This window comes from Talpa europaea, assembly GCF_964194135.1.
Source record: "Talpa europaea genome assembly, chromosome: X".
Classification (NCBI taxonomy): domain Eukaryota; kingdom Metazoa; phylum Chordata; class Mammalia; order Eulipotyphla; family Talpidae; genus Talpa; species Talpa europaea.
Genome location: NC_140081.1, coordinates 9,788,741 through 9,898,689, shown reverse-complemented (window position 1 = coordinate 9,898,689; position 109,949 = coordinate 9,788,741). Strand labels below are relative to the sequence as shown.

Here is a 109,949-nt window from a genome sequence, read left to right as displayed (position 1 = left end):
TACAACACAGGTTCCCTTAAAACCCTTTGAGTGGCCCTCCAGCACCCCCACCCCCTTCCCCTCTCTTCGTCCCTTTCTGGAGGTAACCAGTATTCTGAATTTGGCATTTATCATTCCTGTATACGTCAAACCAGTCTGCGTTATTTTAGAGGAATGATACTTGTCCAGATCCCTGAAGTTTATGAGATGAGGTTTACTAACCGAAATAAAATTGTGTTTATTTTTCTCTTATTCCTCTTTGGAAAAGCCAGAAACCCTTTGAATATGTTCTCGGTGATGGTTAAACAAGTAAGACTACAAATTGTCATGAACTGTGTGTTGAATGACTTTTGCTTTTAGACTGATTCTTATTTCTTCTGGAAATGTTGGAAACATCCTCAAGTCAGGAAAAAGGGTGTCCTTGACCCCACTCATGAAGAGCGTTTGGGCTCAGGTGCTTGTACACTTAGAGGAAGTTAATACTTTTAATTTTAAAATTGCCAGTCCTTTCGTAATGTATTGGGTACTCTTAACTGACTCAATCAAAGAATTGCCCAACTTGAGTATATTACTCAGTAAAGAAAGCAGGTATGATCCTTGCCCTAATGTGATTTTCATTCTCATTTGAAGATCTGGCATAATTAATGGCTTGAAGCCAAGGAAACGTCTCTCTTCCTCGGAAATTAGTTTTTCTGTGCCCTAAAAATGCCTCAGAGACTGAGCTCTAGGGAATCAGCGTGGGTCAGGAGATTGTAGCGGCCAACTAATAGTAGCACTGAGCATTGTGAGACTGCCCCAAGAACTTGATTCAAGAAGTTAGGTCTCTGCCTTTGTAGTGGCCAGGTGAACATTCATTATTCTGTTTGGCCTGTGAACTTTTGCTGCTTCCAGGCTCTTCTAGCCTTCCATCTGCCTTTTGCGAATTGCTGCCTAAATTATGGTTCTGGAGTGGGAACAAAAGGCAGTGGGAGAGATACCCTAATGTTTGGATTATAGGAACAAAAAAGATTAGGTTTGAATCTGGTCATCCCCACTCATGGGTAATCTTCAGTGAGTTTCTTCCCTGAGCCTCAGAGAACTCGTTAGTAAACTGGAAATGAGTGATTGCTGTCACTTCATATGGCGATTGTAACAGGTAAATGGGTGGCATATTGTACAGTGATTAAGAACATAGTCACTAAGGTGCAACTGCCCCATTCAAATCTCAGATCTCACTACGTCCAAGACATAGCCTCAGATGACAGGCCATTAGCTTTTGTGAAATGAAGATGAAATGGTACCTGTCTAGGAAGCACAGGCTTGCTGAGGGTGAGTTACTGAGACTACTTATACCGGAGCACAAGGTTGAAATTTTGAGCGGTAGATCGGTGTCATGTTTATAGGTTGAGGGATTTGTATTCTTTAAGGTAGTTCCCTGACCATTGACAGAAACAAGGTTGTTGATAAAGGACCAGGTTTGAAGAAGAAAGTAAGTTTGAATAAAAGTGAGCTTGAGGTGGCGGTAAGCCATTCACTGGAAATGTACCAGGCCTTTGGAAACAGGAGACCAGGGCTAAGTTGAAATAGTAGGACTGAGATGTAAATAAGATTATTGGCATAGAAGTGATAGGTGAGAGAAAAATTAATTTCTATAGAAAATGGGTGAGCAGAAGGTGTGAATTAGGACTTCTTTTTTTTAAAAAAAAAGATTTATTTATTTATGCATGCAAGAGCTGGGGTACAGGCCAGAGGTGTGGGGGGGTGAGAGGATCCACCAGAGACAGAGCAGGGAACAGAACAGGCAGACTGACTGAAATACACTGCTGAGGGAAGCAGCGGGCAAGACAGGAAAGGTCTGCTGCGCCATGTGGGCTGCTCCTTGGCCAGCCAGGGATCAAATTCTTGTGCTGCAGAGGCTACTGATTCCTTCATAGTAGTGCGGTGCTTAACCTCTTGTGCCACCAGGGAGGCCGTGAATTAGGACTTAATGAAGCTCTGATGGGATAGGCATAAGAAGAGGTAGATGGAAGGACAAGAATATGCAAGTGGCCGTTTAAAGGTCAGAAAAAGGAGAATAAAGAAATGACCTGCAGTGTCATTTAAAGTAAACAGGGTGCAGAAAATTACGGATTTTTCAGGACACCAGAGAAGAGAATAATTCTAGACTCCTAAATAAATAGAATTCCAGCTGTCTTTGGAGATTATGTTCCAGCTCCCTTGTTTTAAGAGTCTGAACCAGATCATGAGAGGTGATTGTAAAAGCTCTATGTATGCTTTACTCCCCCAGCCCTTACTTCCATCTCACGAGCTCCTCTTACTCATCCCTTCCTCTTCCTAGCTCGACAATGCCTTCTTCATTCTGCGCGTAATAAGGATGGTGACCTTCTTACCAGTTTTCTCACTGGAGGATCATGTCATACCTAGGTTTTATTTAAAATTCTTGAATAGTAACTATAGTCACAATTTAAATTGCAAAAAGTATAAAAAGTAAAAGTCCTTTCCTAAATATGTCCCACTGCCAACTAAGTCTCTACCTCAGAGGCAGTCGTCCTTTACTTTTTTGTTTATGTCTTTCCAGAGATTGTGTGTGTGTGTGTGTGTGTGTGTGTGTGTGTAAATATGGATGGATTTCCTATTTTTTGTTTTTAAAGTTAGGATGAATTTTAAATATATACAAGAGTTGACTTAAAATGAACCTCTGTGGGGCCTCCATGGTGGCTTAGGGGTTACATCTCAGCGCCGTCACTGCTAAGGCCTGAGTTCGATCCCTGGCCAGGGAGCTACCCACATGGCACAGCAAACCTCTCCTGAGTCACCCACTGCTCCCCTTAGCAGTGTATTTCAGTAAAAATCCACCTGTTCTGCTCCCCGCTCTGGTGAATCCTCTCAGCCCCTGCACCTCTGGCCTACACCACAGTTCTTCTATGCAAAAAATAAATAAAAAATCATTTTAAAAAATGAACCTCTGTGTGCTGAATTCCTGGCCACCGTCAGTTCCCCAAATCAGAATTCAGATGTGGTCTGTGTGTTGTTATTACTTAAGAATGACTTTCAAGTCTATCTTAATCTGCAGGTTCCCTGTCCGACTGTGGGGTTTTTTCCTTCATAAAGTATCAAAGAAAACGTTGTCTTGTAGAATTGCCTCCAGTCTGGAGTTTGTTGATTGCATCCCTGTTCACCTTGTTCTTTATTGCTTTTTTGGGCAGACATTTTTCATCTTAGTAAAATAAGGCCTATATAGACGTGTTAATAACTTAAATCCATAGTTTACATTGAGTCACTGTGATGCATAGTGTTGAGAATTGTACAGTGACATTTATCCACCACTACAATTACAACATCATTCAGAGTAAGTTTCACTGCCCTATAAAAATTGCCAATTCTCCATTTATTCACCCATCCTTCGCTCCCCGATTCCATGTGGCAACTGTTGATCTTTTTGCTGTCTCTACTTAATATGTGTTTGTACACTTACACACATGCACATATATGTAGCCTTTACAGATTTGTCTTTCACTTAGCAATGTGCATTTCAGATTCCTGCGTGTCTCGGGATAGCTTGCCGAATGACATTCCTTGTGTGGCTATACCTGAGGGACGTCTTGGTTGCTTCCAAGTTGGGACAAATTAACACCTTGCATTTTCACTTAGATATTTTGTTCAATGGTTTCTACAGCTGTAGGATAAATTCAAACTCTCATGCTCGCCCTCTACTACCCCAGAATCAGTCAGTCAGTTCAGTGCCAGCTTTAACTTTATTCCTTCCAACCTCACAGTCATCTTCTTGCACTCATTCCTTTCGTGGGAAAATCAGATACTAGAAGGAGATGGCATTTTTGTAAACTATTAAGATCCATTTTATCTTTGCCTTGATCTTTGTGGACCACTGCAAGCAGGTTCTGTAGGCCATGTACTTAACCAGGTGGCCAATAGCTTTATAACCCATACAGTTTAGTCATTGCATGCAGATGTCTTCAGAAAGGGATTGGTATACTTTCATATAATATCAATATCTGCTTTTAGATCATTTATTTGTATTTTATGTCAAATCCCAAAAAGAGTTTTCAAGAAGGGTAGTAGGGGAGTGACTGTATGTTTAGAAATTGTAAGTTGAAAATGATTGAGTGACCAAATTAGGTGAATTTTTACATTTAAGTGACTTTTTTTAGTTTTATAATCCATAGCTTATTTTCATACTGTTACGCAGATAATTAGTGTCTTTTTCTTTCATTAAATCTATTAGGTAAAGGAGGTAAAAATAGACGCAGAGGTAAGAATGAGAATGAGTCTGAAAAAAGAGAGTTGGTGTTCAAAGAAGATGGACAAGGTAAGTGATTTTGTAAGTTAAGTTACTTTTACTCGTCGTTTTTTAAATATGAAGTTTCAGTTTTACAACATAAATTCATAATCATGAGCAACCACCTTCTCCCCCACACTTCTAAAACCTTTCTTAGTAATCTTTGCTTGGTATACTCAGTTTGCATTAAGGTGCTTCAATATTGGTGGCATTTCTGTAAGCATAAGGTTTCACTGTTTTGCATGAACACTCATGTTACATCTAAGAGTGAACTGTACAGTTCTGAGAGATTAAGCATCGAAAACTATGCTTGAGGGCCTCCCTGGTGGCGCAGGGGTTAAAGTCAGAGCTGTCAAGTTATCGCCAGCCACTGCACTATGAGTTCGATCCCCAGCCAGGGAGCTGACCCACATGGCGCAGCAGACCTCTCCTGACTCAACCCACTGCACTCCCCTCCGCAGTGTATTTCAGTAGATCCACCTGTACTGCTCCCCGCTCTGTCTCTGGTGACTCCTCTCATCCCCCTCACCTCTGGCCTTCACCCTAGTTCTTGTATGCATAAATAAATAAATCTTTAAAAAAAACAATTTTATGGTTGACAATTCTGTGGTTTAGTGGATTTTTTTCCCTCCCAAAACCACTTCTAATACTTTATGGGGGAAGTCCCACCATCATAAAAACACTAGGAAAGGCCTGACCCCTTTAGCCCCAGGCCTGGCCCTGGGAAAAGAGGCTGCCCGAGGAGAAAGAAGCACAAGACAGAACTGCTGCGAGCTCAGGGCAAAGGGCCTGTGACTGCAGGCACACAGGCCAAGGACAAGAGAGTTGGACATGAAGCCACTTGGATTCCCTCTCTCTTTTCTTCTGCCACTGCTGCATGATTTCAGAGGCCCTCGGCTTACTGGCAGCAGCAAAAAACCTGTCACCTCACCACTTTCCCTTAACAAAGTCCCTCTGCTTTTTCATATTCTTCTGGTGGGCAAGCTCCTGCCGGTTGCCACAGGTCATGGTGAAAGCCGCTGCTCTATGTAGGTATTTTTTTCTTTGATCTCTGCTAATTAAGTGTAAATATTACAGAAAAATTTTTTAGTGAGAAAAAAGCATAAATATTCCTGGCTTAATTAGCTGTGAGAATTCTATACGGTACAGATGCCTTTCATATTTTCCCCAGGAAGACCCTCAGCACTAGACCTTGAGGAAGGGAATGCCCACTTTCTGACTCACTGAAATTTGTTACAGTCAAAATAGGCCCAAGGACTGAAGATAAAGTTGGTAGTGTATGTAATGCCTTTTGTGTGAAGTACCACAAAAGTGTCTACTTGATATTTTGACCTCAGTGATTCACTAAAAAGGTCACTAAACACTGAGTTTTTGTTTGTTTAACTGTGATGTTTATCGATATTTCTATAAAAACATTGACATTAGGTCCTTTGATCGGGAGTATTAATCTACCACCATAATTTCTTTTCATGGGAAAAACCATGTATGGCTGGCATAATTTTGTCTGTTCCAGGAATGCAGCTGAGAAAATGAGACAGAGTATGAATATGCATGTGCATACTCCATGCTTTGAATATAGTGAAATAATCTAACCCCAATGGGTGGTTTTTGCACATTATGGTTCCAGTCAGGAGTCCAAGTGGTTCTTTTTAACTCAAGCAATTCATCTCTTGGTTTGGACTATTCTCTTTTAGAACCTCAGTCCTGCAACCTGGACTGGTGCTGCAAGGTACAGGGCCCCTGAGATGACTGTTTCAGCTTGAACCTCTGGCAGGAGAAAGGAGAGACAATAATCAGTTTAATGGCAATCACTTCCTTCAGATTTGATGCTGCTTAATCCCTTCCCTCTGCCTCCAGTCCTTTTTTGACTGTTAACATCCAAATAACATCTGGATTACTTTTGGATCCCCAAAATTCATCCAGCAACAGTCAGCAAAGCCACATAGATCTTTTTTTTAATAGTAAATAAACATTTCTCCATAGTATGTTCAGTAGATCATGGATATTTGAGGGATGAATCCAAGGCCTTTATAGGCTCATTTTTCCAGTGCCATTAGTATATAATATCATAAATACAACAAAACAACAAATGACTTAACCTTTTTAGATCAAATAAGAGTCTGTTTTCCTTATTTATATAATTTTAAACCTTCAGAAAATTTGCAACCTTCATCTCTGTGTGTATGTGTGCCCCGTGTCATTGGAAAGTTAGTTGAGCTGTCCTTCCCCTTCCTACTTCATCATGTGGCTCCTAAAAAGCATCCCCTTTTATATAATAGCTGCATAGAATTACCACACTGGGGAATATGTGACTTTTACATAGAGGTAATTTATGTTAATATCTCCAGTGTATAATCCATGTTCGAATTACCCTAGTTGTGCCACTAATTCCAGCACTTTTTAACAAAGAATTTTTTTGTCTTTATAGAATTTTAATGGATTTCTTCATGCTTTACATATAAGCCACTGAAAATGAAAAATGTTTTCTGATTGAAAGACCTTTTGTTTCTTCTTAGCTTTAGACAGTCTTGCCTTCATTAGCAGTTGGCATTATTTTGACCACCACTGCTTCCCCCCCACCCCCCACTTTGAGAGACTGCCCCTGCCTGGATTGACCAACCCTGTTGAGGCACTGTTAACTGCAGTCTGAGTAGCACTTCTTCACTTGATCTTAGCCAAAAGGCCAAGAAGCGATGAGTAGCACTTCTTCATGTCAACCCACAGTTCAACCTTTCAAAGTAGTAGTGTATTTATATGTACAATTTGAGGAATCAAAAGGTTTAGAAGTGATGCTCCCTCTTATTTATTTTAAAGATTTTTTTTTTATTTATGCATACAAGAACTGGTGTGTAGGCCAGAGGTACGAGGGATGAAAGGATTCACCAGAGATAGTGGGGAGCAGAACAGGCAGATCCACTGAAATACACTGCTGAGAGGAGAAGTGGGCGAGACAGGAGAGGTCTGCTGCGCCATGTGAGTTAGCTCCCTGGCCAGGGATCAAACTCAGGCCTTAGCCATGATAGTGCTAAGACTTAACCCCTAGACACTAGGAAGGCCTAATCGACTCATAGTTTTTCAAGTGACAGTGAAAGCCAGGTGGTTTCCTGGGTGCTTATTTTTTTTTTTTTAAATTGTGATTAAATTTTGACAAAGACATTTTAAACATTTAAGCTACTTTTATTTGCCAAATGTACCAAAAACTGTTTTGAGGTAAGCCTCCAAAGATTCTCAGGGGAAGGAGACCCAAAATTGGGAAAGAATCCAAATGTGGAAGATTGAGGTGTAGTGTACATCTTGATGCAAGCCACGTTGATGTCCAAAAGTAGAGCGTATAGTCATGAAGACAGTGGTCATTCTACTCACTCAGAATAAAAAGATAATTAAGTGTTTCTGATAGCCAAGACCTTGTCCTTGAAGTGGTTTTTACAGAGTCTTGATTCTGGCTCTGCTGTTAACTAGCTTTGTATTTATCCCTCCCTCATAGGAGTTTCACTGCATATTTTCTCAACCAATATATCTGGGCACTTGTGGATTTTAAGTAAGTTGCTTTTATCAAAACTTGGACAATATCCTCTATCCTTTTCTTTCTCTCCCAGAGTATGCTCAAGTCATCAAAATGTTGGGAAATGGACGATTAGAAGCTATGTGCTTTGATGGTGTGAAGAGGTTATGTCATATCAGGGGGAAATTGAGAAAAAAGGTAGGTGTGAAGATTTGTTTTACTTTAATATAACAGTGGTTAAGGGGGGAAGTGAATTTACACTGATAATAGTTTCTAAAAGCAGTAGAACAGTGATTTGCCTATAGTAAGTTAAAAAGGTCCTTGAGGGCCTCCCCCGTGGCGCAGCGGTTGAGCGCTGGGTTGCAAAGCTGCCCGCAGCCTCTGCAGCGCTGGTTCGATCCCCGGCTGCTCCCCGGCCACCGGAGGAGGGTCCCACATGGCGCGCAGACCTCTCCTGCCGCCCGCTTTCTCTCACCCTCCCGCGCTTCTGACTGTACCCAGTGCTTGTATAAATAAATAAATAAACAAACAAATCTTAAAAAAAAAAAAAAGGTCCTTGATTGTAATTTTTATACAGATTCTATTTAAAGATACATTCGTCTTACCTATGTTGTATTCTTGCCAAAAATACTTAGCCTGAATCCATTCATGAGGAAACAATCATAAAATCAAAATTGAGAAACAGGGGCCTCCCTGGTGGCACAGGCGGTTGAGCACTGGACTGCGAAGCTGACTGCAGCCTCTGCAGCGCCGGTTCAATCCCCGGCCGACAGCGAGGGTCCCACATGGCACACAGACCTCTCCTGCCACGCCTGCTGCTCCCCTCAGCAGTGTGTTTCATCAGTCTGCCTGTTCTGTTCCCCGCTCTGGCTCTGGCGAATCCTCTCACCCTCCTGAGCTTCTGACTGTGCCCAGTGCTTGTATAAATAAATAAATAAATCTTCAAAAAAAAATATTGAGAAACAGTCTGCAAAACAAATGACCTGATTCTTAGTAAAATGTTAAAGGAGGTTGCAGAGGCCTAGTGGTTAAATGCCTTGGGTTGCCCTTGTTTGGATTCTGGTTTGAGGGTGGGGGAAGTAGCTATAAAAGGGTTACTAAAAAGATTTGAATATGAATTATTTAAATAAGTGTTGTATTAATATTAAATTTCCTGAATTGTGTCATGAATGGGCTGCCTGGGGAAGTAATGGCTTAATTTCTATACAGTAGGTGTTCAGGCAGATTTATTGGTCAAGTTGGTTATAACTTGTAATTCTGATTTATGAGTGGGTGTGTATGTGTGGTTTTGTTTTTAATTTGGTTTGTTAATCCTTCTGTTAGCAAGCTTAAAGGGGTTTTACTCTCTGAGTGTATGTGGGTAGAAGGGAGGGAGGGAGGGAGGGAGCTAAAATCACAGAAGTAATTTTCTGTTTTCATATGGATGGGTAGATAACTAAGTACTTTAATTGTTTCACAATTAAAAATCACTTAAATTCTAAACCATTCCACTGGCATTATGAAACTGTCGAATAGTTAAATAAGATTCTTTTTTAGCTGCCCGTATTACAGAAAATTAGAAATATGCTCAGCTATTTACTATAGGTTTTCCCTCTAGTTCTAAATATGGTACTTCTCCCACAGTTGCATAAATACTATGTGTATTTTAGGGAGAAACTGGCCCAATGTTGCTTTTGATTATAACACACAATGATTTTTCTTTTATAGGTTTGGATAAATACTTCAGACATTATATTGGTTGGTCTCCGAGACTACCAGGTAAAAAAAAAATAAATTTTTATTGTTGACCTGCTTGAATTTGGTGAGCCATTAATATTTGAAACATAATCAGTGACTGTATTTGAGCCATTCCAGTCTAGTATGCTGCTCATCTTTGTGTCACAGATATTTCTTAAGGCCAGTTATGTCTTAGACATTGTGCTAGGTATCCCAAGGATTATGATTCCCAAATGCCAGTCTGTGGAGTCCACATTTTCACTAGAAGAAATTTAGTCTTTGTGAATTTTGCATGAAGCTAAATGGTCCTTTTCTATATTTAAGATTCTCCCCTTTTTGGAATGACTATTATATGGCTGTTTTGTGTTCTTAGTTGGCAAAATAAAAATGTAATCATATGTTGAACACCCCCCCCTCCAGTTTTGTTTTTTATATATCTTGAAGTCAAAATCTGGGAGCCATTACTCAAGAGGGATTACAGGTAGCTGAATGAATCAGGCTTCCAATCCCACAAAATGCTTTACAGCCTGGTGGTGGAAAGAATAAATAATTTTAATATAAAATTACGCACGTAATTGCAATACAGAATATGAAGTATACAATGCAAAGTATGTGCTGTAAATTTAGATAAACACATTGAGAAGTAAATGGTAATCGCCCTTCGTGGAGATTCTGCATTATAGGTCTATGAAATCCATTTGGTTTCCACCTACTGGAATGCATTACTTTGTGTTTGATCACTTTGTGAATGATACTATTTTAATTTATAACCTTGATCCTATTTTGATTTTTTAAAACATATGTGTGTGTGCGTGTGTATGTTCCAGAATCAAGAATCAAAATCTAATTTAAACCAATGACTCTTGACCATGGTTAACTTCTCCCACCCTTTCTAGGACATTTGGCAGTGTCTGGAAAAATCTCTGGTTGTCACAACTGGGGCGAGGGGCATATAAGTGGATAGAGACCAGGGGTGACGCTTAACATCCTGCAAATGCACAGAACACTTCCAAAACAAGGCACATTATCTGCTCTGAAACATTAATTGTGCTGAGGTTGAAAAGCTTGTATTAAAGTTATATTGTACTATTTTAATGTCCATTTTCTTCTTTTGATCATAAAATTAACCCCAGAAGTAGGAAGAGTAATCTGTCCTGGTTGACAGATAAGGAAACCAGGGTTCCACAATATGTGACATTTTGATTCATACTCTCCTATGACCCTTTTTCTGTCCCCCTGTCACTAAAAGGGTGGTCCAGGGACCAATGGCATCACTAACTTTTGGGGGAACTTGTGAGAAAACCAGGTTTCTGGGCCTCAACCCAGGATTCCTAAATCAGAATATGCATTTTAACATGATCCCGCAACAGTTTAAGAAGTGCTGCTGCTTTCTGGTCCAAAGAACTTTCTGAAGTTGAGATAATCATCTTCAACCTTTATTTCTTCCTTAACTGAGGCAGATTCTTTTCAAATGGGGAAGTGTGAACAATTTTTTGCCAGTAGTTTTCATTGGAACATTTGTATTAAAAACACCTTTGAAATACAAATTCATGTACCTCACTCAGCTTCTAGTCTGTCTTCACAAGGTATACAATCCCACAGGGAATTCTGATCAGTTCATAACCCCAAGAATCACTTACATTTGGAAAGGTGTATTAATTTCCTTAAGTCATTATACTAGTCTCGGTTTTATAATTGAGTGTTTAATATCCTGTAAATTATGGTCCAGGTAGTTTTTGTATCTCAAAGGACTTGTAACCAAAGGGTAATAGTAAATCATCTAAAAGATTGGGTCTGCACAGTTCTTACAGTTGAGATCTATAAATATTCTGCCTGAGCTTGTTAGTCATTTATGCATATAAATTTCTTCATACTGGGTTAAACCTAAGGATGTTTTTCAGAGGGTAGGAGACAACTTTCAAATGTGAAAAATAGATGCAATTATAACAGAATAGCAGAGTTTAGTTTTTTGTTCACTTTGAAAGTAACTGGTGAAATAACAATCTGGCAATAAGTTCTAAAAGTATTTGTCTCTTTTTTAAGGATAATAAAGCTGATGTAATTTTAAAATACAATGCAGATGAAGCTAGAAGTCTGAAGGCATACGGCGAGCTTCCAGAGCATGGTAATATCTTAAGTTATAACTTTTCTGTGATGTCATTACCCACTCTTATTTATTTAAGATTTATTTATTTGTGTATACAGAAACTGTAGTGTATGCCAGAGGTGCGGGGGTTGGGGGGGAGTTTATGGGAGTATTCACCAGAGAGAGAGTGGGGAGCAGAACAGGCAGATCTACTGAAATACACTGCTGAGGGGAGCAGCGGGCGAGACTGGAGAGGTCTGCCGTGCCATGTGGGTAGCTCCCTGGCCGGCTGAGGATCTAACTCGCGCTGCAATGGCTGGTGATAGCTTGATAGTACTGTCTTTAACCTTGTGCCACCAGGGAGGGCCCCCCCCCACTCGTATTTAGATAAAGAAATTAATGTAGAATTTTGTGTATTTACTGTAAGCTTACGTGATATGTAAGTACAGTAAGCTCCCCCTTGTCCACAGTTTGGCTTCGTACTATTTTTAGAAATAAACAAGATCCAAAAATATTACATGCAATTAGATAATTTTGAGAGAGACCACATTCACATAAGGTTTATTGTAGTACCTCTTAAATCATTTATTAGTTGTTAATCTCTTACTGTGCCTAAATTAAAAATTGAACTATAATGTATAGGGAAAAACAAAGTATGTAGAGCTTCCTACTGTCCATGGTTTCAGACATCCACTGGGGGTCTTGGAAGCTATCTCCTGTGGATAAGGGGGAACTGTTGGTATGTCTGCCTGTATTAAATAGATACCGTAAGAAAGAACTGGAAATTCTGTTCCTGGTAAATAAACATTTGGTGAGGAATTAGACTTATAAGCCCAGACTTAAATATAATACCAAAGGAATAATTGTGTTATTTAAAATTACTTTCTCAAGTGACCATGTTCATCTAATTTTAACTATGAGGCAAGGATAGTAATTTAGGTACTATTGTTGACTTCTATAAAAAAAAAAGTCAGTCTTTCAGTTCCTCTTATTCTATTATCATAGCCCATAAGATTTTTTTTCAACCGTTCTTTGTCTTCCCTCTTCCACAAATACAAAAGTTATGCAATCTGAGTGCACAAAACTAAAAAAAAAAAAAAAGGTTCCTCGAAGTGGAAATTTATTTTTACATGCTATTTTATAAGCCTACTCTTTTACTTGGTGGTTTGGGGTTTTTTTTTTTTTGGTGTGGGGGGGGGGGTTCTGTTGCATAAGGTTTTGAAAATACTCAATTTGCTTTAAAATCCTGCTGGCATTATTTTCTTGTCATTTCCAATCTAGGAAATGCTGATATTCTGGGTTTAATAAACCTTCCTGGTTTATTTTCATTACTTGAGATAAGCATGATTTGAGCAATTTTTTTTTTCCTTTTTAATATTTAGTTATTTATGCATACAAGAACTGGGGTACAAGCCAGAGGTGCGGGGTGGGGGGTGGTGAGAGGATTCACCAGAGACAGAGTCGAGGACAGAGCAGACAGACTGACTGAAATACACTGCTGAGGGGATAGGCAAGCTAGACAGGAGAGGTCTGCTGCGCCATGTGGATAGCTCCCTGGCCGGACAGGGATCAAACTTGTGCAGAGGCTGTGGATAGCTTCACAGTGCTGTGCTTAACCCCTTGTGCTGCTAGGGAGGCCCAGTTTGACTAATTCTTCTGATAGATGAGAGTCTATCTTATGATTGATTGGCTTAATTTTTTTTTTTTTGATGAATAGCTGAAAGCTGTAATAGCTTCAGAATTAGTGTAATTAGAGCCTATCTTACTAAAAATACCATTATGAACAAAAGAGAATTTTAACACAAATACTTTACATCTTGGCTTAGCAGTGACTTTATAGGAAATTTAGCTGTATTGGGTACTGTTCTGTGTGGTGGGGTAGTTAGGAAGATCTTTTCTGATAATGAAAATTAAACTATAAGTTTGGTCTCTAAGCGTCTCCTTTTATTTATTTTTTAAGGAGTCATGCCATAAGTTTATTTACAAACATTTAGTATGCTGAGTTCAAGAGTTTCACTTTTCAAAGAAGTTGCACTTCTTAAAATGATCCTCTTCATATATGTTTCATGGATGAACTAAAATGTCCTTATTTCTTAAGCAGTTGGTGTCTTACTAAAAAGAAAGGTGCAGCAAATCCAGAACCGGAGTACACAGTCATCATAAGTAGTAACCGCCACTTGTTTTCCACAGAAAAATGGCAAATTCTTCCCTGGGCCCTCCTCATAGTGGCTCCTACGGACCACAGAGGTCGTGAATCTCTGGCTGCTCTGTCCCAGCATAGCGCAGTCAGGAGCGCTGCGAAAGACGCAGAGACTGAAGGAGGGCAAAATGGCCGAGTCTCCTTTTATAGTTCTGCATTTTCTATCAGGCCACTACTTTCAATGAGCAGTTACTCATTTTAATATCGCCTTGGTTATATGAATATATTTGTTTTTGTTCCTTAGCGAAAATCAATGAAACTGATACATTTGGTCCTGGAGATGATGATGAAATCCAGTTTGATGACATTGGAGATGATGATGAAGACATCGATGATGTAAGTAGATACACCTTGCATTTTTCAACTTTTGTTTGTGAATTATCCACATAGAAACTGACTCTTTACTCTTAACAGGGTTTTAATATTTGAGTCAAAATACTCATTTAGAAGACAACTGGTAAATCTGCTTATACTTTGAGAATTCTTTTATTTTTTCAACATTTCTTCCTAAAAGATCACTGTTTTCTTTGGCAGTATGAATGCTAGGCATTCAGGTCATACATTGTTTAATTAAGAGTGTCTAAATAGACAGCTGTTAATAAATTTAGCCGACAATTGTGAGAAATAGATCTTATTAAAGAAATATTCCTTAATTGAAATACTAGTATGTTGATAAGACTTGTTTGAACCAACTTGATTGAAAGCATTGAAATTATAGTACACACTGAAAACTGTTAAAATCAAGGCTTTTTACCAGTTACAATATTTTGTTGGATATTCACTATTGGCAAACTCTTGGTTGGAGTTGCAGTGTTTATTTCAAGGAAAATGTCTTTTTTTTCCCCTAACAAAAACCAGTAATGCTCACAAGAATAAATGCCTCACTGCCCTTCTGCTGTTCTAATATTTAAATGAAATTCAAATTTAATTTTTGGCAGTGTAAATTTACTTAATCGGTGGTGGTCTAAGTTACTAAATTTGCTTTGGGCTCTTTTTTTTTTTTTTTTTAAGATTTATTTATACAAGCACTAGGTACAGTCAGAAGTGTGGGAGGGTGAGAGAATTCACCAGAGCGGGGAGCAGAACAGGCAGACTGACGAAGTACACTGCTGAGGGGAGCAGTGGGCAGGAGCAGTCTTCAAGCCATATGGGACCCTCGCTGGCGGCCAGGGATTGAACCGGCGTTACTGAGGCTGCAGGCAGCTTCACAGCCCAGCGCTCAACTGCTGTGCCACCAGGGAGGCCCTGGGCTCTTCTTTTCAAGAGCCTTTAAATAAAAATTGTAGTTCAGAAACCACCTATATATACAGATGTAAAAATAATAGTGCTAATGTTTGATTTGATTTAAAGGTGAAATTTTAGAGTGCCTAGAGCAGTTGTTCCTAGCCAACATTATGCAACAGAATTACCCAGAGATTTTCAGAAATACATAGGCTAGTCATGGAGAAGTCTTAAGTTAGGCATCACAAATGATATCATCACTGCTGAGATTGTACACTTAAGATATTTCTACACTTGATTGATGACATAGCTATTTTTTTATTCACACATCAATTCATCTTTATTGTAATGCATTTCCAAATTTAGAATGCATTATGAATAAAAGAAAAATTGGACACATATCCTGATAGGTATATGCATTTATGAATTTTAAACTGATAGTACTACTCTATTAATACTCTGTACACTTTATTTTTTATTTTAAAGATTTATTTGTTAATGCATATAAGAGCTGGGGTACTGGTCAGAGATGCAGGGGTGGGGGGCGGGTAAGAGGATTCACCAGAGACAGAGTAGGGGACAGAACTGGCAGACTGAAATACACTGCTGAGGGAGTAGAGGGCAAGACAGGAGAGGTCTGCCTCGCCATGTGGGTAGCTCCCTGGTCGACCAGGGATCGAACTCGTGCTGCAGAGGCTATCGATTGCTTCATAGTGCGGTGCTTAACCCTTGCGCCACCAGGGAGGCCTAATACTCCGTACACTTAAAAGCATACCCAAAAGTAGGAAATGTAAAAGGATAGAAAATAAATACATCATTCTAGTATTTTTTTTTTTTTTAGGATTTATATTTATGTATGCAGGAACTGGCGTGTAGGCCAGAGGTGCAGGGGGTGAGAGGATTTTATCAGAGGCAGAGTGGGGAGCACAACAGACAGATCTACTGAAATACACTGCTGAGGGGAGCAGCGAGCGAGACAGGAGAGGTCTGCTGAGCCATGTGGGTTAGCTCCCTGGCTGGGGATTGAACTCATGCAGCAGTCTCAGCTTGATAGCAATGAGACTTTAATCCCTATGCCATCAGGGAGGCCCCATTCTATTAATTTTTAATGTACTACCCTTTGGAGACCCTGAACCAGAGGGTTTTTGTGACTAAACTTTCATGATAATTGAACTGTAGAATTACAATTATTTTCTGTTCAAGAACCTGACTTGGAGCTCTTGTTTTGTACATGAGTGGGTGATCCAAACATTTTGAGGGCTGAACTGGGGTAGAAGACTTCTCTCTCTAGGAAATTAAGACTCTTACCAGAGAACATGAGTATGAAGCCATATCCCCAGAGATAGGAGATAGGTTGAGGATTTAGACAGGGTTATAGGATTTTCTAAGAAGGAAAAAAAAAATACCCTGAATCTGTGCCATGCTGGCAAGAGATGGCAAAGACAGTAGTTACTAAAGGAGTTAGCTGGAACATTTTGCAAAGGTTGCTGTATGAGCTGAGAAACCTTCTTCTTTCTGAGATGCTTCTCCAGATACTATATCTATCTCTGGCATTGAACTCCTCTAAACAGGTTGACTTGGAAGAGAATCTGGTCAGTTGTCCTTTCTTAAAGAGGTCATGCCTCTATCCTTAAAATAAAAAATTGCTCATCACAAGAACAAAAAGGTCGAAGGCATTAAACTTTATCAGGGATATTCTGCATGACATAGAACATTCAGAAGAACATTTTAAAGATTTGTGGGCACTAGAACAGAATTGAGAAAAACCTGGTATACAGAATTTCCTCTTCAGACTGGATAGCTTGATGGGATGAGAGGTTTCCCCCCACCCCCCATAAGTGGTAGACTGATGGAATATAAGAATTCTTCTTTTGTTTGATCTGATGTTCTTCTTTCTTCCAGATCTAAATTGAACTCAACAACTTACATTCCAATTTTTCTGAGGATTGTTCAACAATTTGGATTTTGCCTGTGACCCGTTAAAGAAGATTAAAATTTCATTAGTATGAGTGCAATTTGTTAAAACAGACTGATTTATTTCTAAGGTATTTGTGTTTCTTTAAAAATTGGTAATGCTGAAAATTCTTTTAAATGTTAAACTCATTTTGTTCCTTTGATGTAATGGAGCTTATGGGTAGAAAACCACATCTATTTTAAAAAAAAAAAAAAAGAGGAAAAAAATGCATTACTGCCTTTCCTGTTTGACCACTTCTAGTAAGTAAATGGATATTTTGAATAAACCATTTGTCCTACACTCATGGATTATGATTGAGACTTAGTTTGCAATAATCTGTTGACTATACAGTAACGCCTGTATCCCATTTATCTAGATTTTCCCTTGAGATTATGATACAATTTAAGGGAAGCAGAAATCTGCAATTGAAGTAAAAAATGATTAGGTCTGAGTTTCATATTTAAGAAGCATGTGGCTATTTTTTTATACTAATTTTGATAACATGTACATTTTTTTCATGATCTTATTTTACCACTGTAAACATGAAACAGAAAGCATTTCCAAAATGCAGTTTTTAGAGCCTGAGTTTTAAGAGCAATCTTGAATTTGTAAGGTTTGTAGTTGCAGAAATTGCACACTAGGTGGCACTCATTTAACATTGGAAATAATATAGTTGGCATCTTTTTTTCTTTTTTCTTTTTTTGGGGGGGGGACTTTTACAGTGCATAGGAAATTCCCCTAACAAGAAAAGATTGTTTTGATCATATGCATGTGTGTATTTTTACAGAACAAAAAGGTTATGTTAAGTCATTTTCAGAAGTCATACACATGTAAGCTAAATTTTGAGTGCTTTGTAAACATTTAAATTATGTATAAATGAAAATTGAAATTCATAACAACCTGTACAAATTAAGCTTTTTTCAAGCCGTCCCTGAATTGGGGAAGAGGAGGGAATAATTTAATGAAAAGATGCTCTCTAATTTGAGATGGATGAGCTACAGCTAAGAAATACAATAAAGACATTGTCATGCTGCAGAGTATATTGCACTCTTACTTTGTGTGCCAGGATGTACTTTATTGTGTGTACAAATATTTTATTCATATTTTCCTGGGAATTTAGAGATTTACCCTTTTTTGTTATCAACTAGCAAAATGATATTAAGGGCTGGGCTAGTTAGACCTCACTGGCCACTTGAACTTGCATGCAACTTTAAGAGATCCATTATGTAGCATGTGAAGCTTTTACTCCACTGTTCTCCAGAGAACTTTCTAGTGACTAAAAGTAATACAAAGGGCAGTGCACCTTGTTTCAAAAAACAAGCAAATTGTTTCTAATCTCATGCTTAATTAGTATAATCCTTCCTCGTTGTGCAAACTCTGGAAACAAAATTTGAGGTACCATAGAACATTATTAAATCAAAGAATAGGAATTAAGAGTACATAATCAGGGTTTTCATGTTACTTATTCTATGGCGTTCCTTAACGCTGATTTAGGTGGAAAGTATTTGAGACCATGTTGTTTTGCCAACAATGTTTTAACTCTGTATCTGTGATAAGAGTTCATGGTGGGGACAGTGAAACTCAAGCATGAGTTTTTTTTACTTACCTCCTCTAACAAATATAGTTTAGCTACAAGATTCTTTGAAAATTGCAACTATGGCCCCAAATGGGTTTGCTAGTGATATTTTTCCTATTGCCTATGTAGTAACAGCCCAATCTAGTGCTGTTGTATTCTGGAAAATCTCAAATCATAATGATTCAAATGGTTGGGGTACAGTTGTAGCTCATATGCAACACTACTTGGAGGAGTTATTTTACTAACTTGTTTTAATATAGAGAGTGAATAGTTTTAATTGATTTGATTATATTTCAAATGAGGAACTTGAGAAAAGTTTTTTTTTTGGGGGGGACTTTTTGGTTGTACTCCTTGATTTCTATAGTACAGTGCTATAAGGTGTGTTCTGAAAGAAAATAAAATGTTTGAAATCTAAGAATAATGGTTCTTACTACTAATAGGGTATAAGTTATTGCTAATGGATTTGATAAGGTTGTACTTTTCATGCAGTGTTTATTCTACTTCTGTTGAGAGTATAAATATGTTGTGTTACTAAGTGGCTAACAATCCAAACCAAGCTTTTATGTAAAAAGACTTGCTTAAGATTTAATTGTCTGACTGTTGAATCTCGAACATCCAGCCTCTAAAGCGACTGCCCCTAAAGGAACCTGTAAACTCTGCATGATGAAAATTCTTGTATTAAGGCGTGGCCATCGGTTTACTCACTACATCTATGGAATTGTGACAAGTATAGTTGCTTATAAAACTTGTGACTTGTAGTTTAACTTAATCTCATCTATCTTATGTAAATATTAAATTATAGGATATTGAATAATATCTTTGATAGGTATAAACTGCTGTCAGTATTGACTTAAGAGCAATTGAGTAATTAAATAGTCTTTAAAAAAGCATGTTTCAATTAAAATACCTAGCTGGATTTTTGCATTATTTGTATCATGTACAGATTAAACAACAGCCAGTATTAACTGTGACTTGACAGTTAAAGTATCAGAATGAAAGTGAGGTTCTTTATGTTACCTGACTGTCATAAAGACTTTAAAAAAAAATCATTGTATTGCTATGGGATGTTAGCTCTTTATCCTGCATAGTAAGGAACTGTTTCATTTATACTATTTGGGGTCCCATGAACTTTTTTACACACCACTCTGTTTTCTCTAGACTCTCAGGTACGGAACGAACTGAGGAATTTGGATTGTGTATTGGACTGTGCCCTCTCTTACCCCAGCTAGCTGCCAGGTACTTGAGAGGCACCTGATGGGGTCAGGTGGTCTGTGCCCCACCCCCAACTCTGCCATTTACTTGCAGGTCATGGGCACGTTCTCCAACTTGTCTGAGCTCCAGGCTCTTCACCTATAAGTTGGGGGTGATAAGAACAGTACCTGTCGAATTTTTGAGGGAGTTCATAATGTTCGTGTTCATACGTATAATGCACTCAGAGCAGTGTCTGCTGCTTTTCATTGATCTCCAGGACTGTCATATGTTCATGTGTGTGATATTCTTTGCCATTTCTTTTACTTGCCGTCATTGGTTTCTATAATAAAAGAAAGATGTGGAATACATATTTCTATATTCATGTCGACACAATATTTTAAATAATTGCTAGGACCCTCATTTAATTCAGCTTAAGACTAACAGATGGAAGTCTTTCAACTGCTTGAAGATGTTTTGCAAAATACCAACTGCTCTGTTTCATTAGAGAAAGTTTATAGTTATTAATATTGATAGCTCCGTTCATATTTCATTCTTAAGTCTTAATGAATCCTTTTACAGCCTTTTACTATAAATTCATGACAGTAGTAAGTACTGACTGATATGGAGGTTTCCTTTCCCATCATTTTGAATTATGTAAAGAAATCAGATGCAAACTATTACAGTTAGAAAATAAAATATGAAATAACTTTCAGTGTATACAGTTGATTCTTTTCAAACTGTTTATAGTATTTTTAACTACATAAATTTTTATTCATAGTGATACTATTCTGAAAATTTGACTTTTTTTTAAAAGCTTGTGATATGTGAGAATGTATACTTTGTTTTGTTTTTTGTTTTGGTGGTTTGATCTGAATGAATGCATTTGACCAGATCCCAGATACAAGACTCTTCTGAGTGAGTGAATTTGTTAAAACCTGTGTTTGAAAGGCATTATTTTCTAATGGTAAATTGGTTGTCCAGACTGACTTTAGATTGCCAATAGCACATTCACTGCTGTGCAGAGATAGAGGTGCAGTAGATTTTTACCCTTCTGGTCAACTTGCTCAGAGACCAGTCTTTTTTTTCCTGTTCCAATCTAGGTGGTTTTCTTCAGTTCACAATCTGATATCGGCAGATCCAAAAATGGGAACAAAATCTGAGTAAAGTCCCATTGCCGATTTGATCACCGGGCTGTCCAGTATAGAATTAGCTGAATTTTGCAAATTTCATAAGGTTGCACATACTTACAATTTTAAATGCCTCTTAGAAATCTTAGCATAATAAGAATTTCCTTAACTTGATAAAGGTTATCTACCAAAAGCAAACACAGAAACTCATTATTTTAAAAAGGCTAGTTACTTAATCTTCCCTAGAAGCGGTAAACATTAACTTCATTAAATTACACCTTTCATTACACAGCTTTTTAATATTTCATGTGACAAAGCAAGAAGTGCCACATTCAGTCCTGCTGCACACTGCAGAGTACAGAAATTCATTCGAGGAAAAGCACTCAGTTGATTGAGTTGCAGACTGCAATAAGCATTGCTTTCAGGGAACACCATTTTTAGTTGAAAGAACAACTGGCAAACTTGTTATTCAAATTTGGATTTTTAGTCAACATTTTCTCAAAAGGAATGAAATGAGCCTCTCCCTTCAAAGAAAGCAACTGATGGTATTTGTTGCCAGTGACAAAATTTGAACTTTCAAGTGAAAATGAGAAATATGGAAAAAAGTAATCTCTGCCACTATTACCTTGACAGTTTCACAGGAAAGTGAAGAGTTCGGTGATGGTATTAATGAATGTGACTATTTGATATTGTAGGATGAAACGTGTTGACACTTAGAAGATCTTCATAGCCTCAGTGATCCAATGTTTTTCAATGGATGGTGGATTTTCATGTAACAGGATGAAAAAAAGCTCATTGATTCGGTGTTAAATTCCACATTGCAACTAACCTTTGACAAATTACCATTTGTCAAGATTAGAGTGTAGTAGCAAAGAACATGCACAGTTATCCGGAAAAGCTATGAATGCATTCCTCCCTTTGCCAACTACATACCTCTGAGGCCAGATTTCCTTCATATGTTCAGCCCAAAACAGCATATTGCAACACAATGAATACAAAAGCAGATAGGAGACTCTTCTGTTAAACCAGACAGTATAAAGAAATTTGCAAAAAATATGAAACAAAGCCACTCATTTCAGTAAGTTGTTTTTGTTCCTTTTCATTAAAAATGTTAAGCATTTTGTTTATTGTTGAATTAATATTAAATGTTTTTAATCTCTAATGTCAATATTGATAGTTATAAACCAAAAATGAGCCATGTCATTCTAAGGAAAACTGTTGTTGCCAATAAATAATTTGTGTTTTCAAGTAAAAGTTAAAAGAGTTTTGGAAAACTTAACATCCACCACCTAATATTAACAGCAGATGCAAAAGTTCTTTGGGAGTCTCGATTTTAGGTGTACAGTTAGGGGTTGGTAAGCTTTCTGTAAAACCCCGGATAGTAAATACAGGCTTTGTAGACCAGGTGAGCTCTGTTAAAGTTTCTCAGACCTGCCCATTGTAGTACAACATGTAAAGGACATGCAATCAAGTGTGGCTACAGTCTAGGAAAACTAGTAACAGAAATAGGTGGCAGGCTGCATTTGACCTATGGGCCATACTTTGTGCATACCTATGCAGTAAACTGGCAGTCAGGTAGCAATAAATTTGTTAACCTAATGGGGAAAACCTAGTAAGCTGATGCCTTTCTTTTTTGTTGTTTTTAATGGCTTGAGTAGTTAAGACATTGTGCTCATAGGTAGTATGACATGTTATAGAAATGCTGATTTCCCCCCAATTAACCCCTGATTTCAATATAATACTAATAATCCAGTATGATACGGTGAATAGAAAAGTTACTGTTAATGTAAGTTCATATTGTAATTATGATTTTCTAAATGAGGAACAGATACTAAGTCACACTAAACCATAATAAATAATAGATGCAGCAACAAAAAGACTAGAGGGCTTAGAATCAAGCCTGTGTGCATGGAAAGCTGATAAAAGTCAGTCACTGGGGAAAGGATTGGGTGGTGCTGGGAAAACATTTTAGAGAGAAAAGTAAATTTGGACCTATGACGCCATATAGAGAACATAAAATGCTTTAGAGTAAAGGCAAGTCTATAGTGGAGGAAACTGGAGACTTTGAAGCTAGTGAAGTCTATATTAATGAACTCTGAAAGCACAAACCATCAGGTGAAAAAAAAATGGGTGAATTTCATAGCCTTGAGGAACTAGGAGGAAGTTTTGATGAGGACTACATTATTTGCATGACCTTGCTTGCTTTTTTGTTGCAAGAGAAAAGTACCTCTTCTGTGGGGAAATGGCAGCCAATTACATAAAATTACTGCATCCATGTTGTATTTACTGAAGTTGATTATGGTTGTGTCAGAATAACATTAGGAAATACACTTTGACTTTTAAGGTAAAGGGCCATGAATACATCTGTAATGTATGTGTGTGTATACATATATTTTTATATGCTACTTAAAAACAGGATAAAGAAATACTGAGCTCTAGATCAGAGCACAAATGGTAAGTAAATGGGGTAAACATTTTAAATGTTAGAGCAGTTGTGAACCTGAGTAAAGGATATATGAGTGTTGTCAACTTACTCAAATTTTGTATGTTTCAGATGTATTTCCATATCAGAAGCCTTCTAAAATAGATTTCCGCTTCAAAATTAAGTTGTGCTAATCCTTGAAAAGGTTAGTTGGCTAGGGGGAGGTACTTGGAATGTTTAAACCCATAAGGAATTACCTAGAATACTAGATTTTTATCTTTCCAGAGATGCCTGGAAATCAAGGAAAAAGACAAGCAGGCCAGTAGATGCACAAAGAATGAACAGGTAACTTACAGAAGAGTAAATCAGAATGGATAGCGAATGTATTTTTGATTCGTATATAGCTGCAATGGACAGATGGTGCAAACAATTACAAGCAAGGAAAAATATCTTAGGCAAAATATTTTAGATAAATGGAAACCATGCATCCGTCACAACACTGAGCTACACAAATACATTTAACGAAAGTGACTTGAGAGGAATGGAAGTGCATACCCTTTGGGGAAAAAAAAAAAAAACCAAACTAGGAGCGGTTCTACACTTCCATGTCAGCACGCCATGAAGGCAGGAGTTGGGTGAATTAGAAATGATATCCAAAATCTGTGAAAGAGTGAAAACAGCTTCCTTTCCCTTAGTCACTTGGCTCAATTTTCTTGGGTTAGAAACAGCCTTTTTTTACAGCCCAAGGGCCAGCGCCCACTTGGCCACTTTCATGCCCATTTGTGTCTCAACCCTCCTGGCTTTCTCAGCCGCTAAGCCCTACTCGCGGCTCACCTTTGGGAGTGTCACATGTTCCTAACATTTTTGTGCCACAAAGGGGCTCTTTCCAAGCATTTTGCGAAGAATGTGGATGCTGCCTCCTGAGGACTTCAGCTTGATTTTTTAAATTTGTTTTGCTAATTGCGTAATTTACATACCATAAAGTTCACCCACTTAAAATATACAAGTCCGCGGTTATTGAGTATGCTTTCAGTCAGTCACCACCATAATCTAAACCCTAGAATATTCTCATCACCCGCCAAAGAAACTAGCCTTGCTCTTCAGTCATGCATTTCTCTCCGGGAGTAATAAACCTCGGGGCGCTGGCTGGTCGTCCGACGGAGAAAAGTGCGCCCCAGGCATCCCCTGGGCTGGGTCCCCGCTGGGCGGGCTGTGCCGGACTGTGGCCAACGCCGGACGGGCTGTGGTCAACGCCGGACGCCCTGAGCTGGCTGTGCAAAGAAGTCTTAAGTCTGCTTTTGAAAAGCTGGGAAGTGCTCGTGGCAGGGGTAAAAGGATGCCCAGGAGAAAGGCACGCCCCCCCATCCTTCCCGCTCCCCAACTTCTGAGGCTACCTGTTGAGCAGTTTCTCGCTTGCCGTCGCAGAGAGAGTCCTGGCAGGGATTTCCCAAGGGCGCGTCATGTGCGCCGAGAGTGCGGGCATGGTGGGAAGGCCCCCGTCAGCCGGCCGCGTGTGCCTGCCCTTCCTTGAAGGTCGACCGCGCCGGCTTACAGGAGACGCGCCCGCGGGGGCCGAACGCCGGTCTGGGGTGAGGGAAACCCGGCGCTTGGTGAAGGGGAATCTAAGTGTGCGGGGGCGGGGGGCAAGGGCCGGGGGAGATAGGGGTGTGGCTGTTCCGGTGCTGCACTGGGGGGCCCTGGCCCAAGGGGCGCCTGTCTGAAACCCCAGGCCGGAATCGTTTCCTGAGCTCCGGCGCCCAGATGCGTGTGGACGCCTAGCGCGTGCATGCGAGTGGCAGGACAAGTGCAGGCTGTGAGAACTTGTGCATGCCGGGTGAGGACTTGTACGAAGTGCTGGCTGTGTCCACGCTGCGCGAGGCTGTGTGTGCACGCTCTGTGCGAGGAACTGCACCCTGCGTTTCTAAAGGTTTGAGTGTGTTGACAGGGCGGGGGGGTGTGTCCGCGCGCCTGTGAAAACGTGGTACGTGCGCGCGCTGTGACAACTAGTGCGCACATAACATGTGCGGGCCGGTGGGTTCCCGCAAGTGCACGCGGTGCGCGTGCGCGGCGTGAGAACCTGTGCGCACATCGCACGTGCACGCCGTGTGCGCAGGCCGTGTGAGGACGCGTGCGCGTGCGGACGCGCGCGGGTCCGGTGCGGCGCGGCGGGCCGGGCAGTGCGCCTGTGCGGCCGCCTGAGCCTGATGGAGCGCGGCGGCGGCGGCGGAGCGGGAGCCGGGACGGAGGGGCCGGCGCGGGGCCCCCAGCTCCCTGGGAAGATGGCCGAGCCCGGCGCGGTGCGAACCTCGCCCCCCAACCACCGGCCTTCAGGTAGGGTCCCGGGGCCAGCGGGCTCGTGGGGCTTCGGCCCCTCCGGGGGGCGGGGCGGATCCGCCGCGGGCAGCGTGGGGCAGCGGCTGTGGCGCGCGCGCGGCGGGGGCGCGACGCCGAGCGGGGATGAACGCCCTTCCGCCGACCGCGGGTCGCCCGGGCTGCTGAGCGAGGGGCCGCGCCCCTCGTGATGCCGGTGCCGGGGTCCCCTCTGGAATCACCTGAGTGAGTGGGTGCGCTCGGGAGCGGCGAGGTGGATGGCAAGTGTGTCTGCCGCGGGGAGCCGGGGCGCACGCTTGATGCACCCCGCGCCAGGAGAGGGCGGCCCCGGGGATCCGGCCGTAGCCCGCGCGCCGCCGGCCCCGCTCTGCGTTTTGGGAAACGCGCGCGAGCGACCGCTGCAGACCGTGACCGAGGTGGTCCAGCCTGGCGCTCGGCGGCGTCCCCGGGGGGCAGGACCCGCGCGGCACCCCCTGGCCGGGGCTGGCGGACGCGAGCCCGGAGCCGGGTTCCCCCGCCGCCCGCGTGCGCGCCGAGGCCTCTGCTGTCTGCGGGGGGTCTGACCGCCTGCGGCCCGCTCTCGTGGCGACGCGGCGACGGAGCCTCCTGGCCCGCGAGACCGCCCCTGCCGGGAGCCAGGGGGGGCTGCCCCCGAGCCGTCTGCCTGCCATGAGCCAAGCTGGGGGAGATTTGGAGGCCGTTTGGCAGAATTTTCGATGAGCGGGTCTCGTGTCTTCTAACGTTTCGTGAAGTGGTTGCAGTCGGCGGTGTAAGCAACGTGGACACTGATTTCGTCCAGTTTTTCCTGGCAACGTTTTATTTAAGTTCATGTGAGCTGTTTCAAAAGCATTTTTACTGCAGTGTAACATGCATCCACCTCCTTACGCCCCCCTCCCCCCCCAAAAAAAGACCACGCACAGATCTCAAGTGTACGAGTCAGTGAATTACCACATAGTGAGGACCTGAGTGTTTTCCATACGGTGACCCAAGGGAAGGGAAGAAATCAAGGGAAATGGTCGTTCGTCACTGAAAACATCCTTTTCATGCCCGGAGCGGGCGAAGCAGGTATTTTCTGCTTGGACCATCATGTCCATCTTTCACAGGAGCTTAAATCTTAGCCAGATTTTGTCTTTCTTCACCATGTACTTTAAGGCAGAATTTAAGAGATCCCACAGCACAGGGATGACAGGACTGTGACTAGGGAGCACTTCCGTTCCAGGGGAGAACCCACACCTCACCCTCAGAACCGGCTGGCGGGGATGCGGCCAGGAGAATACAACTTTGGGAAGGCGATGTGTTGCCTTGTGCATTTTTATTGTGTTGGCAGTTTAAATAATAGGTTCTTTAGATGTTTTCAAGGCAGAGCTGGCCTTTGAATTTAGGAGTGGGATTTTAATTTATTTGAAGGAACTCAATAAGGGGACATTCTTACTAAGTTCTTGTTGGAAACTTATTTTAGAAACATTTAATGCACATTGCTCATAGCAAGATTAGCGTAAAGCTCTTTTCCTTGCTTTGAAATTGGAAGTGTGGGTAGATTGTGTTGTGTGAAGGTTTAGAATATTAGCTAAACTTCTGTGTGCTGTAAGATTGGTGTGGAAAAATTGGTGTGCTCAATTTAACTGCCAGGTAGTACCATGGTTTGTTCTTTTGAATGTTAGTGAGCCTCGGTGCTTCGTCAAACAGTGTTGTCCTCAGACAAGCGTAGCGGCTTGATTATAAACCATCTTGGATACCGGTTCTTCTTAGTCCCAAAGGGCTTTGTGTTTGGGCCCCATAGCTAATGAGATTCACCCCCTCTTTGGTGAGGGTCAGCCATTGTTTCTAAGCTTGTGCTAAGTGCTGGAGGGCCCTCAGAGACAGAAAGTCCTGGAATGTTGGGGTTGCCCCACAGTTTCCTGGTGGCGCGGTTGGGGGAGAGGAGTTGGCAGTGGAGCTCCTGGGAGGAGTTGCCAAAGACCTGCGGGAATAGCTCTCTTGTTTCCTCTAGCCGCAGGTTCTGAAATTGAAATGCGTGCCTGCTCCCATTCCCGGCCTGTGAGGCCTTTCTTTGAATTACTCCCCAATGGAAATTACCAAAGCTGCTGTGCTTTTTGCGCCTGCACAGTGTAAGGACTGCAGAGCAGGCGCCTGGGGCTTGACTACCTCAGCCAGCAGGCAGAATCTGCAGATAATCATCCGTCCCACTGCCTCAAGGTGGCGGTCCAGTGTCCCTACCCTGGCGATGACACCCCCCTGCCATGCCCCTTTTCCTCTCGGGGGCTCACTTTCTCTAGGCAGAATTAAGGAGCTTCTTCCCTCTCTTCTCTGCCACCAGCGCAGCGCTCCCCCTGGTGCCAGCCTTGCAGTCCCCTTGCGGTCCTCTTGGCAGACGGAGGCTGGGCCGCTGGGAATGAGCTAGCGGCCCTTGTGCTGTGGCGGCTGCTGCAGCCAGAGTGAGGAGATGGTGATCCAGACTGCCCCAGTGTGAATGCCCCCCTCCCTCGTCCCCTTCCTGCTGTCTCACCTGGGGGAAACTACTTGACATCTCTAATCTTCAGTTTTCTCTTTTTTTTTCTTTTTTTTTTAAGATTTATTTATTCATTTACACAAGAACAGGGATACAGGCCAGATGTGCGGGAGGGTGAGAGGATTCACCAGAGACAGAGCTGGGAACAGAACAGGCAGATCAACTGAAACACTCCGCTGAGGGGAGCAGCGGGCGAGACAGGAGAGGCCTGCCATGCCAGCTGGGAATTGAACCCGTGCTGCAGAGGCTGCAGACAGCTTCACAGCGCTGCACTCAACCCACTGTGCCACTGGGGAGGCCCTGTGGGGACTACACTGAGAAAATAAAGCAAATATTGTAAAAAAAAAAAAAAATGAACAATGGTGTAAACTACATATAAATAATTTTTTTAAGATTTATTTTACTGATGCATACAAGAGCTGGGATGCAGGCCAGAGGTACGGGGTGGAGGTGAGAGGGTTCACCAGAGCGGGAAGCAGAACAGGCAGACTGACTGACATATACTGCTGAGGGGAGCAGCGGGCAAGACAGGAGAGGTCTGTGGCGCCATGTGGGTCACCTCCCTGGGCAGGGATCGAACTCCTGCAGCAGTGGCTACCAATATCTCCATAGTGCTGAGACTTAACCCCTTCCGCCACCAGGGAAGCCCCCCAAAATAAATTATTTTTAAAAATCAGCAAAGGCCAAATGGGAAGGAAAAAAATAAAATGGGCTTAAGAACAGGGTAGGGAGCTAAAAGCGCAGCTTGGAGGATGAAGGACTCTCTCTGTTCATGGTGCCCACACACGGTGTGTGCTCCATGCTTCACTGGCATGAGAACAAGGCCTGGGGCCAGATTACAGGAGCCTCCCTCAGTGCCCCCGGTGCATAGGCCAACTGGGTGACCATCCTACCTGGCCAGAGACTTTCCATGCACGTGGTCTGTGACCCATGTTCTTACTGTGCTGGGAACAGCTTCACTGGTTTGAGTATTCAGTAAATCCTCACGAATAGGATTAAACAAACATGTTGGTGGAGGAGTTTGAGCATGTTTCCGAGGCCTGTTGAACTTTCCAGGGCCTTCTGTGGGTAGCTATCGTTTACTGGGTTAAACTCGGGTTTGCCCATTGTTTCCTAGTATGTAGGAAATTGCTTTGAGGTAAGATGAGGTTCCCTGCTTGTCCTTCTGCTTGCATGTCCTCCATCCCCTGCCCTCCTTCAGGAGAAAGTAGGGGTGCAAAGTGAGTGTTCAAGAGAGCCTCCCCCCACAGGGGCCACAGAAGAGTGGGGAGAGTAGCAAAGGCTGAAAGTAGGCCCCCAAGAATTCAGAATTTTTTATCCTTTCTCCAAATTGCATTTAAAACCATTCTTGAACACTTTAATCCTAAAACTGCTTTGACCTAAGAAGAGCAGGTTGAGTCCGTGCATGTGTACGTATTATCGAGCCCCCTTGGCAGTGGAAAGAACTCTCTGGTCAGGAGGTAAATGCACAAAGTTGTATTTGGTCTGGGGCATCTGGCTTTGTTTAGTGGTGGCAGTGAAGGACTTGGACTTGGCGGGACTTTCAAGGAAACTGCTGGAAGTCTTCCTGACCCCAGTGGTTTCTCTTCTGATGTCCCAACCCTAGTGACACAACTGGCCAGAGCCCATCATTTAATTTCCTACCCTTCTTCCTCCGCAGGATTTAAGAATGTTCTCTCATTCCAATGAGATCTTCTGCGTTAGTTCTTTAGAAGAACATCCCACCTTCAGTAGCCATTAGACTGATTAGTTGGCTTACAAAACAGAAGGATATGCAGGGTTGATGCAGAAATGGGTATTTCTGGGAGATGCTAGTAAATTATCTGGAGGCCTTGGAGTGTTTGGCTTTTTTTTTTCTAAGATTTAGTTTATTTATTTATACAAGCACTGGGTACAGTCAGAAGCGCGGGAGGGTGAGAGAATTCACCAGAGCCAGAGCGGGGAACAGAACAGGCAGAATGACTGAAATACACTGCTGAGGGGAGCAGCGGGCACAGGAGGAGAGGTCTGCTTGCCTTGTGGGACCCTCGCCGGTGGCCGGGGATCAAACTGGCGCTGCAGAGGCTGCGGGCAGCTTCCCAGCCCAGCGCTCAACCGCTGCGCCACCAGGGAGGCCCGGCCTTGGAGTGTTTAACCAGCATTACCCCTGAATGTGCTCAGCATAGAAGTGCTTGAGTCGGGTGGCATGGGGTCATGCTGACCGTATTGCCTGGTTTGGGGGTCCTTTTTGTGTGCTGAGTGGGCTCTTTGAAAACTTTCATGGCGCTGCCCTCCAGCCCCCTTGCAGTACCGGAGGAGGAGATGCTTGAGCGTGGTTGCCCATGGGGCCCCGCAGCAGGAAGGGGTTGCTTAGTGCCTAACACATATCTGGCTAGGGTGCATCTGCCCCCCAATATCAGAGCTGTGCGTGGACTAGGACTCGGGAGCCCCTTCATCTGTCTCTGAGGGTTGTCGGAATGTAGGCCTTGGTCTACTTTGCTCTCAGGAGGCGTTTCTTCTAGCCAGGAAGTTTCTTTTTAAGGGCCTTGTGATTATCAGAGTTCTGGTTGTAATTTAAGCCAGAGGAGAACAGTGAGAGCGAACCGCACACTCACAGCACATTGGAGGGGACAGCTGTCGGCGTCAAGACAAGTGCCTGTGGTGCCGCAGAACGACAGGGTCTGTCCCCGGGGTACATGGCTCCTGGCTGGCACTGGGGTTCCTTCACCATCAGGAATACCTGCCTTCTTAATGCCAAATAGGCCGGTGCGCTGTAGCCCCCAGCCAGCCTGTGGAGCTCTTCTTGCTCTCTCATGGTCTCAGCATCTCCCTTTTGACCCTCTCCTTACCCATTTTTGCAGGAACAGCTCTAACGAGACAGCATTCACATAGCCTACATCTCACCCATTTAAATGCACAAGTCAGTGGTTTTCCACGGGTTCACAGTTGTACAGCCATCACCACAATCAATTTTAGAACATTTCTATCACCCCACGGATAAACCCCGTACCCATTAGCTGCCATTCCTCGGGCCCCCCTCAGTGCCCCTAGGCCTGGCAGCAGCCATCCACTCTGCGCTGTAGAGAGCTCTGGGCTCCGCCCATGGCCGTCTTCAGCCTTGGGTGCCCATATATTGTGGTTGCCTTGAAATTCACTGGTGGGTCTGCCTGCATCAGAGGCTTAGGAACTGGCACTCTGCTTTCTCCGCCCCTCAGGGCCAGGACTTGCTTTCCCTGCAGAGGTTTGCCTTTTCACTTGCTGTGGGTTCCATTGTGGGGGGCCATGGAACCCTCAGAACCTGGGAGTAACCTCGCAGGTTGTACACTACACACATGTTCATTTTAGAGCCCCGAATAAACAGTGCTGTTGTTGAGCACTTGGTTGCCAAGCGCCACCATAAGCAGTTGCATACATTATTTTATTTTATTTTAAAGATTTATTTTTTATTTAATTTATTTTATATAATTCTTTTTTTTTAAAGATTTATTTATTTATTTATACAAGCACTGGGTACAGTCAGAAACACGGGAGGGTGAGAGAATTCACCAGAGCCAGAGCGGGGAGCAGAACAGGCAGAAGGACCGAAGGACACTGCTGAGGGGAGCAGCGGGCGGCAGGAGAGGTCTGCGCGCCATGTGGGACCCTCCTCCAGTGGCCAGGGAGCAGCCGGGGATCAAACCGGCGCTACAGAGGCTGCGGGCAGCTTCGCAACCCAGTGCTCAACCGCTGCGCCACCGGGGAGGCCCTATTTTATATAATTCTTACATCAATTTTCATTTTTGGAAAGCTGTGTGGAGATTCCTCAACCTACTAACGACAGAGCTTCCATATGATCCAGCAATTCCACTCCTAGGTATTTACCCAGAAGACACAGAAACATTAATTCAAAAGGGCACCTGCACCCCTATGTTTCTAGCAGCACTATTCACAATAGCTAAGCTATGGAAACAACCCAAATGCCCCAAAATAGATGATTGGATAAAGATTTATTTTTATTTTTACATACAAGAACCGAGATACAGGCTAGATATGTGGGAGGGTGAGCGGATTCACCAGAGACAGAGCCGGTAACAGAACAGGCAGATTGACTGAAGTACACTGCTGAGGGGAGCAGCGGGCGAGACAGGAGAGGTCTGCTCGCCATGTGGGTATCTCCACGGCCCCCGGGGATCGAACCGGCACTGCAAAGGCTGCAGACAGCTTCACAGCGCTGCTCTCAACCTCCTGCGCCACCAGGGAGGCCCCGTTCATTCATTATTTTACTTTATTCATCACAACTACCTTTTATGTTGTTTTTACCCTCATTTTAGAGTTGCTTTGCTTATCTTTCCCTGTTACAAACCACTCCAAAACGCAGTGCTTTGCAAGATTCTAGGGGTTGAATGGGCTCAGTTGAATGGTTCTGCTCCAGGTGAGTTGCTGATGCTGCTGCAGTCATCCAGGAGCTCAGTTTGGCTCAGAATGTCCAGATGTCTAGTCCCAGGGGCTCATGGACATCCTTCCAACTTGGCAGCTGCTTCAAGAGTAAGAAGTTGCCAGTTCTCTTGTGGCCTTGGACTTGGAAGTCCTGGATTGCCGCTTTTGTTGCATTCTGTGGTTAAAGCAAGTCACCAGGCCAGCTCAGGGAAAATAGACTCCACTCTGACTTTCCAGGGCAGGGAAAACAGACTCCACCTCTTGGTGTGAGGAGTGGCATGTGCCTACTTGGAGAGGAGGAATCTCCCCTTTTGGAGATTATCTGCAGGACAGATAAGTACACTGAAATTATCAGAGGTTAAGTAATTTACAAGGTCACACAGTAAGTGGCAAGCCAGGACTCACACCCAACTGTGCTTGATTCCAGAGGTAAGTGTTTTTAACCCCCGCATCACTGTCTCTTCCCAAAGAGACTATAACAAGCTCCTTTTACACGTGGGTCCCCTCATCTTCTGTGCCCCTCTCAAGAGCTAACTCAGAACTCTCTATCCATATTTTCAAGGATTTTGTGTGCCTTTTCCTTAGTTCACAGTTGGTTTTTTCCACCAAAGCTGATGAGGACTCATTTCTTAGGATTAGAGTACAATTTTCGTTAACTAAAATGTTTAGAGGAAGAGGACTTCCATTTAACAATGTCCTGGGTTGCCAGGAGTCAGCCCCCCAGCCCTCTCTGAACTGGCCTTTATTATTGGGGTTTGGAGGATCTCCTCAGCATGCCTGCCTGCGGTAGTTCACTGCAGTGGGTGTGGCCAAGGGTTGCGGCTCTTGCTGCACCTCTCTGCTCAACCTTCTGGAAGGCCCATGGAAGATTTTCTGCTCTAGGCCAATGAGTAACTAACTGGTGAAGGACGAATGTTGGTTTTTCCCCTCTAATTTCCAGTCTGCTGTTGACCAGTATCTTGTTAAAATACAATTAAAAAGAAAAATAAAATATGAAAGCCATAGAAAATCCAGTCCTGATTTTTAATAATTATTTTCAAGGATGTCAGATTACTTTGTCAGATGGCTCCTAACCTTTCTATTTTTTTTTTAATATTTAAAGAGCAGGTTTATTTGAAAAGGGATAGGATAGTAAGGGATAGGATAGTAAAAGACACTTGCATAGACACCAGCGGGCAGGAAGAGCTGCCCCAAAGGGACAGGTTTGCTGAGAGGCCTGCATGGTTGCAGGCGGGCGGCCTTGAGGAGAGCTGCCTCTGCTGAGGGAGGTCAGTGAGTTGAAGTCCTGGCCTGGTACAGGTCACGGGCAGGCAGGAAGCTGCCGCCCTGCAGAGGGAGAAAGTTGATGAAAAGAAGCACCTGCATAGTCACAGGTGGACAGACGGCATGCTGCCTCCTAACCTTTCTAAATGCGTGCTCTCACTTTACGTTCATGTGGCTGATAACATCTCCAGAACAGGATACTGGCACCATCCATGGGCCACACTCTGAGTAGCTCTGTTCTGGGCCTACATTTCCCAGAGGGTGTAGTAGAGTCTTTAATTGTATTGTAAGATATAACAAGTGCATCAAGCTAATTTCATGAATATTTTCATTATGAATATAAAGTAAATTTAAAGAAAAATACTAAGTAATAGTATAGGTTGGTGCTGGCAAATACAAATAGGATGTAGGCCACGTATGTAATCTCTAAATATTCTAATAGCCACATTCAAATTAAAAAGAAACAAGTGAGGGGCCTCCCTGGTGGCACAGGAGGTTAAGTCTCAGCACTATGAAGCTATCCCCGACCAGGGAGCTGACCCACATGGTGCATTAGACCTTTCCTGTTTCTCCCGCTGCTCCCCTCAGCAGTGTGTTTCGGTCAGTCTGCTTGTTCTGCTCCCCACTCTGGCTCTGGTAAATCCTCTCACCCCCTGCATCTCTGGCTACAGCCCAGTTCTTGTATGCATAAGTAAGTAAATCTTTAAAAATAAATAAATGAACATAAAAAGAGACAAGTGAAATTAATATAATACAATTTAACCCAATATAGTCAAGGCATTAGTAGTTCAACATATAATTAATATAAAGAATTATCAATGAAATGGCTCACATTCCTTTTTATTTTTGTTTAATTTTATTTTTATTAAGGTAACATTGTTTACAACATTGTATATGATTTACACGTTTAGGGTCACACCCTCCGTCAAAGCACCAGAAGTCCTCCACCATAGTCCATTGTGTTTTTAATTAATTTTGTTTTGTTTTGTTTCACGTACTTGCTAATATTTAGATAACACAGGATTTCTCTCCTCCTCCCGCTGTGGCTCTCCCCCCACCCAGACACCCACAGTCCTTCGTGGTCCATCGTGTTCTCCCCTCTTCTCACCCCTCCCGTTTTCTCTCCCCTCCTCTCCTGGATGCCTCCGGTCTGTGGTCAGCTTTCAAGGGTTGGTTTTAAAGTTTGTCTTTGTGTGACCCTTTGTTTGGTGTCTCTCTAGCCCACATGTAAGTGAGTTCATCCAGTATTTCTCTTTCTCCTGTTGGCTTTCTTCACTTACTATAAGCCCTTCTAGCTCCATCCATGTTGCTACCAATGGCATGAGTTTGTCTTTTTTGATGGCCGAGTAGTGTCATACATCCGTCGTGTTATGCATCCTGTTGATCCACTCATCTGTCTGGGGGCATTTGGGTTGTTTGCATAGCTTCGCCGTTGTAAACGGTGCTGCTGTAAACATGGGAGTACAGGTTTCCTTTCAAATTAGTGTTTTCATCTTGGGGATAGATACCTAGGAATGGGGTACTTAGGGGTAGCATGGCAAGTCCATTTTTAGTCTTTGGGGGAATCCCCACGCTTCTTTCCGTAAGGGTGGACCGGTCCACACGCCCACCCATGGTGTAAAAGGGCTCCTTTTTCTCCTCACCCTTATCAGCACTTACTGTCTCTGGCCTTTTTGATGTGGGCTGTTATCCACAGGTGTGAGGGGGTAGCTCCTGGTGGCTTTGATTGCCTTTTCCTGATAATAAGTGATGATGAACATTTTTCTCTGTGCCTGTTGGGCATCTGTTTGTCTTCTTTGGAGACGTGCCTGTTTCGCTCCTCTGCCCATTTTTTTGATCGGGCTGTTTTCTTTCTGTTGAGTTGTATGAGCTCTTTGTAGATTTTCTTTATCAGTCCCTTGTCAGATGTGTGGAGTGCAAATATTTTCTCCCATTCAGTGAGGTGTCTCTTTATTTTGGGTCTCTTTAGCTCTACAGAAACTTCGCAGCTGGATGCAGTCTCCTTTGTTTTCCTTGCTGCTGGTAGTGGATGCACAAAGGTATTTCTGAAGTTTATGTCATGAAGTGTTTTGCCTATGTGCTTATATTATGGTTTCAGGTCTTACATTCGAGTCCTTTACCCATTTTAAGTCGATCTTCGTGTATGGAGAGAAATAGTGGTCTGGTTTCATTCGTTTGCATGTGGCTTTCCAATTTTCCCAACACCATGTATTGAAGAGACTTTCCTTGTTCCAGTATATATTCCTTGCTCTTTTGTCATAGGTTTGTTGTCTGTATATGTATAATTTTATTTCTGGGCTCTCGATTCTATTCCATTGGTCTTTGTGTCTGTTTTTATTCCAGTACCATGCTGTCTTAATTATTATACCTTATCATATAGTTTGAAGTCTTGAAGTAGAATGCCACCATTTTTCCGATATTCTTTTTTTTAATTAAATTTGTAACTCATTTACACGTCTGTAATTTGGGCGTTAGATTTTTATTTCTCCATGTGTGCACGTGCTTCATTCACCCTCGGCCAAACCTCCTGTGGAGATAGCACATTCTATTCTTTGTGCCCAGTCTTCAAAGTCCAGTGTGTATTTTACTGTTCCAGCTCCTCTCCATTTTGACTAGCACAATTCAAGTGCTCAGTAGCCAACTGTGGCTAGCAGCTACCACGTTGGACAGTGGCTAGAGCATTTCCATCATGGCAGAAAGGTCTAGTGGTCTAGAATGAGCCCCTTGGTCATATAGGGTACCATGGTATTGAGTGAGGTCACTATGCTGTTGAGTGTGGTGTGAGGAAGGGGTATGTGAGGGTACCTAGTCTATCTTGGATCCCTTGCTTGGGTGTACTTAATGGAAAGATGCTTTCACCAAACAGTTGTTGAGTCGGTGAGAGAAAGCTTTATATAAAAGTAATGGACTAGTGGGAGAGAGCAGTATTAGCCACCTCAGGCTCCTCTGGTGTGGTGCCGGGGTCCAGTGGGGCATCCCGTCTGCTGGATACAGTCTGTTAATCTTTGTTGCTGTGGGCTCTGAGGTCAGTTCTGGCCTTTCTACCCCAGACTGGTGCTGTGTCTTCCTAGTGCCAGCTCACAAAAGCCACCCTCTTGGCTGACAGGACAGACACCCTAACTCTGGGGACCACGTCATTGAGCATTTGCTGTGACATCACAGGCTGGTTCCTCCTCCCAAGTCTTCAGTCTGATTATAGATTGAGCTGGTACTAGCTGTACAGGCCTCACTGGGCAGACACTCGCTTTTAGGCCTGCAAGTTGTCCCCCTGCCTGAGCATTCGGCTTGCCTGCACCTTTGACCCCAAGTCTTTGCAGATTCACTGCGGGTTTAGGAAGTTGGGAGTGTGAAAAACCCCACTTGCATGAATAGATGCATTGGATTAATTTTTAGCTCAGTTTTTCTATCCCTGCTCTTGTTTTTGTCTTTCTCACCCACGTCGCGTATTTATTTCTGCTGTATTGTATATGAGCAGAAGGAACGAGAGAAGAGCACCATTGAATACCTCAAGTTAATAAGCACGGAGCAGGAAGCCCGCAGCCGGAGGCTTGGGCCAGGGCCCAAAGCCCTCTGTGAAGCAGCGCTCTGTGTCACTGTCTTTTTCTCGAGAGTGCTTAGGGGTGGTGTCCCTCTCAGGGCCTTTTCTCTTCTTTACCTCAATAATTTTGCATGTTCAGGTCTCTTGACCCGAACAGGGGTGATAATTGGGGGTGAAATATTGTGACCGCCGTCAGTGGAGATATAGGTTATGAACAGAATTCAACAGCAGTCCTTTTATTAGCGAGGCCACCAATATTATTTAAACAGCTTTAGTTATATCTTCAGTCTAAAAGCCCTCTTTTAAAAATTTCTAATTCTGATTGTGATGTTCTTACTGCAGAGCATGTGCCCGCTCTCCTTTTTTCTCCTCATCCATCTAAATTTCCACTTCACTTGATTTTTTTTTTCTTCAGCCACAGATTATTTCTAGAGAATAACTGCTTCTTATTAATGGTCCATTAATTCCCACCTAGCCTTCTCTTTTGGGATGAGGTTAATTTAACCCTTTCAGAGAACAGTCAATGGGTTGTTTTCCACTGCCCTGTTCTGCTTTCATTTCTCTTGTCTTTCATTTTCTCTCAGTTTTGACCAAGAGACCTGAAAAACTTGATGCCTTTCTATTGAGGACTGTTGAATGTCCTTTGTTTTACATAATTTCATCTTCATTTGTTGAAAATTAAAAGGATTCTTGCCACTTTGGCATGTAAGAATGATTTCAGAGTAAGTACCTCTTATAATCAGGCCCGTTCCAACAGGAGATGCCACACAGGAGAGACAGCATGTCCAGTAGAACTTTCTGTGAGGATGGAAATGCTCTACACCTGGACTGTTCCATGTTATGACCAGGCCACATGTGACTATTAAGCCCTGAGCAAGTGAATTTTTGCTGTGTCTGATTTTAAATAATTTAAGTATAAATTGCCACACGGAGTTGTGGCTGGACTGTGCATTTAACTAGATGTTGACTGACTTTGTGAGATTGGGAATGAGACCTCAGCCAAGTCACTTCAAACTCACCTATTCTTGGTTTCTCCTTGCCATACTCTGGTATTTGGCACTTGCCATTTAACCACTCAGATGTGTGTAGGCCACCAAGAACCCAGCTGGCGGCTATCCTCTTTGGTTCATAACAGGTCTGTAAGGCCCTGATGGAACAGGAAGAACTTATTTTTTTTTTTTCACCATACCACTGTTACAATGTCATTCATTTTTATTTTTATTTTTATTATTAATAAATTTTATTTTTATATTCCCCATACAGTTGCAACCCCCCCTTTCTGATCCCAATCCCTCCCCTCCCGCCCCCCACCCCCCCAAAAGTGTCTCTGGTTCATAGTTTTTTGTTGATTCTGATTTTCACTTTCTTATAGTTATTCATTTTCCTGGTCCCTTATTTAGGTTTTCTAGATTCCTGCTATGAGTGAGACCATCCGGTATTTTTCTTTTTCTTTTTGGCTTATTTCACTGAGCATGATCCCTTCCAGCGCCATCCATGTTGCTGCAAATTGCATGTGTTTATCTTTTTTGAATGCTGAGTAATATTCCATGGTGTATATGGACCACATCTTCTTGATCCAGTCATCTATTTTTGGGCATTTGGGCTGTTTCCAAAGCTTAGCTATTGTAAATAGTGCTGCTATAAACATAGGGGTGCAGGTGCTCTTTGGAATTGATGTTTCTGTGTCCTTTGGGTAAATACCTAGGAGTGGAATTGCTGGATCATATGGAAGCTCTATGTTTAGTAGGTCCAGAAATCTCCACACAGCTCTCCATAGTGGTTGGACCCGTTTGCACTCCCACCAGCAGTGCAGGAGAGTTCCTTTTTCTCCACACCCTCGCCAACATTTGTTGTTGCTAGTTTTTTTAATATGTGCCATTCTCACTGGTGTAAGATGGTATCTCATGGTAGTTTTGATTTGCATTTCCCTGATGACAAGTGATGTTGAACATTTTTTCATATGCCTGTTGGCCATTTGCATAGGAAGAACTTATTTTTGTCTCTTGGTGGCTCTGGGGTGCCCATGGTTAGCCATTCCTTTTCTGTCCCCACCTCCATTTTGGTTACACACTTGGTTGGAGATATCAGACCAGTAAGACATCACCAGACCATTAGATGAAACTGTTAGCTGTTCAGGATTTGGGTGGTCTGTGGGGAGATGTTTTGCAGTGAGAAGTTGGTGGGATCTTAGACCACAGGCCTAAGCGCGAGAAACCTGGGGCTGGTGGTGAGGTTGGCAAGGACATCTGGGGGCATTGGGCACCACGGCTGAATTAATCATGTTCCCTCTTCTCTGGGACTTGCTTGCTAAACTAGATAAGCCTCAGCTCTCCTGTTGCAGCTTGCTCCTCAGAAACTGTGGCCTCTGGCGTTGGCCAGTGAGAACTCACTTGATTGTAAGTGAGATGGAATGCTAGGAAATCTGACTGGTGCTTTCTAACTCTGAGATGCTGTGATCCCCCACTGGCAAGCCCAGGAGGCCGAGGGTAGAGTAGTCTGGTCTTCACCCTTCTTGTCAGCAAGATTGCTAGTGTGTAGGCTTGGAGCCTACAGTCTTACCAGCCCCTCCCCCATTACAGCCAGAACTGGGAGCTCTGCCACCTCCTCCTCTCCTGACCATCCTCATCACCATTGCCTGGGTCATACCTTGTCACACCACCTGACTTATCACAAGAGACTTAGGAGTCTCTGTCCCTCTGTTTAGGTCACCCTCTTGGCACATATCCATCATGTCACACTCTTGGGGGTTTTTTGTTTGCTTTTTAAATTGAGGTAACATTACAACACTGTGTAGGTTTCAGGTATATAATTTCTCACCTCAGCGAGTGTACATATCACACGCTTCCACCACCAGATTTCCACTTACCATCCACTACCAACCAGTTGGTAAACCAACCAACCGGTTGGTTCCTTCTACCCACTCCGCCTCCCTCCTTCCCCTCTGGTAACCACCATTCTCTTGTCAGGGTCTAAGGGTTTGATTTTGTTACATTTTGCTTGTTCATTTGCTCTCCCCCTTTATATTCCACAAATTAGTGAAATGATCTCTCACCTTCTGACTTATTTCACTTAGCATAATCCCCTCAAGGTCTATCTGTGCTGTTACAGATGGCAAGATTTTGTCTTTTTTATGGCTGAGTAGTATTCCATTATGTATATATACCACGTCTTCTCATTCTATTCATCCGTCGTTGGGCATTTGGGTTCTTTCCATATCTTGGATGTTGTGAATGGTGTTCAGTGAACACAGGGATGCATATCTTTTTGAATTGCCACTTTCTTCTTTAACCTCCTCAGATGTCTGTCTAGCGTGAGTATAATCTAAACTGCTTGTGGGGTCTCCTAGATGGGTAGGGATGAGGTTACTACTTACACCTTTAGCCCCCTCTCTGTGGCAGTGACCACCCCAGCTGGTAGTACCCAGTACACTCTGCACCTGTTTGCACCTCACTGTTTATGTGCGTGCTATTCCTGTGCCCAGAATTCCCTTCCTTTCTGTGTCTGCCACATTCATCCTCCAGTATTTGGCTTTACACAGCACCTCCTCTCTGAAGCCTCCCACAATCACATACTCTCGGTAGCTTTTTCTTTTCTTTCTTGTATTAGTGTTGATAACTAATGCAAAATAGTTAATGCCCTTGGGGAGCCATTATCCTGCCAACCACATGACTGGACCCTTTGGTATTCCTGCCAGGAGAACATGAGAGTTTCAGTTCCTCCACATCATTGGCAGCACTTCGTATTGTCAACCTTTTATATTTTAACCATGTCACGTGCCCCCTGGTATATGCCCTGGGGACAGATGCACAGACACCACTCCCAGGTGCTGTGTCCTTCTTTCTCCAATATAGCTTTATTGCAACTCGTTGGTACTATATTATAAATATTTCTTTGCATGTCTGTCTGACCAAACTGTACACACCTTATGAGTCAGGTTGTATAAGTGGCTGGTTGAATAAGTGCTCCTTGGATGGTAAAAAAAAAATGACTGAGGGTGGTTTTCCACAGAGAAGGGAGGAAAGCTGAAGATGTAAATGAACACCCATGCTTACAGCCCCATCCTGCTGGAGGTAGGGTTTCTCCCAAGTGAAAATAGGCCCAGAACAAGAAACGTGGTTTCTAGCTTCTGCACACTGCTGTCTTTCCCAAGATAGTTAATCTAGAAGTGAGTAATGCCCTAGCAGAAGGTTGGGCCTCAAGTCCTGGAGGGCATTGCTTGGAAATGACTTCATGTGTATGTAAATGAAGGGTGGGAAATGTAGTTCGGGCAGGCTGGCTTCTGGGGAGTCTGATCTTGGCCCTTGTGCAGACACCCAAGTTTTCCTTTTCCCTGGACTCTGCTCATGTAGCAAAGTACTGCAGCTTCTCTTGTGGAAGGAGAGAATGGAAGGTAAGCATGGCTGTCTGTCTTGATCTTGGGGAATGTCACATGTGTAGACTTGAACCCCCTTGGAAACTTGAGGCTGACATTCCTGAGGAAGGTGATGCCAGAGCAGAAATCCATTTCGGAGGCCCCCGGTCACAGGGTGGTGGATGCAGATGTCGGGGAATCAGGGAGACAAACCTGGAAGGTGGAGTTAGTATTAGACAAAAGACAGGATTGTGCCTTCTTTGGGTCTGTGCCGGCAGGAGTAACTTCTTTCTGCTTTCTAGTCTATTCCCCAGTTTTCTATGCTGGGCACCCACCTAGTTTCATGGGTTCAGTCTTATCTTTACAGGCCTTTGGAGCATTGGCAGCATTCCTGCAGCTTGGCATTACTTTGATGCTCTAGAGAGTGGCATGTGCGGGAAACCTTGCCACGTGGCAGGAGATGCCTCTTGCCCTCACAGGAAGACTTCCCTGCCAGGCTTTTGAGAAAAGCATTACTACAGGGTACGCGTTGCTGTTACGGGCCTATGCTGGGCTTGCCAGTGGGCCCGTGCTGGCTGTGTCACAGCTTTACATTTGAATAAGTAGATGTGTGATTCACTGGCTGGTCGAGAACAAGCCAGCATGGCCAGGGTGGATGCATGCCTGTGCCTGGAGTGGCGTGGCCAGGGCATATACCAGGGTGGGATGGCTGAACAGGACCGCAGCAGCGTGTTTGTGGAGTCCTGGTGAGCTTTCTCTTTCCACTTTGTGAGGTTAGCATATTCCCGCGGAGCACGCAAGAGAGTAGAATAAGTGCCCCTCTGCCCCTCTCTGACATCTGCTGCTAGATGCTTCGCCCCACAAATTGACCCAGAGCTCAAGAAAAAAATCATCCAACTTACCGGAACTGGGGAAACTGCATGTGACCATTGGCAAAACATGGACTTGATGGTTGTGCTGTGCGTTTCTATGGTGAGGATTTGAGACTCTGCTCTCGCCAGTGCGTTGATCAGTTGCTTCACGTGGCTATTTAAGTTAATATAAATGAGGTAAGAGTAAAACTTCAGCTCCTCCGATCACTAGCCACATTTCAAGTGCTCAGTAGCCCCGTGTGACTGCTGTGTTGGACAGAAGAGATAGAGAACATTCCCATAGGTGCAGAAAGTTCCAAGGGACAGCACTGGTATAGGGAGTTATCTTATAGCTCTACGCTACTTTATACCGAGAGGAAGGCATCATTGTTTGTTCATTCTTGCTTTGATGATTTCGATCCTTCTTTTCCAATCACCACTTTAGTCATGTGAGCATTAAAGTTAACTGAAACTGGACTAATGCAAATTAAAATGTTTTGCTCTCAAATTTGTAATATAAAGAGGGTATTCACTTACGAAATCTTTTTTGTACTGCTTTATTACCCCGAAGCAGATGGCAAGTGTGGAATCTTAGGACAAAGGACCCTGATTTTTTTTTAAAGATTTTTTATTGTGACAAAATATACATAGCAAACTTTACCATTTTGATCGTTTAACCAGAATTCGTTTCAGAGGCATTAGTGCCCCATTATCTATCTCCAGAACTTTCCATCATCCTAAACAGAATGTGTTTAAATACTAAATACTCTCTGTAATGCTCTCCTCCTCATCCCTGATAACCAATATTCTGCTTGGTGTCTCTATGCATTTTCCTGTTCTACTCATGCAAACAGGTTCATGGTAGTTACTTTTTTGTGGCTGGTTTACTTCACTTAGCATGGTGTCCTCAAGGTTCAGCCATGTTGTAACACGTATCGGAATTCCATTCCTTTTGAGGACTGAGTGATACTACAGTGTAGGGATACACCTTATTGTGCTTATCCGCTCATCTGTTAATGCGCACTTGGGCTGCTTCCACCTTTTGGCTCTTGTGAACAGCACTGCTATGAAGACAGGTGTGCAAGTAGCTGCTTGAGTCCCTGCTTCTAGTTCTTTGGGGTTTATACTGCCTAGAAGTGGGATTGCTGGGTCATATGGTAATTCTGTGTTTGGCCCTGATTTTTTTTTAAAGATTATTATTGAAATACAATTCACAGAACATAAATTTCACCTTGGTGAAGTGTATAATTCAGTGGTTTTGAGTATATTCACAAGCTTGTGCAATCATCCCCGCTGGTCTATGATTTTTACATTTCATAGCCTCTTAGGAACCAGAGGGGGAGAATCTTTTTTTTTTATTATTTTTTTTAAAGATTTGTCTATTCATGCATACAAGAGCTGGGGTACAGGCCAGAGATGTGGGGGTGGGGGCCAAGAGGACCCACCAGAGACAGAGTGGGGAACAGAACAGACAGACCAACTGAAATACTCTGCTGAGGGGAGCAGTGGGCGAAAACAGGAGAGGTCTGCTGCGCCATGTGGGTTGCTCCCTGGCCAGCCGGGGATCAAGGGGCTCGAACTCACGCTGCAGAGGCTACGGATTGCCCCATAGTGAGGGGAGGCCCAGAGAGGAAGAATTTTCAAGGCAGCTTGGCTATAAGGAAAGGAGCTCTCGGATTAGTGTGAGGTTCTTTAAAAATCAAGGCTATTTGTATCAAATCCTTGAAATGCTGCACAGTCTTAAGCAGGAATATTCTTCTGTTGCGAGGCTTTCAGACTGAAAATCAGAACTAAGTTCCCCTGCCACCTGACATATTTTCATCTATTTGTGAGGCTTTACTCTATGAATGGGGTGTTAAATAACCTCACAAATGGGTCAGACTCCTCAGGAATGTTCTGGAAGCCTGGTTCTAAAGGTTCAGACAGGTTGTTGCATGGCTTCTTCCTGCTTTGTTGTGCCTTCCTGACTCGGAACTAGTTCTGTGGCTTCTCTGGTTCTGATCCCAAATTCTGTATCTGCTTGTATTTCCAAACATAAAGCAGATCATTTATAATAAATGCCTTTTCAGATTATTCTGTTTTGAAGAAAATAATAAAATTCTTCTACTTTCATTACTACCTGTCCTTCATACGTACATTTATACCAGGATGCGCAGACTTTCCCTTGTTCTTGTCATGTACTTGTGGTTTTAATATTTTATGCTTTGGAAATGGTTTTCTGATATTTGGCAAGCTTTACCTTTTTTTTTTTTTGATACCGTACAATTCACCCATTCCCAGTGTACATTTCAGTGGTTTTTTGCATATTCACAGGTTCATGCCATGTACAACCGATACCATATGAATTCCAGAACGGTTTCATCACCCCAAAAGAAACCCCATTTCCACTAGCAATCAGCCCCAAGCCCTAGGCAGCCCAGCCACTAATATACTCTGTCACCACTGAATTTGGCCAGCTTTCTTACATCCTGGTTTAACAGCATTTTCCGTCACCCCTCCCTGTTGCAACCTTGTCATTTGACCCTTGTTTCTTTGCTTTTATAAAAACTCTTCTGCTGTTAGCAGGTTAGCTGCAAATCCTCTTAAATACCTCTCAGAGTGGGTGAATTGGTGAATTGGGCACGGCTTCAGGAATTCATCCAAAAGAACAGGGATGGACAGAGAGCAATCACCATGCCCTGGAGTGCCCTGTAAGTCACCTGCCTTCATCTGCCGCTCTGAGACCAGGTCTTTTCATGGACAGGGCTGCAGGCAGAGCTAGGCCACTGAGAATATCTAGCCTGCAGGTCCGAAGTTGCCCTGGGCAGGTCTTGATGAACAATCAGTGTGAGCAAGTGCGGCAGTTTCTAGATGTGTAAATCCACTCACTGCTTCTTGGGCGGAAATGATGTTTATTAATCACTAATGGTAAGGCACTTTCAAAATCCGCAAATATCAGTAGGTAGGTAGCTTGCCAACTGCTGTTGCTGGCAGTGAGGAAGTCTTGGTGTGCTTGTGCTTGAGGAAGTCTTGGTGTGCTTGGTACAGCTTTTTGCTTTCAGGGCCAGAGGCCCTGGGTTTGAATCTTGCTTTTGCTCCTTTTATTACCTAGGGAACCTTGAGCAAGTTGCTTCTTTCTTGAATCCTTCTCAGCTCTGTGGGAAAGAGTAATAAATGCCACTGCATGAGGTACTCATGAGATGCAAAGAAAGTGATGTGTGCAGCGCACTCAATACAGCCCCCTATGTACTAAGCCTTAGTACAAGCTACGTCTGAGAGTTCACTCAACGGTAGCTGGTATTCAGGGGCCATAGACGCTCTTGTGTGCCTGCTGTGTACAGGGCACCAGGTTAGGTGCTCGGAGCACTGAACCACAGCCCATGACTGGGAGTCTTGTCTATGTTCCAATCGTCCCAGGAGCTGGTGGGCCAACACCAGGAAAGCAGAGTGTACCAGCCGCCTTTAGCGCATCTCTTTGGAACTACAAATGCTCTCTGACAATTTTCACAAGATGCTGTGTTGATCGGAAATGTCACGAGGAAGAGTTGTCATTTAATATTGACCACTGGTGGCTTTAATCAAAGCAACGCGTCTTGCTCAAAACAAAATAACCTTAACAAGAAAGGGTGGTCAGGGTCCTACTAGTGAGCCGACTAATTGTTTTCGGTGTTACAAAGCTATCAGCGCCTTGGTTCCCAGGTTTGCTCTGGAGCGCCCGCCCATGGCCTCTCCGTATTGCTGAGGGTGGAGCGAGTACCAGCAGGCCCTTTCTGTGGAATTTTCTGAGCCACATGAGAGACAAGCGCAGCATACGATTCAAACAAGCTCTGTCCTGCCTGCCTTGTGTTTTGCAGTGTACTTTGGTTGAGAGAAATAGAATAAACTCCTGTTGGGGAAGAAGTTTGGGGTTTTGTTTATGCCTTAAAACACAATGGTGAGGGCCTCCCCGGTGGCGCAGCGGTTGAGCGCTGGGTTGCGAAGCTGCCCGCGCCCGAGGAGCCGGTTCGATCCCCCGCTGCTCCCCGGCCACCGGAGGAGGGTCCCACATGGCGCGCAGACCTCTCCTGCCGCCCGCTGCTCCCCTCAGCAGTGTACTTCGGTCCTTCTGCCTGCTCTGCTCCCCGCTCTGGCTCTGGTGAATTCTCTCACCCTTCCGTGCTTCTGACTGTACCCAGTGCATGTATAAAACAAACAAACAAACAAATAAATAAATAAATAAGTAAAAAAGCATGCCTCTATAAAAAAAAAAAAACAAAAAAACACAATGGTGATGGTGGGAGCCCTGCCCGTGTCTGCTTTAGTCCGGGAGACCTACTTGAACGGGCTCGAGATGATCTGGGTGGCTGGAGTTAGGGGCAGGCGCAGCCTTCAGACCCTCAGGAGAGGGCCAGGGCAGGGACTGAGCAGGAGGGCACCTCAGCCCCTTAACGCAGTGTCGTCTTGGAGAAACTCTTCGAAGCCCTCAGTTTCCCATCAGTAAAATGGGATGAATAACACCTCCGCTTGAGGCTGTAGTAAGATGAGAGGCACCTGAAGCGCACGGCCCGCAGCCTCACGTGGGTCAGAGCTGGCGAGCAGCCATTCCAGGCCTGGAAAGCACTGGCAGGTTTGCTTTCTAGCACCTTCAAATGAATGCAATGACCAGGCCAGGCCATGTCTTTCGGTCAGAGTAACATCCCTCGGTTATTCTGTCCCGGGACAGCAAATGTGAGTGACACGTATCCGGACCCTCTCGTCCTGTCTGCCAGTGCCAGAGTCAGCGCATCACGAGTTGGTCAAGGTCGGCAGGAGAGACGCAGCCTGGGTGTGGCCTCTGCGGCACATCCTGTGGGTGTGACCCGACCCCCCCTCCTGCATGGCAGTGTCCTTTCAGTGTCCTGTCGGAACACAAACCCGGCTGAATCACACCCCCATAAACCTCTCCACCCTGTTCTCACAGTAGCTGGCCTGCTCTCCTTGCCGTCCACGGCAGTCCTCGCTTCCTCCAGCTCCTGCCTCAGCAGCATCTCCTCCAGTGTGAAAATCCCCAGAAGGTGTTTCTATAAATGGCCCTGACAGAGTCTAAAGACAGGTGCTTAAAAGAAGCTCTCGGTTCTCGGTGCCTGACATGTGCCAGCCTGTGCTGTGTGATAGCGTCCGCCCAGTCCTTGCTTCCCAGAGCTCAGTCTGGAAGAAGCCAAACATGGACAAACCCATTCTTTTATTTTAGTTCTCCCCTCTGCCCTGTGACAAAGGCAGAATTAACCTCATTTTCACAAGGAGGGAGGCGGAGGGAGCTGACTAAGTTTGTCACACGGTTAGCATGTGGCTCCTGATTCGTTTTTAGCAGCAGGCTGGTGCAGGCTTTGTCTGGGGACACCCCCTTCCTGGCTGGCAGTGAGGGGTCCGCCTGGGAGGATGAACAGTGGGGCAGGCTGCTCGCTGCCTTCCCAACAGCCGTTCTTCCCTTCTGCAGAGCTCGGGTCCTGCAGTAGACAGCGGTGGGACTGGGTTTGAAGTCACTTCAAGCCTCAATCATCCTCGGTGGTTCCATTCCCCTTTGTTGTGTATTTGCTCTCCCGGCCTCCCTCGCAGTCCTGTGACCCAATACCAGCCACAGAAATTTAAGAGGAAGATGATTGGGACTCATTCTGGGATCAAAGAGATGTGAACATGAAGAAAGAACCCCTTCTTCCCAGTTTTAACTCCTACCCTCTTCATCCTGCTTCACCTGCTCACCTGTGAGAACGTGACGCGGGCGCTGTGGCAGCCATCTTGTGGCCAGGTGGGGAGACACACTGAGGATGGCTGAGTAGAAAAGCAAAAGGATCTTGAGCTATATTGTAACCACTGAAGGAACGCCAAGTCTCTTCCTAAATACCTCTTGATAAATGAGATTACGAGTCTCTTTGTGGTTTAAGCAGTTTAAGCGGGCTTCTTAAAGTGGACTTCCCCATGATACCATATCATCTTTGTCACCTGGGAACTTGTTAGAAATGCAAACTCATGGGTCTCACTGCCTATTTTTACAAGTTCTCAAGGTGATTCTGATGCAAAGTCAAGTTTGAGAACCACCAGTTTAAGCCAACCTTCCTAAAACCGACCCCACCGGGGTGGATAAGGAAAGAGCTGCCATTCACCCATCAGTTATCTGCATCTGGGTGAGAGCCAGACTCATCTGTTCTGGCTGCCAGGTTATGTCAGCGATTATGACACACAGATCTCTTGGTTTGATGATGCTCTTGCCAGAGCTGACTGGGTTCTGCAGTGTCTGGGTCTGCAGGCACCTGTCTGAGCCCAGCCAAGCCCCCTACACCCTGCCACTCTCTGGGGAGCCATAGAGGTATTTGCCCTCAGAATTGAATGTGACAGCCAATATTTAGAGGCTGATGGATAGGGCACCAATATTTAGAAGCTGATGAATAGGGCACCAAGCTTAGAGGTCTTGCAGATAAGTGGATGGAATTATATCTGCATTCTTCAAAACAAATACTTCCTGAGAGCTGCTCGGGGCTGAGTGCTGGGAAAACAGTGGTAGATGAGCTCAAAGGACGCAGTAGAACTGGAGTAGCACCACTGCAGTGACGGGGGGCGGGGGGGGTGTTAGGACCTGTGGGAACACAGGGAATGCTCCCTCCTGGGATACAGGGTAGAGCCAGGAATGCTTCCTGGAGGAAGTGGTGGCTCATCCGCTAATCTTCTAAGCATGTGTGCAAGGGTTGGCGTGGAGGAGGTAACTGGGGGAGGAGGGCTTCCAGGCCGGGGCACAGCTTGTCCAGAGGCCTGGAGGTGAGGCAGACCTGGCTCCTTCAAACAAGAGACAGCAGACTGGTATGGCCGGGGGCTAGAGTCCCCTGGGCAATGGTCTGTTCAGGCTCTCAGACCCAGGGATGCATCTAAGAAGCTAGTTGATGTAGACAGAACAATATTTAAATGACTTATTAATGTGAACTGGGCTCTTATTGCCTTCAATGGAGATCATTTATTTACTGCTTTTTATTATGGCCCACTAACTGCAGCTTGGATGGAGCACTGCACTCAGCCCCCTCCCTGCCCTGTTCCCTCCGCGCTGCCCTTGCGGATAAAACGCTGCTATGTCCTCACTCCTGTGAGCTGGGGCAACGCTGACTATTTATCCCAACCCTCACCGAGCCACGTCATCTCACTAGGCCTCCCTTTGCCACCCTGCGAAGTGGGGTAACGCAGTATGGCCTCATTTGTCCAGTTCTCACAACCATCTGAGCTGCTTGTTGGAAAGTCAGTTCTCACCCCCTCCTCGGAGATGCCGGTTCACTCGATCTGAGGAGGAGTTTGGGAAACTGTATGTTTTAAATTAAATGTATTGAGCACGCACACGTAATTTATGTGCATACACACATCTGTCTGTATAGTATTTACATATAAGAAAATGCACCCATTTAAAGTGCGCCAAGAGCCAGGCTTCTGAGAGATGCGTGCACCCTGGCTAGCATCACCACAGGGAACGTACAGACCCGTGGCCTGACGCTGTCCCTGTGCCTTCAGATACTCCCCACCCCCAGGCCAGCACTGATCCTCTTGCTGGCCATGAGTTTTGCCACTTTTAACGTTCTGTATAAATGGAATCCTGCCGAAGGTCCTTTTTGCTCTGTCTTCGTCATCCGTGCTGTGTGTATGAGCGCTTCGTTCCTTCTGTTGCTCGGTGTGTGCCTTGCACTGAGCAGACACTGCAGTGTTCCTGCTGATGGAGACTTGGCTAAGAACAGAGATGCTGTGGCCATCCATGTGCAGGCCCCTTTGTGGACAAGTGTGTGCATTTCTCTTGGGTAAATCCCTGCGCGAGGTGGCTGGGTCGTCTGAAAAATGGATGCTTTCACCGCGAGAGGGGCTGCTAGACTTTTCCTCGGCACTTAGTTGTATGGGGTCACGTTCTCACCTGCAGGGAGGAAGAGTTCTGGTCACATCACACCCTCAGCAGTGCTTTTGTGGGCCAGTTTTTGTGGGATTAAAAACTTTTTTTTTTCGGGGCCTCCCTGGTGGCGCAAGGAGTTAAGACGCAGCCTGTGAAGCTATCCGCATCCACTGCAGCACGAGTTCGATCCCTGGCCAGGGAGCTACCCACATGGCACAGCAGACCTCTCCTGACTCACCTGCTGCTCCCCTCAGCAGTGTGAACTTTGGTCAAACTGCCTGTTCTGCTCCCCACTCAGTCTCTGGTGAATCCTCTTACCCCCCCACCCCCACGCCTCTGCCCCGTACCCCAGCTCTTGTATGCATGAATAAATAAATCTTTAAAACAAAACAAAACTGGACCTCCCTGGTGGCGCAGTGGTTGAGCGCTGGGTTGCAAAGCTGCCCGCAGCCTCTGCAGCACCGGTTCGATCCCCGGCTGCTCCCCGGCCATCGGAGGAGGGTCCCACATGGCGCGCAGACCTCTCTTGCCGCCCGCTGCTCCCCTCAGCAGTGTCCTTCGGTCCTTCTGCCTGCTCTGCTCCCCGCTCTGGCTCTGGTGAATTCTCTCACCCTCCCGCGCTTCTGACTGTACCCAGTGCTTGTATAAACAAAACAAACAAACAAATAAAATAAATAAAACATGCCTCTATAAAATAAAAAAAAAGTGTTTTAAATTTTAGCTATATTCTGGGTACAAGTTCTTTGTCAGACATCTGCATTGTATTTTCTTGACTGGTTTGCATTTTCTTTTTCTCAGTGGTATGTTTTAAAGAGCAGAAGACTTGAATTTTGATGAAGTGTGATTTATCTTTTTTTTTTTTCTTGTATAGTTAAGAGTTTTTTGTGTTCTAAGAAATCCTTGCTTACCCCAAGGTCATGAAGTTTCTGCTATGTTTTCTTCTGGAAGTTTCAGGTTTTACATAGAGTTGTATTTTGAAGTTTTTTTTTGGTTTTTTGTTTTTTATTTTTTTGCATATGGAGGTTCAGTCGTTCCCGCATCAGCAGACTTACCTCATCACCTTGCCCCCAAGTCGTGGGTGGCTCTATCCACTCTTTCCACAAATGGTGCCAACTGCTGTTCAGTACCTGCTTGTGTGGCATTCACCTCTCCAGGCTGAGATGTGTCCTTTCCTTGCTGATTCTGATCCATTCCAGTTTAAAAGCTCTTGTTGGGATTGTTCACTCACCATGAGGCTGAACTTGAGGGGACAGAGTTTCTGCGGCTGAACCTGGACCCACCCGGGTGGGCTGGAGAGACAGGATTGGGTGCAGGCTGGGCCTCAGGCGTGTGAGGGTGAAGTGGAAGGACAAGTGGGGGAGTGCTCTGAGAAAGTGGCACCTCAAGAACCCCTATCTTCGAGTTGCCTTTAGCTTTGCCATGTTCCCTGCTGACACCTCTCTGCACAGGGAAGGTCTGAGAGAGAGTTGGTGCAAATGTCTTGTTACAAGCTTGAGTGACTACCTGGAGGCAAACTTCAGAAAGAATGTCCCCATACCTGCTCCTTATCTCTGTTCCTGACATTTGGTAACCCTCTAGGTCTGGTGTGTGTTGGACCAGGACCATCGTGCCCTGTCCTGAGCAGAGAATAGGCCACTTCTGATAGTCACATTGATAGAGTGCGCCTCGAGTTCCTGCTGCCTATTGATGAGTGAAACCTCAGTTGCCGTGGGAACATTGACGTCCTTCCTGTTACTATAAAAAGGGATGCGGTGACTGCAGTTGTGAGGCAGCCTACATTTGACTGAGTCTTTATGGTGAACAGGTGCTCAAAGAGAAATGCTCTTTTTTAAAAAATAACTTTGATAAGCACATATAACTTTTAGTGCTGATCAAGTCAAGTAAGCCCTGTTTTCAAATGCTTATTGTATTTTACAGAAATCAGTGCTGCTTCCGTCCATCTTTTCTCCCTCTTTCCCTGGTGCCCGTGGGAGTGGACAGAAGATTTGTAAGACACAGTCTGAGTTGTTTCTATAGCAGGATTGTGATGAGGAGGGAATGCCTTTCCCTGTAGGACCTGATGAAGGACACGGTGGAGTGTATCTGCCCTCCCCAGTGGGCCTGTTGAGAGGAGGCCTGGAGGTGAAGCCTTCTCTCTCTCTCTCCAGATGCCCAGGGCAATACAGCGTGTTGACCCCTGCTGCGGAGTCTCGCCGTGGTTTCACTGCACTGCCACCCCAGAATGTGCGCGGGCAGCTTGTTCCATAGTGGTTGTTAGGAAGCCCTCACTAGTGCTACTAGCCATGGCCCTAACTGGGGGAGCAGATCATGCCTGTCTGTGGTGTCAGATGCCTGTGGGCACTTGATTGAGTCTCTGTTTTTGAAGAATTTCTAAAAATCCGAAAAATCTGGTCGCTCTTACTACAAATTGCTACCCAAATAGGGTAGCTATTTTTTAACAAAGCTACCCAAATAGGGAGCATGTTATTCTTTGTGATTTTCCAGCTTTTTATCTTACCCCTGCATATGGATGTGGTCCTGTAAAGGGGTTTCTGGTTGTCACACACAGTGCGCTGACCAGAGCATCCTTTCTCTGCCTTGTCAGTACTGACCTTTGGAATTGGTCATTCTTTGTTGGGGGGCTGTCCTGTGCATTCTAAGGTGGCTAGCAGTCTCCATGACCTCCCTCCTAGCTGTCAATAGCACACCCTCCCCACTCCCAGCGGTGACAACCCAGGATATCTCCAGACATTGCCAGGTGTTTGGGGAACGGGGGCGCACAGTCATCCCTGGTTGAGAACACTGAGTGTGCAAGGATTGCGTAGCAGGCTGTTTTTAAAGGCAGCGGTCGTTTTAACGCTCGTTGGGATCAACTGTGATAGAAATGCATAGTATGGTGACCTTTAAGTGTGACAGTTGGCTAATATGAAATGGTGTGAATTACTGTGGTTTGCTGTGCTGGGCTGGCATGCTTAAATACTATATATGTTCTTTGATGGGGAATTTTGCTGATGAAAGGCAGCATGCAGGATTTGAAAATACATGTTTTTCTCTTCTTGCAGTAAAAAACAATGAAGGAGACACTAAGCAAGGTGCCCGTGGGCAGACAAAACCACAGCGAGTGGCAGGAGCTTTTTCTGTGCAACAGCCAAGAGAAGGCTGTGGCCACATGTCCATATACCTCGGGCCCTCACCTCTGCAGGCCTTGTTTAACTTTGCAGAAATCTGTCTTTGAAATCAAACTCAAGGCCCACATTTTACCTTTGCTCCAGACAATGTGATAATCTGTTCGCTTGTTTTCAAAATAACCTTTTTTTTCAGATTTATTTTAGTTTGTTATGCATGTAAGAACTGGAGTGCAAGCCAGAGGGGTGTGTGTGGGGGGGTGGGGCTGTTGAGAGGATTCACCAGAGACAGAGTGGGGAGCAGAACAGGCAGATTGACTGAAATACACTGCTGAGGGGAGCAGTGGGTGAGCCAGGAGAGATCTGCTGCACCATGTGGGTCACCTCCCTGGCCGGGGATCAAACTCATGCTGTAGTGGCTGCCGATAGCTTCCTAGTGCTGAGACTTATCCCCTTGCACCACCAGAGAGGCCCCTCAAAATAAACTTTTGAGCAGCAATAAGGAGAACTTCAAGATTTACCTGCCTTTTGTTTTTCCGAATAGGTATTTTGGAGTGGGGGTGGTGTTGGTGGGTGAATTTAGTCAACAGGCTGGCATATCTGCAAGACTCTTTGCAGGACACACCAGACTGCCCTGAATGATGACCAAGGTGGCTTTGCTCTGCTCTTGTGGTCTAAAAAGAATCTGTTTGAGCCAGGAAGCTGTTTCTGCCTCAAGGACTCAACGTGCCCTTGAGGACCAGCCTCCTGGCAGAATTATGTTGCAGTTTGCTAAGGCTGCGGGATTGGGCTCGTGGGCTGGGACTAGAGGGAGCAACCCTATTGGGCACACTTTTCAGGGAGGAAAGGAAGAGGAGGTTACAACTTTCAAAATTGTTAATATGTCTCCAAATTGCGGGACAAAGAGTGATTTCTCCTAGCCTTTTTAGCTTACTATTTTGTTCTGAAACAAATGGATCTTCTTGGAGCCAAGGCCAGGGTGGGAGGCCTGCGCTCATCACAGATGCCTGGTGCCCTTTCAGTAGCCCTGTCAGCCGTCCCTCTGCTCCCCGAGATAGCTGGGGTGGCTCTGAGGCGGAGCTGGGGCCACTGCCAGTTGAGAGGGCATAAAGAGGCCTGCAGTGGGAGGGTTCGTATTGGGTGCTTGAGTTGCTCATCAGCGGTCTAAGTTCACGTTTGGGGCTCAGTGAGAGGGCTGCAATGGTGGAGAGGGCCGTCTGGGAACATGGCTCCTGCCAAATCAGTGTCAGTAAAGGGAGGGAGGGAGCATGTCGGCGTGTGGAAACGCTTAGGAAACAGGGTCACAATCTGGGACTTGGGACAAGGAGCTCTCTAGGCTGCTTTGCTCATGCTGAGGGGCTGGGCTTTCCCCACGGAAAGGCTTGGTATCTTGCAGTACCTGGGCTGGGAGCAGCATAAAGATTGACCTGAAGGGTCTCCAGGATCCTTAACACATCTTTTACTTTCATGGTCATTAAACATACACGCCACTGGGAACAGAACTTCAAATGACAGCATTAGTAACGGGAAACTACAGCTGATTTCTCTTTATCAGCTGTTAGCTGCTCCAACCATCCTCAGTTCCAAAGAGGTGCTTGTAAGTTGCTTGTACTTTGTTGCTGAAAACAGCAGATAGGAAGAATCATTTATCCCACCCCCCACCCCCGCCTGGCCCTTTTACCAGCTGTCTAAGGCCTCTCTGAGTTTTGTATTAGGATGGTGAGTTGGGCACTTGCATTTTCATACAACAGCCCCTCACTGTAAACACCCACTTCCCTTCCCTGGCCTGCAGCTGTGACCCTGCCTCTGCCCTGCTGCTGAGGGTCAGTCCTCCTGCTGGGTTAGGGCTGGCTATCACGGCTCAGGCAGTGTTCTGAGCGCATGCTCACAGCCACACACACTACCCTCACCCCCCCCCCCCATTCTTCTGCCCCATCAGTGCCCCCCCCCCCCCCGATTTCTGTGGGACTGGAGCCCGGGCTGCTGGCGAGAGCACTCTCTCACAGGTGCTGTACCCAGCCAGCTGCCTGCTTGGTGCTTGTTTGGGGATGGCAGGATGTTAGGGGCGGGGCTGTTCTTTCTGAGGATCAGAGCCTAACCCCTTGAGCGGAGCCCTGAAACAAGCAAGCCTCCAGGTGCCCGTGCCAAAGCCTGCTCTGTCAGTCTTTCTGTTTCTTTTTCTTTTTTAAGGATTTATTTATGCAAACAAGAGCTGGGGCACAGGCCAGAGATGCGGGGGCTGAGAGGACTCACCAGACACAGAGTGGGGAACAGAACAGGCAGACTGACTGAAACACACTGCTGAGGGGAGCAGCGGGCAAGCAGGAGAGGTCTGCTACACCATGTGGGTTGCTCCCTGGCCGGCCGGGGATCGAACTCTTGCTGCAGAGGTTGCGGATAGATCCATAGATTGCCTCTTAACCCCTTGTACCACCAGGGAGGCCCCAGTCTTTCTATTTCTAAAGGCACCTCAGGCCAAGTTCAGACACCTGGCCTTGCATGCCCTGGGCCTGGGATGAACGTCTGCATTCGCTCCGCTGTCCGCGTGCACTCCCTCTTCTCTTGCCAGTCCCTAATTCTCTGTTGTTTTTTTTTTTTATTTAGTTCTTTTTTATTTTATTTCTTGTGATCACCGGTGTGGGGTGTTTAGGGTCCAAAGTCCTGTGACTGCAACACTTCTGTGATGACTGAGGGCACATAGAGGGAGGTGATTGTGCTGTGGGGTGTCAGTCTCCTCAAAAAGGTCAGATAGTTTTTCTCAGTGTGCCCAGAGTATGCCTCCTGTCACCTTGGTATGGGAATCGGCGGTCAGTCGAGGCCTTATGAGCCTTGAAGGTCAACTGCCATCACTGCTAGAATGCAGATTGTTATAAGCTCAGGGGAATGAGATCCCTGGAGGCTGAGGAGAAGCTTCTGTCTTTGCCGAGTCCCTAACCCTTCCCTAATTGAAGAGACACTCACTCCTTAAAATTCTACCCTTTTCCTAATTGGAGATGCAGTGGCTGCCCTTTCACAGCCTAGAAGAATGTAGTTTGGGCGGGGTCGTCTAGTTATAGCTTTATCTGTGAATATGTCCCTCCCTTTCTGAGAATCTCTACTCTCAGAGTGAGGATGGGCTAGCCCCCTCCTTATCGGTTATGTCAAGTTTCCCCCCTCTCCTTGATACCTCAGGTTCCCAAGTGCAGGGTAAGTATCCCTGGTCGTCTATTCGTTAGCATTTACAACCGTATAAATTCTCGATCCATGTATTGTTGAATTGATTTTTCCCTTGCTAAACCCATTTAATGCTGTTCTGATTACTCATCCAGCCCAAGGTGAACCCAGAAGGGTGGGGGACTTTCCTCTGGGCCCTGTGACTGGTACCCACAAGAAGGTGGTTGGGAGGTCAGATCTCAGCAGGGAGCCACGCAGTTACTTTGCTCAACCATGTGCTTAGCTGTTGAAGGGTGACAGAATATGTCACCCAAAAATATGCCTCTTTGGCATACAGGTCTGGAGCAGCTCTGACTGTGGTCGGAGTTAGCCACTGGGGGACATTGACATGTATCAAGGAAATTACCAGTCGAAAGGGGCCTATACAAGGAAAAGCATAATTTTTTCATCTGAGAAGCTTATTTGCGTGGCTGGACAACCTTTGTTTACCAGATATTTCCTCCCCTCACCTTCCATGAATCGCCTCCTTCCACCCCCAACACCTTTAATTTTTGTCACTGCAGTGGTGGCTGGGGCCTCCTTGGAGAGTTCTCCTTGGTGTTCCTGGGTCTCTTGCCTCTGTACGGGAGGTATACATGTCATTAAACTTCTGTTCATTTGTCTCTGGTTGATCTGTCTTTTATTATAGGGGGTCCTGGTGAAGAAAACGTGGGTGTAGAAAGTTATGTCGGTTTCACTGAACTAGCGGTGGAGCCGTGTGAACAGAGTGCGCGGTGTGTTTTGGGATCTGGTTGAAATGCATTTCATTTCTTTGCAGAAACACAGGTATCCGAGTAACTCTGCCTCCCGATGTGGAGCCACGATGAGGGTCTGTGCGTGAGAGTACTCAGGGGCTAATTCATTGTCTTCTCTAGTGACCTTTGACTTTGTCATCTCAACGTTTCTAAGTGAATTACCAGCTCTGCAGAGCAAGTCTTAGAATGGAAACTGTGACATCTTAGAAAGTTGTGGGGGGTTTCCTGGGGGAATTTTGTAGGGTTCTTGGGAAGACAAATGCAGACCTTGTGATTCCGTGGCCTGGGGCCCAGGGTGCATCTGCCACAACCTGCTTCTCTTGGTCTGTGTTCTCCTGTACCCCAGGGGAAGAGCGCCGGCTCTGTGCCGCCGCCTAGTGCTTCCATGGGCCCCCACAGCCTGGGAAGTAGGCAGTGATGTCTCCGCTCTACAGAAGAGGAGCCCAAAGCTCTGAGAAATGAAGGGATTTACTCAGGGTCCGTTTACTGTGGCAGGAAGGAAAGGATATTTCCCCTTACTCCTCAGGGTTCTTCTCCAGCGGGTTGAGGAATCAAATTAGCATCAGACAGATTAGTGGGAGAAAAAGAAGAAATTTAATTATGCCAGCACAGGAAATCTACATAACATGGGATTCCAAGGTCAGTCGGGGGGCCTGTATCTGGAGCTAAGGGGAAACCAGCACAAACCGTTCAGCCGGCGCTCAGCCAGCATGCATGCCGTTGCCCTGGACTACCCCTTGTCCTCTGGTGATGTTTCCCAGCTGCTGCAAGCAGCTGCAGGCAGCATCTGGTCAAGTCAGCGCCTTTGCAGCTCTGGCCCAGTAACTGGTCAACGCCGAGATACTACAGGGTGGGTAGTCAGCTGGTAGGTTCCTCTGCTGGGGCACAGTGCCAGCAGGAGCCACATGAGCCATCTCATGTCCTCAGCAGCATCTATCCCCATAGACCTGTGGGGAAGACGGGCCGAGCCACCGGTGCTTAAGGACCAAGAATGAGAGCAGGAAGGTTCTTGATCTGAATTCAAGAGGGCAAAGGGCTGTGAGCCATGGAGCCATGATGGAATTTAGAGGAATGCTTCATTTCCAGCAGGGAAAGCCCTTTCTTTCTTTACAGTGAATTCCCTGTACCACTCCAGCGTGATAATGGGAACAAGGGTGCTTGAAGGGCTTGTATTTGTAGACGCTTGTGGCGCAACATTAGAGTGCTCCACACTTGGGGTCTGCCAGTGGGACATAGCATCTATTCAGGCCACAGATATTTGAGTACCAGGTGCAAGGTGCTGGGGATCTGGAGCACTTCAAGAGCTTGAAGGGCAAGGCGAATGGACAGGCCCAGACAGTAGCATGTGGGGCAGTGACTGTGGCAAAGGTAGACTGTTGGGATGGGGGTGCATGCAGGTGGTCTGCCATTCTTTTTTTTTTTTCCTTAAGATTTATTTATTTATTTATACAAGCACTGGGTACAGTCAGAAGCGCAGGTGGGTGAGAGAATTTGCCAGAGCGGGGCACAGAACAGGCAGACTGACGAAATACACTGCTGAGGGGAGCAGCGGCCACGGCAGGAGAGGTCTGCGCACCATGTGGGACCCTCGCAGGTGGCTGGGGATCGAACCGGCGCTGCAGAGGCTGTGGGCAGCTTTGCAGCCCAGTGCTCAACCGCTGCACCACCGGGGAGGCCCTGGTCTGTCATTCTTTCTGAAGACATGTTTTAGGGCCACTCTGCAAGCCCCATATTCTGTGGGTTCCCAGAATCCAGAGGAGCCACAGGCGGGGCTTGCTAGGGCTGTTTTAGAATCTGCATAGTCTAGAACAGCAATTCTCATGGCGGGGGCCCTGGACCCAACAGTATCAGCACCCCAGGAGCTTATTAGAAAGGCTGACTTCCCTGGCCTGCCCCAGCCCACTCCATCCAAGGCTTCAGGGAGAGCAGTCCAGCTGTTGGGGGCAGGGGTCACAGGCCCTCCAGGAGGTTCTGCAGCTGCTCAAGAACAGGAGGTGGGGGGCAGTGGGCCAGGACAGTTCTCGGTCCTGCTGCTGCTTATTGAAGTCACATGGGAGCTTTTAAAGCACCACTGCCGCCTGGCTACAGCTGAGCTGAGGAGGCCAGACTCTGGAAGTCGCAGGCCTCTGTAATGGTCAAAGCTCCCTGGGATTCCCCTGTGCCGGGATTCCCCCGTGCAGGCGCAGTTGAGGACTGGTGGTCCCCCAGGCTTCGATTATCAGAGTGCCAGTGATTGGCATCTGCCATTCCACAGAGGGGGAGGGAGGCTGCATTGGACTTCCCATGTGGACAAGCTCTTCAGTTTGGTTCCCTTTCTTTCTTCTGGACAGTGCAGTTGTGCACATGTGTATGTGGCTAAGAAGGTTCCTTTAAAATTCATTTAAGGCAATTACATTTTTAAGTCGAACACAGCTGGCTAGCCCTAAGAAAATTTGTATCTTGATAATGGTTATTACTAGGACCATGAATAATTGACTAATAACAGCTCATTAATATTCTAGTGGGGAGAGTGCCTGAGGCTAATAAAATTCATTTTTAAATTAGTTTTTAAAAACTGGCTCTGCAGCCCAAGGATAATGGGAAGTCCCGCCGAGCAAGAGCAAATCAGTGTGCTAGGAAACCTTGTCGGTTCTGTTCACATCAGCTGGTCGGTGAGCAGCACTTGCGCTTCGCATTCCATCCTCCTTCTGCAGGGAAGCGCTGCCTGTGTCTGCGAGACCCTTGGCCTGGATGCTGTGGGCCTGGGAAGGGTTACTGCGGCGAGCCCGCGGCAGGGATGGCGCTGACATGGGTGCCCCTGGTCCTTCTGGGTGGGACTCCTCTGGGAAGGCGGTCCCCTGCTCCCTCTTTCTCTCTGGGTTCCTCCCAGGATTTTGCACTTGGATCAGACCTATTTTAAGTTAAACTTTCTACCTTGAGGTCCTTGTAGATTCACTACAATTATAAGCAGGACTACCCTTTGCCCAGCAGTCCCCAGCAGTAATGACTTGTACTCTCACACTGATAAGGCCAAGCTAAAGAACATTCCGTCACATAAGGATCCTTCATGAAGGCCTTTTACAGCCACCCACTTCCCTTCCGCTCCTCTTCCCTCCCCGCTGCGAGCACGGAATCTGTCCTCCATCTGTTCTCATGGGGTTCAAAGATGAAATTGGGTCTCTGGTTTAATAAGCGACAGTATGTATCCACATAACACAAGGGACAAAGACAATTGTCCTTGGAGGGAAATTAAACACTTTGGGATTTTGGACCAGGCAGAAGGAAGGCTTCTATTTGGACGCAGATCCAGCAGAAACACTTGAGTGTATTGGTCTTTAGAGGAAGCGTCCTGGTATCCTTAGTGTGCGAGCGTTCAGCTCCCTTGCCCGGAGTCTGTGGTGAACCGTAGTCTACCTGGACTCCTGGGTGCTGTGTGGCTGGGGGGGCTAATAGTTGGTTTAACCTGTGGCCCTTAACAAGTAGGGGCGGACAAGTTGGTGCTCCACCCTCCTTCCCTCAGAATGCCTGGGGGGACCTCTCAGCTGCGCCCCCCCCATCATCAGAAGATACACAGTGGAAGTGGTGGGAGATGTGGGTTAATTACTTGATGTGGGTTAATTACTCTTCGAATAGATGTTCTGGAGGTGTTTGCGCTACAGTTCCTTTAACCAACAGAGCAGACACCACGTGGAGAAAAGGAAGAGGCCCTACCTCAGCCTTACTCACCCAGCAAAACTCAACCCTAGTTGAGCTCTGAGCTCCTCCTTAGCCACATGCGCCCTGGAGCAGCTAAAGGGAGTGAGCTGCAGGCTTGTTGCTGCCAGTGCAGCAACCTGCCACACGTGACTAGCGAGGCCCCAAGATGGGCCCCTTTGACTGAGGAGCTGAATTTGTAGTGCATTTCATTTGGTTGTCTTAAATTGAAATAGCCACATGTGGCTGGTGGTTGGCGTATGGCAGCACAGAGGCCCCAGGCTACCAGTGTTGGGGTGCTGGAGTCCCTTCACCCCCCCCCTCCGTGGAGCCAAAGCAGAATTGTTTGGCACAGTGCCCCTCCAGTCCCCTGGCGGCCCCTTCTCCCCACCCCGCAGCAGTCTCTCTAAAACACTGTTGAGCAAACCTTTCCAAACCATCAGTTTGAAGAGGAAGCAAATAATTAGCCTGCCTGGACAGTGGCCACGTTTGTGCTGGCTGGGCCAGTGCTTGCTCACAGTCGTGCTGACTCAGTGCTTCCAAATGAGTGAGACGCCATGTCACAGACTGCAGCCTGGTTCCTGGGGCTGGCATGGAATTTGTCCCCGACCTGCAGCGCTGGCCCCCCCCCCCTTTCTTTCACGGGCACTCAGATTGTGTTGCCTTTTCCCCCTCAGCTGGAGAGGCATCTAGGGAAGCAGTCATTAAGAGTGTGGGTCCTAGAATCAGGTTCCTGGGTTGCTTTGACCTTGGACAAGTTAATTAGCCTCTCTGTACCTCCCTTTCTGCACCTGCAAGATGAGGAGCATCACAGTACCTCTGTCATCATATGGCAATGGGACTGAGTAAATCCAAGCAGTGCCCTTGGTTCACAGCAACTGCTCTGTTGATTGTCATCTCCTCATGACTCATGAATATGAGCTTGAGAATGAAAATTTGGGGCGGGGGAAATGTTTTGATGGCGTGGTTCTTACAGGTGCCCACAAGGGGGCAGCCTAAAATCACACAAGGCCCTGGAACAGTCTTGTTGGTAAAGCCTCAAGATAATATGGCCGGTTTCAAATGTGTTTAGCTCTTCCCCCCAGCCCCCTTGTTTTTTTCTGTCTTCTGCTTAAAGAACACTTTCAGTGGTTCTTAGGCCCAGAGCTGGGGCTGGCCCGTTAGCATCCAGAGGGAGGTATGGGCAGGGCAGGGTGAGTGCAGGGGACTATGGGTGCACAAGTTAATGTGGATGCTGACGCAAGCATCTGCCAGGAGTCCTCAGTGTCTCTGTAGCTTTTCACACAGAATGAACTCTTGAGGTAGAGACGAAGGCCTGGAAGTGTTTAGAGAAAAGAGGAACCTGATTATATGGCTGCCTTGGGGTCTCTGTGGGAGACAGTGACATGAGCTAAGCCACTAGGGATGTGTAAGCCACTCTTCGCCCCTGTAGCCTCTCCCTCCCACACAGGGAGGCCAAGCTGGAGCACCTCTCTCCTGGCAAGCAGAAAGAGATTAGGGTTCTGCCAACCATGTGGGGGCACAGGCCATGGCGGGTTGGGAGGTTTGGACTATAAAGAGGGTGGGGCTTAAACAGGTGCTGGGTGGGGGTAGAGAATGGGAGAGAGACCAGTGCTGAGGTCACTTGGGAAGAGAGTGGGGGTCAGATTGTGGAGGCCGGCAACGAGGAATGAAGTCAGTCAGGCCTTTACATCCTCGATGGCGTTCATGTCTTTGGTGGCCTCATCATGAAGAATTGGCAGAAACAGACATGGGCAGTGGCACAGGTATCCGCCATTGCTCTTCCAGCGTTTTTCTCTTGAGCTTTACCTATCCCTGCTGCAAAATCAGCTGCTCTAGGGGCACTGTGACCGTCCTGTGTCTGTCACATCCATCTCTGGCCGTGTTCCCGTAACCTGCACTGCCATCCCAGACGCCACATCCCTCTCCTGGACACGGACAGTGCGGGAAAGGCCCTGCAAGCTGCCTGGGACAGCCGTTCACACTGGGAAGTCAGCGTGTGACGCTGCCAGGCACACAGGCCCGGGGAACATGAGTCTAACTGTATTAACACCAGGGCCAATTTCGCCAGAACGTTGTGCTTTAAGTTACATATAAATAATACTCGTGAGTGACCAGTTGTAACAGTGCCAGTACATTGTTTCTAATCCTACAGGGACCAGGAACATCATTTAATCTCTGAATTAGAAAGCCCTTTGGGCTCTTGCAGAAGATGGGTAGTGATGCCAAGCTCCTGGGATGTTTGGGGGGAAACTGCTATTTGTTCCATTTAGTTTCTTTCATATATTCAAGTGACAGACAAGCAGCGGCACATTATACTCCTTCTTTGTGCTTCTAAAACGCTGAGATTGCCGTGAGAGCCGATGTAGCAGACCCGAGATGGAACCTGAGTGTTATATTATTTCACTGTTCACCCAGGGCGTGCCTCAGTGGTTGGTCTCCAGCAGCTGGTTCCTTCCAGAGGGGCGCGTGTCCACGCGCTGCCGTCACTGATGGCCCGAGCCGTGTCTGCTTTAGCCCTTCCCTTCCCTTGGGAGACGGGCTGAGGGAGACCTCATGGGCTTTTGCTCCCTGCCAGGCCTCTGTCACTTAGCACTTTCTGACCCCTCCAGGGCCAGGTGAGGTGACAGAGGACTGGGGAAAGGACTGGGGCCCCTAGAGGACAGCTTGGGGGTTAAGTGTGGGAACGTGGGCTGTACCCCTCGGGGTGGCCACTTGTGGGGGGAGGGGGCGTGGCCCAGCAGCCTTAGTGACTGGCTCTAGGCAGAGTGAGGAAGTTCATCATATTTTCTCTTTTGTAGGCATGGACGGGTTTTTAAGATCTGACGAGAGACAAAGACTAGCTAAAGAAAGACGAGAAGAAAGAGAAAAATGTCTCGGTAAGTTGCGCACTTTGGCCATTTGGGTCCCAGGAAATGAAGATGTGGTGGAGTCTTTTCTGAGAGATTAGAAGTTTGTGCCTGAATGGGGAGAGAACAGAGACAGTTTGTGACAAAGGGGGAGATTCTGCACTGGCACGTTTACTCATTATTTTAAATAAGCCTCAGAAGAGTACTTTACTCACTCAGCAAACACCAACCCTCGGCTGTGTTCTGGGCGCTGTGCTAGGGCTCTGGATGGGTGGTAACAAAAGAGAAAGAGCCACTGCCGCCACCCCTTCGCGTGAGCATCCTGGGCTCACAATTGGGCTCTTTGGGCCATGCAGAAGGGCTGTCTTTCTTTGGGAGGACTGAGAAAATCAGCAGTTAAGACACGTGCTGAGGATGGAGAGCCCCTAGAGAAAGGCTGGCTCACCTCTTGCAGGCTGTAGACAGATCAGTATGGTCTGTTTCCCACAGGGAGCCAGGAGGAGGGTAGACAGTGGTTTCCCAGCTCAATTGAGACAAAGGACGAGCTTGCAAGTTCGTTTCCTGACTGCCTCCTGCTGGCTGCTTCAAGCATTGCATCCTCCTGAGAACCCCTCCCTAACTGAGCCGGGTGCCATTTGGGTGTTCAGATCCCTTAAATGTCTTGCGGGAAGGCCGGCCTTCCGCACTGTCTCCCTGCCTGCCCAGCTCCGTGTCTGGTGCAGGGTGCAGCGCGGGCCGGGGCACCGAGGTTTTCTCAACCCCATGTATGCCTGAGCCATGGTGACAAATCCTGCTTCTGATAGCAGGGCTAGTCGTGGCTTCTATGTGGAGGCGCGTGACCCCACCTTGAGGCTGCCACTGTGATTGTCCCTACCTCAGGGAGGACGAAGCTGAGGCAGAGGGAGCCCATGTTAAACGTGCCCAGGGTCACCCACGAGCGGCAGGCAGCCGGAGCCCTTCCTCGGAGTCACCACAGCCTCGGCGCCCACGGGCTTTCTTCTGGCCTCACTCTGGCTTCTCCAGGTCCGCGCTCGAATGATGACACCGCTTCTCCTTTCCTTTTCCCAGCTGCCCGGGAGCAACAGATCCTGGAGAAACAGAAAAGAGCCAAGCTCCAGTACGAGAAGCAAATTGAGGAGCGATGGCGGAAACTGGAAGAGCAGCGGCAGCGGGAGGACCAGAAGAGGGCTGCTGTGGAGGAGAAGAGGAAACAGAAGCTCCGGGAGGAGGAGGTAAGGTCCTCGGACCCCCACCCCCTGCCCCTCAGCCTTGCCCCTGGTCGGTCACTAGGCCTTCTTCACGCACGACAAGGCCCAGTGGAAGCTGCCTGGAAATAGGAGCAGTGAGGCGTATATGTTCAGCTCAGGTAGTAATTTGCTGTGTGACCTTGGACAGATCGGTTGGCCTCTCTGGGCCTTGATTTGCTTGTCTCAGAAGTGAAGGTGCTGCATTTGGCCATCTCCTCTGACCAGGATTCAAGGGGATTGTGGGTAGGGGCTGGGTGACAGAGACCTGAGGGGTTCGGTTCTACTGGGGGTGCATACCTCGAGGCATGGCAGACTCCAGGCTGGGGAGGGGCTGTGACGGTAGAGAATAACATGGACCTGACCTTCCCTTCTGGAAAATCAAATTTGTCCACCCTCAAATACAGAGATGCTGTTATATTTGAATTTTAATGTAATTCTTTGCATTAATCATTCTTTCTCTCCAGTTACTTTTAAAAGAGAAATGGAATGTAATTACCTCTACAGAGTCCTTTATTACCAAACTTTGAAAATATATTTAGAAAGCATATTTGGGGTATAGATTTCCTTAACAAGTATATTTTTAAGGATGTAATCATAGCCTTGTATCAGGTGACGATCATTTTTTATTCATAAGTGTAATGACTCATCATTCAGTACCAACAATATAGAGGTTTGTTCATCACCGATGCTATAGGATTCAGAAATGTTTGTGTAAGTTCAACATTTTTTAAAAATCTGGCTTCTTGAAATATGACTTTACACCTTCCTACTATTTTTAATTTAAAAAACATGAACATAAAAAAAAAAAAAAACCATGAACGTGTAGACAGGTACACGCACAGTATCAGACTTCTCTTTGCCCGCTTGTTTGGGTGGCGATTTCTTTGTTCATCTTGGGGAGCGGACGTCTCAGCAGAGGTCCTAGCCTTGGCTCACGTTGCTGGCTGGTGGCCACACACCCCCCTCTAACTCTGTCTCCTCAGCCAAAGCAGAGGTGGTTACAGGAATTAAACGAGGTCACTTTTATGAAAGTTCCCAGCCAAGCACCTAGCACAGAATAATTAATTGCTCAGAAATATTGGCGGCCCTCGGGTGACTTCAACTGACCTTGGCTGCAGCAAGGTCAGGGGAGAGCTACCCAGAAAAGATGATACGTGGAACCCGTGGGCTGAGAGGAAAGCACGATACGAGCAGCTAGTCGGTCACTGGGGCAGACAGGGCCTATCCCAGCCTGTGTGTATTTGTTGTGACCCTCTGCACTTGCCCACTTTCTTCTCATGCTCCATTCCTTCACGCACAGCTTGTTCCCTTCCTCCCTGGTCTCCATTTTGATTCCCGACATCCTCCATTTTAATTGCTGGGCCCTGAGAAAGCATGTGGCTGCAGTTTCTAAGAAAGGACACTGTGAGGTCCCAAACCTGACACTCCCTACGGTAACATAGGTGTGCCTTTGAGGCACTCCCCATTTCATTTCCTGTTACCAGGCAGTAGTGATTTTAAATCAGGCGGGCGAGCGAGCGCCATGCCGGGTGGCTGGTCCTGAAGCAGTTGAATCTTTAGTGGTTTTGCTTTTGGATCATGTTCTGTTTGTTCCCTGGATGCCTTTTCCCCCTAGCATGGTGATGGTGGGGAGGGCGGCTGCTGCCAGCCCCTGGCCAGCACCAACACTGGCCTAGCTTGCTTCCCTCTTGTCCCGAGCACAGCCGGGCAGGGCTGAGAGCTGGGCCTCCCCCTGCCACCTCCTCAGCCCTGGGAGACTGGGTACAGCTCAGATACTTTGCCTACGCAGCCTGGCCTAGAAACTGCATCCGCACAGTGCTCTGCTGGTGCAGGGGCCTGATTGGGGTCCTCCTGGATGATCTCTGGAGAGGATGGAATGGTCTGCACTGTAGGAGCCCCTTTGTTTTTGCCCTGGGGGTTGCTGGAGAGCCCCGGGAGGGTTGCCTCCTGCCTGGCACGGGTCTGTGCAGGTGCTCTGTCCTCTTCCTGGTGCCCAAATGAAGTTCTTGTCACCCCCTGTCTCCGTCGACTAGGGAGAAGCATCTACAGGAAGGTATTTCATACCATGCACCCCATTTTCCTGCTCTAGCTTATTGGAAAGTTTTTGTGTTGCCCACCTAGTCTTTCCTCTCTCGGTATGGTTTTTGGAGCTCATAAAAGACCTGCTGATTCCCCAGATCCCCCTTAACAACCCACCCCCGGCTCCACATCCCTAAGCTTGACAGGATGTCACTCTTGGTAACTCCTCACATCTGTCCTGGGGAGTCCCAGACTCGCCTAGGACGCTCCTGGTCTCCAACACAGAAGTGGCCACAGACCACCTAACTCTCAGAGGAGGGCTGGAGACTGATCAGGCCTGTCCTGGGGAGTTTTAGTGTCCACTTGAGACCCTGACCTTGTGCTTATTCTCCCACTGGAGGCCGCCTTCTCCTCAAGATGTGTTCTTCCAAGAATCAAACCGCTGGAACAAGCACTTGTCACCTGCCTGGGTCGGGTCTGACAGCATGACCTGCTTTCCCAGCTTCACGTTCTCATGCTAAACAGAGAAGTAGGAAGAGCTTGTACAAAGAGCTGCTTCATCTCTATTATTTTGACACTTCACAACCTCTCATGCTCTCATTGCTTGATACCTAATATACCCATCCTGCTGGGTGTAAAACAGACATTGCTCAACTCACCCAAACAGAAACTTCGCTAAGCTGGGGGCTCGCCACTCTCAAAGGGCACTGACTGACAAAGGACCGTGCTGACTGCCTGACCTTCTGGCAGATGTGGACATATGTATGCAAGAAAGAAGACCTCTGCAGAGCCCTGTTGAGGGTGGTTGGGTGGCTTGTCCCCATACTGTCATCCCCAGCACACATGTGGTAAGAATAGCGGAAGAGCCACAGCCAGCTCTCCATGCTGCCAGAAAGGGCAGTGCCCAGGCTGTGCTTTGCTGGAGCCCAGTTCATCCAGGCAGGCCTAGAGCCAGAACTCAAGGGGCCAACGAAAGGGTGAGGTCTACTCCTTCCTTCCTCCCACTAAGACCCAACTCTGGAGGATGTGCTTAGGAGAGAGTCGGCCTTGCCCTTTCCCCATCCTCTACAGAACCACGGATGATGCTGGGGAGAGCCAGCGCTTGGCGGAAGTTCAGTGTGCTGTGTGCAGTTCTCGAATTTATTGATTCTGTTCGGATGTGATTGGGCTTGCTTTTCTCTCGCTCCCTGTCAGGCACAGCCTTTCCTCTAACCAGTGGTTCTTTTTTTTTTTTTTTTTAAGATTTTATTTTATTTATACAAGAACTGGGATACAGGCCAGATGTGGGGGAGGGTGAGAGGATTCACCAGAGACAGAGCGGGGAGCAGAACAGGCAGACTGATGAAATACACTGCTGAGGGGAGCAGCGGGCGTGACAAGAGAGGTCTGCTTGCCATGTGAGTTGCTCCAAGGCCGGCCGGGATGGAAACCGTGCTGCAGAGGGTACGGACAGCTTCACAGCGCTGCGCTCAACTGCCTACGCCACCAGGGAGGCCCTAACCAGTGGTTCTTACAGTGCTTGGAGCTCATAAAAGGCCTGCCGGTTGGTTCCCAAGACCAGCAGCGCCGGCATCTCTGGAAACTTGTCAGAATTGTCAGTTCTCAGCAGGCTCTGCCGGACCTGTAGAATCAGAAACTCTAGGGGTCTTAACCAGCCCTCGAGGGGATTCTCATGCAGGCCCTCTCAAGTTTGAGAATCATTGCCATAAACTGCCCTGTTAATAAAATCCTGCTCTTCAGTTTTAGAGTCTGTTAGCTTTGGTTGAGGACTCCCTAGCTAATTGATGTGGTGAGGTAGGTAATACCCCTTCTACAGATGCGGGAGTGAAAGCCCAAGGATGTTAAATATTGAGCTCCAGGTCACAGGGCCAAAAGGTGGCCATGGTGGGATCTGAATCCTCACGCCCTGCTTCCAAAGCTAGGATCCTTTCCATTCCATCGCATGAAGGAACAGAAAGATGCCCCCATGCTGGCTGATACTTACCCATAGTCTAGCAAGACTGAAGTGGACACGTTTTGTTTCGGCATTTTTTTTTTTGATATTTATTTTTGTACGATGAAGTTCCATTGCTTTACATCCTTGTTAATAGGTTGACAGTGTACGATCTCTCCCTCAGCTGTGGTTACCGTAGCTCTCCCACCGCTCTGGCATGTTTGAATCATCCCATTTTGACCACTTTGGGTTCCATAAGTTCCCTTACCATAGAGCTTGGTTCCCGCCTGTTTTTCATACCTCCAAAAGTGGGTGGCACTGAGTGTCTTTCTCTGAGGGGTATAGCTTCATTTTCATCAGCCTACCTGTGGTTCAAAGGAATGAATCTGGAATGATGGGATTTAGAGCAGCTCAGTGCATTAGGGATGGATGGCAGCGGTATTTTTTCTGGAGGTAACTGAACAGCCCGGGAGCGGGTCTGGGCTTGGGTGAGCATTTCCTTGAAGTTATGTCCTTAGCGGCTCGGTGGTAACATTGGCCCAGCGAGTCTTGGTGGTTTATTCTCATTGGCCTCTTAGTAGATGAAAGACTGTCTTGTGACGCATGGAGGAAATCACTCATAACCCACAGTACTCAGTTCCCTTTAAGGTAGAAAAAGGTTTCAACACTTAAATTAGGTCATTGCTTAAATACTTTGTGTTAAAGCCATATAATGAGTGCTCGCTTCGGCAGCACATATACTAAAAAGCCATATAATGAAATACTAGTCAGCCCCAGTCTCAGGCGACTGTATTGCAAGTGTCACATAGTCGAGAAGTTCTAGTCCCTCCAAGCTCCAACGTTTATCAGGCTGACCACCAGGGTTGGCTATCACATTCAGTGGGCTGGGGTTGTGAGGACTGGATTCTGCTGGGAAACGCACACTCATGATTGTAGAATCTCAGCCAAAAACTAGAGTGCAGTTAATAGCAAATCCAAACTGGAGACTTACAGGAGGAGAAAAATCCCCTTTCTGCTCACAAGGTCCCCTGAGAGGGTTATCTCTTAGCAAAGTGCTATTCCAGGGAAAATTATGCAGAGGAGGCTGAGATGTGGAAAATGCCCATCTCATCCCTCTGCTGTAGACAAAGGGGACAGATCCAGATACTCCCTCAGTGACCTTCCAGTGTTTCTAGTAAGTGAAATAAAGTAGCCTTTCCTCTCGCTCTAAATCACAGTTGGTGCTGCCCCAAGTGAACTTGCTTCCTTGCTTATCTAAGCCATGCGTAAATAATATCTTTTTGTTTGGGAGCCTGTCCAGGTTTAGCCCTTTTCCTTGTTCCAGGCCTTCTCCAGTAGAGGCAGGGGAGAGGATTTGGTATTTGTAGTGTAATTGGGGTGGCAGGAAGTGCAGAATTAATAGAACTCCACACCAGTGCCAAGGAGATATCTGCCAGCACTCAGGTCCAACTTTATGAAAATGACAGTTGGGTAACACAGGAGAATGCTTCTCTGCAGTGCTCTGTGAAGAGGGAAACCTAGCTGTTGTTTTTCTCTACTGGCTAAACATTGTTCAGTTCCCCTTTATTAAGTCCTAAGGTAAAAATGGGACTTTGCAAAATGAATCTCGAAGTCATGTGTCACCCCAAAAAGTTATACTTCAGGCTATCCAAATTCAAATGACATTTTAATTTAAATGTTCTCAAATTGGACTGCTTTCCACTTGCAACTAGAGAGGAGGCGGTTGGGTCTAGAGCACAGTTCAGCTCTCCTGTTGGATGGGGCAATGCTGGCCTTGAGACTGGCCTCAAGGAGTTAATGCTTGGCTGGCATTCTTAAACAAACCGAGCTGGGAGCCAGCACTGGCTGCATTGTTTACTCTCCGCCCAGCACAGGAGGAGCTGGCGTGGGGGAGAGTGCACGTGTCCCTGGGTTTGGGATGCTGAGCATAGAAGGCCCTCATTGGTGACTCACCCCGGCGCTGAGGCGTGGCAGCTCAACAGGGCTGAGAGCTTAATCTTGTTCTCTCTGGTGTGAACTGGACAGGAGCGGCTGGAGGCGATGATGCGCAGGTCTTTGGAGCGCACACAGCAGCTGGAGCTGAAGAAGAAGTGCTCGTGGGGAGCATCTTCGCTGGCGGGGGGGCCCGGAGGTCGAGATGGTGAGTTGAGCTGTTCCGCAAGTCTCGCATCGCAGGGCCCTGTGGGAGATGGTGGTCACGGCTGCACCTGCCTGCCCTCCCACCCACAGGATCTGGGGGATGCTTTGCACAGGTCCGCAAGTACCCTTTTCAGATGTGCTGTTAAAAACTGCCACGCTTCCCGGGGATACATTTCTCCTCAGGAGGATCTGTGCCTTCTTGCTGGCAAACAGCAGTTGATACAGTGACTGGGCTTTGAGGGAAAGCAAGAGAATAGCAAAGAAAATGAATGCCGAGCCGGGTTTAGGGGATCCAGCGGCATGCCCGGCCGTCTGGCCGCAGGGACGGAAGGTGGCAGCAGGCTGTGTTGGCTGCGGCGCCACTGCAGCATGACGGGAGAGGCTGAGCAGCAGCTGCCCTCTGAGGGGGGCTGGGTTTCCCCTCCTCATTATTAATTTTTGTTGCTCTTTTCATTTTGTTTTAGGTGACTTATTTATGTCATTATCCAGCTCATACTCATCTTTAAAATTTCAAGTGCTTAATGTATAGATTGTTGCTAGACTCTGGGTAACCTTCCCCTCTTCCTGCTGTCTTCCTGCATGTCCGTGATCTTGATTTTACTCTGCAGGATTGTGTAGTCTCTCCTTCTTAGAGCTAATGGGTTTGCCTCTATAGAGTGCAGTTTCCTGACCTTGCTATATTATGCTTGTAACCTTCTATCAGTGAGTATACTTATCTCAATTCCTTTTTCTAATTTCCTTTTTCTAATTTCCTGTGAGAAACTAAAATCAGAAATTGAGATTTTTTTTCTTTTACCCCTCTTTGCTCTGATTTTTGGTGTTTTTTTTCTTTTTGCTGTGTAGGTGAATCAGAAAATACCCCACCCCCTCCTCTAGGTTTAGCAGCCAGCACCCTCCCTCTGGACCCAGGGACCGCTGCCGCCGCTGCCGAGCCCACCAATGGTATAGCCCAGCTTCACCATGCCATGGCGTTTGTGATGGCTGTTCTGATCACCCTCCTCCATCACCGTGTCTGTCTCCAGCACTTTTACAATTGATTTCTGAGTCTTACCCCTTAGAACTTTTTTCCTATTTTTCTAGAGATGTAAATGACATATGACCATCTTTCTTTGTTCCGCTGTCATCATGGAGCTGTGCATGCCTTACAGCCTAGCACCCTGGACACATTTCATTCTTAGCTCACCAATGTCTGCCTTGAAAATCTTGTCACTATTTGATCTTTGTGCATTTAGATTCTTCCACATTCATTCATTAATCGGTTTTGGGCATTAAGCAATAGGGTGTTCTAGTCACTTTTGCTTACCAAAATCTGTAATCACGCTGAGTTCTGTGTGTTGACGTGATGGATTCTTGGAGAGGTGTTGAAGAGGGAATGATTGGGTATTTATCCAAACAGGGATATAAGTTGACTCTGTAATAGACTCTCAGTTTTGGATACAGGCCTGGGAAATTCAGAGTCTAGATCAAAACCAGAACTAGCAAAACTTTGCTCCCAGTTAATGACTTTAGAAATTCAACCCATCTTTGGCTGACAAAGAAAAAACAAGGTGTAGGAGGGATGCAATATTTACCAGCAATACAGGAGACCTGACTCTAGCAATAAGAATAGATATCCTTGGTTTCCAGCATTCCATTGACAAAAAAATAATTTTTTTTTGTATTGCTGTGCAGCAGAGACTTTGCTGCATGGGCCAATTTCACTATAATCCAGGAACTGGTCTTCCCCAAAACAAAGAGGGGCAGGTAGAGTTGATAATTACCCTGTGGGAATTGCACGGATAACCCAGGCCAAGAGTAGGCAAGTGTACTACTTGAGTCAGGCATACAATTTTAGGGGGTGCCCAGAACTTCAGTAACCAAGGTAAAATAATATTTTTACAAATTAGAATGAATACAGAGCCATCCATGATAGAATTTCTAAAGGCCACTGCTCTGTGTGCCGTATCAGCGCCTGAGGCAAAAGGGGAAATGTGTATTCCCATATAAATGATTTTATGTAATTTCATCTAATCTTTGATTTTGTTCCAGAACATCAAAGTAGTTTTAAAATACTGAAAAATTGAGAAATATTAAATCCCATTTCATGCTTAAATTATTTATAGTAAAACAAGTTGTAATTTTCGTTTTGCTTGACTTGATTAAAAAATAATTAGACTCATCCACGTGATCAGAAGAAATAGTCTCATTTGAAAACAAGATGAACAGAGGGGTAGATGTTGAAAATATTTCTGAGTTTCCTTCTTTGAAAGCCAGCACATACATTTTTCCTTTTTCCTCAGGCTCCAGAGTGGCTTGCCGTCATGGTTTCCTTAAGAGACCGGTCTAAAACAAGGTCCAGAAATTAAGAACACCAAACCTAGGGCTACATGTTAAAATTCTAACCATAGGATGGTCAGAGCATTTGAGAAAGGGCCCTTGAGATCTCACCTCTTGTTAAGAGAAAGACATCAACTGGTGAAGGTTCTTCTGCTTTAAATACAGCTCCCTAAATTCAAATTACATCTCTCTCCAACCTGAGCTATAGATAACCTTCAGGAAAAGTCTGAGTCAGACGGTCGAGCCTTTTCCACTGTCACTCTTGTCTCTGAGTCCAGGTTGGCTTTGTTTTCTTGTGGTCTGGCTGTGCTAGAAATCCCTAGACGCAGGGAGAGAGGTGATTTGCTGGTGGGGTTAGCCTGCTGTAGTCAGACAGTTGAGCGAGGTTGAAGCCTGGAACTGGACAAGAAGAACAAAGTCAAGAAATGGAAGAGAAGATCCTGCTCCTAGCTGATGGCCGCGGTGGCCTGGCATGTCCAGCTCAGCTCAGCAGCTGGCAGGATGGTGGCAGCGCTGTGCTCTGCCCCCTGCTTTAGGAGGCGTGTGGATGAGGACAGGAAGAGCACTTTGGGATGTGTGTTTCTTGGCCTGCGGTAGCGTGGATACCAATGTCTTTAATGCGTTTCTCTGCAGCATGTGACAAACTTTCAACATCAACCATGAATTTGCCAAAGCAGATGGAGCCTCCCATGAGTAAGCGCCTGTCTTCCTCCACCGTGGCAATATCCTATTCCCCAGACCGAGGCAAGTGAACGCGTAGACCTGGTCTTTGTAGTGCGAGTGTCTCAATGTTATTGTCCCGTCTTTCTGTGTGCAAGCCCTGCTTGAGCCACTGCCACCTGAGCCTAGCCTTGCGGTCCCCAGGGGGGAGCCCCAGGGCCTCCGGTAGAACTCAGGACAGTGACTCTCTCTTTGCGCCAGGTTGTTGTTGCACAGGGCCAGGATTAACGATGTCCCCCCACTCTGAAGGAGACGGTTCCATTTTCCACAGTGTGTGCAGGGCGGTCCTGCCCCAGAGTGAATTGACTGGTGGGCAGATTCCAGGGTTGAAAAAGCAGCTGCCCCGTTGTCGGTGTGATATAGTTGATTAGCCAGACACAGCAGCGTGGATGAGGCCAAGGCAGTGGGAGATGTGGGTGTGTGAAAAAAGCAGCCCGCTACTACCTGGCTTGTAGGCCTGCCTGTCTCTGTCTTGAAAACAGAAGTTTAGAACTAACATGGAGTCTTTAAAGGGGGGGAAGGAAGGGCAGCCTTTCCTGGCACACTGCTTTGAGGTGAAAATGTACAGCCTGTGTGCCAGGTCCAGAAACTAAATAGATTTAAAACTGCCTGTGTTCTAATGGAGGCTCCCAGGAGTCGCTGAAAGTCTGGATTTATACCGTTCCCAGTATGTAGGTTCAGGAAGGACTAAAAAGCTCTCTCTGCATGAAATGCGTATTTTTTTTCAATAATCTTTTTTTTTTTTTAGATTTATTTATTTTTGTATACAAGAACTGGGGCACAGACCAGAGGTGCGGGAGGGTGAGAGAATCCACCAGAGACAGAGCAGGAAACAGAACAGGCAGAAGGTCCGAAATACACTGCTGAGGGGAGCAGTGGGCGAGACAGGAGAGGTCTGTTGCGCCATGTGGGAATTTCCCCTGCCAGGCGGGAATCAAATCGGCGCAACAGAGGCTGCAGACAGCCTCACAGCGCTGCGTTCAACCCGCTGTGCCGCTGGGGAGGCCCAAAATGCGTATTTTAAAGCATCTTTGAAGAAATGTCAGGTGCCAGTGGAGTTCAGTCACGTACCCTGTAATGTTTCTGTCGATGGTGGACCAATATAGACGCCAGTCCTATATGTAGCCTTGGTGTGTAGCCCGCTGGGCCGTGTAGGTGTAGGTTTGTGTCATTACACTCTAGACGTGTTCACACAACAACACAGTCACCTAACCATGCAAGTTAGTCCCATTGTTAAGCACCACATGACTGTATTTAATGTAGCAGCTCATTGCCAAGAGGCAAACAGGACATTTTTGCCTCTGTAGCAGCCAACGTGCCTTCGTTGTTCTTCACTGACACTGACCTTGCACCTCCGGCGCACAGGTCTGTCATGTGTGTCAGAGATGCCCATAGGTGTCAGTGCTGCTGATCTCTGATATGGGTCTTGGGTATGTGCTGCAAACCTTGAGTTCAGTAAGAGCTGTATGCTTTTAACTCTATAGCTCTTCCATTAGCGAGCATATTCTGTATGCTTTCATTAATTCACAAGGTTAGAAATTGATGTTAAATTCATATTTGCATTTATTAATATCTCTGTGTTATATATTGTTGGCAACTGAATTATCTGCTTGTGTGAATTGTAAATTAAAAAAATTTTAATTCCCAAACCATTTTTATACTGGCTAATGGGTACCCAAAGAATACAGAGTAATGGAAAAGTTAATTCATTACCATATGGCATGTTCCAGAACCATCAAAATGACATAATGATCATTAAATTTTAGATTATGAATGCAACTGCTTCCATTAAAGCTGATAATCAGTTGGCTGTTTTTTTTATTTTTGTGTTTCTTAGTTTTACTTAGGAGTTCCTGCCCTTGTTTATGTGGAAATAGCATGAAAGGATGCATATTAACAAGATCAGTGTATTGTGAAATATTTCTTAGCAAAGGACTGACCTAAAACAAGTGTTTTGTAGAAGTAATCTTTTTTAATTTTATTTTTGTATTCCCCATACAATTGCAACCCCCTTATTTTGACCCCAATCCCTGCCCCCCCCCCCCATAGTGTGTCTGTAGAAGTAATCTTTTTTCAGTGTTAGATCTACTTGTTGAGTAGTGGTTTTCTGAATCCATATTCCATCTTAGGAGATGGACTGAATCTGTGGGAGTGATACAAATAGTGCTATAATACTGTAGCAGCATATTGAATAAATCCGGGCACCCCTGTAGAATTAATGCACTCTCCCAAACTCTGAATGACACAGCATTTGTTTCATTTCACTATGATGAACTACAAAGCATCCCTTGCTAGAATATTTTTATTTCCCACCTTTGTTCTGCCACTCGGAAGTTAATTTGCATCATACACTGCTGTTGGAAACATTTATTTTGTTTTAATTTTGCTTTTTTAAATTTTCATTTGATTCCATCCCTCAGCTCATCGCACACACCTTAGTCCCACGGAGCCCTTTCTTGTTTCGCGACTATTGATGCCCACACAGGCTACTCTAGCCAGAGACAGAAGTTCACTCTTGCTCTCTGAGCAGGCCAGTGACTCAGGTAAACGCAGCCAACTTGGTGACACTGAGGAAATTGCCTAAAGCGGTGTTGGTTGGCCTATGAGTTTTTCCTGAATTTCTGTGTTTTGCTTCCCATTTGCTGGCTTTGTGAAATGTCTTCAATGGTTAATACTGTTTTCTACCCAGCAGTGTTTTGCTATTGCTGTTTCTTTTCTTTTGTCCCAGAGGTGAGTAAATTATTTTATGACTAAGAGCGTGTGGATGAGAAAAAGTATCCATTTCATGAGCTGTGACACTTTTTAAATAGATGGTTTGGCAGAGTAGCCTGTAAATCAGTCTCTGGAGACCCATAACCAGCTCTACTGCTTACTAGCTCTTACTGCTTTGACTGAGTTAATTAACCTCTCTAAGCCTCAGTTTCCTCATCTATAAAATGGAGTTATTTAAAATTATCGCAAGGATTAGATGAGAGAGGGATAATTGGCACAGTAAGATTCAACAAATATCTAGAGCCTTGCTAATCAAAGGGTGGTCTGTTGGCATCACCTGGAAGCTTGTTAGGAAGGCACTTTCAGACCCCACTAGACTGCACACTGAAGTCTGAGGAACACTAGCCCACAGCATCAAAGCCCTTCCTTGACCAAAGCGGGTCACATCTGTATGGCACAATTAATGAGGGTTGAGCAGCCAGTGACTCGGGTAAAAGAGGCTTAGTTGGTGACACTGAGGAAAATGCATCCACGTTAGGGCAGTCTGCGCTCAGCTCCCAAGATAATGTATTCAGTGAGATGACACATATATATATGTGTGTGTCATATATATGTATATATAAAACCCTCTGTCAGTTCTAGCTGTTTCCCATTCGATATACTCTTTATGCAAAGAAAGAGACAAATGGCCAATAAACACTGATCGGGTGTTCAACATTCTTAGTCACTAGAGAAATGCAAACAGAACCACAGTGCCATGCCCCTTCACACTGACTAGGATGGCTAAAATCAAAAGGAAATTGCTCAGTGTCGGCGAGGATTTGGAGAAATTATATCCTTCATACATTGCTGGTGGGAATGTGAAATGAGGCACTCTGGAAAATGGCCTCGAAAGTTCCTCAGAAAGTTAAACATTAAGTTACCTCATCACCCAGCACTTGCACTCAAGGAAATTGAAAACATCCATTCAGACAAAAACCAGTACAGGTGTGCCGAGCAGCATTACTCACCTTAACCACGAGGTGGAAGCACCCCAGTGTCCGTCAACAGATAAATGGATAAAAGATGCAGTATATCCCTAAAGGGGGGTGTGTTCAGCTCTAGAAGTGGATGAATTACTGAAACCTGCTGCAGCGTGATTAAGCTTGAAAACATCCTCTGAAAGAAGCCAGACACAAAGTGTTACAAATAGTACGATTCCAGTTATGTGGCGTGTCTGGAATAGGCAAGATTATAGAGACAGTAAATTAGTGGCTGCTGACAACCAGGGAGGGGAGAAGGAAAGAGAATGCTTAATGGGTACTGGGTTTCTTTGGGGGGTATTGAAAATGTTCTAGAATTACACTGTAGTTGTGGTTGCATACCTTTGTGAAAATGCTAACAGCCACTAAACTTTACGCCCTGAAAGGGTGAATTTGTGGTTGTGTGTATTATATCTTAAATAAACCAAACATTCCTGGGAAAACAGAAGACTCTCCATTTTGAGAATAAGCAATATGACAGGAGGTCCCCAAGAACATCTCCAGGATCAGTCATTCTCTTGGAGGACTCAACGATCTGGTTTTTTGTTTAATTTTTATTTATATATTTTTTTACATTGTTGTTTATTTTTGTACATTGTTTGATTTTTTTCCTCTCAGGTGTAATCCCCATAAAATTCCCGCCACCAAGACACCTGCAAACCTTCACCCTAGTCTCTCATGCTCTTCCCGCTCTTGTTTGGATCCCTCCCCCTCCCCTGCTGAATGTCTCCAATTTATTGTTTGCCTCCTAGTTTTGTGGGGGTTTTTTCCTGATCCCATGTACGGTTCCCCTATAGTCCTCCTATAAATGAAACCATCTGATATTTTTCTTTTTCCTTCTGACTTATGTCACTGACCATAATCCCTTCTAGCTCCAGCCATGTTGCTGCAAATGGCATGAGTTTCTTTTTTGATTGTTGAATAGTATTCCATTGTGTTTGTATAGACCACATCTTCTTGACCCAGTCATCTATTTGGGGGCATTTAGGTTGTTTCCATATCTTACCTATTGTAAATAGTGCTGCAGTGAACATAGGAGTGCAGGTTTCCCCTCAAAGCTCTTATTTATTATAGCAAAAGGCTACCAAGCAGAAATCTCCTCATGATTCCTGCTTCTCACACCAGTTGAATGAGGGATCTCAAGAGTCCCCAGAGGTTAGATTCACTAGGAAGACTCAGAGGACTGAGCATCTGGTGATACTCATGGTTGCAATGTGTCATAGCAGAAGGCTGCCTGGCACAATCAGCAAGGGGAATTGGCACACAGGCCAAGACCATGGAGTGCCTGATGCAGGTGTCCAAGCTCCTCTGTCACGTCGGACTGCTCAATCTCCCCAGCCATGAACTGTGACAACACCTGTGAAAGCTCATTAGAGACCCAGTGCCCAGGGTCTTTACTAGGGGGTTGACATCCGCTGCTGGGCACATACCCACATTCCAGACTCTCAGAAGGAAGCAGGCATTCAGTATAGACCACATAGCTTGCGGGTTCGACACTCATCAGTTCATGAAGGGAACCCCCCTGAGAACTGAGTCCCAGATGCCAGCCACGGGCCACCCTTATAAGCAGGCCTTTCCACATACCGCAGTCAGGTCTGCTCTGTTAACTCTTTTTTTGTGCAAGGAAATTGATGTTTAGCAAGGTTAAGTAACCTGCCCAAGGTGATGCAGACATGAGGTGGCAGTGCTTGGGCTGGCTCACTCCATAGCCTAGACTTTGCACCCCTAAAATGAACTGGATTCTGGAGCATTGAATATGGGAGTCTTTCAGGACAGGGGCCATTCTGCATACTCTAGGAAAAATATGGCAGTATTTGGAGAATGTGGATTGCATTCCACATGTTAACAGAAATGTGTTCTTCCCAACTCCCTGCTCCCTTTACTTTTGCCATCTGTGTTCCCTGTCTTTCTGGTTTTTACGCTGTAACTCTCTAGTATTCCATGCCTGTCCTCGTGTAGCTCCTGCTGGCTCTCTTAAATCTTCCTACAAGTCTTCTCCCATTCGGAACCCGGAGAAAAAGAAGGCTCCATCTTCATCTGGTGGAGGAGATGCTGGGAAAGGAGCCCCCGCAGGAGCAGAGTCCTCTCCGGTAGGTTTAAATCCACTCATTCACCCCTGGGGACTGGTTTACCTGACACTGGAATTACTTCTGTGCGCGACCGGGGTCTGTTTCCATCAGTCTCCATGGACAGCTCAAGGGGTGGATTTGGTTTAACATTTAACCTAACCTGGGCCTCCCTGGTGGCGCAGTGGTTGAGCGCTGGGTTGCGAAGCTGCCCGCAGCCTCTGCAGTGCCGGTTCGATCCCCGGCTGCTCCCCGGCCACCGGACGAGGGTCCCACATGGCGCGCAGACCTCTCCTGCCGCCCGCTGCTCCCCTCAGCAGTGTACTTCGGTCCTTCTGCCTGCTCTGTTCCCCGCTCTGGCTCTGGTGAATTCTCTCACCCTCCTGCGCTTCTGACTGTACCCAATGCTTGTATAAATAAATAAATAAATCTTAAAAAAAAAAAAAAACATTTAACCTAACCTTCAGAAGTCACTTAACTTTTTACACCCTCCCAAATCTTAGTGCCTTGGAGCAAATCCCTATCGTCATTGTAGCCTGCTTTCCAGAGGACAGAAGGCAAAAGGAATGTTCTGAGGGGCCTCTCTCTGCTTCTTTAAGGATGTCTAATTCTGGGCTAGTCTTGCCTCCAGGCAACTAGATCTAAGCTTCCAGGTCAGCCTTCATCCACAGCAGTAGCCTTTAAACATTCTTTTTTTTTTTTTTTTTTAAAGATTTATTTATTTATTTATACAAGCACTGGATACAGTCAGAAGCGCAGGAGGGTGAGAGAATTCACCAGAGCCAGAGCGAGGAGCAGAGCAGGCAGAAGGACCGAAGTATACTGCTGACGGGAGCAGCGGGCGGCAGGAGAGGTCTGTGCGCCATGTGGGACCCTCCTCCGGTGGTCGGGGAGCAGCCGGGGATTGAACCGGCGCCGCAGAGGCCGCGGGCAGCTTCGCAACCCAGCGCTCAACCGCTGCGCCACCGGGGAGGCCCCGCCTTTAAACATTCTTGAGGGCATCAGTGAAACAGATGTTGAGGAGGTAGCCACATTGAATACAATTATTTAGAAATTATACATACCACACCACTTTTGCTTGTTTTCATTGCTCCATAACATATTACCCTAAAGTATAGAACTGATAAAAAAACATTACCTGGTACACTGGGTCAGGAATTGAGGATGGCTTAGCTGGCTGGTTCTGGTTCAGGGTCTCTCATGTGGGTGGGTCAAGATGGCAGCCAGAGCTGCAGACCTCTGAAAGCTTGGCTGGGGCTCTTCCAGGACAGCTCACTCACATGGCTGTCGACAAGAGGCCTTACTTCCTTACTATGTGGACCTCTCCATAGAGCCGCTTAAGTGACCACATGACATGGCAGCTCGTCTCCCCCCAATGAGAGATCCAGGAAAAGGAGCAAGGGGCGCACTGCAGCGCCTCTTCTAGCCCATCTCCCACATGTGCCATCACTTCTGCCACATGCAGTTTGGTAAAAGTAAGTCTAAGACCAACAACAAACATGGGAGCAGAAGTGAGTTCCACCCGTCAAAAGGAGGAGCTGCAGATGATGTGTGGATTTGTTTTAAAACCACCATGTAACTGTATTATGTCATGTGCTATGTACTATGGGGCATTTTTTTATGACACCATATTAATATTTTCATTCCAGTGTGACCCTCATAGAAGCAGTGATTGTTTCAGGCCCTTAGGTTTTACTGTACAATGCATTACTGTGGAATGGGGCTGGACTTCGAGTTAACACTCAACATCTTCTGGATGTGGGGCACAAAGGTAGATTTGCGGCAGAAAAGTGCCATAGGGGGCCTCCCCGGTGGCGCAGCGGTTGAGCGCTGGTTTGCGAACCTGCCTGCAGCCTCTGCGGCACCGGTTCGATCCCCGGCTGCTCCCCGGCCACCAGAGGAGGGTCCCACATGGCGCGCAGACCTCTCCTGCCGCCCGCTGCTCCCCTCAGCAGTGTACTTCGGTCCTTCTGCCTGCTCTGCTCCCCGCTCTGGCTCTGGTGAATTCTCTCACCCTCCCGCGCTTCTGACTGTACCCAGTGCATGTATAAACAAAACAAGCAAATAAAAATAAATACATAAATAAATAAACATGCCTCTATAAAATTAAAAAAAAAAACTTAGAAAAGTGCCATAGGAAGAGAAGGAAACTACCCTTGTGGAGCACTGAGGTGTGGGCCACCTGCCGAGAGAGGTGAAGGGGAAGACAGGCTCTCCTGCTGTTGCAGTCCCCAAGGACACCACTGGGGCCTATGGCTGGCTGCTCGGCTGTTAATCAGACGTGGAAAAGAACCACATTTGCACTCACCTGAAATTTTTTTGTGGTGATGGTATGTTTTTGTACTCTCCAATTTCCATGTGTCCAGGACCATAATGATTTGGTTGTTAGTTCTTTGCAAGAAAACCTTTGCATTTTGAGATTAAAGTTGTTTTTTTTTTCTGAAACTGGGTGACCTAAATATGATGACCTCATAGTGTGTCCTTGCAGAGATTCCAATGGTGTGAAGCACTACATCTTCATATGCCTCCTTTTGAAAGAAAACTGCATCACTTCCATAGGGGGTATTTCTAGAAACTGTAGAAGTTCTGCTAGTCATGGGCCATCTCTGTCCTATTCTGTGTCTCTTACAGACACAGAAGGCAAAGAAGGGGCAGCGAACAACAACTTCTGTTCCCAGTGTGGGCCTGGGGTCCCCTCTGAGAAGATGCGACTTCCCAGGAGGTGTTTCTAAGAGGTCGTCTTCTCCCGTGACATCCAAGTAAGCATATTACGCGTAACTTTGCCACAGTTGGACAATTCTAAGTGTCTGGGGAGTCTCTGGGTTGGCGGTGTGCCGGCTGCTTCTCTACTAGGCACAGGGGTGCTGGACTTCAAGTTACCCCTTAACTCTCAACATCTTCTGGATAAATAGTGGGTTCTTGAGGGATTTATTGCCAGGTAAATACAGATTCTTACTTAGCCAGATGATCCATCTGACTTTTTCTCCTTATCTCATCCAAGTCCATTTTGCTTTTCTGGCATTTTCCTTCAACTGCACCTAGAGTGGAATGGGTGCATCGTGGGTGGGTGCCTTTACTCACTTCTCCCCCTCCCCCCCCCCATTGCCTGTCAGAGTGGCAATAATAACTTGTCACCATCAGGAGTATTTTTTTTAGTGTGCGTGTGTGTGCATTTTTTCTTTTTAAGAAGTGGCTAAGCTCACCAATGAAACCATTTAATTGGGAAACAGATTTACGATAACTGCTTGAACACTGTCTAAAGCCACTAAAATATTTTACTGATAGTAAATGACTGGAATGATTCAGCAGATAACTCAATCCAGCAAGAAAATGGAAAAAAATTTAGTAGTACTGAGAGAAAAGAGAAATATGACTTACCTTGGGGAAGTAGGGAAATCTTTATGTAGAAAGAATCATATAAACTTTGTTTAGTGTGTCATTTGATTCAGAGAACATAAGATAAAACACAAATTTATGGAACACTTGGAAATTTGTTTAAAATATTTCAGAATAACATTAACTAATTACTTGCTTTGTAACAGACTTTTTCAGTGTTATTTTGTTCAGAGATTGCAATGGTTTTTATAGACAGCTAATAACCTGTTCTTGATATATGTCTTCCATAAGGAAGAACCTTCTATAGTACATTGCTGCATTAATGGCATCTTGTTTTGTTTTGTTTTTTAGTTCATTGCATCCTTTCTGTGCTAGTATTGCGTGTCTTTGGTTATGGCATTGCTCTCTTGCAAACTCTAAATGTAGTAGATGGACCTTAAGGCCTTTGTCTTTATTTTAATTCTTAGCCCTCCCTTCTCAGGTGATTATAGTAAGGCTCCATTTAATGTCATAAGTAGGTTCTTGAAAACTGAGAATTTAAGCCATTGATCTGTAACAGAACCAGGTCCCCAAATAACATCCTTTGGTTCTGTTAGGGGGAAAAGGATGTCCCAAAGCAAATTCCATATAGGCTTTGTGGACTCCACCCCCACCCCAGGTCAAAGCCAAAGACACTGGGAACTCCAAATCCCATCCCCACCAAAGGGAAGGTGGCTGGGACCTGAGGGTGGGGTTAAGCAGCCAGGTGGATACAAAAGGCAGACACGTGGGCTTTGGGGGGGGGGGGTCTCCATTTTTGGCTCTCCGCCAGCTCGCAGCATCCGGCCAGCTCTGAGAGTGATTTTGGGTTTCCAGGTTGTCGGATCGGGTAGGACGCATTAAAGACTTTATTTCCCTATTTTCTCCCTGAGTTGTACATTTTCCTTATTTCCTTTTCTCTTGTAAATAAACCTTTTATTAACCCTTTTGCGTGTGTCTGTAGTAGAGTATTCATAAGTCCCTTTAAAGCGCGCGGGTGAGGACCCACAGCCAGGAACCCGTTTAATATCGGGGTTGCTCTATAACAGCTCAACACTAGCCAGGATTCTTTCTTGCTCATCAACCTTATAGTGAAATGATGTTGAAGGAAATGTTATATGATGTCTTTCTTTTGGACTAGTTGGTGGGTGAACACTTGTATCATTTGTCATCCCTTTTGTACCTTGTAAGTATTCTTTTGTATACTCAGTTGTGACCAAAAAAACAATGAAAAAGAATCAGTTAAGTCTTTAAAATGGTGTCACATAGAAAATAACCCCCAAAGTGGCATGTTCCACCTTCCCTCTGTGTAGACCAACTGTGTGATCTTTAAAGTGTGCTGGAAGTGACTTAGCTTTGAACAGAGACTGGGTGAGTTCCCTTGAACTCTCATTCAAAAACCCAGACAGTCATGTGAGGAATGGCTCTGACAGCCCATTGTATTCCCCCCACATCTCAGATAAGTTAAGCCACTGTTGGCGGCTGTGCATGTTAATGGCATTGCTCTTTTAAGCGTTCAAGTTAATTGTAATTATTTGCATTGTCAGGTACTTGTATGGGTTTTAGAAAACTAGCTTCAGCAACACTCTCAAAGATGTGGATGGAGCATAGCTTAACTCCTGTAACCTAGAGAGAGGAAATCAAGTGTGGCCAAGTGGATTTACCCAGCCTGTCTCTGTGTTTCAGTGCTGCCTGTCCACCCAGTTCTTCAGTGTGAATTGTGCTCTACTGGGTTTCAGTTTCTTGGAAATATTAGTATATTCTACCGCAGTTTGGTCATGATGACAGAGAATGTTTTTATGCGTGGTACTGTAACAAACTTCCCCAAATTTAGTGATTTAAAACAAGTTTATTACAGATTGTCACAGCTGTGTGAGTCGGACTTACTGAGAGGGTCTTTCTTGGGGTCTTTTGTTTGCTTGCTCAGTGGGTAGGCTGGGGCTGGCCAGAGGAGGGACACTTGAGGGTCTTCTATGCAGTTACATAAGGTCTAATGTTAACGAGCTGCAGTTCCAACCTAGGGCTGGGCCTCCAAGGAGGCCCGATTTGTCCGACTAGCAGTTGATTCTGGCTGCTGCTAGGGCTTAGCCGAGGCTTTCAGAGTAGAATTCCAGCATGTAGCCTCTCTGTGATGGAAGTGTCTCAGTTTGGCAACCAGGTTCCAAGAGGGCGTGTCCCCTAGAGTGACTGTCTCCTTGGATAGGTAGTGGGAGCTGCCAGGCCCGTTAAGGACCATGCCTGAGTTTCTTCTCTGCGGTATTTTATTAGTCAAAGCAGCTGGCCCAACCCAGATTGATTGGGATGGAGAGAGAAAGTCAAAAGATTATGTGGGCAGGAAGAGATAAAATTGGGGCCATCACTGGGAAGTACAGTTTGCCAAAGAGAATCCCTTCCAGAGATAGTAAGTACCTGAGATCATTTTTGTGCCAGGAGCCTAAGTTAATTTTACTTTTTAGGCCATTGGAAACAAAATTGACACAAGTGCAAAACGGAAAGTCCTGTTAGGAGACAAGTTAAAATAAAATTGCCACAATATGTCACCCCCACTCAATACCACAGGCTCATGGGAGGTTCCTGGAGCCAACCACCCCTTCTGGTGGTTGAGGACATTTAATTGATCGTTACCGGGTACCACTCCCAGGGGCTTCTCTGGGTAAGGTGTGGTGTGGCAGCCCCTACCTACAGGTGAGCACCTGCTGTGAACCAGGGCTCCCTGCACGGCAGTTTAACTGTTGTTTTGCTGTCACCATCATGCCCAAATAGTCTTTCACATTCCTACTTGAAATTTTTCCCAAAAAGGAGAATTGAAAATGTTGTGCCCCATCTTCACAGCCATGTTTACACACATGCCCAGTCTGTAGTCCTGTGTTTTTCAGGTTTGCTAGAGGATTGTTTGTTTCAACTGATTTTTTTTAAACCTTGTTATTTTGAAATCATTTCAGTGCTACAGAAGATACTGCAAAACTAGAAGAATCCCTACATGCCTTTTAATCCTGCTAACATTTTATCCATATTTGCATCGTCTTTCCCATCCCCCACTAACTCTCCATCGATCACCCACTAACTCTCCATCGATCCCCTACCCCGCAATGCACAGATTTTTCCCAGAACCATTGGAGAGTGAGTTGCAGGCATTGTAGCCCTTTTCCCCTAAGAATGGAGACGTTCTTTTGAATAACCACAGCACAGTTGTGAATATCAGAAAATTTAAGTTGGGTATGATAGGGTTACTGTCTGTGGGTGCCAGCTCTCCCATTGAGGGCCCCTAGAGCATTTTTTCCTGGTCCAGGATCTGACCTGAGGTCCTAAGTTGCATTTCGTCATCTCGTCGTCTAGTGCTGCAGCATTTCTTCTTCAAGACCTTGATCTTTATGAGAAGCACAAGGCAGTTTTATTTTCAGGACTGTGCTTCAGTTTGGATTGGTCTGTTGTTTCCTTATGATTAGATCCAGCTTGTACATCTTGGACCGGAATTCCATAGGAGGGTTGTTGGCGTCTTCCTGGTGTATCATGTCAGGAGGCCTTGAGGTCGGCTGTTTTCGTCCCTGGCGGTGGTGACAGGGGTTAAGGTGGTACCCACAGGCTCTTCTGGTATAAGACTGCTCTTTTTCTTCCTGGGAAGCAATCCACTGGGACCATAAACAGACTTTTTATAATGTTAGCCGAGCTATGCTGATGCTGCCACAGACGCCTCCCCTCCCACAAGCAGACTGATCTCTGCGTCTGGAGTGGAAAGGCTTTGGAGAAAACAACTACATCCCAGGATATGGAGGAGAAAAGTCCTTTGGGGTTCTGCTCTGCAGAAAACTCAGGTTCAGAAGCATGGCCGCCCTCTCCCCAGAGTTATTCTTGTGGCTTTTCTTACAGAGGTGTTTATATTTCCTGTGGGTCGTGGAATCTCAACAGATAGTCTAGTCCAGCCTTATGCACCAGGAAGGCCTATCTCTACCAACAAAACTTGTGAATCCCATTTCTGAGGTTTTAAGTCCTTGGCAGTATTGGACTTTTAAAACTCCAAGTGGAAAAACTGTAAAAAAGCAACAGGAAGAGTCAAATGACTTGGATCTAATCTATTAACATCTCCTGGGGAGGGCCTCCCTGGTGGCACAGCGGGTTGAGCACAGCGCTGTGAGGCTGTCTGCAGCCTCTGCAGCGTGGGTTCGATTCCCGGCCAGCCAGGGAGATTCCCACATGGTGCGGCGGGCCTCTGCTCTCTTGCCCGCTGCTCCCTTCAGCAGTGCTTTTGGTTTGTCTGCCTGTTCTGCTCCCCGCTCTGTCTCTGGTGAATCCTCTCACCCTCCTGCAACTCTGGCCTTTGCCTCAGCTATTGTATAAATAAAAAATAAATCTTTTTTAAAAAATAATATCTCCTTGGGAAAGGTCATTTAAGCACTTTGGACTTTGGTTTTCTTACCTGAAATATAATCATAATTTCTTTTTTTTTAATAATAAATTTTATTTTTATATTCCCCATACAATTGCACCCCCCCATTCTGACCCCAATCCCTCCCCTCCCGCCCCCCACCCCCCAATAATCATAATTTCTCACCTCCTAGGTTATTGTGGTGACCAAATAGATTCTTATTAGACAAGAAGGTATTTCAAACTAAAGCTCTTGTTTAGTTTGTGTTTAATTTTTCTCATCAGCCAAGACACTTCTTTCTAAAAAATCAGGGTGGGGGCAGGGTGGAAGTAGCTTTGCTAGACTTTATTTGGCTTGTAATAGTGTGAGCAGGTCTGGCCAGTACGTTGGACCTGTCAAACCAATATTACCTGGGCCACCACGCCTATGCTGAGCAGTCCTTACAGGCACCTGGCAGGGTGCTGTATCCAGGAAGGGAGGCAGTAGTGCAGCATAAACAGAAAATTCCACAGATAAGGAGATAAAATCAGGAACTTTAAGATCCTAGTCTGTGTTTTGGTCACTCACTGTAAAAAAAAAAAAAAAATCTTTGACTTGCCTATAACTTTCCAATTTGGAGGTCATGTATGTGTGTGTGTGTGTGTGTGTGAGAGAGAGAGAGAGAGAGAGAGAGAGAGAGAGAATTTTTACTGATTTATTCTGTTTATTGGGCAGGGACTGGATAGGGAAGTATAAATAAGCTGCTTAATAGATCGAGTTTTATTCCAAGTAATCCACCCTTCTCAGGTAGAAATTATTTTTAGATGTGTGTTCATGGGTAACTGGCCTGGTTTCTTTAAAATAGAACCTCACATTCTGTGGTGTGAACAGAACCCCCGCCTGACCTGTTGAAGTAAGTTGAAGCAAGCCTGCTTAGGACTTGCCAGCCTGAGGCTGTCAGAACCTCCTGGCGAGTGCAGCCTCTTCTTAGGACAGTAATTCTGCCCTGAATTTCCCTCCGCAGGCTCTGAGCACAGTGACTGAGGGGGTGACTTCATCACATGCCGTTCTTCTCTCATAGTGAGCTGTTTAAACCAGACCCAGGAGTTGTTGGGGTGCAGATACTGGCTTCTGGCTGCTCAGGCAGGACCAGGGGAGTGGATTGGACCTGCAGTCAGTTCAGGCTTCTTACCCACTCCTCCTAATCCAGCCCTGGGGACCATCCTGGTGGCTGCCATGCCTGCAGAAGGGCACTGCATCCAGTGACCCTTTCATGAGTAGAGGCGCTAGCTCATTGCAGGCCCCCGGGGCAGAGTCCATCTCTAGGCAGAACTCAGTATCACTCAGAGTGTGGGCTCACGCAGGCAGCGCCCAGAAAGAGAACCTGAAGACTGGACTGCCTGTGCCCAGCCCCTTGGCCCAGTCTCACCAATCAGCAAACGCATACTCACTCCTTGGGGAGGGGGATAAGGGTGAGGGCGAGGAGCAGGTGATGTTTTGCCAGTCTTTCCAGTGCCAGGAATTCCTACTTTATGCATGAAGGTAGGAATGCTTTGGGGGAGAGCGTGTTTCCATCACTCTCACCTGCCGTGGCCAGCACCAGGAGCGGGCCTGTAAACAGGAGCGCGTCGTTGGAAAGCTGACCTGCATCTTTCTCAGCCACCTGCTACTTGAGGATTATTTTCTGGCTCGAGACCAAGTTGATCATATTTTTTTCCTTACCATCAGGATCTGATTAGGTGACTTTTTAAGCCTCTGGTGAGAAACTGACCTTTAATATTAGCCCGAGTGGCTATTTATATTGCTGTTTTTATAGATCAAAAGCATTTGAATGTTATTTTCATATGGTTCAACCCACTATGGGATTGAGGGTGACAGTTTGTAATTTACGTACAGATTATGTTCTTACAGGATCTCAGTGTAAATGCCGAATCCCTGTGTAAACCTCTGGCTAACCTCAGCATCTGAAGCTAAGTTATCTATGTTGTCAATAGCCAGCCTTACCAGAAGCAAGGTCTCGGACCCTCTGCCCAGACAGAAAAGCTCCTGTATTTGAGTTTTTTTTTTTTTCTTTTTTTGTGGGACCCTTGCAGTTGGCCGGGGAACAAACCGGCGCTGCAGAGGCTGCGGGCAGCCTCGCAGCCCAGCGCTCAACCGCTGCGCCACCAGGGGAGGCCCGAAAAGCTCCTGCATTTAAACTAAGTGGTGGGTTTCTCACCAATGGGGTAGAAATGGGCTCATCCTCAGCTTTTGTGTCTTACCAATAGTCAAGAAGGAGTCTTTTAAACCTTAAATGCCAAAAAGACACCCCCTTCCCTACCCCTTGACTGACCGGGTACCTCAGCAGATACGGAGGACCCAGGTGTCGCGTATACTACTCAATAAACTGGAGTTAAAAACTGTAAAGGAACTGGGACCCCTTGAGAGTCACGCTGAGTGAAGTAAGCCAGACACAAAGGGACAGATACTGTATGACCTCACTTACATGACGTACGCAGGACAGTCTGTCTAGAGGCAGGACGCAGAAGAGCGGTTTCCAGAGGCTTGGGGAGGTCAGAGTAGGGAGTTGAGTTCATCGGGGCCAGAATGCTGGAGACGGTGGTGGTGATGGCTGCGCCACCGTGAGTGATGGACTTAATGCCGCTGAACTGTGCACTGAAAAGTGGTTATGTCACATGGGTTTTTCCACAACAAAAAAAAAGAGAAAAGGGAGCCAGTTTGTCCGTCGTCATATACTGAAGCCAGGTCCAGCCCTGGTGTTGCTGTCAAAAGAGGACGTGGGAGTGCCTACCACCCCGTCCTTGGGCGGTCACAGACTTGAGTGAAATTAGGACATGGTGTCACCAGATGGGCTTCCTAAGACCCCGTCCCGCCCGCCAGGCCCACTTACGGATACATGTTTGGGTGATTGTATCTCAGGGGCTTTTAAGGGTGTGCCAATTCTTACATTTGTTCTCCGTGAAGGACAAAATTATTGCACAATTTGGACCCCGGCACCTTAGGAACAGAGAGTTCTGTGGCCTAGCCAAGTCATTATCTTGTGACGTATTTTGGTTTCTCAGGACAACTGCAAAAGCATATCCACAGTCTCCAAAGAATGTGAAGCCACCATACCTGGGATCTCCGGGGAAATACCGCAGCCCAGCCTTTCCCAACCAAGAGACTCCCAAGAAGAAAGCTGAGAAGGAGAAGAGCAACAAGGAAAGGGAGGGCACCGTGGGCCCGCAGGCGCTCAGCCCGCCTGGAGAGGAGACCCCTGAGAAGCACGTGGCAGACAAGCACGTCACGGAGAAGCACGCGGCCACAGGAGCAAAGGCTGAGAGCGGTGCAGGTAGGGCCTCCTGCCAGCACTGGCCTGGGCTGGCCTTCCCAGGTGGTTCTCCCTCTAACCTGACCCGTGTGGGAGTCTTGTGCTGGGGGTAGGGGGGTTTATTCCCTGGCACAGCTTCATGCCCTTCTGCTACTTTCGTGGGCTTGCGCTTTGCTCCTGACTCTTTCCCCTTGGTCCCTGGAGGGTCCACTGGAGGAGGAGACTTAGAGGCCGACGCCATTCATAGCTCTGGAGGCTGGGGTATCGGGGTGCTGAGCTGCAGCCAGCCAGCATCTGCACTTCTATGGAGAGGGGCTTGCTTTAGCCTTTTAAGCTTCAATGAGAGACACGGGGAGTTCACCCAGCTGGGGGCAGCCGTGGGAGCGCAGCCGCTGTTCAGTTTCTCTTGATCTCTTCCTCTCGTGCAGCCTCAGGGAAGCCCCCAGCAGGCACCACCGATGCAGAGGAGGCTTCGAAGATCCTGGCTGAAAAGAGACGCCAAGCTCGACTGCAGAAGGAGCAGGAGGAGCAGGAGCGGCTGGGGAAGCAAGAACGAGATAGGTATGGGGCGTGCGGCGTTTCGTCATGGTCTCGTGTAAAAAAGGCTTTGGTACCAAGAGTAATGCACCTTTCTGCAATTTGAGTATCAGTACAACTTTGGCTGAAGTCTGGTGTGCTTGCAGTGTTGAGGAGGCTGCAACTTCTGTTAGGTGTGGTGGACAGTGGTGGGCCTGCGTTCCCCTCGTGGGACCTGCAACCACGTGGCTCCTGCGTCAGTGTTCCTGGCAGCCCCTGTTCCTCTTGGACTGACCGGGCCTTGTAGAGCAGTCACGGGAGTTTGAGCTTTGCTTCTAGCTTCTCCCTGAAGCTACAGGGATTGTGGATGTAGCTGTCTTGATTCTGGTTCCTAAATTGTGTTTTTTTCCCCCAAATTACCCTAACTCACACCCTCAAATGAGAGAGAGGAAGGTGGGCAGAGGCCCTCAACAGTGTGGATGCCAACCTCATCATCCACAAGGAACCAGGTACAGGGACTCCCACCTGGAGCACGACAGAGGATGTCATGGCAGTGCCCTTACACTTTGGGGTGTCAGAATCATCCAGTAAAGGTGCACAGGCCTGGAAGGCTTGTGCTGCCACACGGGCTTGTTCAGTCTGAGAGCCTTGTCGTGTTCCTGCCAGGACACTTGGTCAGAATACAGACAGTTCTGCCTTTTCTGATTTTTTTTGAGAAGAGGGGGTGTTGAAGGACATGGTAGATTTTATCATTAAATTGATAAAGGGAGCTTTTAGGATAATCAGAGTGCAATCCAGTGCTGTTTAGAGAATTGATGTGATGGAAAGCAAGCCTGCTGTAGCACTTCCAGACCAGCACTGACTGTAGAGTAATAAATAATGGAATGTTTTTGATCCGTAAGTGACCTTGACAGCTCTTTTGTGGTCTCTGATTACAGGTTTACTGATCTATTCTTTTTAAAAAGGTATGGAGGAGGCTAAGTCTGGCTGATCCTGTCTTTAGATTCTGGAGTTCTTTGATTACTTTCTTACCTCCAGCCTCTTGTCAGCAGCGACAGATCTTTCCTTTGAGTGGTCTGAGCTGCTTTGGGTGTGTGAAGGGAGGTTGGGGAGATGAACATAAATCACAGGACCTCAAATGACAGGCTTTGTTAATTGCAGGCCCTATGTAGGTGAGCGACATGGTTGCTGCTGTGAGCGTAGGCAGATGAAGTTCTTTACTTTCCAGCCACCTCCCTTTCACGTTTCCTTCAGAGTCCAGCTCCTGGAAGAATGGATTCTACTCCATCTTTATTTCCTCAGTTGATAGTCAAGTTAGGTGGCCCCCACGGCAAGGTCACGTAGCCAGACCAAAGCTCCCCACTGTCCACACAAGAGTCAGCATGCAGTGTCAGTCATGCCCCGGTGTCACACTGCCAGTCAGCTACACACTGCAAGATGAGTAGGTGCTCATGACTTTTCATGGAGGGGGAAAGTGACGCACACATGCACAGGAAAAACATCAGCAATGTAGAAACAGGTTTTTCCCTCACTGCTTAGAGCTCTTTATCATCACATCACAAACCATTCATCTGTGAATAAAAAATGTCTAAATACCATTTAATTTTCACATAGCCAATAATAAAAGCTAAAATAGATTTGTAGGGCCTCCCTGGTAGTGCAAGGAGTTAAGCACCACACTATGAAGCAATCCATAGCCTCTGCAGCATGAGTTGGATTCCCGGCCAGCCAGGGAGCAACCCACATGGCGCTGCTCTCCTCAGCAGTGTATTTCACTCAGTCAGCCTGACTCTGTCTCTGGTGAATCCTCTCACCCCCCCCCATACCTCTGGCCTGTACCCCAGCTCTTGTATGCATAAATAAATAAATCTTAAAAAAGATAGATTTGTAAAGATTGCCAAAAATAAATGGGAACTAGATGCTTGAATTTCTGTATTAAAATGTTACATTTCAGGGCCTCCCCTGGTGGCGCAGTGGTTGAGCGCTGGGCTGCAAAGCTGCCCGCAGCTTCTGCAGTGCCGGTTCGATCCCCGGCCACCAGGGAGGGTCCCACATGGTGTACAGACCTCTCCTACTGCGCCCACTGCTCCCCTCAGCAGTGTATTTCGTTCGTCTGCCTGTTCTATTCTAGCTCTGGTGAATTCTCTCACCCTCCCGTGCTTCTGACTGTACCCAGTGCTGGTATAAATAAATAAGTCTTTAAAAAAAAAATGTTACATTTCAGGGGCCTCCCTGGTGGCACAGGGGTTAAAGACACAGCGCTATCAAGCTATTGCCACCCACTGCAACATGAGTTCAATTCCCGACCAGGTAGATACTTACCCAACATGGTGCAACAGACCTCTCTTGTCTCACCCACTGCTCCGCTTAGCAGTGTATTTCAGTGGATCTGCCTGTTCTGTTCCCCACTCTGTCTCTGGTGAATTCCTGCCCCCCATCTCTGGCCAACACCCTAGTTTTTATATGCATAAACCTTTTTTTAAAAAAGGTCACATTTCTATTCATTTCCGTTAAGTATTTTTTTCAACTTGGAGCTTTCAGAAGTCACATACCAATAGAACCCAAAGTCAACTTTTTAGCTCGTAGTTGCTGCTCCTAAATCGCTGACTGGCATAGTTGTGGCCAGTAGACATGTGTAGTGTTTTCTTGTGTAAGTTGGCTTTAAATACTTTTTCTGCTTAGTGTTTAAGGAAATATCATTAAATAAGATGTGGTCATTTGTAGATTGACTAGGGAACATACATGTCTTTGTTACGGTATGTTCACAAATCAATACATCGTTACTCATTGTATAACACAGATTAAACTCAGCCCTGGTTAATTATTTTTTTATGTAAATGTACCGGCTAGAATGGATTTCTAGGAAAGATGAGTTATTTTCCCAAGTTTGCTTTTTGAGCATGTTGTTGGCTTCTAACAGTTATGTTCTCAACAGGCTGGAGAGAGAGGAATTGCAACGAAAGGCAGAAGAGGAAAGAGTTCACCTAGAAAAGGAAACCCATAAGCAGGAAGAAGAAAAGAAGCCGCAGGAAGAGGAAGAGAAAAATAAGGTAGAAGAGGAGGCCAAGCAGAAGGCCAAGGAAGAGTTATTGTTGAAAGAAGAGCAAGAGAAGGAAAAGCAAGAGAAGGAAAATCAAGAAAAAGCCATGATTGAAAAGCAGGTACTGCATGAATCTTAAGTTGGGCTCCTTGAGGACTTAGTTAATATTGGGTAAAATCAGATACATTTTAATGACTTAAATATTTACTTGAGATTTTTCCTTAAATTCACTTGAATGGTCATTAAATATGAGTTAGTTTGGGCACTGAAAATGAAAATTGGTAGTATTCCCTGTATATCACTTTGGGTTTCCCCAAAGGCAGACCATGGTATAAGAATTTGGGTACCAGTAGCTCACTTGGGAGAATGTCCCGGATCTTGGGTGGGGGTAGGATGAGGGGAAAGTCAGTGTAAGTACACTGATGGGTGGGCTAGTGTGGGCACCTAAAACCCACACCGTCTGGGACTAAGAGACTATGGAACATGCCTTAGGATTGCCCCTCTGAGGGGTGTGGAAACTAGGTTACTCATCTGCCAACTCCTATTCCTCATGGTTGAAGGTCACTCCTTGGGAAATTAACTTCCTGCAACTCCTGTCTACATGCACACTTCATGATCAGAGACTGCCCTGAGACACACAAAGACTGTGACCACTTATGGGAACTATTTGCAGGTGATCTGCATGGTGGGACAGGGAGATGAGTGAGTCCCAGCCATGTGTACTGTGTCTAGAGCACGCTAAATCTGGGTTGGATATTGGAGCACATCTACCAGGGATGATGAGGCAAACAAATGTGCAAACCCCAGAGTTGTTTAGTGTTTTCTGAGCTTAAAGTCTCTGTCTTGGTTTATCTGTTTCTATCAGAAGGAAGCAGCAGAAGCCAAGGCCCAGGAGGCAGCTAAACAGATGCGTCGAGAAAGAGAACAGATCATGCTGCAGATTGAGCAGGAGCGACTGGAAAGGAAGAAGGTATGGGCCAAGGAAGACTTGGGATGAGGCAGGAAAAGGAAGTGAATCCAACAATTCTGAAATTGTTGGGTGGAGCCATCTTAGAATTATTGCTAAGGTCAAGTTCATTGACAGTCCAGTTCAGATCGTCTATATCTTTGCTAGTTTTCTATCATCTCTTCTATCAGTTACTATAAGAAGAGTGTTAAAAAGTCCCACCTACCAACTGGAAGGGATTATTTAAGTGAAATAAGCCAGAAGGAGAAAGATAAATACTGGATGGTTTCACTTATATGTGGATCAGAGAGAAACCAAACAAAGAATCAGACAAAGACAAACTATAAGACCAATGCTTGAAAGCAAACCATAGATCTGAGACATTCAGGAGGGGAATAGGAGGGGGTGAGGAGAGCTCAGTGGAATATGGTGGAAGACTATGTGTGCCTTGATGACGGTGACCACACCTGAGAGGATAAATCCCATGTTATGAGAAAATAAACAAGGATGTTTTCAAAAAAAAGTTACATCCAGGTCAGGTGGAAAAAAATTTTACACGCGCACACGCACATATTTTTGATATATTTATTTTTATATGTGTGTGTACGTGTATATATATATTTTTCAAATTGTTAATTTTCCTGTTGAATTGATCCCTTTATCAAAATTGAATGTCCTTTTTAATATGTAGTAATGCTTTTTGTCTTAAGTGTACTCTGTGACTTTTTATGATTTAACATTTGCATAGCAAATCTTAATATTGATTTACCTTGTACCTATGTATGTCCTTATAAGTGTGTTTCTATTCAACAATATGCAGTCAGGGTTTTGATCCAATTGGCAGTCTTTGTCTTTTAATTGTAGTGTTTAATCCATTTATATATAACGTGATTATGGATAAAGTTGTCCTTGCTTAAGCCTGGGCTTTGTACTGCTGCAGGTCTGGAAGCTGGGAGATCAGTTTGTGGTCTTCCCTCCTAACCTGCACCTCGGCCAGGCTTTCTGTAGGGTGGTCCTCTTGAAAGGCAGGTGATGGTTTGTTAATTTTTAGAGAGGAAGAGAGAGATGGGATGTAAATTCAGTGTTGACTCTAGATACTTATTAGTTCACTTCTCAAGTGTTTGACCTTCATAGGGCAGAGGTGTACGTCTACAGAACCAGTGGGAAACCTTTCTATACTTACCCTCTGCTGATGTTTCTTTTACAAGTTTTCTGAGAAATATGAAATCGCATAGACATCTAGCTACCTCCATGTTTTTGGTCTCGTCATCCTCTACCTGGTTCTTTTTGGTTTCCAGAGAATAGATGAAATCATGAAGAGAACGAGAAAGAGTGAGGTGTCCGCAGAAGTGAAGGTAAGCATTCAGAGCACCATTTTAATAGTTTCTGTACTGAGAAGAAAAGAATAGCTAAGTACATCCAGTGAAACTGTAGATTTTGAAGAGAATTAGCCCGAAAAAAACAAGCAAGCTCTCCCTGCTTTGTTCCTGTCTAAATTAAAGAGGAGGCCATACATGCCTAAAAGGAAAGCGGAGTCTGAGAGAGGAGTTTCAGAGATAGTAATGTAACAGGGTGGTCCCCAGGAAAGGGGGAGGTTCCCTGCCCCACCCAAGGGAGGGTGGAGCTGAGCAGGAAGAGGAGAAGCAGAAGAAGAGACTGAGGAAGGAAGCAGGATGGAGCCAGGAGACCTGGAGGAGGCACATGGAGCCTAGAGACACGTGAAGAAGCTGCACTTGTCTTTTGGTCGTGGACGGGGTGACACAGATGTGGGTGAGACCCGTGGGGAGGTGACCATGGCAGCTTTTATCTTGATGTTGATTTTGCTCTTTTCCTTCCGGGCTTGTCTAGTTGTTTCTGACTCTTTTCTGTGGGTCCCCACTGGAAGATGCTTTAGACTTGTGGCAGGCTTTGGGGCCTTGTTCTGGGCCGATCCCATTTGGATGGAGTTTTACCCACGAGGGGACGGGTAACTTTGGGTGCTTCATTTAGAAACTAGACTCTTTGCCTTTCCTGTATTGTTTCCTAGTTTTATTAAAGTTCCTTCCCATTAAAGTCTCATATGTTTTGTGTTGATGCGGCGGATGGCAGGTTTGCGGGGTTTGGGCTGCCCCTCTCCCTGTCCTATAACAGTAATACAAAATTTCCTCATAGAATTGGAGATGGGGATGCAAAGAGAGGCACAGTAGTCCATGGATAAAAGAGAGAGTGGTGACATTAATTAGGGAGACACAGCTGATTTGTAATGAGCTCAGAAGATTCAAAGAATTACCATGGAACAGGCAGATGGCCCAGCAAGGTTCCAAATACCCACTGATGCGTTTTAAAAGCACTTGTCTTTCTTTTTTTTTAATTAGCAAAGGAAAAATCAATTTAATAACATACATATGGAGATGTGTGGTCCTTATGTATGTATGTGACCTGGTTCTAAATTCTAAAGAGTAACAGGGCAGACTGGGGACATTTATCCTGCACTTAGGGTCCTGGGACATCTAGGAGAGAGAAGGGGAGCTATCACGTGACAGACAAGAAGGGGGCTACTTCATCCTTACTCTGAGAGTAAAGATGCAATTCTCAGAGAGGACACATTCACTGATAACCCACACCTGAGTCACACCCCCTAAACAACATTCTTCTGTTGCTTGGGTGGAGTTGATGGTTGCTTCTTTGAGTAGAGGAAGGGCAAAGACAGGACATAGCTTCTCTTAGCTTCTGGGGCCTTCACTGCTTTTGACTTGAAAGAGTCTGTATTTTTTAAGTAATGGTAATAGACTTGCTGAGGCCCACAGGGCCTCAACTGACCTCTAGTTTCCCATATCAAGGCGACATTTACTGGAAGAGGCCTCTGGGCATATTCTAAAGCACATTCTTCCTTAGTGAAGTCAGCCTTCCCTCTTTTCATCCACCCTTTGTTTTCAGAAAGAAGACCCTAAAGCAGAGCTTCAGTCTGCTGTGTGTGTGGAAAATAAGACAAAACCAGTTGCTCCCAACAAAATAGGTGAGTATGAGATCTGGTTCCGGGTTTTTTGTTGTTTTTTTTTTAAGATTTATTTATTTATGCATACAAGAACTGGGGTACAGGACAGAGGTGTGATGGGTGAGAGGATTCACCAAAGACAGAGCGAGGAGCAAAACAGGAAGACTGACCAAAATACACTGCTGAGGGGAGCAGCGGGTGAGGCAGGAGAGGTCTGCTGCTCCATGTGGATAGCTCCCTGGCTAGGGATCGAACTCGTGCTGCAGTGGCTGTGGATAGCTTCATAGGTTTTTAACCCCTTGCGCCACCAGGGAGGCCCTGGTTCTGGGTTCTTACCTTCAGCAGAGGAGGGCTCGTGGCTCTCCTGGGGGCAACAAGCAGCCCATGGGTCCCAAGAGTGTTGCTGCTGGAAGGGGCCTGTGAGCATCCACCCTGGTGGGATCTCCATCCCCAGCACAGGTCTGTCGGGTCCATTCAGAAACCACTGGTTCCCCAGTTCCCCTATAATCCTGTAGCAGGAGCTCAGCTGTCTACTGGCCCCTGACGCATTCCGGGATCTAAACTGTTTGCTGACCACATTCTATCAGAATAGACTGCTGTTGTTAAGGCAGTTCCCCCTGTCTTCCAGCTGTTTTCTGTCATATATATTAAAAACTCCTGGGGTTTGAATATTTCATGGCAGCCAAAATCAGAAAAGGCATATCCATTCAAGAGTCAGTCTTTACATCCCTCCTTTGCCTTCTGGCTCCAGAGAATGTTCCAGGAGCCTGGGAGACTGTCCAGTGTATGTGCCAAGACTCCTGGGTGGGTCTTAAGCCATCAGAAGCCCTGCACAGACATCACTGATGCGTTGTTACAGTAAAGCAGAGGGTCCAATTAATTGCCTTGATAAGTGTTTCCTCTGTTATTTCATTATCTTGGATGTTTTCTGATTAACAGAATGACTCTGTGTTTTCAATCAGAAATCAGTTGCTTGAACACCTGCCAGGAAGTTAATGGTGTGGGGAGCTCTGCCCCAGAAAGTTTTCCCCGAGATGTTTTCTCTAATGGACTTAAACCAGTTGGGGGACTTGTTCATCTGGACACCCTGGATGGAAAATCGAACAGTCTAGATGATTCAACTGAGGAAGTTCAGTCTATGGATGTGAGGTATGTCAATTTCCTTGGCATTTAAGCCTCATCTCTTGTCCCAAAGACCACCATGTCTTGGTTGATTTCTTCATCGTTCATGCGCCCACAGGTAAAGAGGGTCGGAGTGGTGTCCATTGTCTCATGATTAAGAAAACTTAGAATTGGAGACCATATGGAACTGATTTGCTTTCAGATCCTCAAATCTTAAGGAATTCTTAAACTGCTAATTCTTAAACTGCTGTATTAGTGGGTGATATCAACTGGTAAATATATCCCAGACAAAAGAACCCCATCAGCACGGGTTGGGGCGGAGGCGCAGGGACAGAGAGCACCTGGGGCGGGGCAGTTGGAGTGGGGTCTGCTCTCTCACTTAGGAGGGGTTGACAGTGTTTTGCCAAAGCTGTTCCAGGGCCCCGGCCTGCCAGAGCTAACCCTTTTCCCCTTGGCTGTGAATGCTCAGTTCTGTCCAGGGGGGCTGGAAGATGGGGACCAGCGACTTTCCTAGGGTGCATGGATTGTAATTTCCCCACCTCTTGCACCCAGCTTTGAGCCAGATATGCTGGAGCAGGCTGGTCATCAGGAGAGCAGGTCCTGCGCAGACCCCCGCCCGGGTCTCTCTGCCAGCACTGGGGTAGGCCTCCCCAGACTAGTGCTAGCTGCTCTACCCCCACTACTTCGAGGAGGCAGCTGTGCTTCTTGTTCCTGCTTCATGTCTCTGGTGGGGGCTGAGGGAGGTTGGGGAGCAAGACCTGGTGCCAACCAGGGTTCAAGGAAGAGAAGGGCGCTGTGTGAGTGCTGACTTGGCCCTTGTACCTCTGCATTTAAAGAGGTCAGTCCTGGAGGCCGAGCCCAAAACCCGTGGCAGAGTTCTCTCAGCCCCATGCTCTGCCCAGCTGTTTCCAGTCATGGGCTGCGCTTCTGCTGTGGAGACAGTTTGCCAGGGCTCCAACCACCAGAAGGGGTGTAAGGGCCACTGTTGCCCTTTATCTAGGTTCAAGTGTGAGACAGGCCCATCCTCTAAGCTGCAGCTTAACTGGTTTGTCTAGATTCTTCTCTGAGATCTTATTGAGGAAGGAAAGAACAGAGGAACTCTGGCTACAAGAGAGACGGGGTGACAGGCCCCCACCTCCCAACCGACAACTCTTCCTTTCATTTCTACCAAGAGGAACGAGGGAGGCCCTGCTGGGGAGGAGCCTGAAAAGTCAGTGTGGAGTGGAAGCCTCACTCTGGAGAGGGGACAGAGGGAGAGATGTGCTCTGGGGGTGACTGGGTTGTTGGTGAGGTTCTGACTGAGGCCTCACTCAGAGGGTTCCACAGGAACTTCTCCCCAGCACCATCACTTCATGTCAGAGAGCCCTGACAGGCAGAAATGGTGGTTCATCCCCTTTTGCAGCGGGGGAAACTGAGGCCAGGAGAGGAAGAGTGCTCACCCGGCAGCACTGCTGGCAAGAGGCAGCGCCAGGACCCTTTCCTCAGCTCGCTGTTAACTTCTCATGCATGCTTCCCTTTCTGTCGCCCATGGTGAAGGTTCTGCACTTGCTCGACTTCTTTCTAGTAGAATGCTGGTACCCACAGCAGTGATCTTTCTAGTAGAATGCTGGTGCCCACAGCTGGTGCCCGCAGCAGTGATCTTCTTTCTTCCTGCGGACAGTGTGAGCTCTACCTTCACAGCCCTGCTCGTCCACTTCCTTGTGTCTTATCAATGTGTCAGATTTTAACTAACTTGTATTTTTTACAGTGTGCTACATACAAGTGCTGCCTCAAAACTCACCTCCTCTAGAAAGAAATAGTATAACAATATATTACAAATATCTGTCTGTTTCTCCTTCTCTCTCCCCTTCTCTCTTCCTCTGCCACCCCAGCCCTGTCTCAAAAGAAGAGCTTATCTCCATCCCAGAATTTTCCCCAGTGAGTGAAATGATTCCTGGGGTGTCTCTGGACCAAAACGGAACTGGTCATGCCCGAGCACTTCAAGATCTCTTAGATTTCACCGGCCCCCCCATGTTCCCCAAGAGATCCAGTGAAAATCTCAGCCTGGATGACTGTAACAAAAACCTGATCGAAGGATTTAACAGTCCTGGCCAAGAAAATACTTTGAACACCTTCTGTTGACAAATACAACATCACTTTAATGAAAGGTACAGACTTTTGATGATAGTATAAATGTTAACACTCAGCCTCCGGGTGGTTGAGTGTATTTGAAAAGTGTAAACATGAATGTATCGTGATGTATACTGCAACACACATAGAACTGAGAGGGATTTCCAATAAATCCTTCCTATGAGAGCACTCAACACCACGCCCAGCTCGCCACTTGGGCTGTGTAGGTGGACAGGGTGAGAATGAGAACCCTGGCGAAAGGCCGCACCAGCCCGTCTCAAGTAGCACCTTTCGCAGAGGGCAGGAGGGAGTGCGCTAACATTGTTACGAGGGGGGGTCAAGAAAATGAGTTTCTCCCCTTGCTCTACCCAGTGACTTCCCACATTTTATCTGGAATTGTTTCTGTATATTGATGAGTCTTGGACCAAAAGATTTGCTGTTCTGTTGACCTGGTCTCGATCCTTTTCCAAGTAAACATTTTTCCTTGGATCACATCTGAGGGACTGAGGAAGGAAAGAACTGAGGTTCGTGTCCTGACGCCTCCCTCTCCCCTCCCACTGCAACTTTTGCCTTTTTTCATTCCAGAGTGCTTCTCGAAGCTCTTCTTACATGAGTTAGTTATGTCTGTGAGTTATAAACCTTCTGCATTGATGTGGCTGTAGTTATGTACACCTCACACTTGATTTACTTCCATTTGGGGCTTATTTTTGAGTGGTGAAAACATAATGATTCCAATTTTTCCTCCCATTTCAGACTCTTTAAAATGTTTTTATATTCTCAGGGTTCTCTCAGTCACTTTATTTTCTATGATGCTCCACTCCTATAACAGAACATCAACGCTGGGTATGACTTAGTCCAACCTTTCCATTTCTTGAATGAGGAGATAGGTTGAGGCCAAATGACCTGTTTTGTATACTCGTTTCTACCTGGCTTCAGACGTTTCCTGGAGACAACACATTTGGGGGTTCACATCTTTCCTTGCTCTTGGGAAAGTCAGTGTGGTGGGCCCTTTACATGTGAGAGGAAATGCAGGACAAATGATTTCCAGAGTAGACTGTGTCGCTGGTTTGGAAAAGCAGCTGCTAAATCTTGGGTACACGCAAACACACACACACACACTCTCTCTCTCTCTCTCTCTCACTCTCTCACTCTCTCACTCTCCCTCCTCCTCCCCCTTCCCTCTTCCCTCCTCCCTCCGTCCTCACTTGAGCATTCTAGTTCCCTCACAGTTAGATGGCTTGAGATTTATTAAGAGCTTTCCTTTATTGTTGGCATACCTTGAGCATTAGATTCACTGACCTCACCATCTGCTCAGGACCAGCAAATCCCCCAAACCTTGAGTATTCATGACTCCTCAGATCTGTTTCCTGCATCTCTACAAGTGGAAAATCCCCGTCCAAAAGTGGAAAAAATACGTTGGCTGAATAATCCCTCTCACGCTGCTTATGTATTTTCATTTTGCCATTAGAGTTTAGTTCTCAAATTCTTCTCATCCCAAAGCAGGGGATGTTTGGAAGCCTGTTGGGCGTTTTTGTTGCCACAAAGAGTAGGGAAGCACTGGCTTTGGGAAAATGCACCTTGGGACACTAGATACCTTGCAGCTGTAACACAGTCCCACACAGGATGCTGCAGCGCTTCCTTTGAGAGGCAGTGTACGAGCCAAGAGAAATAGAAGAACCAAGAAGGCAGAAAGTGCCAAGCTGTGTCATCATTTTAGCGAGAGAAAAGGGATGTTACAAACTGCAAACCACACAGTCTCTTCACTGGTCTCACCTGGTTTTGTTTTTGAATTGACACAGGTGTTTGGAGAACCCCTGAAGCTGCTGGTAGTCAGAGGGGCTGCCAGCTCTCTGAAGAAGCTTCCGTCGTCCTTAACCACTGGATTGCAAATTATTAGAGCGAAATGTAACTGCATTCTTAGTTAGTAGGTCAAAACACTGGCCGCTCTTGGTAGAAACCTTGAGGTGTCGGCCTTGTCCGGCTTTAGCGAAGTTTCACGTTCTGGTTCTATTTATGAGCTTCAGCTGCTGATAAAGCGCTTCCCATGCTGCTCTAGTATCCTTGTGACCCTCCGAATAACCGGAGTGACTCTGGCCTGGAAATTCACCTTAGAAGCATCCTTATTCCCAAAGTTGGAGCGTATAAACATTTAGATGTCTTTTCTTGTAAATATTCTAGACATTCACCCAGACTCTACCTAAACATATCCTGAACTTGGGCGCATATCTCCTGTTTTTGTTTAGAAGGACAAGAAATTCAGAAGGGTTTCCCCCTCTCAGGTTTATTATCATGGAAGTTTCTGTCAAGAAGCTGTTTTGTATTATTACACCTAGCCACCTGCAAGATGTGTCGCCCCATGTTACTCTTTGGGGGGGCTAAAGGATTAAGTCTGGTTGAGGAAGGAAGCCATTAAGCAGTAGGGAATGATTTCTGCTCTCTTATGCATATTTTTCAACAAATGGGCACTTGAAGCTTGCAGCGACCTTTGCATGTTGCACCTCGAAAGCTCCAAGCTGCAGTCACTCCAAACCCTCCAGGCTGTTGGACTGGATGAAGCGTGTGCTCACCCACAGGTGGTTGAGTCTCACGGTGGTGGTGGTGGTGGTGGTGTTTTTTCCACTTGGATCTTGAGGGGAGGCGGGGAGCTTTTGTTTGTTTGCACCTGTATTTGCTCAACTCTAATGAAACAAGGCACCAATGAAGCGAGATTCCTGAACTGGATCCAATATGTCACTTTAACAGACTTGAACTTAAAAAACATCTGAAGGGGGGAAAATGACGCTAGAATGTATACTCCACATCTCATGCTGTGTAATAGTGTCTTCTTCATTTCTTGTGGGGAAATGAGACTTTCAAATTAACATGACCCTTCTTTGAATTTTTTTTTCCGCTTTTACAATAAAGAGCTTAGAAAGATCTGTGATTGAGAGATTTGCAATCAGAAGACATAAAGAAGTAATCAGTAGTAATCTTGTTCATTTTGTGCTCTTAAAACCAGCTACAGTTTAACTTATAGAAGCTGTGTATGTTTGTGTATGTGTATATACTAAATAAAATACATGCCGCCAATAATGCAGTGCCATGGATCTTGATGAATATGGGGGGAGATCCCTTATCTGACAAGCACACAGAAAATGATAGCATGGTCTGATTTTACAAAATGCCTCGCCGTCTTTCTTGACTTCGCTTCATGTCTGTCTTTTGCGGTCTGTCGCACCTCACAGCACCACTGCGGCCGTGGAGATGCCCCACTTGCATGACGTGTACATTGTGTTGAACGTGAAACACATTTTCATTGAAGAGTCTGATGGTGTGCTAGTGTTTTGTTTGTTTCCTAGGCTCTATGAAGAAGTATACTGAAACCAAGCAAGAGTCTTAAAAACCTACGTGGGAGAAAACAAACCAAAAATCTGTGAGAAATAGAATTTAGACTCTAAATAACTATTTGGGACAGACCCAAGAGATGAGAGAAATTAGTGTGTGACAAGGCTGGAGGTGGGCCATTGTCACTTGGAGAAAGATAGCGCGAGGTTCAGTCTCCGGAGGGCCAGCCGGGCTGAGCACTGCTGATGGCTTGGGGTTGAAGGGTGCAGAAGCCAGTAAGGAAATGAAAAAGGCAGGAGTGGGGTCCAAGGTGTGAGTACCAACTACAATTCAAGGTTTAAGTCGGGAAAATGGAGACGGCAGACTTGGTAGCGACCTGTGCGGGTCTGGAGCTGCCAGGGTGCCTGGGATGGGCTGCGATCTGAGGCAGTGGAAGCCGTAACCTCTGCTGTCTGTGGGCTGAGCATCTGTGGGCGCGGACCTCAAAAGTCAGCATGTTACGAGTTCCTGCTGAACTCTGTGGCTCCGAGACTGCTCCAGTCGGTCTGTGAGGTAGGTAGGAGAAGGCTGCTTCCCCGAGGACACAGCTGGAATGTGGCAACGCTGGCTTTGACTCCCCAGGGCCTCAGCTTCGGTACTTTGAGGGGCGGTGACGGGCTCCTCTGCCCCCAAGAAGAGCACACGTTTTTGCTAAAGCTGGTGCTTGTAGCCTCTAAGGACCAACGCCCCTGTCTGGAATCCTACCTCTGAGAGTGCTTTTTGAAGAAAACTATTAGAAAATAAATTTTTAAACTCAAGGTATCATTCAGAGACCATAAAAATTCCCCTTTTTAAAGTATCCAACTCCACCTTGGGCATTTTCACAAGATGGTGCGGCCATCACCATTTTCTAATTCTGGAATGTTTTCGTCTTGTTATAGAGCAACCCCGATATTAAACGGGTTCCTGGCTGTGGGTCCTCACCCGCGCGCTTTAAAGGGACTTATGGATACTCTACTACAGACACACGCAAAAGGGTTAATAAAAGGTTTATTTACAAGAGAAAAAGAAATAAGGAAAATGTACAACTCAGGGAGAAAATAGGGAAATAAAGTCTTTAATGCGTCCTACCCGATCCGCCGACCTGGAAACCCAAAGTCACCCTCAGAGCTGGCCGGACGCTGCGAGCTGGCGGAGAGCCCAAAAATGGAGAGGCCCCAAAGCCCACATGTCTGCCTTTTGTATCCACCTGGCTGCTTCACCCCACCCTCAGGTCCCAGCCACCTTCCCTTTGGTGGTGATGGGATTTGGAGTTCCCAGTGTCTTTGGCTTTGACCTGGGGTGGGGGTGGAGTCCACAAAGCCTATATGGAATTTGCTTTGGGACATCCTTTTCCCCCTAACAGTCTGAGTGCTTTTCTCTTCCATTCAGCTACTGTAAGCAGCAGGGCTTGACTAGCATTCCTTCACGCTCCCCTTGCACCCAGGCACAAGAACATGGGATTAGGAAAAGTCATTGCTAAACCAGTGATTTCCCTCTCTCCCCCTGCAGTGGACCAGGTGAGGTGGTGTGTATGAACTTAATGCATGTGAGCTGTTCAGTGGTGGACCCATTGTCTACGTAGATACTGAGCCGTATTCCAACACGGGCTCACCTGGTCAGATGCCCAGCACGGGCCTTTGAAGTCCGTGAGAGACATGGAGCAGGTAAAACTGACTTAAAAGGCTTATAAAATGCTGAGCCTTTGGAGGAGTACCTTTAACAGGGACCATCGGATCGGATCTGGTGGTGGATCCCCTCGCCCTGGTGTCTACTGGGTAGATGGCCCTTGTTCACCGGGAGGCAAGGAGGAGATGTGCTGCCTTTGCTCTTTTTTTGCCCCAAAGGTCCAAGTCAGGGTCCGTAGCAGTGGGCACTATGCACTTTGCAGGGATTCCCCCCTTCTACAGCCTAGTCTGGGGGGCACTTTGTAAAAGGCAAAGGAAACCAATAAGCTTCAGGTGTTGCATCTGGAGAATTTGTTCCCCTCCTCCCTTCACATTCTGTAGTAAATACTGGAGAAGCTTCTGTGTGGCAGCAAGGAAATGCCAAAGTTTAATCTGAATTGGAACTGAGGTTGGTGTTGGGAGAAGGTCTAAAGTGGCCAGTCTCCTGGACTTCAAAGAAATTTTTTTCAAGAAATTATGAAGGCAATCTTTCCCCATCTCACCTTATCTCAGGAAATGCACAATGCAAGGAATTAAACATTTGCATAAAGTAATTTGGGATTAGAGCCAGCGGCTCTCTCTTGGTTGTACTTGTGTTATACTCACATTTTCCAGTTTTGTGTGCAGGTTTATCTTTGAAACAACTGAAGGTTGGCAACAAAGAAGGAATAGTTAGGAGGAGGCTAGCCCTGCAGAGAACTTGTTGGATCAAATGAAACCCCCGCACTGGGGCTCCTAGGTGATTTTAGAACAAATCGTATCTCACTGGTACCATGGACAAATTCCCTTTGTTCAGTGCACTTGGCCTTCAGAAGGTTCTCAAGAGCCTCCCCTGTGTGATTACGGCCCGGATGGCTGGTTTGAAATATTCAGTGTCCAATGGTGGTAAGAATTCACCAAGAATGTGGACATAAGGCCAAGAGAGAGCCACATGCTTAACACTGCCCAGGGGAGGTGACTTCCTGTGACCGACCTTGTCCATGGACTTGGCCAGGCTGCAGGAGTTACTTGTAGACAAAAAGTTGCAGATATTTGTCCTGTAGAAAAGCTAACTCCAAAGGTTGTGTCTATTTGTTCCTGTAGGGCAATAAACAATTTTGTATCTAACTTGGCAATCTCATGCCAGCATTCTTTACCCCACGCAATACTACGCATGTGTTGCTGTATCTGTGTCCAGGTGCTCCTAACAGTTGGTTCTCATTGCATCTTCTGATCGAGCTTTGTTCTCCTTAATGAGTCAAAATACATTCTGGACGGGCCTCCCCGGTGGCGTAGGCGGTTGAGCACCCCACTGTGAAGCTGTCCGCAGCCTCTGTAGTGCGGGTTCAGTCCCCACCGGCTGGGGAGATACGCCCATGGCGCAGCAGACCTCTCCTGTCTCGCCCGCTGCTCCCCTCAGCAGTGTATTTCAGTCAGTCTGCCTGTTCTGTTCCCCGCTCTGTCTCTGGTGAATCCTCTCACCCTCCTGCGCATCTGGCCTGTATCCTGGTTCTGTATAAATAAATAAATCTTAAAAAAAATACATTCTTCTCACTGATAGCAGGAATCTAGAAAACCTAAATAAGGGACCAGGAAAAAGAATAGCTGTAAGAAAGAAAAAATCAAAATCAACAAACAACTGTGAACCAGAGACACACTATGGGGGGGGGGCGGGGAAAGGAGGGATGGGGTCAAAATAAGGGGGTTGCAATTGTGTGGGGAATATAAAAATAAAATAAAAAAATACATTCTTGACACTTGCTCCTTATATATCACAAATTATGCTTTTAACCTTTGTAAAGTTATGCTTTGACAAGAAAAAAACTGGAAATCCTCAGCAAGCTGTGGGAAATTTTGAACAGCTGCCACATGACTTTAAAGGTTCCCATTAAAGATTGGTATAGTGGATGTGATGTGCCACCCAGAGCACATACCTCCCCATTAGGACTGAGGTATTGTCCTCCAGATGCTGTCTCTGGCATACCTCCCTTTACTGAAGGAGACCGCCTCACCAAGGCTCAACCCCCTTACTTGGGCAGCCTTTGCCCAATGATGGGGCACCGTGGGTATACCAAGACCTTTTCTTCAATGTAGGGCAACCCAGAAAGCCTGTCCCAGGCTCACAAAGGCCTTTGTTTAGACTGCCCTGCAGCCCAGTTTTTCCACCTCCTCCCTCCCCTCACCCAGCACTCTCCATGCACTTCCGGCCTACTTCCTGTCTGCTTTTCCTGGACCCCGGGCCTGGGGCAGCTAGTAATGTGCTAAGGGCATGCATGCGTTCCTTCTCTGAACCTTAAGAAGGACTTTTTGAGATGAAGCACTGTTGCTGTGCTTGCTTTACCTTGAGGGCCAAGGTAGGTGAAGATGCTTGTCCAAGGTCAAGTACAGCTAGGAAGTGCATAACTGGGCTCCACACGTGAGACTTGCTTGGGAGCCTGTGCTTGTCCTGGGCACTCTCCACACATCCATGTTTGGGCCGGGGGAAGCACACAAGACCCAGCCCTGGAGGCGCTCTCCAGGCTTCGGTCTCCTGGTTATATTTGCAAGTTTCCCAATTGATCTAAACCAGCTTCCCTGGCCACAAATTGTTGCTGACTTTGCACTTTCCTGCGAATCTGTTGAGGGCAAGTGATCTGCTCCAGCCAGTAGGACACCTGCATCTCCAACTGGGACTTTTTTCCTCATCCAGAAGGAAACCATGTCCTAATGTAACAGGGTGGTCCCAGGAAAGGGGGAGGTTCCCTGCCCCACCCAAGGGAGGGTGGAGCTGAGCAGGAAGAAGAGAAGCTGAAGAAGAGACTGAGGAAGGAAACAGCTTGGAGCCAGGAGACCTGGAGGAGGCGCATGGAGCCTAGAGACACGTGAAGAAACTGTGCTTGTCTTTTGGTCGTGGACTGGGTGACACAGATGTGGGTGAGACCCGTGGGGAGGTGACAATGGCAGCTTTTATCTTGATGTTGATTTTGTTCTTTTCCTTCCGGACTTGTCCGGTTGTTTCTGACTCTTTTCTGTGGGTCCCCACTGGAAGATGCTTTAGACTTGTGGCAGGCTTTGGGGCCTTGTTCTGGGCCAATCCCATATGGATGGACTTTTACCCACGAGGGGATGGGTAACTTTGGGTGCTTCATTTAGAAACTAGACTCTTTGCCTTACCTGTATTGTTTC

At 46.1% G+C, this 109,949-nt stretch overlaps 1 protein-coding gene and 1 pseudogene across 5 annotated transcripts; one reads left to right on the top strand and one right to left on the bottom strand.

Annotated features, from left to right (window-relative positions):
• Nucleotides 1-13,645: 13,645 nt before the first annotated feature.
• On the bottom strand, nt 13,646-13,838 carry LOC311187381 (cytochrome c oxidase subunit 7C, mitochondrial-like; annotated as a pseudogene). Its single transcript has one exon. The product of its transcript is annotated as a cytochrome c oxidase subunit 7C, mitochondrial-like (transcript).
• Nucleotides 13,839-25,454: 11,616 nt separating this feature from the next.
• Nucleotides 25,455-101,808, top strand: MAP7D2 (MAP7 domain containing 2; the record flags this gene model as incomplete). Of its 4 annotated transcripts, none has more annotated exons than XM_084259161.1 (16): nt 25,455-25,581; nt 63,862-63,939; nt 64,978-65,141; nt 71,134-71,248; nt 74,197-74,307; nt 76,704-76,826; nt 79,953-80,107; nt 82,715-82,842; nt 90,842-91,110; nt 91,518-91,650; nt 94,541-94,766; nt 95,511-95,615; nt 96,890-96,946; nt 98,508-98,586; nt 99,528-99,714; nt 101,559-101,808. In XM_084259161.1, 16 exons carry the CDS (start codon nt 25,455-25,457, stop codon nt 101,806-101,808), a joined length of 2,307 nt encoding a protein of 768 aa, XP_084115287.1. The 4 variants fall into 4 exon arrangements, with proteins under 4 accessions (XP_084115287.1, XP_084115288.1, XP_084115289.1 ...); XM_084259162.1 differs by lacking the exon at nt 76,704-76,826 and adding an exon at nt 72,091-72,189 and having other exon boundaries at nt 79,977-80,107; nt 90,842-91,104; XM_084259163.1 differs by lacking the exon at nt 76,704-76,826.
• Between the last annotated feature and the right edge of the window lie 8,141 nt (nt 101,809-109,949).